Consider the following 144,179-nt stretch of genomic DNA (forward strand, 5'->3'; position numbering starts at 1 on the left):
AGTCAGGGTCTTACAGTTAATCTTTTATGGTGTATTAACATTTTACTTCCTGATAGAGATCTTTGTTCAAAGACTTTTCATTCATTACTGTTATCCAGCTGAAATTGCACTTGAATGAGTGCTTCTACACAGCGTTGCAAGTATCCTGTTGCTACTGGAGTTAGAGCTGCTGGTTTAGTTTGACACCTAGACAAGGATCAACTACTGTAGCTTTTGAAAATAAGTCCGCTAACTCGGTGTGAACCAACTAAAATGAGTTTCAGGATATAAACTGGATTCATATTTCTGTCAGTACTGAAGCAAAAAATATGGATGGCATTATGATAATGATTGCCATCACATCATCATAGTTTTAACAACTCAAAGTGCCAGATCCATGCCTCACTGGGACATGTCACATGTAAAACTGGTTTCAATGGTCAGACCATCTGCTCCTTCACTGAAATCTCCCTTTCCAAAAGTAAAGAAAATGATGATAGTAAATCATAATTCTTATACTTTTCCTGACCTGGCTACTTGACTTGAATGTCACAATTTAAAAATAAAAGAAAAACATCCAGCGTTCTTTATCTTGTAGTGAAAACTCCCAAACAGTGTGAACATAACGATGATAATAATGATGGCCATTAAATTATTTTACATATACATGTAATAACTCAGTTTCTGAATGCAAATTGTCACGTACATAGAAAAAAAAATCCCACTAAGTAAAAAAACAACTACATGCCGTTGTGCAAACTAAATCAGGCTAAAAATACAAGTTGTCCATTTCTCAAAAATTATTTACATTTCCAAATGTCTTTGTTTTTCATTTTTATAATCGTTTTAAGTCTGTAAGTATCTCCCTGCCCATTTACAAACCCCAGATATGCATACAGACACATGCTTGTGCACAAATTGCTCACACTGGAACATTCAGACAAACAAATGTCTCTTTGGCTGGTGTGAAGCTGCGGCACCTTGCACTGTATGTATATAATTATACATTTCCAAAAAGAAGGAGAAAAAAAGACACGCTCACACAAAAAAAATAACACCATCTAAGAGCATAGAAAATAGATTCTGATGCTTGATATTGTGATTTATGTCCTATGCTTCTGCGAATATATATATATATTTATATACCAAAAACACTTTATACTATATAAGGGTCTGTCACACATATGCCCTTGATTGTGTGTATATATGTACTTAAAAAAAATCACATTCAGAAGAGTGATGTGGGACTTTGTAGAAAGGCATCAATAAATAGAGGTGTGGGTTTGTGTGTGTGTGTGTGTCCCTGGTTCTGCCATGTTAAACAGCTCCAGCCATCTGTCAATCATTCTTTGAGTTCTGTGCTGCATCCAGGTTGACCACCTGGAGCTCCGTCAGGTTACTGCTGCTGCCGCTCGACTGTTGACCAATCACCATCTGGAGCACAAGCACAGCCATGTCAGGAGAAGGGTCATCAGACAGCCAATTAAAGTCATCACATCACACAACAGCCGCCACAGATGGAGATCCTCCTGCACCGCCTGCTTATCATATAGCAGGGTAATGCAGCGCATGCTGATGTTTTCACTAATGTTTAGGCCGTTTGATAATATTTCATTGAATGGATCTTTGCTAACAGGAGCCAATATAATTTGATTTAATAACATCCCACCTCCGTGTGCATTTGAAAATAAATGCAATTTTCTGGTTTCTATGCACTGCTACTGTGGTGCTTTGTTAGGTCTACTGCATGTGTATTTCTGCAATAAATAAAATACCAGCTGATCAAATGCATTCACACTAGAAGGCAACAGGTAACAACCCTGTAGCCTTTGTGTGTCAGTGCTCTGTTAGGATGCAGTAGTGCAGGCAAAGTGGCATGCTGGTTGCATAGGGAATATAAGAGTTTCACTTGTAAAATGCAGATCTTGCCGTACTGGGTGTAGCTGCACTGCTGAGACGGGGATCTGCACCGTGCCTGGAGGTGCTGTGAGGAACACTTGAGGAACAGCGCCTGGGAGAGAGGGTAAAAATGTGGCTGTTGATCTCAGGTTGACTTAATCTTTCATCCAGGGGGTGTGCTTCACTGTCTTACCTGTGTCTTGGGCTTGTGCATGGGACACCTGCATGGCCGTGGTGCCCTGGGAAAAGGCGTTGAGCACGGCCAGCCCTCCGTCAGCCAGCGCTGGCGTGGAGGCGTACATCACTGTGTGAGGGCTGGGGTACATCATGTGACCTGCCACAGACGTTGGGACTGATGAAGTGACAATGGTTGCTGGGAGACTTACCGTGGCTAGAAGGAAGGAGAAGAACGATGTCACTCTGAGGGCAAGAGGCGTGTGCACACGTTGGCCAGCAGATGGCGCTTGATATCTAAATTTTGTTTCTAACACCTACTTGTTCCCGGCTGTAGTGGCATTTATTTTTATCTTATGTTAGTGTCCTTGACTATGTCCATTTGCAGTTTCTGATGTGAAACGTGCTTGCTTTGAGTTATCGTCACTAAAGTGCATGAGTTTGCATGAGTTGCTCCAGCAAACTCTCACTGATTAAATGTGAAAAAAAACAGAAATATAGTCAGAGGGAGACAGAAGCTGCGTTTTCAGAGAGAATGAGACCCACCAGTGGAGTTTGTTGAGGTGTGGGAGATCTCCGGGCTGCTGTCACTGTTGGAGGTGGACTGCGTGTTGGGGTGGACCTGGATGGCCTGGAGCTGCTGGGGAACCCCCGCTCCTGGAGACACACAGAGGGCATAAAGCCACTGCAGTAAGTAATAAAATGCATCAGCCTGGAAACAGACGTGGTTCCAACTTTGCTGAGGTAGAAGAAGTCATCATGCAAGTAGTACTTCACGCATTAGGTGCGTTGTTATTAGTCATGGCAGAGGAAATGACGAGTGCAGTTTTGGCAGCAGCGGCTTTATGAAGATATGATTGTGATTAGTATAGGCAGGCACAGTCGCGGCAGCATGCAGAGCAGGTCACCTGTGAGGGAGACAGCAGCAGGGAAGCGGAAGACAGCCTGCTGTCCCTGCTGTGGCTGTGGGGCGGTGGCCAGGGCCTGACCATGCTGCCCCTGGAGGGCCAGGGAGTGCTGCTGCAGCTGGCTCAGAGGAATGGTGGGGGTGCCAGGGGGGAGAGGAGTGCCTGCTGCAGGGGGGCACCCACACACACACACACACACGCACACAAGGGAGCGGTAAGGCTAGATGTGAAAGGACAGTACAGTTGGAAAAAGCGCTGATAACTTGAAGGGAGCATGTGCAAAATCCACATTTATTATAAAACACATGTACGAGTCCTTTAAATGTAAAAAGCAACCATCTCATCATTTCTTTCCTTTCAGATCAGAAAGTGTGCTCTATGGAAACACTTGCAGCACGCTGTGATAAGACCTACTTGTGGAGCATCAACTGAAACTCAGACAAACCAATGCCGCCAAATACATGTTTGTCAAAGACTTGGCATAAGTACCATTTAGATTTAGGTAAAAGGTATTCACTTATCCATTCAGCTACTAGGTGACTGGATGATATTCCTGTTGTGCATGAATGGTTTCTATTTAATAAAAAGGTGCACTGTGGGGTTTTTCCTCTATGAAAAATAGAGATTCATCTGGTCTGATACTATGTGCATGTACTCATACTCGTTTTTTTTTAATGAAACTGTTCTGATCAGAACCCAACACCAATGTGAAAAAACTAGGGTTGTCAAAATAATACATTAATGCAAACAGATTAATCTGTGGAATTAATTGGTTAATTTTTTTAACACCTTAACAACAACGGAACAACAACTCTGTCATATTAAAAAACTGAATTTGGCATCATCTCATTCAGAAAAACTGATTTTGGGCATGTTGGTGCTTTGTCACAGCAGTGAACTGAATCCACCAAAATAACCACTTTATCCTTGTTGCAGAACGTGACTCTGGAGTCACACCCTCCCATTTGGTCATATGCTCCATGGGCAGTTGCTGCAGTGGGGCGTGCAGGCCCTTTCAAGCTGTCAACTGTGGAGCTTTTAGTGTGGGAGGGTGTGTTGTCCCACCTGGCACTGATGCTATGTGCAGACAGGTGGCGAAGAACAGAGAGGAAGAAAGCGTGCAACAGAGCAGGGGAAGAGGCCAGAGAGACCAGGCTGCAGATGGGAGAGAAAGATGGCGAAAGGGGAAAAAGAAATAAGGGGAAAAGGGCAGCGGCAGTGCCTGGTTGTCCTTCATCTGTCACTCACAATGATATAAGAGAGCCATTATTAAGCACTATGTGTACGTTCCACAGACTACCAACACGCTGCAACAACTAACAAGTGACATTCTGTGAGAAAAATACAATGCCGAGGAGCACATCGGCTTTTTTACCTTGCTGTGTAACACAAACTCTCCTCATAAAAACAGACATCATAGAAAGATTGCACCAGTCAGCATCTACATGTGAAACAGCCTTTCATGTTCTACAACTCTGAGAATTATATACACGTGGGAGTAATAATTACATTTGTCTGCTATTTTAAACATTTCTCATATCTTTCTGCGACCTCTTGGCATCCTCAGCCTCCTCTTTGAAGCCCCTAAATGTAGCCTCAACATTTCCCAAACTAAAATGCAAAAAAAAAAAAAAAAAAGTGTGATGAATCATAACTAGAAAGCCAATTTAGAAGGACTTTAGGGATCACCACATCAGCATGAGCTGGCCTTAACTCTGTGTTGATGAGTGTGTCTGTGGAGTCCCGCTTAATGAAGGGTCATGTCTAGTTCAGGACCACTGACACAAAAGGATCCCACTCCACAAAGTATGCCTCAATTATAATTTCAGAACAAGCCACTGATCCTTCACTGAATATTCATGACTAATTATGTTTTTTTTTTCTTTTTTCATGAGCCCTTTTTTGCCAGGTCTATTGTGTTCCTCTCACCTAATTATTCCTGTCCCCAAGTGACAATCAAAGACAGGGCAGTCACCAACAGACGAGGCTCCCCTGGATACTGCAAGCTTTGTAAAGCCCGAGGGCGACTGGCAACGAAGAGCTGCTGTGTGATGTAAACAGCTCAGAGAGAAAGAGGCGCGACCACCCTGAGATGATGGCTGAGGTCACGCTGCGATCCCATTCAAATTTTAATCAGCTAATAAGCTCAACAACACGGTGACATGAACAAAACATGAAGTGACAGGCTGAGGGAAAGACGAGGAAAACCATGAAGAAAACTATAGTTGCAACAGAGTACTGGATGTTCTGGATGTTGAGGAAATGTCTTCCTCTCCTACGTACCAGGCATGAAAGTGAAGCCACCGGGCAGCTGCATGACTCCCGTGGAACCAGCGGCGGTCTTGAGGACAGTTCCGTTTGCGCTGATGTTGCTGTTGGCCGAGACAGGGGCTAGGTAGTTGGTGATTGGAAACGAGGGTCCACTGCTCACCTGCATGGTGGTGGACGTGGTGGGTACCGTGGACTGGGCACTGCTGGTAGTGCCTGGTAGGCTGGCTACAGTGAATGTCGGCTTCAATGTGTCCTGTGGGAGAAACCAAACCAAAGCCTGTCAACATAATGGACAACGTACACCTTCTACACAACATGCTGATAAAACAATGTCTTCAGGCAGAGGCTTCTTCAATTTAGCTGAAATACACAATTATGTCTTGTTCTTTTTCTCATTATTTCCATACAAAATTATCCAAAAACTTAGAATTTATCCCTGCTTATAAAAGAAAAAAAAAATCTGACTACCTATAAGTCCCAGTCCTTCCATTTAATGCACCAGTATCAGTGTCAGTTTTACAGCAACATTAATGGGGCTTTGCCACTTTGAGCACCTGAACTTAGAGTAGGTGGGAGGGAAGCTTTTAATTCTCGCTGTATTTCAGGGATCAATGGATGGCTGACAGAAACCAGAGCAGGTTTTAATAGTCTGCGGCAAATGGCGTAAACAAGGTAGAAAAACAGGCTGGGACCTCTCTAATTGCATCCACATGTGAAATACTAAACAGTGCACGGAAGGTTTCTCTAAACGATCCCATTCCCAGGTCTAAGGAGAACAATGCCTCATGCTTACATCAAATCGGCACTAAGACTCAAAGCCACCTGGAAAACCCTGAAATCCTTTTGAAAATGTCACTCTGTAATGCTCAAGAGAGCAAAACTCTTCACTTGAGCAGGGAAGGAAAATGACTTTGGATCTTATGAATGCTGTCACCTGAATACTCAGCATGTTTTATTAAAATCCAACTGCTGCTCAAGCCAATTTCCCCAAAACATCAGTTTTGCACTTTTGTTATGTAGCGTTACTATGGCAACTAATTGACAATATATTATGACATCTCTGAAAAGAAAGACGAATGAGATGATCAAAGCACGTGAGATGTAGTATCACACTGTAGGCTAATGTAAGCATCCATTGAACAGCTGAGGAGGATGTTCTGGTGAGTGGGCTGCATGATAAGAGCAGAGTAGGCGTTGGACCGACGCTGTAAAGCACAGCTAAACCCACAATGTGTCAACGCACTTAAACCAATACTCATCACATGATACTAATGACCTTAAATAAGTAGGGTAAGAATAAGCCTACATATCAGATAACATGTAGGGGTGTGTATTTCTATGTGGTCTTCAGTGTTATTTAAAGGGTTAGACTATAATGAATTTCCCGTATTTTCCACTAATATATTATCTAAAGCAAGATTAAAGATCACATAATTAAACCAGATTTATTCCAAAAAATGTTTTGTGGACAGACAAGATCAAAACACTAGAGCCCAATATGAGAAGATTATCCCTATATGAAACATAGTGGCAGCAGTATTATTATTTGGGCTTATTTCATTGTATCTGGGCTAGCAAGCATCAAAGAAACCAGAAATTCTTATCTACTTTGTTAGGTACACCTGTTTGTTAATACAAATGGCTGATCAGCCAATCACATACCAGCAGCTCAGTGCATTTAGGTCTGTAGACAGGGTCCAGACAACCTGCTGATGCTCAATTCAAGCATCAGACCTCAGGGGAATTTTGCCAACACCGTGTTGAATCTATTCCACTAAGAATTAAGGCAGTTCTGAAGGCAAAAGTGGGTCCAACCTAGTATTGGTACCTAATAAAGTGGCCAGCAAATGTATATCTGCCAATTGTAAAAGAACACTGCAACATATCTGGTAATGAACTGAATCTAAAGAAGTGGGTGAAGTCGCCCTGATGAAGAAAGGGTAAAGAAAAAAAAGAGTTAAAGCCAAGTCAAATACCTGACCTGAAGAGAAATGTTGTGGAGGACCTGAAGTATACAGGGGCTCTTCACTCAAAGGGAAAGTCAATATAACCTAAGACAAAAAAATGTTTTTGTACCCGATAAGATAAGAACAAATATTAAGAGCCATTGCATATCTGTTCAAGGAGTAAGAATATGGAATCAACTGGGTGAGGAATTAAAACAATCCAGTTCTATTTATATTTTCAAAAGAAGATATAAAAAATATCTTCTTGACAAATATATATATCTGGAGCCCAATTAACTTAACTCATGAACCTCATCTTACAATACAACCCAATTGTTGTGTGTCTTTAGAATTACATACGGTCTATTGAAGTGTCTGATGTTTCTAGTCATCTTAAAAGATGTCTCTAACCTTTGCTGATACTTGAAAATACACATGTATCATACTATATTACCACTGCTGAAATGTGATGTTTTCTCTCATATATAAATGTTGCTGTAGTTCGATACCATTGCAGAAAAAAAAAAAAAAAAAGAAGCCGCTACTTTTGGCAATAATACTGAATGTGCTGCTAGGGGTAGACATCTATAAGCATTCTGCTTCGGTCTACTCCATTTGGGCAAGTTTTGTGTTTATTATTATTTTTTCTTTTTTTTTTGGATTATAAAGCTGATGTACTTGTCAAAATTTGTTTTGCAAAACTCTGCTCAAATAAAGAAAGATATATATATATAAGTGAGCAGTTCATGTGAGGAAACCCTCTGACATCTCAGCAATAAAGATTTTCTGTTCAGAGGAATGCGCTAAAACTTCTACAAGCTGATGTGAAGCACTCGAAAACGGTCGCTGGAAACATTGGGCTATGCTACACAAGGGGTTCATATCTGCACAGTTCTAACAAGGCATCGGGACACACTGAGAAAGGCACTAAATGGATGTAATGGTATGTAAAACTAAGTTGGTACACTATTTGTTGGTTGTCCATCAAAGTGAAATTGCAGTAGAAACTGTGGAATTTGCCCATTTTCCAATGTTATTTACACTTTGTTAATCATTTAAGGACAACTTCCCGGTGACAAGCTTTGAAATATTCGATGTTTTTACCCCATTTGTTTTTAGCTTCATAGTTGCATCATATTATTTAACAAGACAGCTGAGGCACAGCATGAACTATAAGTCTTCTGAGGGACATACTTTTGGTGTCAGTATGAGCTTCAGAGATCGGTTAAAGCTATCTGAAATGCAAAAGACTACAGTAGTAAAACAGAAGAGGTGAGAGAAAAATACAGGCTCACTTACTGGAGACAGCCATGTGTTGCATTAGACATCTTGATAATGAGTGAGGATGCTAAGGAAGTTCTTTAAAAGAAAAGAAAAAAGTAACTGGTAACACAGGGGTCGTGTAGGAGCACGTGAGTGTAACTTGTCTTGCCAAAGTGCTATTGGTTATTATACGTGACTGATTATTACATGGCTGAGAGGTGGAGGATCCAGCATGGACTTGGCTGATAAGGCCCTCTATCTACAGACTACCATGAAAACATGGAAATGGAGCTACTGTAAGTATCGGCTCAGCAGCTAAAGCCACACTGCAGTCCAATCAAATTTTAATATTCATGATGTCAAGGTTTAATTTAAACTTGGAGTTATTAATAAATCATCAACGGCACCGAAGCTTCATCGGGGTGTTCAGATGGATAAGTGGGTACTCTCCTCTACAAATCGCTCCAAATAATAAGTACAGGGAGTGCTGGTCTGCAGCTTCCAGGTTCTGCTGAGGGACTCTGCCAGTCCAAGGTCCTTTACCTCTTTAGTTAAACAGCAGCTCGAAAGTCAGAGGGGAAGGGCCAAACCGAGTACTCACAGTTGTTCTGCCCTCTCAACTGAACAGTAAAACTGAATAAGTTTACACAATGATCTTATTAGCCCCTTACTGCTGACCCATTGGCCGTAAAAGACAAAACACAACACAGCTGTGACCACATCTTCATCCTCCCTGGAGAATTCCCCAATTAATGTTCACTAAAACTAAACAAGACAAATGGGGAGGGAGTTACAGGTATCCTGGTATATCTTCATAACAGGTTGATCTTTAAGATAACAAAAGATGAAGGAATCGGTCCCAAAGGAGAGCAAAAATTAATGGGACACTTATACAGGAGAAGCAAATTAAGAAAGCTGAGAGTGGAAGCTAAAAGTGTCACTTCTTAGCTACACAGTTTGAGTCTGTGTGTAACAGAGTCAGACCTGTGTGAGGTTCACCACAAGGGACAGGATATGGGTGAGAGTACAAACAGCTGAGGGCGCAGACAGCTGGCTGGAAACCTGAGCAGCTCAGAGGGGGGTTTAACCCTTCCCAGGTCAGTTTAGGCAGCAGGGGGCCACATGTAAAGACACCATCTGACACTTCACAGTTCTCACTTTTGAGTCAGAACAAACTGCTCCTGTAACACACCAACACTCACTCTGGTACTATTATTAAAAAATATATAAAAATAAAAAAAATAGCTCACTGATGGGACAAGGTCACTGTGTTCCAGTTTCTCCTTATTACTCTGCTCGGTGGAGAAACGAAAATCTGCTCTCGCTTTGCAGTCGTGTTGATGCTGAGATCCAGCGAGGACCAAGAGTTTGGCTTCAGAAGGAGCAGCTGGTTTGATCACGCTGCTCTTAGCCTGTGTGGTAACTTGAGTGTCTTGTCTAACAGCAGCAATCTGTGTGACCTACATAGAGAGCTTGAACTGACCTACTGTTTTGTTTGACCATCATCGTGCATCTCTTGTTCAACTGGCCGGTCTATAAACAGTGCTGGCTTTCAATTCAGAGTCATGGCAGTGCAGCATAAACATGGGCCACTATACCAAAACACACTCTGAAGAGCAGAGGTTCATCCTTGTGAATTAGCCACATTTTAGACTCTGGTATGTTGTCCACTTCCTGCTGGTCTTAATACACCTTTACACAGTCATACATCATACATATATCAGTGTCCAACCATCTACTGTCCACCTGGAACATGCAAGATGTCTGAACAGTATATAAATGCAGCATATTAGCTTTGAAACATTCATTACCTTCAATTTATTTTGATGATCAAAAGCTATTTTAAGCACAATATTAAACTATGTATTTCTACCTTTCTGATTTTGAGGATGTGCTCCTTTATTAGTAGTAATCCAAGTACTTTAGGGTTTAGAACTCATGGCTGTATGTCATAAAAGGTTTAGGGATGGTGTCCAACAATATGAACACCACAGAATACTTGCAGGATAATATTTATACTATATACTTGCATAATTGGTTAAGTGGACTGAATACAATAACCTATAAAAAGAAGAAGGCAGAGGTCAATGAAAAAGAAAACTGGACATATAAACTGCATCAGTGCCCTTTGGAAGGGGTAACTTGTGCATCTGGAAAGGCCCCATCAACACCAAAAGTGATGTACAGGTTTTGTAGTAACATATGCTCCCATCTTGAGTCTCGGAAGAGTCTGGGTGCTAGCTGGCTGCCGTCCAGATTGTCCAGTTCCCAGACATTTACAGAGAAAATGCTGCAGGCTGCAAAGCCGTAAACATGACCCTTGTGTTTATTCCCCAATTTTCCCCAACTTAAATATTTTTCTTTACATTATGTTTAATATTTGGGGGAATTAAAGTTGCTGATATGAGCTTGTGAGAAAATTTAGATTTACAGAAACAATGGTTAGCTGAGCTTTCTTTAGGGTTTACCCAAAATAACCCTTTTATTATGACATATTTCTAAAGTAACATATCTGCTGAACTTACTGTAACCCAACCACAGCCTGACAGGTGGAAGGACTCCGCTTTGTTTCAGGAGATACCAGAACACTGAAAATGATCTCACAACTTAATAGTTGTGTGGGTGGGAGGGCCGAGTTGACTGGAATAAACAATGAGTCTTCAGCACAGCCACCAAGAGTGCCATCCTTAACTAGCCATGTAATCCATTATTAAAGAGACATTCTGCAGTTTTACTAATTTTGTCTGCACTGAACTGAAATAAACCACATGAAGCAGAGTTTTTTTTATAACTTTGTATTTCCTAAATGTTCTGTATATGGTTAAAGAGTAAAAACCTCCACTGCCCTCCTCGCACTCAAACAACAGACGAGGACCTTGGCTTAAAGACGAAGGAGATGAGAGTAATTAAAAAGAGAAGGATGGTTCCCTATTCACAAGGGATTTATCATCCCAAATTAAAGGTGACAACTGGCAGGTCAACCCAGTGTTGGTTAGAGAGCCCATTGTGCAGTTAACTGGTGGCTGGCCCTCGTCTAATCTCCCATTTGCTGGCTCCCATCTCCCAGTCTGTCACCCTGCCAGCAACATGGAATTTGCAGCTCCATTTGGGACTGCTAAAAAAGGCAAGGCAGCCCAAGTGGAGGAGGTGCAGCCAATGGCGGCTGACCAGTCCAGTTGCTTGCTGTAAAATAAGGGGGGGGTGACATAACACTGCTTTCCTCTCTCCAACACAGCCAACATGCTTCATACACATTTATAAATGTGCAATATATTGGGTAATGAAGGTGTCAAAATGTGTCATTGGGCGTCAAAGTGAAGGGAAAACAGGCCAGCAGTTGCTCAAGACAGCGGCCCTCAGTCTGGAAGTTTCCTGGTTACTTTTATTTGGCAAAGGCAATGTGATCTGCACTAATGAGCAAAGCAACATATAAACTTCAGCAGGATTTTAACAGCAATGACACTGACAGCCAGAGTAGAAGGGGAGGATGGAGGCAGAGGGATGAAGTAAGGGAGGAAAGGACAGAGAAACTGAGAAAGGAAGGGGGGGAGTGATGAGGGGAAAACCAGAAGAGTCTGATACTAAGAATTCAGCACTAAGACAGATCCTTCAAGCAAGCATGAGTTATGGGATTTGCTATTCCTGTCCAAAAATAACCAAAAAGCATAAAAACATCTGTACTGTAGGCCTGTCTAGCATTAGAGATCAGCCATAAACATTCTAAAAAGTGTGGTGGAGGATGCAAGGAAGGCATAATAACAAATGCACCCTTCTCTGATGGCATATTTCTTATACATCCTATATTTTCTCCATCCTACCTCATTTATCTCTATTTTTGACTTTTACATTTCCCAGAATTCCTTTCAACAGCACTTTGGAGAATAGTCTTGAATTGCTTTCAGTTGTTGGTTTTGTGTGCGTTGACAGAGCAGTAACGAAAGAACAATGAGGATTTTCCACACACAGTGAGTCACACACACTTTAATCCTAACATGCTATCATCTTAAGACTCTTCTGCTCAAATAGAAAGCACTCTCAAAGCTATAACAAACTGATTTGGCCCTGTGTTGCTGCTCACTGCATGCACAATGATGTTTCTACTGAGAAGCCTCTGCCAGCACATTTTGCTGAAAAGTTTAGAAAAAGGCAGCTACCATAATATAATATTTGTCCAGTCAGACAAAAGAAAGGTACTCGGTGGAAAGTCATTTCCACCTAGCTAATCATCCTGGATGCTATATGTTGAACAATGCAGCTGCATTTTCCTGCAAGCTGATTAAACCTATTAACAACGACACTATGTCAAGTGTATGTACAGGTGGAAAATATACCTTATTGCTTGTCTGCCAGAGAACGGGGTGAGCAGCTAGCTTGGCTGCCCTAAAGGGTGACATAATTCACCCACCAGAATCTTCAAAGTTCATTTATTGACACAGCGAGTTAGGCTGCCTGTTTCTCCTCATTTCCAGTCTAAAATATAAGCTGAAATTTTATGCACACGCCAAAAAATCATGTCTACTTCACTTATCTCTAAGGCCGCTATCCTTTAACTGTTAAAAAAAGTTATCCACGTCCCCCACCAGTCACTCCAAACCCTGAATTGTTTAGACTAGCTTAGACTGTATGCATGACATACTACTCTCATAATGGATAGTGTCCAGACGCTGCAGACGTCCAAGCAGCAACCACGCGATGGACCTACTGCACAGACATGATCCCTCAAACCCATATCTACCTGCCATGTCCTAACCATAACAGCCCTGATCCTGACATGGATCAGGACATGTACACATTTTCTAGTGCTTCTCGGGACTTGTGACTTCTCCCAAACTCGTAGCTGCAGCAAAGGCGGAGACGGCAGCATCATTGCTAGCCGCCTTAATAAACATCACAAGTAACAGGGCTATAAAGTGTTGGTCCAGTGTTTCCATTCCACTCGCTCATATCTGCATCCATACCTCCCCTCCATATCACTAAATGTGAGGTTGGGGGTGGGGCGGGGGTTTTTTGGGGGGGTGAAATCACAGGACTCCAAAGACAGCTGCAGCTTATAAGGAATGTGAGGGGCCTCAGCCAAGAGTGCAGGCAGGGAAACCATACCATATATGGCAACAGAGGCAGAATCTAATTTTTATCAATGAGCGGAGCGGGCATGAGAGTGGTTTAACATGCAAAGGTTGATCTCCCATCCCTGACGGAGTGTGGTACTAGTTAGTTAGCGGCTGTAAAAACAACACGTGAGCAAAGGGTCCTGCAAGTGTCCATCTTCAAAGGGGTATGCTTAAGCTGTGTAAACAGTGGAGGGAATCTCAGCTTCCAGCACATGATTGCACGAAGGTGTGATTGGTGAAGTCTGATAAATTTGTTACTTTATCAAACTTTTAGATATCACTGTTGTGGTGAGAAATTTGTCACAAATTGCAGCTCACATAACTAATAATTATAAAATATCCAAGTTTTGAGTATAAAATTCTAATATTTGAGGATGTTTAAGCCTCTGTTTTAGGAACCCTATGGTGTTATCCATGAACATCAGACAGCTACATCCCAAAACCCAACATAAACACCAAAAGTTCTCCATATAACAGACTGCATGTTTCCCATCCTAACAAAGGCCAGGCCTGCAGTGATTTATCTTTATCTTTAGGAGTGTTGTCAGGTTTTCCCGGGTAAGAGGTCAGAAAGGTAAAATATAGACTGCTCCCTCACGAGAGCGGGATCATTCTCCACATCTTATCTGGCTCTCCCTCCTTTGAAGATCTACTCAGACTTTTTGGTTTCATTAAAAACTGTTTGAAAATCTAACAACGAGCTCAAACCAGAAACCTTACATGAACAAGCAAAAGCTTCAAACTAATTTATATATATATATATATATATATATATATATATATATATATATATACCCCACACACAGCTGTTTGCGGGTTGGATTTATCTGCTCTCTTGTACATTGGCCTTTTCTGGTGAGATTTCCTGTTATATTCATTAGTGACCTTTTATCAGGCCCCCTTTCCAGACTCACTCTGCAATTCATCTCTACATTAGAGAGCAGAAAGGGTGAGTCACAGAGACATGAGGCTCAGTGCCATTGTTGTTGACACAAAGGAGGTGCACTGAATTCATAGCAATCAATCCTAGTGTTCACAGCTGCAGCATTAACACCATCTTTCCACAGAAACAAATTTTATGCTTTATTTTCGTCTTCTCACCTTTGTGTCCCCCATGCTCTCTGACTCAGACACCTGGTAGGTGAGGTCTGTTTCCTCGAAGCCAGTGGCACTCATGCGCTGGTCCATGGAGGGGTCGGAGCGGGGCGGTGAGTCGGGCGAGTTGAGACATGTTTGGATCAGGGCTTTGCCCGTTTCACTGGTGATCATGGGCTGGAGTTTTCGAGTGGCAAAAGTGTAGACATGGCCTGTTTCACTGGCCACGAGCAGCAGAACCTGGGTGCCAGTCAGGGTGGAAAGCTCATAGGCCTGCCAAGAGATAGATAAAAAGAAGAAATGAAGAAAATATATTTTGCAGGATTAGGGCTTGGATTACCTTCACATTGTGCACAAATTAATCTCAACAATAAAAAGAGCATGAGAGATTCCCAACATGAACCTGTGGGAAAAACAGCAGAGAAACACTACAAGCTATAAATACTTTTGTGGCGGTTTGTGACGTATTCCACAAATGAGACTAAAATAACAGGAGATAAGGCTCCCAGAATAGCGGGTGTGATATAGCAAAGAGACAGCAAAGGGCTTGTAATGGTAAGGTGGAAAATTAGTTCCTCAGAAGATGGAGGATATAAGGAATCTTTCTTTTTTTCTTAAACACAGAAGTAGCTGGCTGTACAACACGAGGCCTGCATCAAACTCTGCAGCCTTGTCATTACACAGCATGCAGATGCTCACACTCAAACTCCCCAGTGCGAAGAAAAGGCACACTGAAATTCAACTCCATCCAACACACACGACTAAGCAGATCCCGATGCTGCACTCAGATTGAACTCCTGAGAAAGCCTTTTGATCTAAATGAGTCATCAGTTATGTGGAGGATGTTTCTGGTCCTGTGAAGGCACGGTGCCATTACCATCACCTTGGCACATGCAATATGGCCAGAGCCAGTTGACAGATGTGCCATTGTAAGATGAAGTGCAGCACTCTGCCAGCCAGAGCAAGCAGATGAATCCCATTCAAATTAAAAGGATTTTACTGGGGAGTAATAAAACCATATATTTATCCGAGTTTTCTCCACCATGCTTTCTGTCTTAAACACCTTGTCCACCACCAGTCCGATTCTCATTATCTGGGTACATGTTAGGAATACAGTTAAGATGATCCTTTATTACTATGACTCGTTGCTACACTTCAACATGTTGAGGTTTTTTTTTTTTTAGGGATTAATGGAGTTTCTAGTTTATTATACAGTTTTTCCTCTTTAAGTGTTAAGACAGCCTTACAGAGGCAGTGAACTACAAGCCTCCACTCATCCTCCATCACCAACTAAAATTAGCTACAAAGGGATCTCCAACAACTATCTCCTCATGTCTGGCAAACATCCAAAATAGTGGAGAACTAATTTGTCCAAATGAATTCACTATATAGCAGCACAAACGTGGCCTACTCATTGTTGCAATAAAGTTTCCTTGTTCTACCGATTTCCACATAAACGCCTCCAGGTGTTGTGCCAATGGCCTTAATGCAACTGGCTCCTTTGCCATACAATGTATGTAAATGTATGTCTAGGAAAAAAATCTAAAGAAAAACTCTCCACGTGGCCTTTTTTTTTTCCAAGAGTTTGTTCGATTTAGGGCTGTACGATATTCAGAAAAATGCAATATGCCATACTATTGCTAAAAAATGATAATATGACTTACTATTTATAAACAAATAATCACATATATTGCTAATCTCAGATGTACTACAGTTTGCAATCCAGGTTTGTACCTGTGCATGTTAGTTGTAGAACATACACGACAGCAGAACATCTTTAAAACTAGAACAACTTCCTCATTAATATGCCTGTGTTTGTCCTATTTTCTGTCAAGGTCTTGATGATATTCCAGTTGTCTTTGCACGTGTTGAGTGCTATATATACTCTGGCTGACTCCTTTCCTTCAATAAAACAAAAGTTAAAGTAATTATCAACATATAGTAGGGGTGTACCAGCTTAGGTACTTCACAATTAGATTTGAATACAATTCAGGTTGCTTCGATTAGATTATTAAATGTTTGTCAGGAATTTTAGTGCATCTTTTTCCCCCATTCAGGGTGGTTTTTTTTCCCCACCTCACTGTGTGGCTTCTTCAACCTCTTAAATGCATTCAATATCCAATAATTCAAGTAACCAAACAAACATATCTTCACTGCACTTTTGCAATGTGCATTTCTTGTATGACTAAACTTGGGGGAAAATGCACTTAAAAACTTAAAGTGTGAAATTGTACTTGTATTGCATTTTTTTCTGTTAATCTTTCTCCAAGTGAGGTCGTGAATATTGTTTAAACAGATATTGTAGCATCGACTTATTAGCGTCCAGCGCCGTCTCCCAAACTGGGTGTGATTGAACATGTAATGATTAACTTTGAAATGACTATTGCTAAATGAAATATTAAATATCATTGTAACCCATCTATCAAAACAGCATACATAGCTATACCATTTTGATAAAAGTAGTCTAAACCGACAGACAAGGCTATGGTCTGATATTCTCACACCATATATCAATACAGTCAATACCGCCAGCTTCTTCTCCTCCTCTTACCTAGGCTGGAAACACATGAGGTGCTGCTGAATGTTTGTAGTATTAAATTTTATTTTGGCTTTAACCAACTTACATATGGAGTAAGTCTAGTCTAGGCATTGTCCGTTCTCATGTCAATAAAAACCTAAATGTTTCCAACCACTCGCTTTAAACCTATGAGTAAATCTCATGCTCTGTAACGGTGGCTAAAAGGCTAGTTGACTGGTCCGTCCCTTTAATATGTCCGAGCAGCACGCCGACCTTTATTTTCTGGCCACACTTTGCAGTTATGTTCTGTCATTTAATTGTTATGAAAAATAATCGAATGTGAACATTTACAAATCATAATTGAATCGGCACGTCGCATTGATTAAAATCAATTAAAAAGTTAAGTGGCCAACCGCTAACATATAGCCTTACTTTTTTTTCTCAAAACATAGACGAATAAAGGACGAGGCATTTCTCAGACATGTCTCATTAGTGAAATGGTGCAAAGTTAGCAATTCCGGGCTCCCAAAAAACAGGTTCCACATAAATGAAACATCCAAATGACATAAAAAAAAAAAGAAAAAAATGTAAGCAAACAAACCTCAACTAATCTCCACATGGCCTGAATTTAAATCACACTGGCTCTGAACAGTCAAAGCCTCGGGGACCCCCTTGGGGTCCAGGAACCTCAGGTTGGGAACCACTGCCTTAAAGAGTGTTGCTACCAAACCCCCCACAGAAAACACTGCTCATGAATTTCTAGGTACACTTTGTTTCCTTGACATTACTGTGAAGTACATTTGCAGGGCGCCTGCCTAGAGGCTACTTTAAAACACATCATACAGTCTAATGTTTGATTTATGTTTTTTTAGTCATTCTCCCCACAGTGATGCATGCCAAAATTCATGTCACAGTAGCTGGAGCCTGAGTGCTTTGGTGTCATTTTAGGTTTGTTGTGCATGTCCCAATTTTGTAACCGGGTGAGTGCTGCAAGAGTGTTGCATTGAATAAGCAAAAAAAAAAAAAGGTAAGATTGAGCATTTCTGCAGGCATCTGCACAACCTCAAAACAAGTTGAATCTGTGTAGTTCTGTTGGGATGTCCCCATTACACTTCCTGTGAGACTTCTTCAAAAAAGTATTTCTGCAGTGTTGTGGTGTCATTTTTTCAGTAGAAATGTTTAGGAAGAAAACTGATTGTGAAAATGGTAGCAATGATGTCATAATTCACTCATGCAATGACACAATGAGATGAGCATAATCACAATTTAAACATGCCACCACTTTTCTTTTTTTAAACAATCAGAATTGACTGGGTTTATAGAGAGAGGGATCTTTTAAAGAGACGGGCCCTAAAATGAAGCCGCAGAACCTAACACCATCAATATACGATATGAAAATAAAACACTACAGTACAACTTTAAGATGGAACACAGAAATTCTTGTTAACACAGAAATAAACTTACAAACAAGTTAATTAGCATAATTTGGTCTCTTTATAAAAAAATTCCTGCAATGACCAAAATCAAAACCTTCTGTTTTAGTGTAAAGGGTGTGTTCAATAACTGGCTTTACTAAGAAATTTGAAGACTTTTTAGGTACCAATTAGCAGATCAACAAAAATTTCCAACAATCTTTTTAATAACCTATTAACTGTTTATAACAATTATTTTTCTAGCCCATTACAGATGTTTGGTATGTAATCAGGCCTATGTAATTATTTCTCTTTTTACAAAACTTTTGTATGTATATATATATATATATATATATATATATTATTGTTTGAATAAAAACAAGGGACTAGATGACTGAGCACAAGAAAAACAATTAAATGTGTGTGTGTGTGCGTTGGGGGGGGTGGGGTCAAATGTCTTGACATATCCTGAGAAGTTTTACGGATAATATATAAAATGCTATATCGCAAACATCTAGTATAAACTGTCACAGCAGCGTTTAAGCAGTCTACATGTGATTTTCTTTGTAGTTTAACTTGACTCACTCATAGACAACTCACTCCCCCACCCATCTAGTAAACTCTCCTGCACACATGCGTGTTGTTGTTTCAGGAGAGACAGGAAACATGAAGACATGGAGCATGCAGCTGGTAAACTAGTGCAAAGAGCTTGAAGCTGAGCCTGAGACGTCCATTTAAAGCAGTAATAAGCCTCAGAAATTACTATAATGACTAGGATTGTTCAGCTGTATGTGTTTTCCAAGCCATGATCACCAATGTTGCTGTCCCCACTTTTACAGAAAGTCCCCATACACCATGTTGGTGTGGGTGTTTTAGTCCCCATCATGTAGGAAAAACGAGCACAGACATATAACTATCAACCTTTGCATCTATATTTCAGGTAATGGTGCAAGTATTTGCAGTCATATGATCTAAAGCAGTAATCACCAAATCAGGCATCTTGGGCAAGTGTCCTGCAGGTTTTCAATGTTTCCTTGCTCCAACACAGCTGGTGCAAATTAAATTAATTTAAGTCAGGTGGGTTGCAAGGACACATTACAAACCTGCAGGACACTAGCCCAAGAGGTCTGGATTTGGTGATCCCTGATCTAAAGCATATATTAGCGAACAAACAGGCTTTGCTTCGCTCGCTGCATCCTTCACCATGAAGATGGGTTCATCCTAGTTTGAGACCAAACTACTATGAAATCTTCCCACTCCACCCACTTGTCAATTTTCTGTGATGGCTGGCATAGTGTGGGCAACATTTTCAAAAATCTACATCCCCACATTGTGTCAAATACATGTTGCCAAGAGCCTACATAAAGGCACCTCAGTTTCCACGACAACAGTCTGGGATACATAAAGAAGAAAGAAAAACAGCAGAGTACATAGTGCAGAGACAACTGACAATTCAACAACAAAAAGAAGAAGCTTATTAGTGTTTGTTTAAAGTCATAAGGAAGAAGTTACCTGGTCTGCTGTACGCTACGATAACTGCTGTGCTTTTGGTTAACAGGAGACTTTATTTCCTGACATCAGCTTTATGTGGACTGTTGCCAAATGAGACATAGTAATGCTTTATTAAGGCAGCAGTTGTGTAGGTGTGTTCTACATTTATATTTCTGTATTTAATATACAGCATTAAACACTATTACTACTCTCACGGAGAAAATATTAATATCTTTATTGCCACCTGCCTGTGAGCCAGATTCAGCTGACAAAACTGAAACCATGACAAGTCATCGCTGAGGCTGGATGCCTGTGACAGGATGTACAGTGCCTTAATGCATGCACAGACAGTGCCCCAGCTTCTGTTTGAGTGCTCTTTGGCCATGCTCTGATCTGTTTCCCAAGGGTTTAGTCAGCTGTTGGCACATACAGTCCACTGCTGCTCACTGCCACATGGTTGTGGCCTGTAAAGCAGGGGGGGAAGAGGGAACAGCCTGTGCACTGATGACTGCTGCTGAGGGAGACTTCTTGCAGTTGTAGACATGTCAATAGGCAGATGAAGGTGTACAGCGCATGAATGAGCGTGTCAGTTTATTTAGGAATCTGTGGATGGGATAGTTGGGGGTGACTGTGGTCATAAATAGAAGTGTCATTTGCTCAAGTCTATTTACAGCCCATTGCCTGTCATAAATGTTTAGACTTCCTCACTTCTACTGAGTCACTTTGTGCCACAACTGTTTTGTCTCATAAAAATTGTACAGATACTATATTTTCTCCTGGTTAGTACTATACAGATATTATGTATACTCATTATTATATACATTTTCTTTTAATTTTTAAGGCCAATCATAGCTCATTACAACATATTTTCTCCCAGTGGTGCTTTGATTTTGCATGTCATTGTGGTGTTGTCATGTTAACTATGAATGATTGCCTGAGTACAAAGTGTCAGTGTTCAAAATATTTTGGTTAATAAACAGAAGACACTGTAGCTGGATGAGCTCCATAGGCATCATCTGACTCACCTTTTTCATAATGCCTGTCTTCCTCTTGCTGAAAGTTGTGTACCGTCTCAACTTGTTGTCAATAAACTCCATCTTTATCTTTACGCGCCCACGTGTCTTCTTCCCCGGCTTTGCCCCGGCGACTCCACCGGACACCATGCCATACGCTCCGGGAGGTACTCCCACCTCCTGCCCCGTCACCGAAGCTTCCATCTCCCCCCTCTCCCGCTTCACTCCTCTCCTGCTGTCCCCGAGTGAACCCACAGGGTCATCGTCATCTCCGGAGTCCGAGTCATTATCTGAGCCGCTGCACAGAGGAGCACTCTCCCGTTCCGGGTCGAATCGGGCTCCATGGGGCAGCACAACACCAGTGTTTAACCCCATCATGTTTCCTTGTACTGCGGTCTGTAAAGGGTTCAATCCTGTGCCGTTCCCCGGCCTGGCGCCTCTAGGAGCCCCTGGACCATTTGCCCCCAGCATCCCGACAGCGTCCCTCTCGCCCTGTCGCCCTGCAGCACCGGCGCTTTCGCTAACCCCCGGTAAAGCTTGCCCTGCTAGGACCAAAACGGGACGAATCCCGCTGCCGACAACCCCCGAACCGTGTGCTGTGGTACCCCTGCCTGATGCTGACCCGTTTCCAGATGATGTCGATCCAGCCTGGCTGGGTAACATTATATTTACTGGACCGAGTCCCTAAACACCAGCCAAAAAAGCTGGAGCGTGTTGTGCCGTAAGAGTTATAAAACGCAAACACGCCTGGACCACAAAAAGTAAACAATCCAGGACACTTGACGGTCTGGATACTCCAGGAAATTACCGATACAAACTTTCAAAAGTGATGCTACCCCCCAGACCCGTCAACCCCGGCTCAGTTTGGTTCACCCTCCTCCTCTATTTCCAAAACTCCGAGCACTTTCTCAAAAAGGAAAGCGCGAATCGCGCCTTCATTTTGGCTCCGCCACTTCACATAGTCCGCACTGTGAACCACGAATAACACTAATGCCGGTCTGTTATTACAAATATACTCATCATAGGTTAATTTTTGCCTCAAAATTTGTCTCTTCGTGGATCAGGAACGGACATAAACATCGTATTTTACATTAGTTTATGCGACAGCGGAGTAATATCACAACCGGGGAACTACTTCCCTCCTTATAAAGAGATACAACGTTTCCTTATTTGGTGCTGTCTCTCCTTATTTGGTGAGTCACAGCGTCGCTTATCGATTGGCTAAGGATGATCTGAATAGTGCTGTCATTGGTCGATAAAGAACACTCATTAGAATAAATACCAAAATGGTTGCGCTAATGTCAACGTCATTGTGGACACGCAAGGGACCAAAATAATCAAAAATATAAATAAAACTACATTTTTTCCTCTTTCTGTTTCTTCTTTAAATCACACCATTAACAGCTTCCTTTAAGTTTCAATGAAAACAAAGTTTTTTTTGTTGGTAGGTATTTTTTTAAAGTAGGAGTCTGGAGATTTTGAATTTATGTAGACAAACTGTAAGAGGATCTGATTTCTGAAAACTTATATGTAACGCTGCAAAAGGAGATTTAGTGTCTATATTCAATTTGATATTTGGTTTTATAGTTCTGGTAGTGAGATGGATTACATATTGGGGCATATGGGGATATTTGAATTAAACACAACCACAGCTAAAAATATCAGAAACTGTTTCTCTACTCATTTTACCATTTGCCATTTCCAAAGCTGTGTAACTGTGTTACAATAACATGATGATTGCAACATTCATAATGTTTCTTAGAAGGACGATGATGCAATCGTTAAGAAGTAATGATACTGTCAGAAAGGCCATACCCATCGTGTAGAAATCATTCAAACTCTGCTTTGCCACAAACACACCCGACTTTCTGAAAGCAGGAAAATACCCCCAAAGGCACTTCTGTGCTCTTCATGACGCTCTCACCTCCTACACTAAGCAGGTTATAAAAACAAAAAACAAAAACAAAACACCAAATGTTAAAGTATTTGGATTCACACTGACAAAATTTGCTGAAAAGATGCCTGGAAGTATCTTTATTAAAATAATGGACTACTACATGGAACAGTGAAAAGTAGGTGTACTTAAAGCAAGTTGGAATTACATTCATAATCTTAGGTTTTATTCCTCACTATGTCCCAAAATATTTCCAACACACAAACAAAAATAAGAACCTATTGACTTGCAGCTCTACATGCAAATCTGGAGTGCGGCTCTTACGTTTACAAAAGATGATTTTTAAATAAATTTTTTTTTTTTAAAAATTAAAGTTAAATTTTATAAACACTTTTACACATTCAATGCTACACTAATATGTTAAAGCTTCTCGAAGCTATAAAAGGTTTAATAGAGGAAATACAGCACCCCCTAGTGGTGACTGAAGGTACTTTCTGGATTGGCTTCATGTACTTGTAAAGGATCAACAGCACCCAAATTATGAGCTGCATAATATTTTCTAATCAACTCTCTTCAGGATTAAACCTACGTAAAGATCTTCGATTGTCTTTGTATTTAGTTTCTTATTCATACATAGTATATGAATTAACTTGCAGAGACTTGCATGAGATGGCTCGCCCACATCAGTCAACATGTCATTACTTGTCATTTTTAATCATCATGCAGCTGCAAGGACAAGCCGTCATGCTACTCTTCAGTTAGCTGACAAGTAGTGAGATGGATATAATTTACACCACATTCTGGTTTAAAAACTAAAAGCAGTTAACTTTACATGCTAAAGCTGTCAGATATCTAATCTAGTTTTCTTGTAGACACTCAAAATGAAAAGCTTAACAATGTTTTAAGTTCATCATGCTTGAGCTTATTTATTCACTGTAATTCAGCAGTTAAACTATTTGAAGAAGGATTTTATTACCAAAGATTTAAGGTGGAGAAAAAAAACAAACAAAAAAAAAACAAAAAACAAAAGAAAACTTAAAGAAAATGACTACTTATTTACAAATGACTACAGATCTACAATATTACTCACAACACATTGGGTAAAAACACTGTGAACCTTTATTGACAGCAGCATGTATACTTTTGAATATATTTGTGATTACTATGAACATTGCTGAGCAGATTTTAAAAACAAAAAAGGTCTAGGTGTGAGAGCCTAGAATTAAAAAAACAAAAACCAACATCATAATATTATACTAAAAACATATAAAACAAGTTCATGTACAAAGGCCATTGCAATTGATTAGATGTAAAAAAAAGGGAAGCTGTTGAGACAATCCTTCATTTACCAGGCACTTAAATGAGTACTAGTGACCGTTAGTCACCGTTTTGACCTACTTTGTACTTTGTACTCGGTGTTAGCATAAACAGCTGGATAACAAACTGAATGCACACGGAGATGGACCATGAGAACAAATACAGAGCATAACTACCTCACAGAAGTACCATACTATTATAAACAGTTAAAAACAAAACAAAACAAAACAAAACAGGACCTTCTTCATAAATAAACAGGCACCTGCATGTCTTTCTATGCAACATGATAGAAATAAAGCGGATATTCTTTTAAGTGAAGTTAGTGCATGGCTTCTACATTATGTACACATTGCCTGGTGTAATGGAGAGAAATCGTGATTGGACCTCTGAGGATGCTGGTCGCAGGTTAAACTTGGTGAAAGGCTGAATCCCTGCAACTGAGTTGACATGATGTTAGTATGATGGGCATTCTTACCCACCAGTAGACACAAATAAGCACCTGAAAGTTAAAAAAAAAGAACACATATATAAAAATGTATAAAGCCAACAGTGGCACATACTCATTCATTCATTATATTCCTTGGCTATAAAACTTAATCATTTTTCTTTTTTTGTGTTCCTGAAGTGTTACTGTAACATGGATTAGATTCCTGGTCAGAAGCGTAACAGACAACAAACCTTCATGCAAACCTTGCTCCATTTCTTTGTACTTCTACCGCAGCATGAAATAGTTACATGCGCGCGTGCACACACACACACACACACACACACACACACACACACACACTCCAGGGAAATTAGGGCAGTACAGATGAAACTGAATATAGTCTAAAGCAAGCCAGTTAAAATGATCTCACTTTTCACTCAATGTTCGCTCTGGCTTTAGGAGAAAACAAAGAGGAAATGAGAGAACAAACATTTCAGCCTTTTTTCCCCACTGTGTCCATCATCCTTACTAACAGTAAAGGTGAGTATGTGTAGAGGGGTAGAGGCACTGAGGCTGTGAGGCTCCGTGAAACAAAGTGTCTGAGACGGAGCAGCTGCAGATGGGCAGGGGTCACGGTGGAACTGCACACAGGCTGGAAAGGGGGCTGTCCGTGCTCCTGGCACTGCTCACATGAAGCCATTCACACAAATGCGAGTGTGTTTCCACTGATATAGCAAAGAAGTCTAATCCACACACTGATTTGAAATGCATATAAAAAAAATGTTTCTTCTTCAGCCTTCCCTGAAATGTTCAAGACTAATAATCCAGCATCCCTGTCTTTACTTGGGGAGAGGGGGTGGTAAAAGTTCCACTCTGCTGTGCATTATCTCAGACTTTGCTGTCAGATGGCAGCTCCCCCAGAGCGTGGACGATATCAGTGAAGGAGGGACGCTCCTTGAGGCCAAGCGCCCAGCAGCGGACCATGAGCTTGTAGATCTTGGAAGGGCATCCGTCTGGAACAGGTAGCTTCAGCTTCCCCATCTTCAGTCCTGCAGCAACGATCAGAAAGAGAATAATAAAGTTTCTGTGGCTATTAGTTTTCAACTTATGCTGCTTTCTGTGCTCTGAATTAAAAACTGGACTGAAAAGTAGAACTGCAGCATCATGCTCACCTTCCAGCACCTCATCATCACTGAGTTTGCTGTATGGCATGTCCCCATGACTGAACACTTCCCACATTAACACTCCGAAGGCCCACACATCAGACTTGGTGGAGAAGTCATCCTCAAACACAGACTCAGTTGGGAGCCAGCGCAACGGGATCCACGCCTGTCTGTAGTGGTAATACTCACTACAGAAGGAAACATCTAACATTAATCTATAATATCTACCTAAGAGTGTTAACTGTTACTGATTTACTGTGCAATTATAGAGCGCAGTGTGTTTAAGACCAGACCTGTTGTAGACGTCCTTGCTGAGACTGAGTGAAGACACTTTAACCCGCCTCTGACTGTTTATCAGACAGTTTCGGGCAGCAAGGTCTTTGTGAACAAAGCGATGATTTGACAGATGCTCCATGCCGCGAGCCACCTGCACACAGATGGAAACCTGGAGACAAAGAAAACAGTGTTGAGGCGACGTGGCTTCAATAAAACATTTCAAATGTTAAGAGGGCATTATCTCCGTTTCTCTTGGTTTTATAGGAACAGTTTAATGGTACAACAACATTTATTTTCTTTGTCCATTAATAAGAGTGCACAAAGCTGTGTTGGCATACATAACACAAAATCACATCCTGCAGTTTTTATCTGTTCAGTCAGTTTTTTATTTATGCAATGACCATGATCATGTCTCACATTCTTACTTACTTTAGTCTTGGTGCTGAGGGGCTGAGATTTGACCTTGTCATCTTTGCTTTTGGAAATTCTGAGGAACTGCTTCAGATCTCCCTAACATGGCAAGAAGCAATAAAGAGGACTGTATCAGGTTACAGATTTCTTTAATCGTTATGTACAAGTGTCCTTCTGTAGCTAAGTGGTTACCAGGTCGTAGTACTCCAGAATTGTGTAGTGCGGCTCTGCCTCTCTGCAGAGGCCCAACAGTTGGACTACATTGGGGTGGCTGAGCTTAGTGAACATTTCAGCTTCGCGGCGGAAGTCGAGCTGCAGCTGTTCATCTCTGGACTGCAGACTCTTCACCAGCACCACCGTCTCCTCCTCACCCTCCTCGATACCTTTAGCTTTGCATAGCAGCACCTCACCGAACTCCCCTTTGCCTGAGCAAACATTCACACAGCAAAGGTAACAGTTCAGCATCAAGATCTTGAATAACCAGGATATGCTTTCAGAATAAATATACATTTCAAAAAAGGAGCTGCATAATGTTAATTTACCTAAAGTAGTAATAGTCTGAAGGTTTGTGCGAGGAAAGTGAGGCTTATCGTTGGCGTGGCTGTGGCGTTTCTCAGTTGATGCAATGGTGCCCATGTTGGTGAGCGCCACCTCCTCCTGGATCTCAGCTGTGGTGTGGCCGTTCTGTTGAACAGCGCCTCCTGATAAGAACAACACACCACTGAATCTGTAATCTTAGACTTGGAATAATTCCCATAAACATCATAACACAAAAAAGCCCATGTAGTATTTTTCTAAACATACATACGTATTGGAATCAATACAAACTAGTGCCGCTTCTCAACAGTTTTAACATTTTACTTACTTGCAATAGTCCTTCTGAACACAAGATGGCAGCAATATCCTGATAACTGATTGAAGCTTCTGAATGATTTCTAAACTGACCAACAGCAGCCCGCTACACATTCATACCATTAAGACACTCCATCTCAGGCTCCTCTCCGTCTTGGCCCTTCTGCAGTCTTTTGGCGTTGCGTCTCTTTTTGCAGTAGAACATGAGTCCCAGCACTACAATGATGTAAGCCACAGCCGCCCCCACTGACAGGCCGATAGTTTGGATCATCTTGTACGGAGCCTTGTCATCTTCTCCTTCGTGGAAGTGCACTGGTTTGTCTGCTGGACACAAGTAGCAGATTTTCACTGTCTTAAAATGCATATGTATGTACAGTAAGGCCTTGTAGCACAAAGGTTAATGAAACATATAAATTGCCTCATATAAGTTTAAATATAGACCCACTGCAGTTTGCTGTAAAGAGTTTGACTTCACAGACTGTTGGAAAGCTCTACAAGACCACCGTGTCAAACGTCAAGCCCGTATCTGTTTTACAGATTATATGTGTTCATGTTGCTGGTTTGGTTTTGTAGGGAAGTGCTGTCAAGTCAACCCTGACAAACACCAGAATTGAATCATCTCCTTAGTGATACACTGGAATACCACTCTGCTATCTTGGAAGAAAATAAGTTAATTTTGGACACTGGTGCAAGTGCGTGACAGCAATTTTCATCTGCAGTCAGCAAACACAAGAAGCCTCAGAGTGTGAAGCTTTATTAGATCCAACGTTTGTCCAATCCTATCACCCTGGTGACAGCTGGGGCGTCAAGAGATGTGGTTGCAGTTATTAAAAGGTCGCCTCGTATGACAGAGAGAGGGGAGGAGGTTTAATTAACGCCTTCATTCTGCTCTTGTGATGGTGTGTGCACCTTTGTTCCTGTTGAAGTAAAACCTGCTTAAGTATGTTTTTTTCGTGTGTCAAACTCACCCACTACATACAGCTGAGCCACACGGTCTTTGATGCTGCAGCTGTTTCCGGCCACACAAGTATACCTGCCTGTGTCATCTGTGGTGACATCTGTGATCACCAAGGAGCCGTTGGGCATCTTCTGAAACCTAGAAGATGAGAGAGAAAGCAGGAAAAGGAGGGATGAAAGTGGATGTCTAAATGTCACACGCTGCAGGTTTTGTTTCTTTCTCATAAAAGGTGAAAGAGAATAACCTGCAAGACAGAGATAAAGATCTACATCAAATTTATTGGCATGGCCATGCAGGGCAGAAGACTCCTACATGAGACCGTTCATGTTCAGACACAATACTTTGTTTATACAATTTGAATAAAAAATCCATGTATAAAGATGAACCTACAATCAATCTGGTTTGAAAACTGAGTTTTATTACCTCCTGTTCTTACTGATGTCCAGCGCCTTGTCTTTAGCCATCCAGTGGATGTGTGGCTCAGGGTCACCAGTGACCTGGCAGTGCAGGATGGCTGTGTGACCCTGGTATACAGTCGTATTGTCTGGTTCCACCTTAAAACGAATGTACACTATATGTGCACAAACACACATGGACACACAAACAAAAAAACAAAAAAAAAGAATATTATTGCAAGGTTGCAACTGAATGATAACACCAAAGAGGCTACATGGTTGTTGTGACTGGTTAAGAAGCTCTTAATTACTCAATGCAGTTCATTACAAGGCTGCAAAAGGCCACAAAGTGCACAATAGACGGTCTGTTTGAAACCTAATGAAAATAATCAATGATTGTTTAGTCATAAAACCACCCTTGTGTGTACTGAGACCACAAGTGCTTTCAGTGTGAGATTATTGGCAAATGTTGTAGCATCTCTTATTCTTTCCTTATTCCCTGTCTCATGCATGATGACTGAGTGGTTTACCTGCTACAGTGAGGGTCACCAAGGCTCTGATCTCTCCCTGCACGCTGTTGGAGGCGATACAGGTGTAATTACCAGCGTCGCTGCGGGTAACTTTGGTAAAGTGGAGCTGACCGTTCCTCTGCTCCACGTGAGGTGGCAGCTCTCCTCCATCTGCAGGGGGAGACAAAGAGACACCCGGCAACAAAAGGGTGTTTAGGAGGGCCATGCACAATGCTGCACGCGGAATTCAAGTGCTTAATGCGACTCCATTATGGCTAATTCAGATCATCTGTTATTCTTCACCCTGTTTGTTAAAGACTGTGCAAGTTTCAACATATCCTTGTGGAAAAAGTGTTTGTCAGTGTAACACTGTCACAGAAGTGCAGGCAGCTACTGTGAGATATTGTTAAACAACAATTCCTTATCTCATCGAGTCACTGGGAGCCAAGGCTAAAGCAGTGGGGTGTACATACCTGCTTTGGTCCAGCGGATTGTGGGGCTCTCTCTGCCTTTAGCCGAGCACTGGATAGTGATCTCCTTATCCAGTTCCAAGCACTGGGAAGGTTGGGGGGTCGGCGTGAATTTCAGCTTCTCTAAAACACAAGGCAAAACACCACACACATTACACATGTGGTTAACAGATGGGAGGGTGAGGGCATGTCAAAGCTTCTTTTGTGCAAGTCACCCTGCAGATGAAATGATACTGAAATGTACACACATATTTAGGGAAATGTGGCTTCACACATGCTCACAGATCTGAAGAGTGTAAAGACTGAGGTGTATCAGAAGTGGAGATCACATAAACAAAAACACCCTAAAAGCCCAGACAACACCGTGACATCTATCATAGTATCATGCTGCAGCGAGAATGTATCACAAAGATATGTTAAAATGTAATAAAGCTGCCATATTAAACACCTCTGTGGGTGTCATGCAGACTCATTTTAAGGAAACACACACACGCACGCACACACAAAGGACCAGACATGCCCACATTTGTTTATTTTCTCTCAGCTCTGCATCATTATGGTATACTCATTTCACCTTAGTCTGGGGAATTAGTTCAAAATGAAAGCTGAGTAAGGAAAGTATAATCTGCTGTATACATTGATCAACAGAGTGATTCCCCTTCAGCTCACCGAGCACAGTGACTCTAGCTTGGCCAGACAGTCGGCCGCCTGCAGTCTTGGTTTCGCAGCCATACATGTGAGCATCATATACCTCCACGTTGTTGATTCTGAGGGTGCCATTAGGAAACAACTTAAAACGAGAATCCTGGTGGAGAAAATATAGATTTCCAAATTAATTCTGTCTTGTGACAAAATATTAGGTTTAGGTTTACATCGGAAAAAGAAAGAAGACAGCGCTAGCAAACCTCAGATGTGATAATGATGTTGTTGCGGAGCCAGGTGACTTCAGGTTGAGGGTTGGCCTGAGCGTGACAGTGAAGGTAACCTGGTTTACCTTCCTCTAAATTACTGTCCTGAGGTTTAATTACCCACACAGGAGCAGCTGTGGACACACAAATAGCACATTTTAGACCAACAACTGATATTCTGTATGTATACTTAACACATCGGCTGTCCCTTGAAGGATTGCAGAAAGTGTTGATTAGTAAGGCCCTTTGGCCTGTTTAAATATGGACACCATTAATAATTCCTGTGTATCTGGCAGATGGTCCCTGTGTTCCCATTATGCTCTTGGCACTGGCGAGTGAACATGAAGGAATGTAGATATATTTGGCATACGCTGTAAAATGCCCATTCTCCATTTGCTTGAGTATGTTTCCAGCTAAAGTTGAAATGGAGGAAAAAGTTTAAAGCCCTCTGAAGGTTGCAGTGGCTGGAACTACACTGAAGCACTGAGTAGGGACAAAGCATTGCAGAGCTGAGGACTCATTCTTTTGAGATTTCTTCATTTTCCAGATTTAAGGTAATTTAACTAAGTAATTTAATTTAGTAGGTAATTTAAGTAAGTCTGCAAAATACCTCAAGTATTTGAAATGAACATTTTATTTGTGTTTATTTTAATTTGTTCCACAGTATTCATTCCTTCAACAAAAAGGGTTCCACATGTTCAAGACCTGCAACTCCAAGACTTAATTCCTATCACCGTTTCGTACTTTTTGTTTTAATTTGATGTATTATGTAATGCTCTATTGTTTGTCTTAGGTTGTGTTTATCCAATTCTAATTCTGGCACTGGTAAAGATCCGCTGATACCTGCTGAGACCTATTTTCATTTTGCCGATACCATAAATCTTTAGAAGTGAATGAGGATGTTATTTCTTTTTCACAACAATGTTGTGGTAAATAGCAGTTGTTTCTGTAGCCAAACACATCTGGAACTAATTGTTTATTCTGTTTTTGTATGCATATTTAAGCATGCACATATCTTTCTGTTTACAGGGATTAGGGTTTGATACCCTAAAATAGACTATTTTATTGATCATACTGATTAATTTATTTAATCTCTGTAAAAGCCAGAAAATTCCTTCAATTGAAAAAAATAAAAAAATAAAAAAAAAATCCTACATTTATTTATTTTTAAACTTTACAACATTTTATACAGTTACAATGTTCAAAGATCTGAACTTTCTGAATATGTTTTAACAGCACTTGTACTCCCCTTATGGTATTTACATATAAAACTATGACTTACTGGCCACAGTGAAGGTGACCTGCTGCGTCTTGCGTCCGGCCTTGTTCTGGGCCACACAGGTGTAGGTGCCTGAATCGCCCTCTTCTGCTGGACCAAAGACCAGATTCAGGCCGTCTTGGTACACCCTGCCCTCTGTAGGCACCCGTTGACCTTCTCTCTCCCACCACACCTCGGGGCTAGGCCTGCCCCGTGGGGGACGACAGGCCACTCGCTGCAGGTCATCCGCGGTCAACACCTTTGACATTTTGGGCACCATGTCTTCTATCTCTGTGGAGGAGGAGGTGAATAATTTTCAGTGTCAAGCAGCAGTTTAAACACTGGAATTATTTAATACTTTGTCATTAATTTATGTCCAAAACCAATTAAGGTTTTTTTATTTAATAGAATAGAATAGAATAGAATTTCACCCTAAGAAAACTTAATTCCAACCCACCATTTTGTTAACACATTTCTTTCTTTTTTAGTCCTGATAGTTAATGAAATATATACAAAGTAGGTTGTATTTAGTGTCAGAAGTAAGTCAAACCTATTAAAGTTGGGTCATGCCAAAACCAGAAGCCCCTACACAGAAAATGGAACAGGATCTTTGCTACAAAGGCTCATAAGACCTCCCACTACTGTGAGCTTTAATACTCTGTGTCCCCAATGGAAGTCATTAGGACTTTATCGGCCAACAGTGCTCTAAACTGTGGTCAATGCCTTAGATTTTCTACGAGTCCAAATCTAAATTAAGTAATAACACATGAAAACACACATTTTTCAGCAGATGAAAGAGAAGCTGAGCAGGGCGAAGGAGGAGGGCGGGGAAACGAATGAGGCGGAGCTTTGATAGGCTGTTTAAACTTGTCCCTAAATGCTGAATTCTACTGTGACACAATCCCCTATAATGCCTGCAGAGATTACCATCAAATTAAGTGAATTAAGGTATTTAAATGGAACTGTGGCTCACTGGGTTAAAACTGCAGTTACAGTCGTACCTCGTTAATCCCAAACCCTTGGGGTAAAGGGGGCCGTTTGAGACAAATTGAGTACTCAGGACATTAAAATGCATAGAAATTCCAGCCTTAAGCTTATTCTGAATATTTGACTTGCATGCACTTGCATTTCATAATGCTAACTGATTAGTAAAATGAGAAGATACAATAGTTTGGTTTGTTGTTTTTTTTTTTTTTTTTACCAAGAGGAGCCACCTAAAACAAGGTCTTAGAAAGTTGTTCTTTCCAAAAATATGGAAAGAGCTGGCTCAAGTACAGTATTTAAAACAGCTATGATGTGTCTGGACTTGTATGTTTGATCAGTTTCTTTGCATGTATCATAATCTTGGTTAGATTTGATGTCGTCCTTATGTTTAGGCTTCATTTTGCAGAAATGTAATAAACCTGTCCATTTAGAAATAGTTATTGCTTTCAAGCAAAGCTCTGTCTAATGAGACTAATGACATTCAGCATTTCCCAACCTGATAATTACACTGCTTGTTAGCCTGTCTCAGTCAAACTGGAATGTTGTTTTTACTGCCACTTACACACTGCCAGGTGTTGTTCACTTTGGAGGAAGCTTGCTGGGCTAAACAAAGCTTGGAAAACAGCTGGACTGTTGGAGGAAATATTACAAAAAGGAAGTGGCAAAATGATCCAGCGCAGTGTATATAGTAGGTACAGCTGGGCCGGATGTCAATAAGAGAATTTGATTATCATCAGAGAGATCTGGCCCTAAGTGATAGAGCCAGAAAAAAATGGAGAGTGGAGAAAGAAGGAGGGGAAGATGAACATGTAGCACAAATGGCCCTCTTACTCTCATATTACCAAATCCCAGGTGTTTATCTTTCACCAATTCAGCAGCTGCAATTTTGTGTGTATGTATGTGTGTGTGTACCAGCTATGAGGAGTGAGGTCTCCAGTGTAACATGGGATCCTCTGAGGCCACGGCCAACACACTTGTAGGTTCCAGTGTTCCTGGGTTTGACTTGTGTGATCAGCAGTGTCCCATTGGCCATCAGGATCACTCTGTAGAGAGGAAACAGGTAAAACACTTCTTTATTTTACATGAAAGCAGCAGATATTCACAGTAGATGGCACAGAATTAAATGTTCTAATCTATTTTAGATTTAATCTGCAAATTAAAAAAAAATACACAGAAAATTTGACTATTTTTTACAAAGACTTCTTAAGTCTGGGCAAGTAACTATACAATGCTTGAATTACCCTGATTTAGTAAAACTAATCCATATGCTGCTCCACAGATTTAGAGTGAGAAAGTGCTAATTATTTGTATTGAGAACACAAGAAAATTGCCCCATATCTTGAGTTCATTTTTAAAAAGACCTCTTTTTAGGAGATGAAGACTGATGGCCTGCTCCTACATCTCTGGAAGGCCGATGGCAGCATGAGAAGTAATTAAAAGCCGACCTTAAGCTAGCTTCAGGGATGACAGATAAGGAGCTGTACACTCCACACAGCAACTCTCAAAGACAAATAAGGAGCTTATCACAGATTCATGAGTAAGTCATTGCTAAGCTCATGAGAACATTAAATATGTAAAAGAAGGAGGAATAAGTAAAGTTTTCCAAAAGCAGGATTTCTCCAGGTTCTGTCGGGACTCCCTCAGGAGGGGTGACATTTCTGTGTCATTTCTTCTTTGCTCAGGAGCGGAAGGGAAATGAGCTGTGGGACTTCGAGTGCATTTCCACCCATGAGATGGTGAACTAGTCTGTGAAACATTACTGCACTCTAAAATAACTACAAAAGAAAATAAGTTAAACATTTTTAAGGCAATTATCTTAGACACGGTTCGGCCTCATGTTTTTTGCCTCCATAGTAGGTCTGACCCACGGCAAAGAATGTGTCTGCAAAAACAACCTTGAGTTTAAGCCAGTATATTTTTACTTATCTTCACACACATGAAAAACAATCTACATCAGTTATTCATACATAGTCAATGAAGGGTTATATAAACAATACAGGTGTGAAACAGATGATGTTCCCTGAACAGAGCTACATTCCTTTGGCCTTATAAATCGGCCCACTTAAATAAACAAAAACACACAAAACAAGGCTGTCTTAGAACTCCTCAACCAGAGACAATGTCAGAGCCAGTCTGTGACTGTGTGTTTTTGTATCAAATATAATACTGCCTCAATAGCTCATTAAACAGATAACTTGCAGTTGATATCAGTCTTTCACCTCCACTGTGAGCTCATTTAAAAACAGACCCTCAAAATCCAGCTCTCGACATTGAACAGGCAATGTGACCATGTATAAGCACGAGGTGCTAACAATCCTAAGGGTAAACGTAAAAATTGGTTATTATCTAGAGCTTATGTATTTATAGAGGACATGCTGGTAAGCAGATTGTAGCTTGAGGGGTTTTTCTGCTCACTGCATGAACACTGGAGACCTGGAAAGTCTTTTGTGATAAGGTGGAGAAGAAAGCTGAGCTAATGCGGTGGTACAGTTGACTGCAGAGAAACTTTACCGTGTTGTGTTCCAGTAATAACATTCCTTTATCTGCACATGGAGAGCCAAGAGGCTGATACAGGGGTTCCACCTCAGTCAGTTCACAGAAATATCCAAATGTGGCTCACAGAAGTGATGCTTATATAACGGAAGATGGACTAAACTGATGGCAGAATGACTTAAGGATGAGTGTACGAGGACAGTCTGAGAATAAAAACTTTAAGGAAATATTTGAGGGCATGATAGGAGGATTTAGGATTGGCATACCGAGACTTATTTGTCAGCAGTTCATTCTCATGGTACCACTCCAACATGGGGGCAGGCTCTGCAGTAAACTGGCAGTGGAACACGGCCTCCTCGTTCCTCAACACCACCTGGTCCTCAGGAGTGACCACAGGCTGAGGAAAGCTCTTATCTGTGAAAGAAAAAAACAAAGAATGTGCATGGCATCTATAGGCATTAGTCCAGTTCCACCTGTGTGGATGCTTGTGCATCGTAGATAAACTGGCTTTTATTAAAAGCTGCCAACAGCAGTGTGAAGCTGGTGAACAAGCAAGTGGTGGTGCGTGTCAACACTGCAGGGGCCCTCGGGGAGACTTAATGAGGTCAGTGAACAGACCCAGCAGCTTATCTCCTTTTCTACCTCTTGGATCATAAAATCACACACAGGAGATCATCTCTCACAGACAAGCTATTCATAGAAATTGGGGTTAAAACTTAAGTGACATCAACTAAAGTGGAAAAAACAGAAGCAATGGACAAAGAATGAATCAGCCTAGTTATTCTGCACTTTGAATGATTTTTTACTCTCCCCCCCCCCAAAAAAAAGCCTAAACTGTTTCCGGGCTAAAACTGGGCTGCCCTAACCTGCCAAAAGCAGAAATTTGGTAGTCCAGAAGCTGGAGGAGGACTTATTACCATAACTTCTACACTCCAAACACAAAGCTGAGGGCTTTTGAGCTTAATAAGAAATGGAAACATGAGAAATACCCCTAATCCAGGTTTTTGGGTGTGAGTAAATACTTTAAATCTACAAAGCTAAAGACAGTAGGCTGTAAGAAGTAGTTTTAGGATATGGCCATGTTTTGTTGAGAAAGAAGGTGTGCAGTTGGAGAACATTTGTTCCACCCAGGAAGTCAGTGGGCAAGCCTTCCCTTCAGATTTGTAACTGGTTATTCATTGAAAACCAGCCTGAATCTGTTGGCGTCTCTGTAATCACGTCCAACAGAAGGGCAGAGGGTGGCAACACGTAACTGGAAACTCAACAATTATCCAATCTTCTTTCACCCAGGTGCGAACCTTGCGTGCACTTAAAGTGAAAAGGCTATTAAGTGTCTCACACAGATGTGCTACTGTATGAACCACCCTAATTTTACAGCATACTACAAGGATAATATATAATGAGCATGCATAGACACAGAAAAACAAACAAGAGGCAGCAGGAAAACAAATAGCTTACTTGTACAACACAAGCTGCATTTACTATCAGATCAACAGAACGACCTTGCTGCTGGGGGAGCTAATGTTATTGCTCGCTCTGCATTTGTGATAGTATTTCTGTCTGCACGGGGGGCAAAGGAAGAAGATGCTAGCACACACTTTGATAATCATATTAGAAACTCCATCACTTTCTTCCCCTGCTCTGTCTCTTCTCTAATGGACTATGCCCTCCTCTCTTTTTTTATTTCCAGCTGTGCAAGTGTGGAAGAAAACATCCAGAAAACCACTGTGTGTTCAAATTTGACCACTTTAAATAAGTTTAAAAATAGATATAAAATGGAAATGTGAATGGGTCACAGAATGAGTCTGTGCAGCCCCTCCAGGTGGAGCAGTGGGAGTGAACGCTCACTCGGCTAGAAGGTACATGTTGGACAGGGAAGCTGCTGACTTGATTACTCAGAGTGTGAGAGTGTTAGCGACCACCGCCAAAACAAATACTGAAGGTAGAGCTTGAATGATGGGAGAGAGAGATAGGGAGGGAGACTTTGTCTGAGCGAGCTAGAAAGTGAATCAAAAGAGGGAATGCAATCATCAAAACAAAGCAGTGAGTCAGACAAAAACATTACCTTCTGGCTACAAAGCCCCGTGGGAATGTGGTTCATGGACAGATTTTGTGTAAATTTAACCAAAGTGCAGCTTCAGTCTGTCCTCTGTAGCCTCACTGCTCTCTGGATGCTTACAGTGGCTGAGCTCTGACAGCCACAGACATAATGAGAGGAGAGACCTCTTCCTTTTATCAGCATAGTAATTTGAAGTATAAATCCTTATGGGTATTTAAACTCAATTAGAAAAACACCATTGCAATCAGAAGGATGTTTAATTCCTTAAACTGAGTGGCTTTCAGAGCACAGAAACATTGGCATGGTTCTTATAACTAATTCCCCTTTTTTGTGTGTCAGGACTGCAGGCACCGGAGTCAATTGTGGTTAACAGAAATGATTTAATAGGATCTTTATCTCCTTCTTTAGTGTAGGAGCTTAAAAAAATATTTGTGAAGTAGCTAGACTGTTAGTAGTCAGACTGACAACTACAATGACTGGTCCACAATGTACAAATGGTTGAACATGAGTGGGACATTAAAAACAAATAAATAATAAATGAATAATAACTATGAAAAGTCAAAGCCTTTCTCAGTATGAGATCTAGACTGTGAGAAGCACCGTCACTATTCATCACAGTGATCATGATGCTGATATTTAATAATAAAAGGAAAAGAAAGCAGATTTCTTAGAAAAAAAAAACAAAACAAAAAAAAAACAAAAAAAAAAAAACGGTACTATACACACTCACACACACCTATAATGTTGAGCGTAAAGTTGCTGTTGCTGCATACGTGTCCTGCAGCATTTTTGGCGCAGCAATAGTAAAGACCATTGTCGTCTGGACTGGCAGTCTTGATGGTGAACGTCCGCTCCTTGTTGTTGATCTGATGGCTTTTCTCTGTCAGCTTTACTCCATCTTTGAACCACTGACATGTTGGCCTGAGAGGGACAGGATTAAGGCATGAGGGAGGTTAAGAAGAAAAAGGAAGATTCAAGGTCGAGAACAGAAGAAGACATGGGACATGTGGCAATGAGAGAGGCCCTCAAGGAGAAAACTATAGTTGTTCAACTTGACCCGGTGACTCACCGTGGGTGTCCGTCGATATGGCAGCGCAACGTGACTGACGTAGAACTTTCAATGTCCCCTTCAAAAAGAGGCTCCTTCAACGTCACACCGCCACTTTCTAACCCTGCAGATGCAGAAAAACAGGAGAGAGCATTAAGCCAGAGGATGGAGGAAATATAGGATGACAGAAAGAATCACAAAGAAAGACATGAGCAAACATCGAGTTAAGTGGACGCCCTGTCATCCGTCCACATAGGACAAGACTAATGGGTGCAGCAGGGATGAAGACAGTCAGGAACATCACTGTGACAGCACTATGATTATGATAGACAAAGCAGCGAGCTAGCGCATCATTAGGTCAGCTTACATCAGCATACCACTGCACTCACCAGAGCGAGATGGGCATTTACTGTGCTTTTTACAGACATTTAATGGATAGTTCATTGACTCACTCTGTTAAAAGGGACGCACTGCTGTTAGAGCAGCCCATAAAAATGAGGCAGAAGTGAAAGCAAGCAACAGGGCAGTGATGAGCATGTTTCAACATATCACTTGTCAGTTTTAGCTTAAGAAAAAGTTGGAATAAACCATCTATCAACATTGAAATGACTCAGTTGCCCCCTGAATAGAAGCAAGCATTGGCACTGAAAAACAAATGGCATAATGTGGTTTTAACATTCAGATTTTGATACGCTGAGCTTCACTGTACATATGGTGCGTAAATCTCCCAGTCGTTAACTAGCCTCTTTTTTTAAGCTAGAAACTGTCTGTTACAAAGAAATAAACCACTGCTGAAGTAGACAACCAAAAATTCCCTCCATATTACTTAAATAAATACATTTATTTTGCAAAACTAAGATTTTCTTCTGTTACAGTCACTTTAGAGTTCTTGTAACGTAGTCCCACCTTGCTGGAATTTCCCTTCTACTGATTGACAGCATGGGTTAATTGTTATTTATGTGATGATATCTAGGCTGTGGTCGCATGACAAGCAGTATGTGTATACATTGTGGTTATAGGGTGCATAGGTGTTCACTAAGAGGGCATATTTGAGTCGCTTCAGTTTAACCACAAGTCTGTTGTACTGTGCTTGTATTTGGATAAAACAAATGCATGTACAGTATGCTGAGCTGTCTTCCTATGGCCTGTAGCTTAATAGAGTGCCTGCTGCACCTCAGCTGCTGCATGGATCATCTATGAAATATGCATGGCATGAGCCAACCTGAGAATGCTGAGGGGAGGAAGGAAAGACACAGCACCCTTTTGAGGTCAAATTGGGCGCTAGAGGCAGATGTGTCAATGAATTTCACAGGAACCTGACAGTGTGCCACACAAGGCATCATGGGAGCTATCTCCCCAGTAATAAGGCCTCAAACTCCTGGCTTATATTCTCATCTGAGACAGGCACTGCTCCTTAGCTTCTTCTGAAAAAAGCTGCTCAACCACTGTGCATGTTTTTTTCCCCCTTCATCTTGTTGGTTTTGTATTTGCAGTTGAAGTAATGTGCTTTCATATGTCCATAAGATACATGACTTCGTTTCAGATGTAGTGGTGACAACCGTTAAAACACAGATGATGATAATGTGCCAGCTCAGATGAATGCAAACATACTCATATCAAACACTGGAAATTGGTTGTTTCTATAATACTAATAGCTATAGTAACTTTGTGAGGAAAAGGAGGTGATAAAGAACAAGTCCGCTATGGAGACTTGAGGCCAGACTCTAAGATAGCCCTGTTATTAGTCCACAGAAAGGAAAAAGGAACTGAAAACCAGAAGGGAAAACAATGAATCACAAAGAAAGAAAGTTTAAGACATGGTGTGAAGGAGCAGCTAGTCATTTGCAGAGCGAGTTGGATTTAGATCAGAACCAATAATATGTACACATTGTCAACCAGCAGGTGTGTGTTGGTAATATCAGAAGGTCTTAAGTTATCATCTACAGGAGACAAGAGTTAAATTTCAAAGCCTTAAATATTCTGGGTCCACATGGTTTATTAGCCATCCATTTTAAAGAAACAAAATTCTGCAAGAATTCTTCACATTACTACAAACGTAATTCACATATGCAACACAATGCATACTGGCTTTAGGCAGGCTGAAGTTCTTCAACTCCTAATCCACGTGGGTATCAATTCTGGGTATCACTTTACTGTCAGTTTGCCCTGGACTTTTCAAACAGCCACACATGCAAACCCTCTATCCACAGCTCCTTTCATAGTTCAAATTTCTCCAGCTGTCCACTCAACAAACAGAAGGCAGAGTTTCATAACCTATTAGTGGCAAATAACTCCCCGTAATCCCTCACTGCATGACTAAGTGTTGGAGCAGGTCTGGCAGCTAACAGCATAATTAGGGGCGTATAATTATTATGTTGGAGGCGGAACAGGAAGCTCTATCAACATGGGGATGATAAAAGATGAATTGTCAGAATATAGTGAATGCAGATGTTCGAATCGTTCGTTGCTCATCAAGCAGCTGAATGTTTGTTTCACTCAGTGAGCTGATTTGTTGCCATGGAGAAGGGCCTTTGCAAGAGTGGGCCTGGGTACAGTGGGTTAGCTTAAGGAACACAGAGGACAGCATTTGACTGATAGAACCATATGGGTTAAAAATATCCAAAACACACGGACAAGAGTTCTTATACTGTAAACATTTAATACCCATGGACAGTCCTGGCCTGGCCCGCTGTCAGAGGCGGTGTCGGATTTTATCAGCTGTGGCTGACAGAGGTCAGCAACCAGGCTGGATCCATGGAGAGATGCTACTGCTGTGTCGAAGCAGAGACAGGAGGAAGAGGAAGAGCAGGAGCAAAGTCTCTGCAGAAGAGAAACTGACTGAGAGAGCCTCGGTCATTAAACAGAAGCTCAATTTGATCAGCTAACAAAAAACATCACGGGGGGTAAAAAAAAAAAAAAGCTGTGGGAATTGTGATCAAACAAGAAAAAAGTGGAACTGTATTCCTGACCAGTGTGTAGGAAAAATGTAGGTTAAGGACACATGCTGTGTGACTAAACTAAGATGGTGCATGCATGTTTACTCATGTGAAAGTGACTCTTTGACTTAAACATGAATGGGGAGAAAAATGTGCCCGGTTGCGCTGCTACTGAATAATCTTTCTTGTTTCTGCCAGCTATGTCACTGAACCCAAAACACTGTCAGTCTGCATCTTCTCAGAAACTCATGTGAAGCTTTGCCTCCAGGACCAAAACCCACACTGACAATAGTGATGCCTGAGCCCTCTACCTCTGCTGGGTGCAGTCTCTCCATGGAGACCAAGTGACCAGAAAGGGGTGGGGGTGGGGGGGCTAAAACTTCGATTAGTAAAAACAGAGGCTGGATAATTACTCTTGAATAACTCTACTGACGGGATTAGTCCACCCACCACTGAAAGCAAGATAAATTTACTCTCACTCTTCAGTGGAGGAAGGGCAGCAATTTCCTCCAAAGCAGTCGAAGTACAGTACATATGGAACACCCCCCACCCCTCCTTACAACCCACATTTACCACTATGCACGCAAACTTGCACACGCATGAGTGGACACACGGGCAGGATTAGTGCCAGGGGGTCTTTATGTTAAATCTGCTTGTGGCTTCATCGTCCGTTAAATGCATGTTGGATAAATATGGGAACATCCATCATAACATGGTTAGATCCATTTAAAGTGATGCAGAGATGGCCAGCCAACCAGCACAATATTACACAGAGACAAATGTGTTGATGAACACAGACAGATTCAGCATACAGATGTGATTAGGTATGATTTATGCTTCCTTACTTTAGGCGTTTGGTTGAAAATAAGCTATCCTGCGATTGATCTAATTTCTCTTAAGAGAAGCCAGAAATTCTTCTGTAGCTGGTTATTTGCCTGAAGAATCCACTCATGGCTTTATTCTTTCTACTTGATACAAGACCATGAGTGTTACTACTCCTGCCAGAATGTTAGTGTGTAGTATAATGAAAACGTTGCAGCACATATTAGCAGTCTCTCAGCTGTGTTTCTGTGGCTCATATCCGCTTTATGTATTCACTCGTTACAAATTTTACAAAAGAGAGAAGTCCGTATTATAGATAAAGTCGGCTAGTTGGATCATAAAAAACTACAGTCTGTTTTTTACAATCTAAGTTACTGAAAACAGGTTCCAGGTTACTGGAACAGGCTGGGGGACGAAATAGGCAATGCCTACATATCTACATACAGTATTTAAAACAATATATAAAGATATGGTACATTTCTGTACTAAACAGGACAGAAATGGTATGGAATGAAGAGGTATTATATAGACTGAGTAGTATTATTATTATTACTACTGCATAAAATCATTGTAATTATTGTAAACTTGTAGATTATATAAACATAATATAATTACTATACTGGTATCACTATTATAACTATTACCGTTGTTGTTGGTACAACTATTACTATTGTATAACTACATGACAAAAACTATTTTTAGGGAGATTGACTGTATATACTGAATATTGGTATTATTTTTATTTTTTAATTTTATATTTTGTCATTATGTTCAAAATAAACTTTTCATTCATAAGGATATGATCAGATACAGCTTAATTGAAACCATTTGACCTCTTCCTTAGGCCTGTCGCAATAAGCAATAAGTCAATTAATTGCATGGTAAGAAAGAATGAACACAACAAGTTTGCCTTTCGCCCCTTTGACCAGACATGGTTTGTACAAGCTCCCCCTTTCTTTTAGGGATCAAGAAGCATTGGTTATCCAGCCTTTCAGTGAATGTTAGGTACTATTCCTTTATCCCTAAAAGAAAAGGGGGACCTTACCTCTGCAAAAGGGTAGGGCCAAGGGGAGGAACTGGGATTGGGCCATAGTTTCAGGTCAAAATTTATAAGTAATTTGAGACAACCACACAGAAACATTTAAACAAGGAATTTCAGATCAGAAAGACAGAGGGGGACTTTCCTGGGGGATAAAAAAATCCCAAATTCCTGACAAATGAAAATTTCTGGAATATTTGTTGGAAAACACCTTTTGTGCATGTAAAGAATCAGTGCACTGGGAAAAAGGGTCTTTAAGAACTACTTGTTGTCTGGGGTCGTTATAAATCTACAGAAGATGACGGAAAAATGAGGAAAAGTGAAGCAAAATGAAAAAAAATGGTTTTGAAACTAAAACAAGGAGTTTAACGATTCTCCAAAGGACTGAGGAGGAACACAAGAGTCAGATGACTTCTGGGTTATTAACAGTAAAAATACAAATTATAGACATATAATCTATTATTATTATTGTACTGTGGACAGTCTGCTAAAACATCCCCCTTTCAGAGTGGATGGGCTCGTGCAGAGGGTTGTCATGTCGGTGCCCTCATTTGTACAATATTGTGACTGTGCTTCACTCTATACTGTGATTGACTGTTTATACTGTATATATGATAAATATGCTGTCATGGACGTACATATTTTTAAGAATTATTTAAATCTTTATATATTTTGTAAATATATACTTTTTATTTATGTTTTATCTGCTGCTTGACAGTGTTGTTTTTGGCAGGCATGTCAGTTTTAGTCTTAGTTTTAGTTGTCATGACGATGCTTATTAGTTTTAGTCACGTTTTAGTCATTTTTAAGTTTGATAGTTTTAGTCCAGTTTTAGTCGACGAAAACTCAAAAGGTTTTAGTCATATTAAAAAAAAGTATTGGTCTTAAATTAATTTAAGTCAATAATAGGTATTAAAAAGTGGAATCAAGGTTGACAGGATATAACAAGTTTTGCAATTCATAAAACAAGTTAACCTTAATGCTTTTACATAATAACCAGATTCTTTACCAGATTGATAGCTTGAGTCTGGACTGGAAATGTCACAAGAAAATGGCAGATCTATAAGTTCAACATATAGCAACACATTGTGAGCTTGTTGTTTGGTTATTTTCATCAATAATTACAAATTAAAATGAATGGTTTTAGACTTAAGAAGGTTTCCCACCCAACAGCAAATACTTTCTGATCTACTTAGGGTTATGCATTGCACAGATAAAGTGCTAACTGTGGAATCAATTATTCCAAAAAAGCAAAGAGAAACAACATCCTTACTTTGGTAAGTGTGGCTTTATTTCTGAGAATTTTCTGAAGAGCAATACTAGACCTTGAACATACACATGCCCAAAATATGAGCAATTTATGAGGAAAACATCTGCTCAACTTGACCTGGTCTGCCTGTGAAATTATGATGGATTATAGTTCAAATATGTCCATATATCGTTTTGTCGCTTCCGACCATCAAAGCCCTTCGTTGACGCTGCTGCCATGATTTATCAATGAATGAATAAACTGCTTGTCTGTGTGCGCTCTGCACGTCAGGTGGTGGGCGTGGCCAAGGTGCAGCAGCATTACTGGCTGACAGATTGCGCTCACAATAGGCAGAAATGTCGTGCATTTTATAATGTCGGACAATCAGCCCTTGAACATTGTCGTCTTGTGTCGTCAACAAAATCTCACAAACGTCTTGTCATGTTTTTGTCATCAGAGACATTTTTAGCTCATCACTGTCTCGTTATCATCATGAAAAAAAGGTTCGTCAACAAAATAAATTCGTCATCGTCAACGAAAACAACGCTGCTGCTTAAATGACAACTGCCAACCTAATTTTGTTGAAACATCAGTTTTGCATTTTGATGGAGCTTCTCTTTACATGTGTGAAAGTGCACATATACAGGTAGAGCTGCTCTTATTTAAACACATCGAGATATGACTAAATGAGGTCAGACAGAAAAAAAAGAGCGTGGGAATATTAATTGCTTTAAAGGATAGCTGCAATTTATTTTGGATCATGATGACAACCCTAAAGAAGAACTGGCGCTACTTGCTTAACTTGTTTTTAATCTGTGGGAGTCTGTCAGTTAAGCTTTAATGACTTTTTATCATGTAGTCCCAGCTTATATTGCAGCTTCCTTTACTGAAATGTTCATTTCTTGTCTGTCTGGCTAAAACTAAGTATTCAAAGATGGTGCTCAAAATCATAGATCGCTCTCTCACTCCTGTCCCTCTCAGCCCATCTCTCAGTCTGCAACACGGAGGTCTGGACACTCATCTGTTTTAGCAATCAGTCTTTGAACGAGAATCATCACTGCAAAGAAACTCCTCCAGGCCGAATCTAGCCAGGAAACATATTCCAGATGGAGCCATTTTTCATCCCACTTATGCCGTTTTCCTGCTGCTATCACTACAAACTCAGAGTTTTAAGATACACAAAGGCTTTTCAGTTCTAACGGGTACCTGAGGGTCCTCAACCTAGAACAAACAAAGTTATTTATACCACGCAAAGTTGGGTAAAATTCCCATGACTTTTCCTGAAACAAGGACAGTCACTGATGTTTTTCCATGATGCTAAAAAAAAATAGGAAACTTGCATCTTTCCCTTAACAAAACAAGAAGTTTAACAAGTTAATACTCAAAAAGCCTGATGAGAATAAAACCTGGAGCAAAGATAGCAGTGACAATTTAAATCCAAATAATTACATAGCTGGAGGGTAAATTACTCTTCTTAGTGATTTCCTGACAAAAGCCTTTTGAGACTATGTGGGAAAATAAAGTGTTTCACAACAGAGAAAAAATATATAAGCAACAAGAAACACTTGCTTGGTGGCACTCATATCCAGTTTCTAATAGAAAGAGGGAACCACAAAGAGCAATGTAACAAGGTGGAAACATTCCTCCAGCTCATACTACCTGTCATCTTATACTGTGACTTTTGTTTAGCTTTTCTGGACCAGAAACTGAATGCTTACCCCTGCTGCCATTATGAAACCCTGTCACCTGGTAATTTTCACTCAAGAAATCACAGGGATAGTTTTTACAAGAAGGGTAAGAAAAGCTTGAAACTAAACACTCACACTTGATATTGAAGGAGGCATTGGTGGAGTGGAGCACCTCTCCAGTAGCCGTATTTGCTGCGACGCATTCAAAGTTCCCCGCGTCCAGCCGGCGATCAACGGCGATGAACTTAAGGTTGCTGCCCTCCTGGAAGCGCCTCTCATCATTTTCCAGGGACTGGCCATTGTGAAGCCAGCTGTACGTGATGTCGGCTGGATCGCCGACCTCGCAGCGCAGCATTGCACTGCGGCCATGCAAGGCATCTTGGGACTTGGGCTCCTTGGTGAACTGGATGGTGACCGCCTGGATGGACAGAACTGGAAAGAAGAAAAGAGAGGGTAAAGGATTAGAATGAAACTGCTGCTAAGATTTTACAAGTTTTCCATTCATTAAGTGTATGCAACCACTTGGCCTGGTGGAGGAATGTGGTGTTTAGACAATAATGGCTCGTTGTGAATTATTTTGTCATAAAATGATCAGACTCAACATGGAAAAAATACTGTTTTCCTCTTAGCGCTGACAGTCACACGTACAATCCGCTCAGGCTTTTCAAACAATGCATGATGTGTTGCACACATACTACATCCTCAGGCACAGTTCTATTTTACCTCACGGTGTTGTGAGCAAGCTTTGGTTTCTGCTCCATTTACGCCTGTTACCCACATGTAACTGGAGAAAATTACTGTTATTGTGGGATTTGGAATAAACAGGAGGGCTTGACTCAGTTTTGTCCAAATACACAGTAAGATTGTGTGTTGATTAGATGTTCCAATATACAAAAAAAAGTCTGGGGGGGGGGGGGGGGGGGAACAATGGAAAGTATAGAAAAACACAAAGTGCTATTTGTAAGCTCCATGTGCAAGTTATTTAAATTTTCACTTTTTTTTTTATATTGGATTTTACATGACAAAGACTTTTCTGTTTGTGTCACATCTTTATTTCATCCTTTTTTAGGATAAATGGTCAAATGCTTTTTATTGCAAGCTGTTTTACTGATGCCTGCTAAATAAAAAAGGGTACTTCTAATTTAAACTCAGCAGCTGCACGCTGCCTTCATGTCTGAATAAACACCCGAATGAGCTACTCATAAATAACCATCTCCAAACGGTGTCCATGCAGGTCCTCGTATGCCCTCAAACATACAATGTTATCATACCTGATGTCAAGGTTTGTTATCATAAGAAACGGTCCACAGAGTCGATTACGCATACCTACACCTGCGTGACAGTGAGTGTTCATGTCTGTGTGTGTATGTAGGTCTTTGTATCCTCGTGCAGAAATGAAGTGTGTTAAAAAGGGGATCTTTCAATAACGTTAAATCAAAAAGCCTGTTGAAGATGAGCCAAAGTAAAGCCCTCAATCTTTGACCCTCCAAATCCCACATGTCTCTTCATCAGGTTCACCTTTGTCTCAGCTGCAGGTGGTTGGAGCTGACAGGTACTAGCAGCAAAGCTAAAAGGCTGCTCCAACAAGACATCTATTATGGGATGGCTGTGGAGAGTTTGGCAGGACAAAAGAGGAAATTATTTTACCTTAAATGCCCCCAAATATGACATTATACAGTCAAAAAGAAAAATGTACCAACAATGTCATTGTCCTGGGGTAATCGATCAGACCTTTAGTCACGAGCTGTGGGTAGTGACCGAAAGAACAAGATCGCGAATACAAGCAGCCGAAATGAGTTTTCTCCACAGGGTGGCCGGGTTCTCCCTTAGAGATAGGGTGAGAAGCTCGGTGACCCGGGGGGGAGGGGTCTAAAAGTAAATGGCTAAAACATTATTTAGCCATCCTTTAGTGGCAATCATACATGGTAAGATTATAAAAAGGCAACTTTTTCCTAAAGTAACAAAAATCTTACCAAAAGCAGGGCAGGGCAATATAGAAAATTTCAAATATAGTGAGAATTTATCACACGCGTTATAGAATGAGGAAATATTTATATTAATGTAGCTTGTTTTGAGTGTCTTATCTTTTTGCATTTTGCAAAATGTATTTATTTTTATGGTCATTTAAAAGTATTTTTCAGTCATTTTGTTTTAAGATAATTTAATTTAATCTTCAGCTACCTTAATGTTTTAATGCACACGAGCTAAAAAAAAAAAAAAGTGCATTCAGCACTCAAGGCTTTAAATTAGAACTGTGTTTTTGGTTACTTAGCCCCCAAAAAATTATATCAAGATATATATCGTATATTGTGATTAGGGGAAAAAAATGGATATAGACTAAGATAATAATAATAATAATAATAATAATAATAATAATAATAATAATAAGTGCAGTGTGTTTCTAAATCAAAGCTCCTTACATTTCCTTACAGGCCAACAACTTGTAAACACACACAAAAAGAGAGAATTAAGAGACCTTTCTATCATTTGTAAAGAGAATTTAACAGAGAAATATACGGGCTTAAGAAAAGACGTCTGATGTCTGGTTTGTACTTATATCAGTCAATAATCAAATCTTACTATTTTCACCTCATTTTGCCACCAATATCAAAAGTCTCTGACTTTTAAGTTATTTCCACAGTGATTCTTGAGCTGCTCAATTCTCTCCTTAATTAACGTCCTGCTCTTACTGCATTGATTAAAATTTATCAACAAGTTTTGAATAACTTCAAATATTACCATCTTCCAAATTGATGTATTTTCTGCTTTTTACAGTGAGAACACATTCTCACAGCTTTGGTTGGACATATTTTATCAAGTAATGCAAGTCTGTATGTAGAAAGTTAGTTATAAATCATTCTCTCTACATCTACACTGTGTTCTCACAGATCCTACACAATTTATTGTCCCAATGATGGTTACAGCTACTTTACTGTGTAAGCAAATAGCTTCTAACAATTCCCTGATGAGACAGGGAATTTGTTCCATCTGTGTAAAACTGCGATAAAAGGCAGCAGATGGGTTGGAAACACCAAAAACAATTGTGCCTAAAATCCACCTAGAACTATCTATCAAGTAATCCACACAGACAGCACTCTGCCACCTTGCCAAACCTACAGCTGGGATGTGAGGTGGCAGGCCAACTTCCATCGCACCGAGTCTCCCCTATACGGTTATGAGCTTTAGTGGAGACATTGCAGAGCTGTGGCATGCAGTCGATGGCTTCATTTGAGATGCTTGCTGACATATAGTATGAGCTTGTGTGTCTGTGGGTTTCTGCATGTGAGGAATGACTTCCGGGAAAAGTCCTAATAGACAGCACAGGCTGATAAGGTGTTTCACATACCACAGGATGACAGACATGAAAGAGAGGAGGAGGAGGAGGAGGGCATCTGAAGAAGCTAAGCAAGTTTACCATATTGTTCAAACAGAGACAGCACCATGACCTACATCTCTTAAACACAGCAGTCCTGCCTCTTAACACACATTGTTAAAGATGCATAAGAAAAACCTCCAAGACCACACATTATATAAACACAGTCATACTCAGCACGCAAAGTCACAGCTGCCCTCACATGGTCATTTAGTGACAAACAGATTTTTAAGAAGTTGTTTCTGTCAAACCAAATTGATGTTGAAATTAGGTCATGCTTTCTGTGGTCTCATGAGGGATGAAGGAGAGATAATGCTGGGATCAGCACAGAGTAGCATTTCAGAGAGATAAGAAGAGCAAACGCTATCCACTCCACTTCAAAGGGAGACCAGTTGAAAGGGAGAGTCATAGATACAGGCCAAACAAACACGAAGAAAGGGAAAAGCATGGGAGGATCTTTAGACAAAAATCATTCTATGCAACAACTGAGTTTTCTAGCAAAGTGCCATGAAAGGCAGTGAGTTATACAGAAAAAAAACAGTGTAATTTAATATATTCTAATACAGAGCTACTTAATCCAGTCCTACAGGTTGTCAATGTGTCTCTGATCCAACACACCAGACTGTTCAACACACAACTTTTTTGGACAGTCTTGATAGCTAATGATTGTGTCAACTGATTTGCACCCACTGTGTCAGATAAACAGAAAACAAAGAAAAGCCTTTGCTCCGTCACCAGTCATTGTGAAGTTGTCAAAAAAAGCCTTTGACAGATACATTTATGCACACAGAAGAGCAGTTATAAATAGTTGTACATGTTTTTTAAGACAGATCAAATGTCTTGGGATTTTAATCAACATACGTGGAAATAAACTTGAAGACGCAGAAAGTGGGGTTAAAGATGGAGAAGGAAACTGGTGAGCAGATAAAATATCTGCACAGAGGGATTCTCCTCTTCAACTTGCTGCACTGCCGACCCCATTAAGCCTAGCACGGTTGTCAGGGCTGTCAGGTGGAAGTCACATTTAAGTCGTCTTGACAGCCAAAACCCACCATAATGAGCTCATCAGCAACTCACACCTCTATTCACTTCTTCTCAACGCCACCCGCCACCACAGAGGTGGTCGGGCTGAATCTTATCGTACAACAGCTGTACTGCAGATACACATCAGCACAGAGCAGAGAGCAAGAGGAAGAACTTGGACAAGAAGTGTGTGTGCCTATCAAGTTAACATTCAGAAAGGACAAACTGGTTGATGACACAGACACGCAAACATCCAGATTTATCGAAACTTGCAAATTAAACACAAGAAGATATTTCAGATAGACTGTGTAAAGAACCCAAATTTTTTCTGGTCAGTGGCATCAAAGATGGTGTCATCAGGTTAAATCCTGTCATCAGGATTGTGTGTTTCCAGCAGACCATCACACACCACAATGTTATCTCTGAAACTTTCCTCAAACGTGCCCCTGGCAGGTGACGAAAACCAGGAAAGACGCACAAGCCTGAGCCTGCTGCAGGTCAAAGTGGAAGACATACAGTTTTACGGACGCAAACAGCAGCACCCACAAATACTTGGCACCAGGCACACCCACTGTGGCAGCTCAAATGGCCCCTATTCATGCGTGTGTGTGTGTGTGTGTGTGTGTGTGGTTTAAAAGTTTCTCGGCAGACTGCGTCAACACGGGACAGCTGCTCTAAAATGTTTAAAAGCGATGGGGTGGCAGAACGAGGATCCTTGGAGCCGCATAACTGAGCACCGCTGACAGGGCGTGAGACAGTGATTGGAGCGTTCCACGTGGCCGCCATTAGATATTTATCTCACTGCCTCGGTGACACATATTCCAGAGTCTTATAAGATAAAGTGCAGCAGATAACAATGAAAAAAACTGACAAATACTGAAGAATTTAAACTAAAAAAAATATGAACTGCGGTGCTTCTTTTAATGGCAAATACAATCTCCCTGTTCTCTGCCATTATTAATGAAGACGTGACTAACATCCATTATTTTCATTACTCCATTTGCTGCCAAGCCATAAAATCTCCATAACCCAATTAAAAGCAGAGACTTCAGACAACAGCAGCTTTCTTAACTCAAACTTTACACAATCACAACAACCAGCTCAACTTCAAAAGACTACAAAATAAAAAATAAAAAAAAACAAACACAGGCACAATTACAGAGCCTCAGATCAGATCAATTAATAACAAGATCTGAAAGAGAGCGAACATGACTTGAAAGCAGAACAAAGTTTTTTATTTAGTTACTGTCTATCAGGGGGGTCAGAGAAGGGCCAATACACGAGGCAGACTGGAAAAACATGCCATCAATTTTTCAAATGCAAAGATGGGTAAAGCGAGAGGACTGATGCAAACTACTCCATTTAAAAGCATTCGTCTCAGCAGCTTCTACACCATTAGCCCAGCCATGCTGAGAACGCTGAATGTGCAGGGACTTGTTACATTGTAGGACACACAGATCTACTGTCCTGGACAAGTTAATATTTAATGTCCATCTGCACGCTGAAGGAATGAGATTAACCTTTAAAGTAATCCATGAAACTAGCAAGGCATGGCGAGATTCAAGAGCTTATTTGTATTTCCGAGAATTTTATCATTTGCTGCGGTTTCTGGTTCACCTGAATGCCGAGATAATGAGATCAGGGTGAATGTCAAACAATGAAATCGGTCAAGGTTTCCCTTTATGTTTCCCCTACCACGGAAAGGACAAAAACACAGAGATAAAACATGTGTTGGGTCTTGGATTTTAATACCTTAAGTAAAAAAATGTGTATGTCGAGCAAAGTAATTAAGTTTATTTCTGGCTAGTCAGGAATATTTATATTCATATAATAATATAATAATTCAAATGTTTTGGTTTTTACAAAAACTCAACTATTGTTATTTATTATTACAATTCATCATTGAAGACTAAACAAAAATAATCCAGATAAAGAGACATACTGTATGAGATTCCATTTAACTTAAAATTAACTGTAATCTGTGGGGCAATTAATCTAATAAATCACACCTCCTTATCTTTTCTGAGAATTATCAGCAGGAAACTCTTGTAAGCAAATGACAAATACTTTCATTGCTTCAGAATTATGCATTTTATCTTAGTTAAAAATGTCTGCTAGACTGATTAGCATTGCAGATGAAAGCTGACAACCATCTGTCACGGTGCATGCATGTTTTAAAAAGCTAAACTAAAAGCTCAGAGGAAAAACTGCAACATCTTCATCTTCAGGTGTGTAGACAAAGATGTCAGATAAATTGGAAATGGGAGTGGAGGACAAAGACATGGGAAGCACTAAAACCCACTGACAAGAGTTTTCATGACCTGTCAACAAATAACTAGATGTGTGTGTGTGTGCTTTCAATTTTCCTCCAACCAATGTGCCTCCTTTAAGACTGGTTGGAAGATCTTTTCAGTAGCATTTATGCTCTAATAAGCACAGAGGAAAAGAACAAATGGAGCATGAAACAGGTGAGGCAGCATGATTAACTGCTCTGATGTATTAGGACTATAATATCATGACAAGTTAGAGTTTACATGCGGCTGCATGAGTGTGTTGAAGAAACTAGATTAATGCAACACAATGTAGAAGAATGCATCAGACAGAAACAGATGTGTTGGGGAAAAAATCTTTGGTCTTTAAACAATGTACAGTTGGCAAAAGTCCATGAGTTTAATTAGCTAAAAGTGTACTTTCATGCTTTGGTGAATGCTTAGCCTTTTTTAACAGCTTTGCATGTGAAAACGTACTTAATCTTCAGCATGAATACAAAGATGGAATAGTCGAGCATAAAGCAGAAACACAGGCTGCACAAAGAGGTCAGGCTGCATTATTTTACTTTACATTAAACAGAATGGAGTCAAATTGTGGTGAGTTTGTTCTAAAAATGAATTATTTGGGGAAAACAATTAAAGAGTTTGTGTATTCAATCTATAACAAAAATTGATTTGATTTAATGTTAACAGCTCTGAGCTGTGGTCTCAAAAGCGACTGAAAATCGCATACGGTAACTTCCTAAATGTCTAATCTCAGTCATTACAGAAGAACACACGCTATCAGGACGAAATGGATCAAAGTAACACAAAGGAACCAGAGCGTGCCGTCTTTTTCCATTACATTAAAAAATAGAAAACTGACCCCAGGTAGGCCTGCATTCTTTGCAAAGCACACATCAGCAGAGCACATCTGTGTTCATTCCACTGCTTCTAATTGAAAACCGTGTTCAAAGCAGAAGAGCCTGGCTGGCTTTTTACCAGTGACACTGCTATGCACACACGCTAGCTGAATTCAATTGCTGCTCTCATTGTACCAGATAATTGTCCTGTGGAAGGATCTCACTCTGCAGAGTCACATGCCTGTGTGCAAAAAAAATTTGCTGGGCTCATTATAACAACCCTAACTGAGATCACTATCATGTGTTTCACTCCGTCTTACTTCTGACAGCAGGGAGCGAGCGGTGCACCACCCAGACAAAGACCTGCTCCCCCAGCTTATTACCAGGCAACACTGGCATGGCAACCGGCATGCAACCTTACCAGGTGGACATTTTTGCTTTAGCACTCCCTCGCAGAGCACCTATTAAAGTTACATTTATCATCAGAGTTTAGTTTGGATGACAGAAATTAATTTCCCTCAGAAAAAACACTCTGACAGAAGTATGCCACCTCTGCTGAGCAGGTGTGAAAATGCCCTCTCATCACTTCTAATGAGCCACTGCTTGCTGGCACACCTCTGTCTTTGAAATGCGTGAAGGCTCCATATGGTCTCCATGACAGGAAAAATATAAAAACACTCAAGTAATAAGAGTGAGTATGAGGTGGAGGTGGGAGATCAGCCATAAATCTCTTAATAAGCACACTAGGAGGTGGTCAACAACATCAAAGTGTTGCCTATGCCCCACCCATGTGTTTTTCTAAGTATGGGGCCAGACATCCTAAGCCATTACCACCTCACTACTCCTTATACATGGAGTACTGAAACAGGACGAATGACAAGTTCAGCTTCAGGAGCACTGGAAACATCCATGACAAGTTGAACAAACTGTGCTGTTCAAGTGTGAATTCTTCTTTTTTTAATGCCTCAAAAATGCAAAGTTTCATAATAATAAAAAGAATCCTATTTTATAAAAGATTTCACGCAGTAAAAATGACATTTTCTGCTTTGCTTCCAGCAGTATGCAGCAGTTCTTACATCAAAGAACTGACTCCTCTGCCTTTATCTCTGTCTGCTGATCTTATAAAACATTAACATGGAGCTTTATGACATTCAGAATGTCATGTTGTTCCTCGTCTTCCTGTGATGTATAAACAGACATTTGCGGAGAGAAATTAACTTGCTTTAAACAGATGGAGCTCCAATATGTGAAGGAAGCTTCAAAGAAGATATGGGCCTCATCGCTCATCAGCTTTCCTTCTCCATCCTTCTACACCAGACTTCATAACTGTCAAGCTGCATCTAAAACAGAGACATCTGAGCACGGCCAGCTCTCACAAATTTTCAACACCCACTCATAAAAGCCTGACTGTTGAAACACAGGAAGCATAATGCATCTTGGTGTAACCTATGTGTTCCTGGGGACAGAACATGAGCTGACACAGATGGAGGGAATGAAAGACAGAAAGATAGATAGATGAAAGGCAGAGAAGCTCTGATAAGAAGTTATACAATTTGTCTGGAACGACCAAATGATGACGGTGAAAAAACCTTAGTGGCATCCACAGATCCAATCCAATGTTGGCCATGAAAGGGAGCATGGCTATTATTACCTATGGTGCACAGCAATCTGGAGCCACTGTCGTCCCCTGCAGCTGTGCTTTTTTGACACAAGAGATTATATGAGAGTAATTATTAGATTAAGGTGGATTAGCTTTACTCAGGTAAGGTAGGTTGGGCTGTTTCTGTCTGAGAACACTTTCAGAGAAAACTGAAACATGCAGCAGTGGGGAAAAAAAGGCAGCCATTTATGATCCACGTATGTTTTGTTTTTAAACATACAACAAAGACTCCAAAAACAGGCAACATAATAGCCTGATGCAAACTTTTTGTACAAGTAAATGCTACAAGTACCCTGTTGAGGGTATTAGCGCCATTCATTACAAAATCTTGTATTGAACAAATATAAAAAGAAACATTCGGGTCAAACATCTGGAGTTGCACTCAATATTTTTCCACCCTTCCAAGCCAAAGATGGAAGATTAACTCGGAGTGAAACAGAGGAGCTCAGCAGTTTGCAGCCAAACAAAACACACAAGTCAGATAGAGGATGCAGATTAAAGAGTCTGCTGTAAAAATGGGAGTTAAAAAACTCAAACTGGCTCCAGGTTACTCTGCAGGATAAAATAACATATGAAAGAGAACAGAGCTGGAAGAACTAGAATACTTTTCCAAGTCTTTTGAAATGTGATCTGTAAGGATGAACAACTTCAATGCATTAAAAAGAGAATGGAAAAATACCCCTGCTGTACAACCCTTAGCCAAACAAGCCGATTTGGTGTGGAAACCTTACATAAAGCGGCAATAGCAGCAAAGTACGTCTCCACAGTGAGACAGGAACTGGTTTTGCATCAGTGGTAATAAATGATGGCTCCCTAGCTGGCTCTGGCAGCAGATGGGTGCTGAGTCCATGGCTGCCAGCGCCATTCTGTTCTCTGCAGGCAGCTCTGACTAATGCCTGCACTTCAGCTATGTCCAGACATTAGTGCCAGCCAGGAATGTGATGGCACTTTACAATCCCCTGGCAAACACGCTGAGATGGAGGGAGGGAGCTGAGATAAGATGAGAAAACTTTCACACTAAAAAGAGAAGATAAGATCCTGACTGCCTGTTCTGCTCTTTCTGTTGAAAAGATTTGGAGCCTTCTGCTTCATAAAGACCAGAGCAGAGTCTGCTATAGTAATTATTCTATCACTCTGAGGAAGAATGGAAATTTAATAAAATCATTTGCTCTCCTTGACTATTATAAATTTCCAAATCATTTCAATGTCAGCATTCCACTACAAAAGCCAAGAGCTAGTATGGGAAGTATGACTATTAAAGAGGATAATCACACAATCTTATAAGCCAAATTACAAGGATTGAAAGACTGAATACTTAATGACAGATAAGTGGGTTAAGCATGTCAATTTTTAAACTTTAGATTCCTCCAGTCACTCTTCAAGGCCCAGGAGGACAGTTAGACTCCATTAAACCCCAGTCACGCACATTCAGTCTTGCCACCTCTGTCCATCTCACTAGAGATGTACATCTGCAACTCGTTTTCTAAAAGCTTCCTGGAGTCTTCCAGTAAAAGCAATTTGCGACCGTGGAAGTGTGCTTTCCTTTTTTTTTTTTTTTTTTTGCTGTTGTTCTAATAAATGTATGATAAGGTCTAAGCAAAGCACTCAAAAAACATCACGCCTCTGACATCTAGTTTCAGTCAAGGGGCAGTGTCACAAACTTTTCCAATTTTATTCAGAAAACATATTTAAGACGTCTTTTCTCTGCCTCTACCTCAGCCTGCCATCCTCGGCCACACAAACACATACAGATGCTGATGCTGGCAGCAGGGAATCAAACAAACCTGGCAATCACGACCATTTCCAGAACCAGAGAGTCCTGTGGTGTAGGTTTCCGACCCGAGCTTGGCAGAGCTCTGCAGCGTGGGCTTAGTGTAGTCAACACTGTTTAATTGGTCACAACCTTTCAGGACAGATATCTACTGTAACTGTAGTCACTGGAGTTTCTCTGGCTGTGAGAACACCCTCTATGAATGTGGACCACATAGGTGCAAATATGTGGTTTTATGAATGCTCTGACTGTACACACCAGAGCAGAAAGTTTCAGTGGGATTTTGTGCCACAATTTTCCGCATCTAGCTTTAAAGTGAGCCGAGATGTGTTTTGTCGTGCCACTGTTAAAAAAAGGCAACAATAAAACAAACATGTTTCTGAAACTTCTTAACTCAGAACACAACCAGCTCAAAAAACGGCGAGGAAAAGAGAAAAACAGAGCAATATGTAAGCAGACATTACACACAATAAACTAATAATAAACTTAATGAGAAAGTGTGTAATCTGAATAAAATCTGACATCAAAGGCATCACATGAAGAGTTAATGAGTTTGCAGCTCTAACAAGGACCTTTGTGTTTTAACGCATCTGTTGCCCAAATGATTATAATTAGGTGGTATTGTCTTTTAATTAAGAAGGCTCACTGTGATATCATGTTTGCAAGCCCGCAGGTGGTCTGTTTGCAAAACCATGAGAGGAGTGAAAAAAAGGGGGAGGTGAGGTTACCCACTCATGAAATGCATTTTGTTTTGTTCACTCCCATTTTCCCCTATACACTATAAAAGGACAAATATGGATTCAATCTGAGATTGTATTGCATCTAATTGGTCTTGTGTGTTGTAGAAGAGCATGTTTTCATCAGTACTTCATTTTTGATTGAATTTTTATTTTTTTTTCTTCCATTTAGCGGCCATTATTCTCTGCATTTGCTACATACATCAACTAAACCACAATACAGTGAAGCATGAGTACCAAGCTCAAATCCCAAAGGACAGCTTTGTAGGGGCCCAAGGGGACTCATGACATTTGCAGTGCCTCCCAAGATTTGAATAAGAGAAGAATGGGCAGGGTGTGGCAGACACCTAGAAAGGCTCATATTTTGCTTTGAAAAGCAATGTCAGTGTTTGCATTAGCAGACAGCTTCCTAGTGTGGACGAAAAGACGTAAGAGGAGAAAGAGCCATCAGGATAGAAGAGAGATGTTCTGTGCCACACATGTCGATTGAAGATTTGATTTAGTGAACTCTCGTGTTATCTTTGGCTCTATTTAAAGCAGTTATCCATCAACAGAATGTATTCCAATGCCCAGTGTGCACCTACATGATGTAAATTGAGCAAAACACAGATGAATAAAACTGAAGGAAAATAAATACACATCACTCTCTCAACCACTCAGATCTCTTCCCCTTGTTTATTAAAATAATCTGTCAGCCTTAAAAGCAACAAGCAATGTCTCCACATGTGGGTCCCCCAATATCTCTTATGCATTTTAATACTACCTAGCCTTGCTGCTTTATTCAGCTGTTCTCTACAGCGACTACTATTATGTACAGCATAATACTTGCCGTTACTTGGCAACACAAGCCACTCGTCATATTCCCACCCACTCAGGTTGAGCTGAAAACAGTTCAGGTGATTATGTTGTTTCTATGAACAATTCAACAGCTCAACTCTCACCGTTCAAGCCTCTGTGCTTACAAACGTGCTTTGTGTTGACAGCAGGCACACAAGAAATAAGGCGCTGTATCAACCAAAACCAGAAAACTGTTCACAAATGTTCTGCAGATCGACAGATTCGTGGTTGCTGGATAAGAAGAGGAAGGCTTTTTCTCTCCATTGTGGTTGTGTGGCATGTTTGTCCTGGTGCTACTGTGTACAACAGGACAACTGTTCAACTTCTCTGCTCAAGTAACTCACAGGCGTAATCTTATCAGCAGGCTTTCACCTTTATTAACTCCAGAAAACTACCAGTGAACGGATTTTCAAATACACATAAACAATTGGAAGGTTTATACCCATCAGCTGTAGGAGCAAAGGATTCCCTCAAGAATTTTCTCTTTGTTTTTATTCAATTTCCAAGAGCAGAAAACAGCTTGAGGGCAGAAATGCCAGTGGGTTCCAGCTCTACATCTGTTCTACAAATGTCCATGTTGCATCAACTGGCATTGAAACAGGAAAAGGGGGAGATAAAGCTCCAGACAGAAAGATGTATAGCCCTCAAGAAAGGCAAAGGGAAGAAAAAAGGAGATCATGTGTGATGTACGCCGATATGTCTTTATTTGCCTTTAAGCTTTCTATTCTGCCTGGCAGGTCTTGACTGGGATGCTGGTTGTGCTCAGAGATTATCTGGGTTGTATTCTGGGGATCAAATGGACAGCATTCTCTCAACTTGTTGGTCTGTTTCTGCTCAGGGCTCAGTTCTAATGAGGATGCCGGTGTATGTAGTTACAGACCGCAGCTAGGCCAGCGGTGATCCTGACCAGCCAGCTCAAGCTCCCTTCCCCCCTCTGTGCTCCAGGCTCAGAGCAGATTTTTTTGCAGACACGGGTGAAAAAAGATTCTTTGTGTTACTAGAAAAGTAAACAGCTATTTGACTGTCCACATTTCTAAAGAGTACAGTCAGGTGTCCACCGAGTGACCAATCCACGTGGCAGGAAGGAAAGAAAGCGATATAAAATGGAAAACTGATTTTGAAAGCAATTTTCCTAGACCTCATAGTTAAAACAGGATGCCAGCAAATTTTCACCAACTTCCTCAACTCAATGCTAAACTGATTTAGCCAGAGATGATCAGTTTAAATTAAAAACAGGGAAATGGAGAGCCCATTTATTACACAGCAACTGTGATGAGGTGTTTGCAACATTCTGTGTATGGCAGCCAGTTTTTCATATTACACAAACATATGGTTAGCTTGTAATAAGTTGGTCAGTTTACACAAAGCAAAAATGGTTTCAGATGTGAAACTATAGCCATAAAAACGCCATTTGTCCTAGCCATACTTTTTTTCAAAACTGCCTCTTAAATCTGGTTATGTTGGATCTAAATCAATTTGGATTTCTGCTGGATATTCAATGAGTTATGTAGCCACTTTACTTAAGTAAAAACATCCCAACATGTCTGGGACAAGACCTTCACTGCACAACTCCTTCCTCTCATAATGGAGACTTGCTTTTATCACCCGAGTACAGGAAGTATGGCTCTTTATAGCACTTACTAAACATTACAGAGACTCTGATCTAGTTTAGAGTCACAAGTGCTACTAAACAGTAATACTGTGGATATGTAATGCCCAACATAATATGCTGAGAGCAGAGAGGTCAAAATCAGGAGTTTAGTTGAGGAGTTAACTGTTTTCGCATATTTAGATATATTTTTTGCCAACTTTATGCAAACTTTAGTTCTACATTAGTGGTATTAGCATCATGGCTATAATTATTTTCTTTTTGTTTTTTTGTTTAAAATAGTAGATTGTCCTGTCCAAAATACTGGAGCCTTTTTTGTTGTTTGGTCTAAAACCAAGCTGCTGATGGAAGTAGTGCAGTGTTTGGTTATAAGGAAAAAGCAGCCAAGTTCATATAAGTTAAGCACCTTTAGATGAATGATGGTGCTGATCAACCATAACAGAATTAGAAAGCACAAATGTTGGAAAATACTTAATTTCTGTTGCAAGGGACAATTTTTATACAACTGAATAGAACCCATTTTTATTTTTATGTAAAATTGTTGACATTATAATAACATTAAAGTATGGGAATTGTAGCGTTATGAGTTATTCATTCTTTAGTACACAGACACACACAAAGATAACAGACTGGTCTCTTCTCGCCTTAAATGTAAACAGCATTGAAAACCAGTGAGGCCTGACTGGCACAATGACCTCCTTCTGAGTGTACTGTCACTCACACTCTGGGAAGAGACACCTCACTGCAGGAGGTGGCGCGACCCCCTGAGACTTAACGAAATGACACCTTCACACACACACACAAAATCACAGACACACAATTATATGCTATAAGGCTCCTAATTGGCTTGCTTGGCTGTGTGTGAATGCTAACTGGGTGCGGGGCAACAGCTGTTGTTATAAGGACTTCGCTCAAAGGTGAGGAGGGGAGGAAGAGAAGAGGAAGAGGAAGGGAGAGGAAATTTGTGTGTCTGCGTGTTTGGAATAAAGAATTCAGTCTCACGCTGTGCTGTCTCCCATGCTGACAGCCAATTACCTGTGTGTGAAGCTGGAGCCCTCCTTGTCTCTGTGTCAGAGCTCGTCTAGTCTTAAAGCACAACTGGACAATACTGTTTCCGGTCTGTGTTCTCCTGCCTGTCTGGGAGTCCATGGGTAAGCTGCTACCATAAAACCATTGACACATCAGTGCTCTACTGATTCCCTTTAATTCTTTTTCTTTTAATCCAAGAGTCACTTTTGATTTTTGTCTGCAGAAAGACAGCTTGAGCTTTTCCCAAATATTGGCTTTAGTGGGCAATACAGCACATCGATGGACATCTAAGTATATTTTAACCTATTTAAATAGACTTTTTAAAAGCAAGAGTGACAGTGAGGTGAGGTCCAATTTAAATGTTACTATTTCATATAGCAGCATAATTTTTCCACACAAATAAAGCTTCACTTCTCTTCTACATACTTGCAGAAAATGAACCTGTCAGCAGCTCCAAGGCTGCTGCCCCAAATCACATGAAGAAAATTGTGCTTTTCATTAACTGATTACACAAGTGAACACACGAGGAGGAGCTCAGATAATTCCCTGTTCTAATCTAAGATGTAGTCAAAACACATGAGCCAAGTCAGCACTTCCATTCAACAGCATTCAGGCAATACCGACAGTGGAAGCTTTAGTAAATGTGAGTTGCAAAAAAAAGACAGGAAATTTATTTAGGCTTACCTTTTAATGAAAATGGCCACATCAACCAGGTCCAAGCAGACATGAGGAGAGAAGGAAAGAAAACAGAAATGTTAGCCAAAGGCTCAATATCAACAGAGACTTAATGACATGAAACAGGAGAGGATTTCTGTCTACCGTCATCCTCTCCTGTTTTTTTCTGTTCCTTTGAGTATGGCCTCAGGGCGACATGAATGCTTCCATCATTAAAAGGTGTTTCCTTAAAGGTACTTCTCACGTAATGTAACGCTGTTGTTACTCTGTGATGCATCCTGACATAGAAACTTCTTTGCAGCTGAATGGAGAGGAGGATGTGACAAATCAATCAAGGAGTAAACATGAATCCATCCATTCATCCTTCACATTTACGCAAAAACTGTATGGCTGTAATGGATTTATGGTTCACCAGCGCTGGCAGCGTAAACCTCACAGCAGCAGGAGTTGTCTCGTGGGCCAAACCAGAGGGTTTCTGGGTAATGCTTTCATCCAGCATGGAGCAGTTAAGGTCACAAATCTTCCACTCTCTCGTTCTCTCTGCCTCAAAGGAACAATCTCCAAAAAGGTGCATTACTGTGTGTTGTTAAAAAAAAAAGCAGTGCAACAGATTTTTTTTCTCCATTCACTGGCTCCCTCTCCCTATTTATCTTCTTCCCAATGTTTTGAGTTCATGTTGGCTCAGACTAATCGACACAGAAGGGGTGAGAAGAGAGAATACATCCAAAGTTGGGAAAGAGATGGATATCTATTCTGAAATCATCTTTATAAACAATATCTTTGCCACCATGGGAGACCCTTTGCCCTCCTGTTCATTCCCTAAACCTTACCGACATGCTAAGAACACATTGCTTTATTGCCTGTAAAATAGACACAGTGGCCTATTTATAAGAGGATTAAGTAAAGAAAGAAAGACAGCAGGAGGGTTTTCAGTCTCTGCCAGTTCTCGCAGCTTAAAGGGGAGGACTTATCAGAAGGACAATACACCGCAGATACGTAGCCTTACACATGAACTGCGGCTTTACACAGGGTTTGTCCAAACTGAATTTTTCTAAAACAATGTGTGGTATAATCAAATATCAAACCTTTTATCGCCTTCATGCTTTCTAAACAAAACATACAGGATAGATGTGATATAAAGGACAACTTGTAGTAGGCAGCTGCTTTTCTGAGTTCAGTGATTTTAAGTAAGTGACGTTTTGCAAGACTAACCATTTGTGGTGCTAAATCTCCGCACAGGTGCCACTGTAGTAGTAGATGCAACAAGATAATATGATCAAACTTTTGGTCCTTCCACAAAACATAGGAAAAATAGTTATTAAAAGTGCACCAGAGAAAAATAAGATGTGGAAATGGTAATCAGAATGTAACATTTTTACCAACAATAACAAAATGACTGGTCTGTATGAGCTGCAAGCAGATATAGTTAAATATATCTATACATTCATGCACAAAGAAAATATATGAAAGGTGACAAAGATCCAAGCATCCTTGAAGGAGTAATCATAAACATCCAATCAGACATTTGAAACACTGGAGATTAAAAGAAAATGTATTCATGTAAACTAATTTGACAGCAAGTGTATTGAGTGGTTTAGTTCAAGTTTTCTTTGTGACCTTTGGTGAGTCCCCACAGCAAAAGGCTAAAGGTCCAAGCAGGCAACTCATCCTCTTCTTAAACCTCATTGCAAATTAATACAAAAAATTGTATAAAATTATATTTTACCCCTAAAACAACTGCATCTAAAAGCAATGAGAAGTATTATCTGAGCATCTTCAAAGCCGGGTAGTTCAATAAATCAGCGTCCAAGAGGTGTAAAGGCAACCCTCACTGTAAAGTGTCATCAGTAACTGTCTTGCCCCCATGTGTGTATCAATAACACAAAGAGCAGCTCACCTCTCCACATCAATGAATCAATGCCTCCAGACTCCAGTGATTTAATGATTTTTCACAAGCTTCAGAGGAGGTGCTAGCTTCAGTAACCTACCGCACACTTTCAAATTGCCTGCTGCAGCCAAAGCGATTTTCCATGGCAGAAAAACAGTGATAAATACCAAAATAACAACGGATTGGATTATACTGTGAAAACAGGAATGTCTTCATGTATAAGTCCAGTTTTCAGCCCCACCTATGTCATGCATCCATTAACAGTCTGATCCATCATTCCATCTGGCCTAAACCCAGAAGCCAGGCAATAGGGCTAAAAACACAACCCTGATCTAGTTCTCGGGTGTCAGCTCTATTGAATAGAGGCCTGGAGGGACAGGGTACTATACGATGTAACCCCCTCCCACCCGATCCTACTCCACCTCTAACTCTGAAACCCATCAAGGAGCAGCGGTACAACAGGGAGTAGAGCAAAAACATTGGTCTAGGGATCATTGAATCCTTGTAGACTTGTATACACAACCTTTCTCTGTAACAGTGAGATGTATTGATCTGTACTCCTGTGTAGCTCAAGGTTTTGTCAAAGGGGAAACCCAGACATGCTCCTGTAATGGGATGATGGGTTTATAAAGAGAAAGGATGTGAGCTACATTATAAAGAGATGGGAGGAATTCTTCTCTGGTTACTAAAAAGGCCTACAGGTCATCAACAGCAAGATAGATGTAACGTATTAAGACTCCCACAGACAACTATAAAAGAGGTAGTGGCTAGTGTGCAATAGAAAATAAATAAAGAAAAGGTGGGCTGGGATCATCCGAGGCAGCAATATTATCCTTCATGCAACTCTGAATGCATCCTCCCACAGACGTTTCCACAGCAACCAGTGGACAGTGATCCCTCCTGGGTAAAGGACCCTCTACAGTGGGCAAAGGTCAACTAATGGTAATTTGTTTTCTAAAAGAGGCAATGGTCCTTGAATCTTTGAGACACTGTCCTGAATATAAGCTTTTTTCCTTCAAGGAAAAGGCTGCTTGATTGAATTACTTTAGAAAATATGCTTTTATCAGCTATTTACCACATTTCCATCAAATATGGACATAATGCAAACTGTCTGCTAAGTCAGAGAATAAAAGGGCAGTTGTTTTATGTCACTTGGCCTTAATATTCTCAAAGACATCGCTGATTCTTTACCCTTTCTGTCACAAAAGCACTGCAAGGACAATCTAACCTTAATCTATGGGTTGGTGACCTGAATAAGCCTGCAGTCGAAGCAACACCCAGAGGCAATATCACATAAGCCAATTTGACGATATGGAAGTTAAGTGTTCATCTACCTGAGCTGGCCTATCCAGACTTCCTCTGAAAGGGTTAAAATGTTCTGATGGCAGTGCAAGCCACCATTAAGACTGTTTGATGCCACATGAATGTTAAGGGTGCTTCAGACAAAGCTGCAGCTCTGAATCAACCTGAACCCCAACGCCAAGCAGCCAGTGGCCAGCCATCTAAGTGGGTGACCTGACCTTGTGACTTATTAAGCGGCAGCACTCAACAGAGCATCAACAGAAATCACAACAAGCACAAATATTTCTGTACATCAGGCAACGCAATCCGCAAAACAACATGAGATACTATACAGCTAATTCAGGCAAATGACATTTACTGAAGAGTTATTTAGATGCTATCGGTGGCTCAGGTCTTTGTGCTTTGGGGATTAGCGCCACCGTGCCCGGCGCTGAAAGGCGTCTTTGTGGCTGAGTCTTTAGCGGGATGGGAGAAAGGCTCAGATGCCTGGGTGGAGGGTGTCAGTTATCAGGGATCCTGCCATGCCTTGCTAATCTCTGGCCGTGCAGAGTTCCTGAACCCCAGCCAGCATGTCCAACGCCAGGCTCTAGAGTTCCCTCAAACCAGCAGGACAATGAAAGGTATTCACAGAGAGAGCCACTGGACTGTCAAGCTCCTCTTCTTGAGTGAGCAGCATAAGGGCAGGAGGAAGGCTCAGTCTGAACTACAAGGGCTCTAAAGAACCACTACTGCTTTTGGCACCGTAAGTAGTCAATAGAGACAAGCCTTAGACATATTGGCACTGTGCAGCCACACAGGCACAAACCACTGTGAGGTAATAAAACCATGATGAATGTTTCATTAGGAAGGTTTCCTTGAATTATTTGCCGTTGGCAATGTGCAGGGTAATATTGTCTCAGCTTTTTTTTTTTTTTTTTAGTTCCTTTGCTACAGAAACCAGGCTGTGGTTTAACATCATAACAGGACTACAGGCTCATGTACATTACAATGTGATTCAACTGCGTTTTAAGGTGGTGAGACTGCTGACACATCTGAAAAGTCTCCACAGACTTCTTGCAGTCTAACCATAAAGGCAATGAGTAGCATAAGGCAGACAATGGAAATGACAGATTAAGATCTTTGACTGTATACTGAAGATGAAAGTAGCCAATGTGACATCTAATGGCTTATTAACTATCATTTTAAGGCCTTTACTTCTGCATTTATCTGATGTTCCAATTTACATCTATTTAGGGCCCATATGAACAAAAGGGGAGTAACATGACCTGACATGCACCCCTGTTTGCAGAGGGGTTATGCAGAAGTACTCGCTTGTGATTGGCCAGTTTGTGATTACATGTTTCCAGATTTCTGGAGCTTCTTGCTGAATTTGTGTAGTTACCGCAAAACAGAAAAGGCTACATGGAGCCGTAACTATACACTCAAGTGTGACAGCACATTTCACCGGCATCAGCTGCGCCGATCCTAGCATGCACAGATACCGTGCAAGTATAAATCCAGCTTAATTTAACATACAATGATTTGGATTTCTCAAGAGATGTACTTCAGCTACTTAGAAGAAAGTTTTACTAAGCACTATACAAATACCACATGTAGCCCTGGTCCACAGTGTCTGCCCAAAATGCAATAAAAATTTCCTCAAGATACACTGATCAATTTAAAAAGTAGGTCAGTGAAGTACATTGCCATCTGGGTCTCAAAGATTAGCTCTGTTCACACTCCTGAACACTTGCGTGTTGTCTCTGATGTTTTAATTAAATGCAGATGATGAAGAAGGGGGAAAAACACTGCAGACAGTTTCTTTCCAGGCATCCAAGAGTTTTAGGAGTTTGAGTAGTTGGAGGGGGTTTAAGTAAAAAAAAGTGGGTACTGTGAGAAGAAGACAAAAGCAGGCCTTAGAAAATAAAGGGTCTAGTTTTGGATTTGTGATACTGAATGAGGAGCTGATTCAATAAAATGTTACATTGATTTGTGGTTGTCAGTTTCTCTTCCACAATGAGGTGTTCAGGGTGTGGGGTGTCTGCCCCCACCACTCCTTGGATCCCTCCTCTTCCTCCACATGCCTTGGCACAGTGCAGCTTGGCTTCTCTCAGCATTGCATGGCCTCCTTTCCGCTCGAGTGGGAAGCAGACATGCAGGAGGACTATCATAAATGCTTGGCTGCAGGACTTCACAGACAAGTGTCTCATCTCCTCCTCCTCCTCCTCCTCCTCCTCAGGTCTCCCATTGTTCCCCTAACCTGGTTTTAGAGTCTGGCATGATATTAACCCCTGTGGTATGGACTCAACACACCATCTACTTCTTTCAGAGTAAAGAACTGGGCAGATTTTGCTTTGGGGTTTGTTAAAGTAAGCCTAGTCCCAGCAGGGATCTATCCAAACGCACCAACAGTTTTCTGCCTTCAAATAGAGCAATAAGGATTCAGGCAGAAGATCAAGCAGCCCACTGCAACAACTGGGCTATAAAATAAGTTCACATTACTTGATTAATGCTAAAATAACAGTAACGCAAACAGTTGAGACCTAAACTCTGCCAATATTGAAATGCTGAACCACAGCAATCCAAGAGCAGATTGGTCATGACAGCATTAATAAGCTGGGAAGTTTCTTTCATATAGCAAGCCTTGGAAACGCGACATGGTCAGGCAGTCAGGGACACTGCGTCTGTTGCGTCCCAACAACAGTTCCAAACACCCCCGAAACCCCCACTCATACACCACATTTTGGCACTGCAGTGGTATTTAGCTGCTAACAGCTCAGTCTTTGCTCACTAAGCAGCTAAGTACAATGTCTCTTTTCAAAGGAGACGTGCAGATAAAAGAAGCCAACTTAATTGCCTTGGTTACAATAGAAACCTCCCTGTCAGACCATCCCATTTCCCCTGGCAATTAGGACTCACTTCCCCCCAGGTACTGATGAACTGTAGGTTAGACACCCCACCAACTGAGCATTAAAACTAGCTTCTACCTGTCACCTGCTTGTAGTCTCATGCGTATGTAGGATATGATAGATTTCCCAAATACTGTGGGAATATAGATCCATTGGGAAAAAGGAAAAGCTACCACTTGCAATGAATGATGTTTTTAGCAGCTCTGATAGCGCTAAATGGAATATATCACCATGTGGGGAAAAAAACAAAATATTTTACGTGTTACTACAATGAGCAGAGCCACTGCTTGCCAACAGGCAAACTGAGCAAATGCTTGGGGCCCCGAGCCAGAAGGGAACCTCGGAGGGCCTATCAATTTTGAATCAAGACAGAGTAGTGACAATGTGGAGAGTTTGCAATTACAATGGCTGACCACTACAGAACTCCCTAAAGGGGTTCCACCTACACCTCTCAGTCTCGCTGTGAGTAGTGGTATGTCTGATGCAAACAACATTTTACAACATTGCTGTGTAGTTCAGCTTAACTGTAAAGCTAAAAGTGTTAAATTATAAAATTCATAGGCAAGAAATCTGATGTGTACTACTAAAGTACATGGATGAAAGTTACTGTGTGTGAGTGTTGTTGATATTTTCCATGTCCAGTAGGCTTTATGCTTCTGAAAAATACTTGCGTGTGTGCTTTATTAGCTGTAAATGTAATCCTAAAGGGTCATAACGCAGGTTTCAGCACATGGTTTAATCTTCCATGTTGGAACTATATTATTGTCCCTGTTTAATTAAATAAAAATAGTAAATGATGAAGTATAAGTCATTAGAAGAAATGAAATCTAAAGAACATTTAGAAGTTGTAACTAAAGAATTTAATGCTGTAACAACACCTTTAAAGATAATATTAATATGTTACTGTCATTGTTATAAGTATACAATATCATAATAAAAGGGCAATGACTGCTGGTTGGAGAGGCCCCCTGTGAAACTTTGCTTGGGGCTCCCAGAGACCAGAGAATCACCGGAGAATGAGTTACACCACCTTGCCAGCCAGTGGTGTTAATCTGTTCATGTGACAGTGTTTCCAGGTCTGACTACATAGAGGACATTTATCTATCTGTAAGACTAACTGGATAAGCTTTACAAGTGTGTAAAGTGGACATGCATGTTTGACTTCTAATATTAGTGAACATATTCACAATTTTACAGAACACATTCAGGTTACTTGGAATTGTTGTAAATGAAGGGGAACTCTAGCACTTTAGTCTTTTGATTCCACTGAACAAAGAACCAGTATGAACAATAAGTATAAGGTTAACCAGCCCTGTTGGTGAGGCAAGATCCATGGAGGCCCCCACCCCATGATTAAAGCGGAATAATTAGGTCTAATTGCTTCCTGCTTTACACACTACCTCCTGCAGTCATGCACAGTGAACGAACAATGTTTTTCTTTTCTCTCTCATTTTTAGGCTGAGGGGGATTTGGAGAGGTACTGAGACGGTTGAGAAAGATGACTGGAAGGAGATGAGTTTAGTGTCTGCTCACCAGGTGCTTAGGCATATATGTGTAAAATGCATACCAGTCCCCACTTGGAACACAGAAATGACACACATGTGTCTGCACACAGGGGGCTTGTTATTCAGACTACACTAAAGGAGGAAATGAGTGACAAAACCAGCTATTGCAGGCTCATTTGTATGTAGATCACAACCTCTTTGTATTGGAGGACAAGTTGAGGTGCACGCCTCCTCTTCTTAGTGAGAGTGATGGTCTTGGAAACCAAACCTAATGCAGTGAACAAGGTCTGCTCAGTGATTCTGCTAAAATCCTGTTCTATGTAGGTATGGTTAACACTGACAAAACCATTGAGGGAGAAAAAGAAAAAGTGGCAAACATCAATGAAATGGTTCAATTTAAGAGTGGCATTCCAGAAGCCGCCATTTTATTTTTATTTTTTTACACAACATGAGAGATCATTTGAATACATTACAGCAGAAGCTATGATTACATTAATGATTGATGAGAGATGGCAGGGTGCAGATTTTCTTTGTAAGTGCTGTCAATTAGGAGAATAACATAGCAAGCCATTTTTGTCTAACCATCTTTACCAGACAACAGTGCTGGCGATGCTGTGACGCAAAATGACACTTTCAGCACATTAAACAGACTGCAAGGTAAAAAAAATAAATAAGGCAGATTGATAAGACATATTCATCTTCAGCTTCATCATGATATTTATGCACAATTTAGATCAGGGCTACTCAATTCGGTCCTACGAGGGCCGCAATCCAGCAGGTTTTCCATGTATCCCTGCACCAACACACCTGAGTCAAATTAATGAGTCATTGTGTAGAACCTGATTGGCTGTTAGAGCCACCTAATTTGAGTCAGGTGTGTTGGTGCAGGGATACATGGAAAACCTGCTGGATTGCGGCCCTCGTAAGACCGAATTGAGTAGCCCTGATTTAGACTGTTAGTGCTCCACAATTATTAAATGAATTTAAAAAAAAAGCTGGAAAGTTCTGCTCATTTTAGAGTAATTAAAATAAAAGCATTCCTCTCATTTAAACTTCATATTTCCCCAAAGTGCAAAACTGAAGACATTCCTATCAGATTTTGATTTCACTAGCAAGAATAAATAAACAAACAAGCAACTAGCTGCTAAGAGGCCTAAATGAAACGAATACTGTACACATTGACCCGTCTAAGTATCTGCCTGTTGGCATTTTCTAAGGTTAAGCTTAATATATGAGTAGCCAGAACCTTATTCTCATTCTTGAGGCAGCACAAAATTTTTTTAGTTTAGGCCAGGTTAATTCATACTCCACAAGAAGCTTCATCCGCAACGTGTGTTTATGTGCAATGAACAATCGACCCTGTGATTTCATACTTAACCAGATACTTCATCCAAGGCAGGGAGGGGTTATGCACACAGCAATGTCCGTGTTATCTACCGCATGTGTTGGATTCATTTTTATTACTTTCTCACCACCTCAATCAGTTGTTAATTAAAGCTATTTGTTCAACCTTGCATCAGTGAAACTGCAGATCTGACAGAGTTTCGCTTCACGCTTTTATACTTTAACTACGCCTACCATGCCCTATGGGGGATGATGGCGACAAAGTTGCCATTCTGCTTCGACTACAAAGTGAATATCAAATCAAATCTGATTTGATTTGACAAGTTCTATGTCTACTTGTTTTGTATATTAGTGCAGCCAGTAATTTATTGTTATGTCAGCTGCTGCACAAAAAATGTGAATTGTAAACACTGTAATTTCTGAATTTATTGTTCAAGTATTTATCACTAATACAGTGAAAATGAGAGGAAATGTGAATATTTGCTTTGCAAGGCGATTTCAGTGTGCACCCAAAAATTTTCTGCCTGCGCTCCTAAAAATTTAAGTTAGGGGCCACTGTGCTCCTTGTAAAAAAAGTTAGTCTGGAGCCCTGTACACATTTATATTTTTATATATATGTATTTATATAGCGCTTTAATGTACCTGGGATGATACCCAAAGCGTTTTACATCATACATCACATTTACCCATTCATACACACTTTCACACACTGATGGCAAAAGCTGCCATGCATGGTGCTCAACCACGACACATCAGGAGCAATTAGGGGTTTGGTGTCTTGCCCAAGGACACGTCAACATGAACTCGACTTGGCAGAGGATCAAACCGGCAACCCTCGGGTTACAAGACACACACATATATGTAGGGTTGCAAAGGGCGGTAAATTTCCAGTAAACTTCTAGAAACTTTCTATGGGAAGTTAAGCTAGGGAATTTTGGAAATATTCCAAATTGGAAACTTTCCACAGGAATTATTGGGAATTAACTGGAATTTGGGGATAATTTCAGCAAACTATCATATCCAAACATAAAAATGAAGATTTTGTTTTGTCATAAGTAGAAATCCATACAAAATAAAACAATTAAAAACATGGTATTTCAACAGATTTACTTCAGAGTAGAACTTTAAAACTTTCATTCTTGTACTGAACAATCAGTTCTTTTACTGAACAACAAAACCATGAATGTTGAGTAAAGTATTACTCTCACCACCTGGCCACCAGTTTTTCCACTCTCATATTTGTGAGCCTGTTGCGAACCTTTGTCTGCATGTTACTGAACAGTGACCAGTTCCTCTCAGATGCAGCTGATGATGGTGGGATTTGGAGGATGATGGAGGCTACAGATGCAAGAACCTCAGATCCACAAAGTCCCTTCCACCAGGTGGATGCAGATATGTGCTAGCATTACTGCCAGATTCTGTCCCCTTCCCAAAGGCCTTGCTTGGTTCTACACTTTGCCAAACTGTCCAGAACTTTACCTGAATAACATAGATATTCAAGTGTGCTTGCTATAAATCTGGTTGTTTTAGTCAAGATTATGCAATAATATATTTTCCTCAACTATATTTAAGTTCTCTGTTAAGTGAATCCCTTAAATCTAGTAAATTTCCAGTCAATTCCCAAATATTCCGGTTAATTCCCATGGAAAGTTTCTAATTTTGAAAATTCCAGGAATTTTGCAACCCTACATATACGTCTGTATATGCTGACCTTTGTACAATTACTGCTCTGTTGTATTTCAGTCACAAGATATATGAAAAAACTTGATTTTGTTGATTAACCCAAGTGGCAGATTATTGAAATAGTCAATGCCAATAGCCCTAGTAACAACCAATAATCCTTATCCATTTCTTTACAATATTAATATGCCTCAGAACTTTCAAGAAGACTCTTTTAGACTTTTGCAATAATATAAAGAGGCTGTAAAAGGCAGAGAACAGAGAAAAAGGAAACTATAATTTTTTTAGAACGTTCTTTAATAATGATAATTGTTTTAAAGCAATAATTTGCCAGTAATTGCCTATTTTCTCATTGCCTGAGCTTTTCTTTAAGATTATTCAGATGCATGCCTGGCTAAACCAACCATCAAAACGAAGTCCATATTTTCATGCACAATATTCTTTAACACAGTACAAAGTGGTTATATGCCACAGAGTGTTTAGTTCTGAAACATTCTATTGTGTTTCTGTAAATAAGATCCATCCACCTGGTGAGTCGTGGTCCACTGGAGTGGTCAGGACTCTTGCTGACTCCCCTCTTTTCACTGGATGATCAAAGCTCAGAGAGACGGTGCATTCTCCTGACCTCCCAGCTAGTATCAATTAGACCAAGAAAACAGTTCTGCCAGCAGGAAAACCTGACAAACAATGTCTGAATATCCCACAGATCTCCCAGATGTAGCAGCCACAGTTAAAGTGTTCCATTCTGTCTGTGTTTAGATGATGTGCAGGGGGTAAACATTTAAATTGCTCTTGATTATGACAAAAAGCACAGTCATAGTCTTGAAAATCGTATTAAAAAGAAACTCACTGCAACCTATGAGTCACACACCCCCTTGTCGAGTTAACGTGCATTTCCAAGAACTGACCGAACAAAACCTATCTGTCATGCTTTAACCACATGCTGGGTCACACGGATACCAAACAGGAGCCTCTCTATGCATGTATGTGCTTGCAGGGATCACTAAAGGTAAGAGACATGCACTTTGACACCCAGAGCTACATTAATGAGCCCACACAACCTGCACATAAACCAATGACATGTAGAGGGAGGATAAGATGGACTGCATCCATCACCTGACAAAACACGAGTCCTGCCGGCTTTACTCCAAGGACACAAGATCTTTCTCTGTTTTTATCCTCTGTTAGCTTATGCTAGGTTTATTTTTGTTTTTGGAGGGAAGTATTATTTTTCCCCTTCAATGAGCACTTGTGGGCACAGCAGGGGTTATACCCATGAAAAGGGACGCTGTGTACCCCGTGTCCTGTTTTGGGGGAATCCCCACCCTCTGTTGACAACCTGGAATTAGCAACCTGAACTATCAACAAGTTTTTTAACAGTGTTTCCCCTACCATTATATTAGGGGAGCACCCCGCCCCCCCAACGGCAACCACCACCCTCACAAAAAGGTCAAGTATATTACACAGGCGAATCCCCTAGCAATGAAATTAATTTACACAAACATGGAGACAGAGAGAAAATGGATCTTGAAGTATAAGTTAACTTCAACATGTCGTGGCTGCTAGCTCTGAAGACCCACTTGGGTTGCACACAACAGGTCTTTAGAAAGGGGCTCCAGGACATTTTTCTGACTGAAAAATTAAGGTTTTTATGCTCCTGGAATTTCCAGTTTCACACAGCATGTTGTGACACTGAGTAAAGAAAGAGGGAAAGTTTCCAGCTCTGTAATCTGTGTCACGACTTTTGAATAGTCGAGCAAATCTAAAAGGCAAACTAACGCAGAAAATAGCAGCATAAGAAACTAAATTAGCGATTCATGATACGCACATTTTTTTAAGTTCAACAGCCATCTCACACGAATGCTCTGGATGCACAGTGAGCTTAAGAAAATCATTCACTCCTAACGCACAAAACGTCTGTACACCTATTATAAAACCAGCTCACAAATCCAAGCCACTCTTCTCTACTTGTACGAAAAAGTAGCTCAAGTTCATTAATGCATAGTAATATTGAGAGGTTTTAGTTCTGGACAGTTGAAGACAGCTCTTCATGTTAAAATATACTGGTTGGAATATCCTTGACCATGGCTCTAATTAAATGATAATCCCTTTAACAGACAGCAACAGCCACTCAAATCTTTTTATCCCTCTGTGTCACCCTGAGGCATCTCCCTGTAACATAAATCTCTCTCCTCCCTCCACCTCTCCCATTCCACCCTGTTGAAAGTTAGAGCCCTGGAGAAGCTGGCAATGGCTGCAGAGAGGTATCTCGCGTTTCAAGACAAAGCCCAATCCTCCGCCAGAAAGGAGACACTTTCCAACCAGGACTGCTATTTATCACCAAGAACCTGTTTTTCTGCTTGTTTCTCATCTCACACATTGCTGTTTGCCATTTCTGTTCTTCCATGGCAAACAACAAAGAGATGTCACTGATGTCCCTCTCTTCTGTCTACTTTAGTCTAACACTGGTGCACTGAGGGAAAAAAAAAAAGACAACATGAAGGTATGCAAGGTTACACACTTGGTTTGAGTTTCATACAAACAAAGAGATAGGTCAAGGAGCTATCGAGTCATCAGAAATCATTTACTGAAGTTAAGATAAACTGTATATCTTTGGAGATTTCTACTAAGAAAACCAAACATTAACATTCTGAGTGTTAAATTTGCAATAACCCAGCCTTTGTTTTGAGAAAACAGATGTTGCAAAGGCATTGAGATTGTTTAGAAAATATAGTAACAATTTGTCAGGACTTAAAATTATGCAGCTGGTGGCAGCTGGTAAACACAACATTTCCTGTGTGAAATTACACGGTGGGGATAATCAGATAATGTACCAGTCAGGATCAGCTCTGAGGTCATGCTAAACAGAGGTCCAAGTGTTTCAGGACCCGAGGTTAAAACATGACTTGACCTTTGGTCATAATACTGACTTTGGCCGACATGTCTGACACCTAGGTCAGGGTTTTAAGCACAGGGGACTGTGTCTTACAAGTGAGGGTCAAAACACGTTTTCTAACATGTGGTAACAAAGAGCCACTGATCCCAGCAACTACACTTGGCTCACGAAAGTCTCAGGGCACACCCATTTTTCTGGGCTGCTATGAATCCATGAAAATGCCTTTCTGACAGGTCTGTCACTCATAACCTACATGAAGAATTATAACTTTACACTCTTCAGCAGCAAATATGTTAGCACAACCCCACCTATTCCATGTACCACATAAAAATGTGAGCCTCTTGAAAATACCAAGTGTGCCACTGAAACAACAACTTACAAGCTAGAGCAAACATTAAAAGCAAAAGGAAGAAAACATACAAGCTGCCTGAAGAGGGAAAAAAAGGTATTTATCTTTTACAGTTAAGCAGATATTTCAGTTGGATTGGGCTGAAAATAAAACACACACTTTAGCGCTGCCTCCATATACTTTCATTTAACCCATGTCACATTCATGCAGACCCCTGAGAAACTTGTAGCAGAGCGAGGACTGGTCAAAAACCGCATGAAAATTATTAACAGGATTTCCTTCTCATTCATCATCTCTGCACCACATCTAAAGACTTTCTAAAACAAGTCTTTGTTTATTGTATGCAATGAGCAGTCTGGCAGCACTATGTTTTACCAGGAACTAAAACAAAAAACATTTTCACCCAATTTGAAGCACATGGTCTTAGATTAAGCTATAGCTTCTTTCTCACCACTTCATTCTTTAAAAAAAAATGAATGAAAGCACTTGTTCTTTGTACAACTTATATATAAAAACATAAATAAATAAAAAATTGCCACAGCTCAATTTAACCAGAGTGCACCCTCTAAAACAGCCTTATTTAGCAAAATCAGACTTTAAAGACAGGGTTTTACCTATGTCTACTAACACATAACTAAAGTTTTAATGTGTGCTCCACCCACCTGGCTAGTTTTACTGTTAACTGAGTTGTTTTGAATGAATTCAACTGAGACCATCAGGCCCTGGCATTGTCCCATCACATGACCCTCTGAAAATCAGATCAGCATCACAGGATCAAGCTGGCGAGCACAGAGAGGACACACACCTACACAAGCTATTCTTTATCTATGTAATTGAGTTTAATGCTTCTCACTAACAGTCCTTTGCACAAAAAGAGAGTTCTTGAGCAACATGAGAATAATTTCACCAAACATTAGATACAAAAAAGTTGCATTCCTTCTGTAGAAAATCTGCAGTTAGTGTGTTCAGGTAAATACTGAAGAAAAAAAGCTTTAACCCTTTGTGAAACTAAGTGAATCTGAAATGGACCTTTGTTGTGCCCCTGATCTTCACTGGTCTCACGATTCGATTATCTTGTCGCCAATTTGATTCAATGATGTATCACTATGTGCTGCATTCTCAATTTTCTTTAGTACCGCACACATTGCTACTTGCTTCATCAATGAATTCAAACAGTCCAATAATGATCTCTATTTATTTATAATTATTTCAGAAATCAATCTAAGTGTTTTGACATTGACAAACATAAATGTGTGAACAATTATGTTACTTTCAACTTCATTATTGAACTTTATTGTTCTATTGCCAGAAAATCAAACATGATTCTACTGTTACATTCTGAGTTCTAGTGGTGAGATTTCTTGCAGTAAAGCAGCGCGTTTTTATCCCTTCTATCTTTCCGTAGTCAGTTTTGACAAAATATGGAAGAAAATGTTTTTTTTTTTACCTTCTCCATAATTGCCAGAAAACATTTTCCTGTAAGTATTCTAGTCAATTTGTAATTGAACACAGAGAATATTGTTGAGGTAAGCATTTGTTGATGGACAAAGTTGTTTTATTCCTTTATTTTGTTCATGCCAGCCTGCCAACAGTATTTTCCATAGACGTTAGTCTTAAGCCAACTTGTCGGTTTTTATACATTTTGATGTGCAATATTACGTGGTTTCACTGAAACAATGAATGTATTTCCAGTGAGATACTGATGAGTTTTCTGTATGTCTGCTTAGTTTTACAGTTTTCCCTAAATATTGTTTTCCAAACGGATTCAGCCTCGGATCTGCTGAGCCGCTGCAGCAGGCTAGATCACGCCACCATGCAAGCAGCAGCAGAATATATACATTATTATTATTATTATTATTATTATTATTATAATAATAATCGATCATGTTCTATTGCTGCATGGATGCAGAACCGTCCACATCTATGTCTCGCTGCATCGTAGTAACGACTCAATTCAACACCCCTACCTTTAAATGAGTCAGTACACTTCTTGAAACTGACAAGGCTCCACATGGGAGCTCATGCTTCCATCTGCGTCTCATCTTCACTTTGAATCAGGTTAAAGCTTGTTAGAGCCCATCAGCACTGAAACCTGAGCAGATTTTTGAGGCGAGGTTAAACAACCTCAGCATCTCCCTGACCCTCTAACCCTCTCCCCTTGTGACATGATGTCATACAGCTGCCCATATTACCTACACTTCCACCTTAAATTAAAGCCAGACAATTTTAGGCCTCTAAGAACAGACAAGGCCCTCCTTGCTTGGCCTCCTTACTACGTCAGAATCTGAACAAACAAAATAAAAACATAAACAGACCACAAAGACAATTTCCAGCTGTCGCCCAGGACGTACAGTCTGCAACACAAGAAAGCATGTCAGTGCAGAAGGAGCTGTTTGACTGCATGTTACACAATAAGGAAAAACCTAACAGTGTAAAACCAAATGTGCTTTGCAGTTTTATGTAATATCATACAGTGATGGTCTCACTTGAGTTACAACTATCAGTTGGTCTTCAGTTTCTTTACTCAACGTAGGACACGCCACAGTCGAAGTTATACTTGACTCGGAGAAACGAAGATGAGAAAAAGAGGAGCCCATGTGTGACATATCAGCTAGCCGTTAGCTTTCTGTCATGGTGTATGAGGTCTTTGAAGCAAAGAGAACTGCAGCTACTATCAACAGTTTACTGCACCATAAAAGTAATTGAAATACAGTCTGCACGCAGAGATCTCAATATGATTTCCATCTGCGGGAGGAGAAATGAGGACGGCGCTTGTGTCAAAACACTTATCGATGCAAATTTGTGGCTGTCGTTTTTTTATGCATCCATTTAAAGGTTCTTGATGTTACTTTGGAGAGGATAAAAGGCTTCTCATTTTTTAATTTATGTCCATTTTTTCCCCTTGTTCTGCCTCTCAATAGGCTGGGATATCCTTCAAAAATTGTGATGTAAATGCAAATTTTGATACTTCAGCAGATAACTTAAAACTTCATGATAAAACCAAACGCTTCCCTCTGAAACAATAAAAAGACCCAGCGTGCTGTTTAAAGCTGCCTACTTCCATAAACATTTCTATAATACTCACATTTCCAATGTAACTCATTACTTAGCAGGAAAAGCATGTATAAAGAGATGACGAGGAAATGCACGGACTGAGAAGCCCCCAGAGTCTAAAAAGATACCCTTGATTTGAGTTTAACAAAAAAAATGCTTACAGCTCTTGGAGGTTTGGACTCGCTTTGTGGCTTTAATACACTTTGCATATCCTGTGAACGTCTCAATGTTGCCTTGCTCTGGGGATCTCGCTCATGTTTAATGCTTTTTGAACAAGCAGAGTTTTAGAAAGAGTTACAGTGCCAGAAAACAAAAGGATCAAACAAAGGAGGAGGGGTGGAGGAAAAGCTGCAGGTCATCCAACTCTCTCTCGTTAGAGATGAGAAACATTTGTGTGAGTGTCTATGAATAGAAGTGCTTCTTTAATTCATGACTACTCCCAGTGTGATGAAAATCTAAAGCCTTGCTTTCATAAGTGCCATTGATGTAATGATATCTGCTTTCAACAGGATAGTCATGTTCTCACTTAAAGATTAAAAAAAAAAAAAAAAGCAGAAATAATCTAATTTAAGTGCAGGAGTGAAAATGGAAAGGTGAGCCAGGCTGTCAATTTAAAAAAAGACATGACAGGGGAAATACTAGTTACCTTTTGACACGCATCTTTTCTGCTATACTTGCATGTCTAGGGAATGTTGCGCAGCACATTTGTCACTCAAGTCACTTTTAGGTTTGAACATGACATATTTTTGGCAGCAAACCGCAGGATTTCTCAACTTGTCTTACTTCAGAGCGCGAGTTGCAGTTTCCATGTCAGAAAGTAGATTTTTTTTCCCTTCACAGCATGCCGCCATCCATGCAAATGTTCAAAGAGCGTGAAGGAGGAGGTTCACTCAGGGCTCGGGTGTCATCTGACCTCATTTCAAGATGGACCTGGGAGGAAGGCGGAGGTGTAGCTTACGCTGCAACCTTTTCTTTTCTTCCTCCAAAATGACAAGACCAAAGTCCAACACAAAGGCATAGTAAGACATCTACCTGGAAACCATCCACAAAGGGATGAAGAGTGCCTGTGAAGTCATTGGGCAAAAATGCAACAGGAATACATGGGTCCAGTTTTAAATAATAGGGGCAAGTATAACGCTAAAAGATTACAGCTTGCAAAAGGGAGGAGGAGCACCAGTTGGAGAAAGGGATAGAGGATAGCGTTTGACATATTGGTGTAATCTAGACTGGATGATTTGTCAACACGTTCACAACACAAATCATCGCATTACACCCTGTCGATCAGCAGGTGTTTTTGAAACACCCAAAGAAGAGTGCACAATACAGAGTAGAAAACACATTAAATGTCGGATTCTACATAAAACTGAATTACTGACATTCGAGGCACTGGCCTGCCAAACCTTTTTCTTTTGCGTGCAGTCAAATCTTTCATGATGCTTTTTGCACCACAAGGGAAAGCAGCTTTACTTGTACGTATTAAATGCTTTTTAAATGCATGTGCACTCAGTAAAACAAACTCATTTACTCTGAAGGACCAAACTTACCTGGAGAAGGAGAGCATACATAATAACAGACTTGCTAAATGTGAGGCGCATCAATGTGATTCAAGAAAAAACAAAGTTGCACTCCACAGACTTTTAGTGTCATCTTCAACTAAACTCTTCAGTCTTTGAAGCCCTTTTAAGCCACAAAGCAAAAATCCTGACACTTCAATGTTTCATGTTTGACTTTTAAATACTAAAAGTGTGATGGAATAAAAATGAGTCGGGGAATGAAGGATGAAAATAAAAGTAGGGTTGTGGGTGTCCAATTTAAAAACTACAGTTGTCTTCATCAACATGAAGCTATGAAGACCAACTTTAACCTGAACACAAAAACAGGTAGCTTTTTGGATTCAAAGGGTTCAAAAGCCACATTTAGATACTAAACTAACAAAAGCAAGATCATAAAAAAAGCCTTTTGTTCACAGCGTGAGTTTATGTTTACATATTTGTAAAATTCTAGAGGCAGTAAAAGCCTCTTGTGTTCAGCAGCATGGGGTCTCCATCTGCACCACAGGAAGTCAAAGGACAAACAGCGGCCAGCCTTCTCCTGCCACTGCTGTTGTCCAGACCTGCAGGGAAATGACAGCCTTTGCCCTCCATCCTGACAACACAGACACGAACAGCCCACACCCCCGGACATACAGAGGAAAGCCAGGAACGTGGCCCTCTGTTTGGGTCCCAACCTGGATGAGGACACAAAGCAGTGATGATGGCTGTGGGGGTGGGATGCTGTGAGATACTTATCCGCTGTACGTAACAGCAGAAGGAAACAACCACAACAAATCATACATTTCCTCTGCTTTTTGGCACATGCGGGTGAACTGGGGACTATTGTCAATTGTCAGACACAACACAACACATTTCTGTCAATCGTCACTTTGTCAGATAAGGACAGGAAACACTGTCCTGTGCACTATAATCAACAAAGTTGTGTTAGCTGGCTGCAACTGCACACAGCAGCCTATTGTAGCAGTGTGTATTATGTCTGTCTTCTGTGGGAATTGACCAGTGTGGTTTCTGTGAGCAAATACTGACACTGTTGACTGAAGCTGGTAATAGCTGATACTGATAACGATGTCTGGATTTGACTTTTCATTTCACCAAAATGTCAAACAAAAATCCTACTAAATAACTTAAAGGTGAATAAGTATTTCTGGTTTAAATGTAAATCACAATGTTTATAAAGCTTACACACAAACCAAATTAGGAAAATGCTACAAAGTGCAGCATTGAAGGAAAAACTGCACTTAAAAACATTTTGGTCTATTTTTCCATTTTTAAAAGAACTGCAAAACAATCTCTGGTGTCCAGTTTGTAACCTTTTCTTTTTCCTCTCAGAGTGATGTTTTTCTATTAGACATCATGAATGAATATTAGACAAAACAAAATATGCTGATGTTCAGATGCAGATAAGGGCACAGTGTTTTGTTTGGACATACTCTTCAGTTAGTTTTTACCTTTGCAGGTAACCTGGATGAACAGCAAGAAAAGACAGCATATGAATGTTTACTAGTGGATGCAAAGATTTTTGTATCAAGCTCATTTTCCTATAAAATAATTTGTAGAAAAAATTAAATTGAATCAATCAATACTACTTTTGGCAGAGTGTAAAATTGTTTTTAAACGGGTTTTAGACTATGGAAAGTTCAACTTCTCCACAGAAACCAAAAATAAACAGATCTAATGCCTTTAACGGCCTGTCTTCATGGAAGACACTGTATGACACACAGCCAATGAAGTCAGTGTTAATAAAGCACCAACAGCTGGCACATATATCGTGGCAGTGTCTTCTATAAAAACCAGAATAGTGAGGAAAGAGGGAGAGAATAACGACAAGGAGGAAGAATGTTTTTATAGCAGATGGTACAGAGCTTGACATTAGAAGGAAAAAAGAAACACACCAAACAAACTAGGGCTGGGCAATGAGGCTTAAAAATGAAATCAGATTTTTTTCCTTTCTTTTTTAAAAACATATTAATCTTATTAAAAACAATATTACGCTTAAAGCTTTTGCATGCAAAATGTGTTAATTTATTTATATGAATAAATGACAGCGAAAAAAGTAAATAACATCATAACTTTTCCACCATATAAACGGCTTCATATCTTGCATACTCCTCCGAGGTTACCGAATAAATTTAGCGAGAAGCATCATAAATCCAGTAACACGTAATCACAACGGGGTACTTCCACATAATCGCACTGCAAGCACGGATGCACGTCAGGTCTAGTAACCGACCTTATGCAAATGCCGTGCAAGCATAAATCCAGCTTAGGACAGACTGATGACCCCCCCTGAATCAGGACAAACTTGAGAGATTTTTTTCTGATTTCAAAATATCGTTCCTAAAGCAGCTGACATCATCAGAGAACGGTTTCCCAGACTTTGAGCAAAGAGGCAGAGTTATACCAAGAGCTCCTGAAAACTGCTCCATTATTCTGCCTGTGCTGTGCCATCCCTTTGTTAAAAACACTCAAGTCTGGCTTTACACAGCTTCCTCAGAGGCAGGTTCAGATAGAGGACAGCAAAAAGGGAGGATAGGGCTTTGAAGAGGTTCAGTACTTGGCATATTTAGTAAAAGGGAGCAGAGGACGGTTAAACAGACTCACTCAAGCTGCTGTGGAGAGGCAATGAGATGAGGCTGGGGATGCTGGTGAGGTTGTTCAACAGGATTAGAAACAACAGAAAATAACTATGCTTGTTGTGTAATGAGGATGTCTCTGCTCAGGCAATTACTGATAATACAGAACAATGCTGGCAATAATGAGCTAGTTCTGCTGGGTGCACTGCCTGCCAGAGAGGAGATGTACAACTGGCAAACACGGCTGAGTAACAGATATCTGGTCAGCAGATGTTTCATCTGGTGATTATGTAGCTGATAAATAAATCTAATGAATGACAGGCTTGCCTCTAAGAGGTTGATTACAAAGCAAACATCAGACAAACTACAGTTAAGATTTAAGATTGGGTCACACTTAAGAACATTTTCCCACGTTAAGCACATAGTATCATACACAATAAGTACTGCAAAGTGCATAGGTTTAATCCTGCTTCAATGAGTCTACTGTGGGAGCGCAAATGGCTGAAATAATCTCTGGGCCCATGGGGCGCTTGTCTACTTAAAAGATATGCTGCCTGAGATCTATATACTGATTCTGGCTAGTGGTTGAGCAGATCACCCAATAACTGGAAGGTTGGTAGTTCCAATCCTGTTTCAGCTTTGTAAATCTGTCACTGTATCCTTGGGCAAAACACTTTACCCACCTTGCCTTCCTTCAGTGTTGGGATTGTATATCATGTATAAATGTTTGGTGGTGATTAGAAAGGGCATTGGGGTAGATTGGCTACTACATTCCCATCAGTGTTCTCTGGAATAGCTGTAGCTACATGTAGCTAACCATCATCAAGTATTAATGTATGGATATTTATATACAGACTTGTGCCAGTTTAAGGGTGAAAAAATTGGCAAAGATAGAAAAAAAAAGAAGCAATTCTAATATAGAAAATGCTTGTTGGTCCATGTTTAAGCACATTGTGACTATTAATTGTGTCTATATTATGAATGCAATGGAGAAGTGTCTCCTATTGTCCTGGCACAGTAAACGATGGGGTGAACTACAGGAAAGGACGTGTCCTTTGTCTTTAGAGTAAATATTTGAAAAATGGCTAACTCCAGAGGATGCAGCAGTAAACAGCACAGAAGCTAAATAGAGGAGCTATGTAATGGTCAGAAATAATTCCTGCCAGTTTTTCTCTGGATCCTTATGCCCTTACCTATGATAACGCTGACACTTCATAAAGCTACAAGTCTGGCTATATTGATAACAAAACAACAAACAGATCAAAACAATAAATGACACCAAAAAAGCATATTCATGTCCATTAACTGGCAGAAACTGAGTCCAAGAATAACCGAATTATGTTATGATGCATTCATTTATTAGGAATAATCTCAACACTCAGAGGTTAAATAATAAGTTAATATCCCTTTATTATCATAGTGGAAATTTGAGCAATATCTAATTAAATACCCAAATTTTTTCTTTTCCCTGTTATATTAGGTACCTGAATGCACCTAAACACTTCTCATTTATCATCATGGAACCATTACAATATAAGCATTGCACAATTCCACAAAAAGTATAATCTCCTAAACTGGGAGAACAAAATAAAATATAAAATTTGTGTATAATATAAAGAATGATTAATGGTCTATCACCTCCTCCACTCAGTGCATTTGTAAACATTAGAAATAACTCTTGGTGACTAATAAGAGTTTAAGCAAGAGGGGACTGCATTGCACAGTGTTCGTTCTTAGTAACAGCTGCACAGGACTGCACACCTGTCCCAGTGAATATCAGAGAATGCCCTTCGTGTAATCTGTTGGGAATAATGTGTGCCCTGTTCTTACCATATCACAATGTTATTATCTCATGATTTGATTAGATGTTTGACCTTGAAAGTTTTTACTTTCAAAGTCCCTTCAGCAGCAGCAGTAGCAAAGCAACACAGCCAAAGCAGCTAAAAAAAGGGTGGATAAAGTTCAACAAAGCTACGCTGTGATATTCATTTTTAGACTATCTTAATGTTTTTAGCCGTCACCTTGACCTGAATCCTTACAAATCTTTGCATTGACACACACAAGGATTCAGTCATTTTAAGGAAAAAGCTCTTCCATGTGCTCAAAAACAAGAAATCTCTAAAAAGGTATAACTTCATTCTCAAATTTCTTTCAAGAAAATCCTAAATGTTTTCTAAAAAAGAAAAAGAAAATAAACAAAAATAACCACAGTTGTTATGGTGGTATATTAGTCTTTGCTCAAACAGATAAAAATATAAAACTGGGCTCCAAACCTCTGGGAGAGCACAAGCAGAAATGTAGCACTTGGGCTTACATCTGAAATGTGTGAACATGGATTCAAAGGAACCAGGCAGCTCTGAAACATTCATAAGCTTCCTGCACCAAGAGCTGATAAAGCCATCCGCTTCAGTCACACATATGCAATACAGTCAAGCTGCAGGAGTTTAGTCAGGTAACAGAACCAGGAGGTAAACACTGGCTGCCATGGAGACAGACCTAGCCCTCCTGTGGCCAACAAGCTCTGAAACTCACAGCACAAGAACAGCAAAACAGAATGAGAAGCATCAAAGACAGACACAAAGAAGATGGATGTCACAGTAAATTCGTGGTCAGAAAAGAAACAAAGATGTGCGAGCTACTCAAAGAAAAGTATGTTTTAGCCAACAACTGGTCCCACTGTATAAATAAGTTTCACTACTGAATAATTAGCTCAGTGATCAAACTGAATTTTTACAATCAAACACCAATGAGACTGGTAAAATCTCCTGATGTGACAGAAAGGAGCTGATTGGAAGCTGCCTGGTGTCACTGTGCTTGTGGCCTGTTGCTGTGATGAATTCATTCACCCTTCGAACACAAAGAGTTAATGGCTGCTGGGATTATGCAATGGCATGCCAGACGGCTTTCTCCTCCCCTGCCCTCCTTTATTCCCTCTTCCCCTTCAAACAGACTCAAGCCAAATGAGGCATTCCTGCACATTTCAATCAGATGCATTTAAATGCAGCGGCAGCGTCGCTCATGCTTTCACATTAAAGTGGGAACAACAGGGATTTTGTTACACTGCAAAGCTCTGTCTCACCAGGGCCTCACACCTGCCCTGCAGGAGAAAAGTTGTTGTAAAGATTTACAACTATCTAGTGGGCTACGTCGACTGGGTGTTATAATAGTAAAAACAACCGTCTGCTTCTTTTAAGGTAAACACGAAACTGTGAATTCTCACTTTTGGCAGATAAATGGCTGTGCAAAAGCAGATCAAAGAGCCAGGAAATTTCAGACGTTGCATCTGATAAGATACTAATAAAGCCACATCACTTAGGGGCTGACGCAAAGTTTAATTAAAGTATTTGCGAAAGAAACTTTAAAAGGAAAAAAGATGGGCAGATATAACAACATGGAGTACAATCCAACATAGTTACGTTGACTAATATAACAATGTCAGCCAATGGTTGTAGCCTGGTTTTTATTACTTTCCCTCTGGCTGTTTTAGTTGTCTCACAAGCCTAAAACACACACACACAAAAAATAAAACAAATATATGGGACTGCATTGGTGGAGCTTTGTTGTTAAGGTACAAGAAGGCAAAACAGCATTTACCCATGAGTTAAAAAAATTGAATAGATGAAAATGGTTCCGGACATCAGTAATATGAGGATTATGTTATTTCACAGGAGAAAATCCATGTGTGATTTTTTGTGATCATGAGGTGAGGAGGAGAAAAAGAGTCAATCAATTTTTATTTTACATACAATATTATTAACTTGAACCAAACAGGGGAAGCAGTTTCTTATTCTGATGCTCGTTTACTGGGTGGGTTTGGTTTGGGCAGGCTTTCAGGTTCAGGGATTTCCAGCTTAGAATCCGCAATTTGTTCATTTATGTCTTCATAATTTTATTTTTGGCAGTTTACAAGAAAAGATTTATAAACTACAAAGTTAAAATAACAGAAATATTATGAAACTAAGTAGTTGGGGCACATTTTTCTTAAAGCACTTTGTTTTTTGCTTCAGTTTTTTCCCCAAAGTAGGTATGCGTGTTTCAACGTCTCACTGCGTGAACGAACTGAGCCATGAACTCGATTCTATTCATAATACTTTTAGGGTCAGCAGTGTCCGAGCTTCCCATGCATGGGCGTGTAATCGCTCTACAGTACATTGTAAAGGTCTGAATAATGGAAATTCATTTACTATGTCTTTTCTGAAAACAAGCATCTATGTCATTGTGCTTCTCATTTTCATATATTACATTATATATATGTACAAAGTTCAAATGATAATTCCGTTCAATTTACTGTAATGTATGATAAATACTTTAAAACATATAATTTAAATAAACCGTAACTTTAGATTCACAATCAGCTGCTGGCTCTCCACTTGCCCTGGCATGCGGCTTTAACCATTAGTTTTTCTCAGATGTTATTTGGGAGGATTTCTACTAAATTACAAAACTTTTCTTGCATGATATTCCACTGAAGCATGGCAGCGAGTAATGAGAACCCTTACGCACACACACACACACACACACACACACACATATATTAAAAAAAAAAAAAAAGCTGTTGTGTGTAACCCAACAAAGTCAAGGGTGCAGGCTAACCACTCCTGCAACCCACACGAGACACAGAGCTATGGAGGCACCAAGTCAATAAACAACAGAGATCCTTCCAGACAAGGCTGGCAACCACGAGGGGCAACAGACCAACAACGGCATAAAAGAAAAAGAGATTTACAATCCCAACCACAGGGTCCAACAGCAGAGCCAGGAAAACCACAAACACAAGAGCCAACAAGCATTCACCCTATCGCACACATACGGTGGTTTAGGTACATGGGTCATTACATGCAGTAATCATTATTTAAGCAAGTAGTTCAGGTCCTTGCAGTCCTTTATTTATCTTTATTGATCAAACCCAGACATTGGGGGCTGCAGAGAGTAGTGGTCATTTATGAAGTAAGAACAGAATCTAATCCAAGCAAGGAAACATCAAGGGGGTTCTGTCTTTCAGCACAAATCAACAGGTATTCTCATACACATACCTAAGGTTTCATGGAAGAGTCTGGAAAATATTAGCTGACACAACATCTTAAAAAACAAGTTATCATCTGTATTATTTAATCTTTCCCTCGGGTTTGTTAGAGGGTTGGTTTTTTTGGCTATCACTAAGCAATAAATTTAAAATTATTCCAATCATTACATCTAAGAAAAGCTGGGGAAAAAGAAAATGAAGCTGAATGAATTAAGCATTTTTCTTGTTATTCCAATTTATTTTTCTCTTAAGAAAAAACATGATGGGAGACAGAGAGAAGGATCTTAATTCTTGAACAGCTTTCCCTTAAATTATATTAACTGATACCAGGACAACGATGTGGGTGGAGGCATTAAGAAGGTATAGATTTGTCTAAATGAGAAATTTCTGTAACAATGTTGTGTACATGTAATTTATCTACATTTGTGTCCTCACGATAAGCTTAAAAGGCTCCTTGCTGCTTTACTTTAAAGATCTCATGAATCATTAACGTTAGCTGCTGCAGATTACTTTCAGGATCATGGGCTGCAGGCATAAAAACTAAAATGATTAAAGGACATCAATCCAGAAATGACAAAGACTCGGTACACAAGACAGTGGACAGCCTCGGCTGTAACCTCCTTTTGGGAAAAGAAGCCGACATAATGGAGTGAGAGTCAACTGCACATTCTAGAAAAAAAAAAAGAAGACTGTACTTCAAAAAACGTCACTTAAATCTGAATAAACACAGCCTGATAAACGACCAGAAACCAGAGAAGCAGGAGACCTTGAGAAATCCTCCCACAGACCCACAACTACCAGTCTAAAGATCTAACGTTCATAAACACACCGAGAACCAGATTTTACTGTTTAACTCCGCTCAACTGAACTTTTATCTTATTTTCTCATCATAATCACCTGTGTGTGTGTGTTTGTGTGTGTGTTCAGATAATTTTTTTTTTAGAATTGCTGCCAATACTTTTGAGTGCAAGTGTGTGTTCACGCTACAAGAACGAAAGACAGACAAAATGATAGATTTCATTTAGGGGTTGCTTTCTGAGAACCAACTTTGGGACATTGTTGATGTTAAGTGTACCATTATTGGTCTACAAAGTCAAATCGTGATTGGTTGAATTCATTCATGTAGCATCGGTAACCTCTTATTATGATCAAGGTGTTACAACTGATGTTTTGATGTTAACCTAACATACAAATGGAAGAAATTCCTCATGACTTTAATACAAACGGCTGTGTATGACCTCAGCTACAGTAACAGTAGAAACACATTTTAGTAGAGAAAATGTGAGCTGCAATCTTGTGAAAATTTGCATGTACTGAGCCGAGCTACCAAAAAATCTACCAAAGAGTCATTTAATATAGGATACATTATGTTTACTTAATTTCTATTTATTGTATGTTGTTAGTTTATTTAGTGAGGTAGCGCACATTAATACACATAGTGGTACATGCACCAGTACTATGTATTTTTCATCTGTTGTCCCTTGACAGATGTTATAAAGTTATCTTAAAAGAAAAAAATAAAATAGAAAATCAGAAATGAAAGGCGATATACAGACAGAAAACTGTAAACTAGCCAATAACTAGCAAAGAAAATGTAATACAGAAATGCAGAGAATTTGCATGCTTTTCCTAGACAGAGCACAGATGTGTTTACCTACACAATAAAACTTTTGCTCAGTTCAAGTTTTGGACCCAATTCTTAAAAAACAGAAAAAAAGTTGATACATTAAAAAAAATGTATAATAAATTAGATAAAGTTTAAAAAAAAAAGCACTTCACAACCTTTTTATTCTCCAGTATGCTTACTTTACAGCTGCATTTTGCTTTTTATATATTTTTATATTTGATGTATCCTGTAAATTAAATAACATTTTCATGTTGCCTGTTTATGTAAGTAGTCCCGTTTCAGGTTTTTACACTTTAAAAATTAATGTCATAACTCATCTACTCTAGCATTTTTCCTTATCTCTGGTTTGAGACAGAGTTATGTCTGTTCTTTAGTCCCACATATTAAGTTACAGATTTATTTATACTGCATTCAAAGTGAATGAAAAGAATTACAAAAATAAGTGATTATAATGCACTGCACAATTTCTCACATACTCACCTCTGTATAACTATAATAAACTTGCTTTAGTTGCTAAATTAAAACTTTTATCCATTATCCCCCTATTTCTATTCAACACTACAGGTTCACTAAGATTTCAGTCAAGTACGGGACTGTGAACTCTTATATGGACCTAATATTAAAGAGAAATTCTGCTCCATGCAACATATTTCTGTGTTTATTTCTTATCCTTTCTGAATTTTAGACGCAGAGAATCAGGATAAGTGTGCAGCCAAACAGCCTAAAGGCACAGCAGCATTAATAAGAGCCAAGCATATAGATTTTTAAATAAAGCAGCAGCAGGCGGGCATGCTAACAGAAATCATTCATAACTGTTTAGATACGGTTTTAGAGGCAGGGAATGATTTTATAAAGAAGTAGTCCAAGGGTCGATTCAGCAGCTCAGCATAAAACGGACATCCTGCACACCTTTGGGTGGAACACCATCTATAGTTTAATAGAGCAACAAATCCACTAGAAATCAAATACTATACCCAGTGGTTTGATTATCTGTCAATTTAGCAACAGTGCTATGTTTTGTGGCTCCTCATTTAATGTGGAGAGAACACACAAAGTCAACAAAGTATGGATTTAATAGTAGGTTGCATCAGGAAATTTGAATGGATTATGTGTCATGAAAGAATATGATCTTTTCCCTCTTTTTTCCCCAAATTATTCATGTGTAGCCAGAACTAAAGGGAGGTCCTTTCTAGCTGCCCAAAAGACGGAGATCAAAGACATGCGTCTGACAAGAGATGAGTGCACAAGGTAACTATGTGAAAATTTCTCATTTATCTTGGCTGCTCTGAAGTAGGACGAGGCTCTTTTTTTTTTTTGCATAAAACTTCAGCTCAGAGATTTTTGATTCAACTTGGAGAGAAAAAAGGTGATTTTAAATAGTGCAATACAAGAAAGGGAGTATAAGCAGTAGGTAGACAGAGTGGGGGATGCTAATGGACATTGAAACCATAAGTGGCTTTTACCGTCTCTGAAAGCGTCCACATCACTAGTCAGCTACAAATAGAAACCAGGTAAACAGACAAGCAAAGACTGAAACAACAAAAGTGTGATTATTTCTAATTTAAACTTGAATCAATGTTAAGAAATGATGAATAAATATTTGACCACAATACCTAAATCCAGAAGCTCAAAAAACCCTGAAGAATCATGGCGTATTTGGTGTGGTGAGCTTCATGTGGGAACACATTCACGAATTCTGATCTCTACAGTCAGAAACCCCTTTTATAAATAGGTCATTTCTAAAGCAAGCTAAAGTGCAAGGCTGTCGTGACAGTACCTGACTTGGTCCTATTCACGCGTCTTATAAACACAAACCCAAAGCAGCCCCGTCTCCCCTGCTGCCAGCACACAGAGGACACATTCATCCCAAAAAACGGGCACCATGGGGAGACTGGAGGAAAGGGAGGGGGTCAGCAGACACACTTCAACTTAAAGGAATTTTTTCAGCCACTTTGACTATCACGGCTATGCTGAAGGGGCCAGGCAAACACAATCTGTGGTAATCAGATAAAACTGACTCCGTTTTGACATGATGAGCGGTGAGTTAATGAGCCCAATCCCTGGCAGGGTAAGAGCATTCCTTGAACAAACTCTGGAGGATCTTTACGTGGCTTTCTTCTCAACTCTGCAGCTGAGGTTGTGAACTCTGAGAGGCTTCTACAATGTGGGAGGGCGTCAAATTATGCTCGGTTTTCTTTTTGTAGCTGCTCTGTTTTGAGTTAACCAGGCAGCAGCACAGGACTGATCTCTCGTGCATTTGAACTGCAGCAGCCTGCCAAGCTGGGGCTCAGAGAGGCAACTCAAACATAAAAACAGAGTTATGAATATGATAATTAGAAATGATGTATCCAATGTGTTGAGTGAGGATGGAAGTTTATCCTTCACATGCATACTGACATGGCAGGGCTACATCAGTATGTACTATTAACAGACCATACCCTGCTTCAGATGAAAATCACTGGAAAAATGTTATTAAAAAAAAAAAAAAAAGAGGGGGGGGGGGGGGGGGGGGGGATATTTTGGCTTATATTTATTCATTTCCTCACTCCTATATCTTGCATTAAAAACCATTTCCAGACTACTAAACCCCAATTATATTTCTGAATCCTACAAATCTGTAAGCAGGAGCTCCACAACACACTAAATTTCTGTTGTTTTTCTCCCCCCTAATTGGAATCAATGGGGGGAGGGGTGTCCCCTTCCCCATGGAGCCCTTGCCAACTCCAAAACAAACTTTACTACCATTTCTTTAAGTCCAAACCACACATGGCATTCCTTTGTTTTTGTGAATTGACCAGACAACTGTAACCACTATGTTAACTTTCAACAGTATTTCTCTCACAACACAGGCAGCTGCTTCAGTTTAATAACTTGACCCAGTAACGGCCAAATCTCCACAAACGCGTGCAGGTCGGTGTCGGGATTCAAATCTATTGATGTCCGTTATAGTAAATGAAACCGTGTGCGCGCTGCTTGTTGTAAGAAGTACAGTAGCTTGTTACCAACCTTGGAGCCAGATAAAGCCAACGGTGTACAACACATTCAGTGGGGTTCTTCTCCTTCCTTCTGTCCGCCGGGTCTCGCTCCCTCCCGGTATGTCCATGACCATCCTGGTGCTCAGCTCAGAGGGTCCCCCGGTAACGTTCTCCAGCGGCAACGATAGAGCCGAAGAGCGAAAGGGTAAGGTCAAAAAGATCCGTGTGTCACCGTGGGCGTACAGGTAAACTAACCTTGTTGCCTGCGCAACTCTCGCCGAGGAAACAGACGGTCTGCTCACCTGGTTTAACGAGAAAAAAGCAGACCCATGTGGGACCGACGCTTCGGTTAACAGGCTAGCCGCAAAGAGGTTTCTTAACGAGTTTTTACAGAGTAACCCCGCCGAAAGTTTGAAGCAAGGTTTAAACTTTCCAGTGGCTTACTTGGGGGTGGTTGGTGAAAATTCGGGCTACCGTGACTCATTACAACCTGGCGTGTGTTGCTGTTGGCTGCCTGCTACCCGAGCCGCCGACCACCGGACCAGCTCAGCTTTCAATAAGAGCGAGTTTCACTCCGCGGTGTTTCCAACTTGGCTTCCTCCCACTCGCTGCCTGTGTGATATTTTTTTAACACTACCATCAGCTTTTCGGAAACAAAGCAGGTGGCGTCCTGTATAGACTTTCAAAATAAATTGTATACTGGTCCGAAAAAAAGGTTTAGGTTTCAATATTCGGTTTATTCACGGCAATGTATATCTTTTATGCTTTTCGTACGAATATTTTTTTTATTTTGTTGTATGCAATGGGTTACAAATAGTTTTTCTTTCGTGTGTATTAGACAAATAATTGTGAATATAATTTATTTAGAAATTTCCACATCCGGTTTTATCCTGTATAATTGTGGATACTTTACACCCTATTCCCTCTCATCCTACTGTGCAGTTTCCGGTAATCGAGCCTGTCCTGGGATAAGGGATACAACACTGCGACCCCCTGGTTCAACCTCATTACTGATTATTTTAACTTTCAAAACTCCCTTATGTGCAGAAAACAAAAATAAATCTAAATGTTAAAAAATTATTTAACGTAAAGATAATAATATTATTATTATTAGATAGATAGATAGATAGATAGATAGATAGATAGATAGATAGATAGATAGATAGATAGATAGATAGATAGATAGATAGATAGATAGATAGATAGATAGATACTTTATTGATCCCGAGGGAAATTCAAGCATCCAGTAGCATATACATACATTAAAGGTTAGTACTTCACATTAGGGGTTAGTACTTAAGCATAACTAGACTAATTTAAAATTAAATAAAGGCAACGGTAGATAAAGGAGACAAAATGGTAAAAACTATTGTACACTCATTGTAATGTCTACTCAGCTAGATGTGCTGTGACGCAAAAACACACTCCGAGTTGGACCGAACAAGAGTTATTATTATTATTATTATTATTATTAATAATAATAATAATAATAATAATAATAATGATAATAAACATGAAGAAAAACTGCAACATTATCCATATTGGACTTTAGAAAATATATTCACCGTTCTTGCAACACAGCAGTTTGCTCTGTGATTCTTCCTTTAAGTCTTTTATTCTTCTTATTATTATTATTATTATTATTATCATTATTATTAATTTAGCACAAAAAGTAAAGGAACTTGTGTAACAGTGCTTAAGGAAAATGCATTTGTGGTATGAGCAGCAGAATTGAGTATGTGGGTTGCACCCATGAAAAACCTGCCAAAATGTCTTTAGAGCTTCTGGTACCTCAGGTGCTTGCAATTAGGTACCTAATTAGTAACATCTGTGAGCATGGAGCCTGCAACAGCGATCTGATCTGGATAGAGCCCATACCACAGGCCAACTTCAAGGTAGTCATCCAGAGTGGGGTTTATCAGACTACTTCTAGGATTTTGGAGGTTAGAGGATGGACCAGCCTGTCTGCAGTTCTGACCTCAACCCCAGTGAGCACTTGTGGGATCAATTGGGACCTGTTTTTTGTCCCAGAGTGACCAACATAACCACACTGGTTAACTATGACGCATACAGGATAAAGAATGGGATGCCATCCCACAGCAGTGTATGACAAAGCTGGTGACAAATATGAGGAGGCGATGCCTGGCTTTTGTTGTTATGTGTCAATCTTTCTGAAACCCCTGTTTGTTAAATTAACAAATTAAACTTTAAGTTAAAAGTTAAACTTTTAATATGTCTTGTTTCTTCAGATTTCAATCTTTTAATCGAATAAATAACACCAAACAAGAGTCTGTAACAGAATAAGTTGTTCGGCACTGGCAGAGGATTTGTTTTTCATGGGTACAACCCACATGCTCAACCTTGCTTCTCTTCCTACAAATGCATTTTCTCTACAAATATGGCACAATTTAGAAGGTAAATAAACAGGCATTCCAACAGTATAAGATTTAATATCAAGAAGGATCATTACAACAAAGAAATAATCCAGTAAACACAGATTTCTTCTTTTTTTTTGATAACTTTAGAATTAATGAATGACAAAAAAGTAACAACCATAAAAATCCTGATTTCTGAGAGAACACAAGTCCCTCAACAGGAGGCAAAAGCTACATCACACTCTTATTTGAAATGTCTCAGGGCATGATGTCAACTCTCATGCACTAATGAACTCTGGTACCAACTTACAGCAAGCCAGCAGACAGAAGGAGCCTGACAGATCTCAGCAGAATTTAAAGCTCCACATGAAAGCTCTGACATACTGTGAGATTAGCAGTGAGCGGCGAAACCCCAGGCTGACTTCTGCAAGAGGAGGAGGAAAAAAAACTCAGATGCAACACATCTTGTCAAAGCGTTCCCACACTCAAGTTAAATCCTAACTTTTGAGATCTTTAGTGTAATTTATAGGGTTATGATGTGAACCTTTGTAGGCATGACATGATGTGACATTGATTGAACTTGAAATATTAGCTTTTAAATATATAGAGCAAATCCATTTATTGAAGAGTTTTAAACTTCAAGTATTTCCAGTTCAGGTGCTTTGGTCTTTCAGGGTCTGTAGCATTACTCCAAAACAGCTACATTAACTGTATATACTTGTATAAAAAATAAAAGTACACCCTCTTTCAGTTTAAAGGTTTTGTGTATCAAGAGAGAAAAGGGAGATTGGGTCCTTAGTAGGTTTAAAATAATTTATGCAAAACTTCAGATGGTCAGCATGTAACATATTACACTATCATCTCTTCTTGACCTAAAGCTTAACAAATACAGAAGCAGTGATTGAACAGCTCGTAAAACCTCCTTTGGTATCAATAACTTGAGGTAATGGTTTTCTGTATGACATTATCAGTCTCTCACATCATTGTGGAGGAATTTTGGCCCACTCCTCTTTATAGTATTGCTTCAGTTCACTGAGGTTAGAAGGCATTTTTTTATGAACAGCCCTCTAAATTTCCCACCACAGCATTTCAGTCAGCTTGAGGTCTGGACTTTGTATCAGTGCAATATTAAATCTTTTTTTTTTAGTCATTTTGTTGTAAATTTGCTGCTGTGTTTAGGATCATTGTCAGATTGCATGACTGCATTTCATCTAAGCTCTAAATGTCATAGATGGCCTCACATTAGACTCTATAATGTTATTATGTAGAGTTGTTTATGGTCTACTTGGTTACAAAACAAGTCCAAATCATTAGTTCTCCACCACCGAGCCACAGTTGGTATGAGCCCTTTGTTCTGATATGCCGTCTTTGGGTTTCTGTGAATTATGGCCAAACATTTTTCCCAAGCACATAATTTCAAAGGTGTTCTGGTTTGTTTGGATGCAACACTGCAAGCTTAAGCTGCCATATATTTTTTTAAATTTATTTAATTTTTGTCCTGACAGCCCTTCCTAATATGCCATGCTTGTTGAGCCTTTTCTAATTGCACTGTAAAGAACTCAACATGTTAACCAAGGCCTGTAGAGTCAGAAGTTTAGCTCTTGAGAAACTTTACACCATGGGATGATGGACTCAAAGCTGTTTGGCAATGGCTTCTCATCACATAGTCTCTATGATCACTGATGTCTTTCCTTTTTGGTATTAACACACTGAACACTCCAGACCAGCAAACTGAAAAAAACTTTTGCTTTTATAGTCTTTATATGGAGTTTGTATATACCCCACTTTAAGATGTATTACCTGATTTTGTGTCATTTATAGAAATAAACTTACAATTTCATGAGTGTATGTTAATGTTCACAACATCAATTAAATGACAACTGTGAACAGAAATGGGCTTTATTCATGGATCCAATCAGACAGTTTCTATCATTATGTACTCATCAAACATACAGTTGTAGAAGAATTTGGATCTAAATTGATGCACTTTTATAAATTACACTCAATACCTTTTCTCACTATTTTTCTAATCAGTTGAATGATTTCTGGACATATGATCAGACTACAGTGCTTCCACTTATTACAATGGATGAAATGAAAACATACAAAAAAAAAGAAAAAAAGAAAATATAATTACAAATCATTCCAGTTCTTTTCAAAATCTTCACTAAAAATGCAATCAAAGACAGAAAACAGCCATCAGGTGATGAAGTCTGATTAAATCTGTCATCACAAACTCTAATCACTGTAAACAGCTTTGTAAGATGTGCTCACAGTCGGCAACTCCAGCCTGCAGAGTTGAAAGAACTCGAGGCCGAGTCTTGCATGGCACCAATTATTCAGAGACCAGCATGTTTCAAGTGAAACAGCTCAGCCATCATGTTTTATTTAAATACATCATTTAAAAAGAAGAGCATTTTCATGTTTTTTTTAGACCAATGATGACTCAAAGTTTACATTTGTTTTTCACCGCAAAAGAAGAGACTGAGATCAGCAACATTTATATAATAATAATAATAAAGTAGAAACTTTGATCTCGTAGATGGAGATTAAAGCAGCATCCTTTTACAGTTAAATTCCAAAGATACACCTATAAAGTCACATGACTTAAAATCATGCCAGTAGGATAAACACTTCACCCTGTACCCCATAGCTTCCACCAACACCTCACATTGCAGATAAATCTCAACAGGCAAGGGAATAACCATTAAAACAATGATCGACAATGTTAATTATGTTTGCTTCACATTATGCCTTAAATCCAACGTGGCTACTCATCTATTTGTGAAAACACATGAGAAAATCTACAGAGGATCTTTATTTACATGTAGGAAAGTATGAAATGGCACAGGAAAGTCACTGAGAAATCAAACATCCAAAATAAACCAGCACAGGTGACTTTATGGCAACAGATGAACTCAAAGTGCAGAGTCGTGGTAATTATGAATTAAAGGGCAAAGATGAGGTACGTGTTTCAAGCCACATTCAGGAGGCACTGAGGCGACATTGAAATCAGGAAGATGATGGAGGAAACAAAGCGGTCATTCAGCAGAAGACGATCTAAAAACAGACTGAAGTAACAACAAGCTACTTGTACAGAGATTCCTCTTGAAAACAGCCAATGTCTGTGATTCTGGGAGGAAATGGATCTTTGGGTCAGATGCTGACAGCTTTGTGGAGAAGTCTGTGCGGGAGACGATGTCGTCTTGTAGTGTTGCTGGCTCTCTGTGGTTTGATGAAGAGATCTGCTGGGAGGTGAGCCACATCCTCCCCTGCAGCTCAGTTTCCAGTGTAGAGATCCACAGTGCTGGAGCTCAAGCCCCGGCTCTCCCTGAAATGACTGCCTCCTCGGGTCTGTCAGGAAGCACAGGAAAGAAAGGAGGTTAAAATACAACTTCCCCCAAAAAAAAAAAAAAAAAAAAATAAATGATTATTTAATTTTTAAGACTTCAAATAAACTTTTCTTCACCTGGAAGGAGTCATCGCTGGTTTTGTTCAGGTAATTCAAAGAAGCAGCTCTCTTCATGCTGGTGAACAAATAACAAGAATGTTCACTAAAGATATGCAATATAATGATCTCTAAATGACTATTGCCTGCATTAGATGCCTGCTATCCAGCCAAATCTTTAGTTTTTTTTTGGGGTTATTACTTGGTATTGCGAGGTTCAGGTGGTCCATTGCCCTGCAGTTTCTTCACCAGCATCTCACTGCTGCGACGTAAAACCTCTCTGAGTTTTCCCAGAGAACCGCTGCGCTGGAGGGCCCCACTGCCATCCTGCAGACACACACACTCATCAACCCATCTGTAAAAGTGCTCATGTTTCACATTTTGTTTTTAACTTTTGCAAACAAGTTTGTCTGTGGGAGCCAATCTGCAGCCAAACAGCATGATTTTGGATTAGGTAAAAACCAAACTGTATGGCTGAATATGTAAATATGCATGACAGTATGCATATTTTTTTTAATTTTCATCCTTCAACTGGCATCCAAACACATTCAAGTAAGTCATCCATTAAGTAAAGTTCCTACAGTAGAGCTGCACTCCATAGGTGCCATTTTTAATCTCCACTAGAGCCCCAAGTAGTACTAACAAACAACTAATCCATTCCATTTTTTTTCAGGAAAAAAAGCAACACATGTGAGTATTTCTGCACCTTTACTGATCAAATCTGCTGCTTTTCTGTGAGTTTTAGTCTCTTGATTCAACAAGAATGTGTCGCTTTTAAGAAAGTTTCATTGGCATTTGTAACTTTGTGATTGCTTTTAGATCAAATAACAAAACAACTTGGGAAAATAATTGGAACACTGATCGGTTACAGTCACATTAACTTATCCATCCATCCATTCATCTATTACTTGTGTAATTGTTAACACACCAGCTGCCCCGCACTGAGTAATTTTAATCACTAACCAGTAAATCCAGTGTGTGTACATTCCTTTGGCTCTGGTGGTGCATGTAAAATATTACTTTATAAGCAGTGTTTGTGGCGTGATCATCATGCACTACAGGCGTATTACCAGCAGGGGGAATTGTGGTTTAATATGTTGACTGGATGAGGCTGCTGAGGAATTTCTGCTTCTTTGTGTGGCTTTGCAGCCTTGATTCGACATAAACAACCTCAGAGGTTTTGTTTTCACTGGTGAAACTTCATGTCTCCACGACATTCAGAGAAAAGACAAACTTCACAAATGAAAAACTTTATTTGAGAATACCAACAAGTGTTGATGCAATAATCTTCACAATGCAGAATGGTAAATATAATGCAGTCCTACTTACTAAGATAGTGCTTAAAGATCTTACCATTTAATGTTCTTCCACTTATGGAAACAGAAGTCACACTATATATGTCAAGAATAGACAGTTCAATAAATAAGCATTCCACTAACACAACAATATTGGCATAATTATGTGATGAACACAGTCATTTCTTTTGTTCTGAGTTGCATTAGAAGTATAGGTGTACTCATGGGGAGGAATGAAGAATCAAGGCAAGAAGCATACTGAGAAGCTGTATAGTGAATGCACTTGTCAAATCTAGAAATACAGCCTACAATTACACTTCCAAGATGTTAAAGTCATTTACATTCAGTTAGTTTAACATCTGAAATAACATGTTGACCGTGAGGAAACACTCGCACTGTACTTTTGGTGTTAAAAAAAAAAATAAAAAGACATGATTCACCAAAGTGACAATGATCAACTGTGTAAGAAAAAAAAAGGCAACACTCTGTTAAGCTTCACGTGTGAAAATACAGTATCAATAGCCAGCGTGGGCACTGCGACTGTCTCACTGAAACGTACACAAATACACAGAATCTGTCCAGTTACAATTACAATGCTAGCTTGTACTCCTACGCTTACAAATCAAGGAAAATTTGGGCATTATGTCTGTAACTTTTGAAATCCAGTATTATTATGTATCTCTCAGGTGGCTGGTATTTGTGCTAAACGCTCCCGTTGGTCTCTGCTGTCATGCTGGCTTTATAGCAGCAGCCAGTGTTGCCTTTCCCTTTGTAAATGCGAGTTACTGTATACTTACCACGACAGCACAAGGACACTGAAGCTGGCAGGAGCAACTTGGAAATAAATTGCTATGGCAACTGCAGCAAATTTTCCATCAGCTTTGGCCTATCTCATCTTGGCCTTCCTGGTCTTTTACAACATTTTACTGATTTTATATTTAGCCACAAAGTATTCAAAAGCAAATAAAAAAATGTAAACAATAATCATACAAATAATAGAGGAAATCTATAGAAGAAAATAAAAAAAATCATCATTCCCTTCTCTTTTCTCGCCAACCAGGCTGCAGAATCTTCAACTTAAAATATAAAGTACCATTCATGGCATTTAATCGCAGGCGTTAGTTAAAAACTTTAAATACTCAAAACAGCAGAATAAATGAAAAGTTATAAAAGAAAAAATAAAAATGGTAAAATTATGGCTAAATGCAGGCAATAAGCTGACAACTCGCTTTGAGGTCAACTTTTACTTCTTGGCCTTGATAACTCGGGTCAAAGTAATTCTGGGTGAGTCCATGAAGAGCAAACAGTGGAAATGAATAGATGGTAACATACTGACTCTATAGTGATTGTAACTGCCTGTCAAGACTATGGATTTGAGTGATATCTGAAGCTAAGGCTGCCATCAAAGACAACATTAGCATTTCTATTTAGCCTTCTTCCAATAAATAACTTACCAGCTTCTTTAACTAAAATAAATCTACTATGCCCCTGTCAGAAATTACAGATGGGTGCTGATGAGAGGATAAGGTGCGAGTGACTTCCTCACAGGGAAAGATTACACACACACACACACATTTACATCTTTTAAAGTTATGTGAGAGAAAGAGCTGAATTAACATTTGCTGACAGAGGTTAGTGACAGGAAAGGATAGAGAGTCAAAGAGAGAGGAAAAATGGAGAAGGGATGAGAAGACCAAACGCCCCAGCAGTTGTCAGATGAGCTAGGGACAGAGGAGACAACCGAGAGTTGGGGGGGGCTTTCTGAGTCTCTGCCGCAGGGGGCACCGGGAATGGTAGAGGAGCTGTTGGTTTGTTGGGACAGAGGAAGCCAGAGGGAACGACAACACACATCCCTTTGCTATTGTGTTTGGGGAAGGAGAGAAGGATGGAGGAATAATCTTGATGGCTTAGGCCTGATAAAAGAGAAAGAGACAAAAAAAAGAGACAAAAAGAGATAAAAAAAGGACACACATTGTAAGATTAAGAGATCTGGGCTGGGTTTCCTATGCTAGACACCAACACCTTGTCAGATCTGAGCAACTAGACAGTCCTTCACTACACCTGCGCTGTAGTTTTTAAACTAGATTTATAGAATTAAGATGGCTGTAACGTCTGTAAATGAGTGATGTAAAAATGCTGCAGTGTAAGAACTGCATTTCTCCATGAAAAATTTAAGCTGTCTTAGAAGCTGCAGGTCAGACATGCAGTAGGTAGCTGGTTGCAGTCTCAGTGACTCAGCTGTTTTTATTTCCTCCTGGGGTGCTGGAAAGCCTAAACTTGGCACACGGCACCCAGCCAGTGACTTTGCACTGTAGACAGGGGACATCTGCAAGTACCAGCACTGAAATGGGAATACTTATGTGGCCATTGTATTGATGTTGAGGTGTCAATGAATCAGAGAAATATAAATATTTGCTAAATTAAAATTTGTAGCTCATTAATTAAAAAAAAAAAAAAGCTTAAATCCTTCGAAACTAGCCAGAACTCAAATCATGTTCTATTATCTTAACAGAAGACTAAATTCTCATTATAGTTACATCAATATATCAACCCACCCAAGCTTTAAAGTTCAAAAGGGAGAGTACAATCCACTGAATGAAAAGAGGAAATTTGATTGACAGGCTGATTGGTTGTCATGGCAAGAGGAATCAAAAAGGAAACAGGAGAGGGAAAAAGCCAAAAGATGAAGTCTGGAAAGCATGCAACTACCAGGCAGTGGATTAAAGCCGATAGCAAAAAGCAACTGCAGACACACACTGTTAGTAAGTCAAATCATGCATTTAAAAAGAAAGACACTAATGGAGATAGTTACCCTGAACACAATTACAAACTAGATGTATGACTAGAGCTATCTCATCTGTGACAGATCCTTGTTTACCTGATTGTTTGGACACAAACTAAATGAGCTCCTGGTAAGAGGTGTTTCAACCACTGTTGTCTCTGGACCCGAGACACACTCTCTACCTCTAAGACTAAGCTTAAAACCTTCCTTTTTGATACATCATATAGTCAAGGGGGGTTAGCCAACCCTTAGTTATGCTGCAATAGGCTTAGACTGTTGAGGGATATCCATAATGCACTGAGCACTTTCTCCCCTTTTCATCTCTTTGCACTTTATTTTTTATGTATAAACTTATGACAGTATCAGCATCATTAACTTGTACATTTCCTCTCTCAGCAGGTCTTCCAGGCTAAAAGATGGGGGACTGAATCAAATTCAAGATTCAGTGCAATCTGTTGGTTTACTTAGCTAGGCTGTTATTTACAATAATTTGGTTTTTATGAAAACTGATTGGATGACAGTGGATTAGCTAGAATTGATTTGTCTGTAAAGTGCCCTGCGTTGATGTCATCGGAAATTTCAGATATACAAATAAAGCTGAATTGCATTGAATTGAAACTGTTGTGTAGATGATAAGAAATTAAATCAGCATGTGTTTAATCATCTCATTATTTCATGTAAACACCTTCTATGGCCTTGGTGTTGTTTCAGACTTTTTAAGAGTTGAGAACACAGATGAAGACGCGTTCAGGCAACATTTTACAGTAGGAGAGTTAAAGCTCTGACATACAGATCAAATAATTGCTTGGTTAAAATGTTTATCAAGAAGCAAACACAACCTTTAAAATCTATTTCCTAAATTTGCATGGTTGTAGCTTTCCAAATGAGTGGATGGATGGAATTTGTTAAAAGCTTTTAGTCAAAAGAAAAATGAACTACTGTAGCTTAAGCAAATCACATAAGACACAAGAATCCATTTTCTCTCCTTGACTGAGTGAATTTAATTTCTCTCACTGTGACATGGAAAATGAAATGCCAGCACACACCCAGCATGCCGTCACGTTTCAAAGACAGACAGGTGCTCACTCGGATGAATACACATGCATTTGCTGCTGTGAGTTTTGCAGCCGCATATGAGCCAAAGTGTAGAAAAAGCTTCCACATTCACACAACAGACCTGCAAATGAAAACCGCACACTTTCTACTTAAGAGGGAGCAGCAGACATCAGGTTAACAGACATTTCTTAGCCATGTGGAAACGCGTGGATCGCACATGGTCTATTAGTGTGCGTGTTAAGAGCGAGCCCAGTAGGCTGGCACATGCATGTTTAGACTGGGTTGGTGCATTGAGGCATGGCTGCTTTTAAGTGAGGGGAGAGGCACGAGCTCAGGAGAGGCATCCCTGACAGCACAACCCTACCCTCAGGTTTATGCAAGATTAATAATCTAGTGTTGCCTATGAAACTACAAAGCTGCTCGATAGCATGTTTTAAGCAACAAGTCAAGCTTAAAGATGAAAGCCCAATGAGTGTTGATCGGAGGAAGGGTGGGCGTTATGCATTGGCCGCCTGCTGTGACCATTAAGGGTGACAGGAATCTTATTTGCTTTTAATGGTAGACACATAAGAGCTCTACCACTGAGATCCAGATGTATGAATGAATATTTAATGTTGCCAGGGTGCCACAGACTGAGCCAGTGCTTTGTTGTTATGTTTTACTTGTGCAGAAGCATTGCCAGCAACTCAACCACTCATTCACACGAGACATCAGGTTTTTGTTACAAGCAATGACCAAAAAAAACAAAACAGGACAAAAAAAAAAAACAATAATCCAAAGCAAACTGGGATGCTGTGAAAAAAACAAAGGGTGAGCATGCCAAGACACTCAATCAGCTTTACAGTTTGTTAAATGTAATTCCAGGTCAACTTCATGGCAAAACATGGTACATCTGGAGGGAGTTGTTGGGCTGGTACAGATACATTTTAACCGTTAGTTACAATCTGATGACCAACATGATTGTGATGATGGCTGACATTATAAATCAGGTTATGCAAGTACTTTTTTACAGTTTGACTAAAGTAAAAAGGGGTCATCCTGTCCTTTCTTTGACGTCGGTGCTCTTAAGCAGCTTCCTGACATTCCCTGATAATCTAAATGAAGAAGTCAAGGGTCAGTTTCCCGCTAAACTTCCACCTCATTTCTAAGAAAAACTCATTTTTTGTTACATAACAACTAGCTCTCTTCTGAATTCTGTTCATTTGTAGGACGCACTGTACCAGCCCACACTCCCTGCGACATTACTAACACAGCCTGGTTTTTCCAGAGAGGCTGCTGGCCTTGTTGATTATACTTTAGTGGATTTGTACTCACCCCGTTCCACTCCACGCCCATACTCACTTCCTCGCCCGTCTCAGAGCCGCTCTCGTACTTAACGCTGGCCAGGCTGTCCCTGCTCCTCCGCCTATCCCCGTCCGTGTCCTTCAGGATCTCCACCACACGCGTTTGGTTGATGGGGTCGATACCCTGATGGGTACAACACACAGGGGCAGCAAACACACATAATCAGAGCTGGCAGATATTAGCTGATGGATTCAGGTGGGAGTATAAAGTTTTATGGAGGAATACGAGTGATCTCATGTTTCCTGTCCCTTTAAATGTAGTCAAAGCGCTGTCCAAGCAGACATTTTAAATGGCAGTGAGGTTGTGAGATGGGTGTGATGTTAGGGAAGAGAGGTGGAGGCTCTATGGGAGCTAACAGAGACAAACCACTTACTGTGTTGCTCTGGATCCATAGCAATGTGGGAAAAGGGAGAGAAATATTATGAGATTTGCTGTCCTGACAGTGGGGACATGTTTCAGAACTTTATGAAAAAACATCAAACTCATTTATTCGCATGCAGAAATCAGCACTTTTAAGCTGTTGCAGACCTGCTTGCGGGACCTCATGGCACACTCCTCCAGGGTCTCAGCAGCCTCTAGCTTGCCCTGCCGGCGGTACAGGGCACCCAGGTTCCTCAGGGTGGTGTTCACTGTAGGGCTGGATGCAGAAAACACAAAGATTTACTCATCATATAACAGCTGAGACTCAACAAAGGAGATGGAAAAAATCGTGATTTGCTTCCTTTCTCAGGTGTTTCCCTGAACCTGTAAAAACATGTCTGCCGCTCTTACCTGTTGACTTTGCAGGCCTTGTACCAGCCACCGTACTCTCCGTATGGAGTGTTGTCTCTGTGCTTGCCCTGGAAGTAAATGAAGGAGCAGAGGAAGAAAAACAGAGCGGTGGTTGAAACTGGAACAGCAGCAATTATTCTGTTTACTTAAAAAAGGCCTCTGTGGTTTATGTTGTGTGTAGAACATCGTGCTGCAACAGGACTGCATTCCACTTCAAGTAAGTGAATCATTTTGTCATTTTTTTTCCTGAAATGATGCATTTAAAAGCCATTTAACACATTTTCTGTTTGTTTTGAGTTTGTTGACATGAGGCGGACTTCAAGAGGTCTCTCACCTTGCTCATCTCCTCTCTTTCCTCTGCATGCATCCAGATGGGTTTGTTCTCAGCTGCAGACAGACGGAGACATGGTCTACATACTGTGCATTACAACCAGACTGCAAAACACTGACTGGAAACCTGGACTTGGGTTGCCAGGTGAGCTCCTTTATTAATCTATGAACTCTACCTGCTTCTTGCTAGGGAGGATTTTATTTTTATTTAATGTTTGGTTACTGATTTGTGACATTTTATGATCATATATACCAGGATACTGAGGAGCTGGTTTAGACTGACTTAAAACATCAAAGCACTATGATCCAAGATAAGATAGTGTAGATGTTGTATTGAAAAGTGATCCTGATAATAGAAAAACAGAATCCTGATTTAAGCTTTCATAAAGATTTAGTAGATTCATCCAGAAATAAATCAGAAATTAAATAAGTGTAAATATAAAACAATTGGTTGTGATAAAAAATAGAGAAAACATAATCCAATGAAGGGCTAAATATATACTTTACAGATCATTTTGGTCACTTTTAGATTTTCAGGTGATCGTATCGTATATTCTAACAAATATACATATGAATGAAAATCTACCACAACACAGACAGAACTTTAACATAAACTGTAAATGTTGCTTCATTTTATCTTTCAGATTGAAGGTTAAATTAAATCTGAGCAGCATGAGATGTTTTTTTTCTTTTTAGATTCCATCGTAGCAAATAATTATTCGAATCAGTTCAGTCTAGGAAGAAAACCAAAAATAAGGTTTCACTAGTTCTTAAAAAAGGTTTCTGTGAAGATTATTTGATTCCTCGGGCACCCTGTTGAGAACATGGCCCTTTTTATGCCCATTTCTCCATCACAGACTGCTCATGGAGCTCAAATAAGCAGCAAATGGAAAGTTAAAAGCAAAAGATAAAAGTTATACACGTATTTTGAAGTGCAATTTAATGTAACCAACCACAACTTTACTTGTAATAACTTTCTGTTTATTCATTCATATAAAGTTGACAAAAAAAGAATCTCCACCAGAAGGACTTTGTAAACATGATCTGCAATCCGCTGTTAGCTTCATCCACTATGAGGCCTTACCATCAACAGATCCAAACTCTTTCTCGTGAGCACGAGTCAGAATCTCTTTGTACAGAATTTCAGCCTCCTTGTATTTCCCCTGTTTAAGGAAGCAGGATGCCTGAAGAAGAAACAAAAGGTGAAAGTTTATTTCAAGGTTGGATGATAAGGGGCTTCTGAAGATGTGCAGTCTGACACAGCAAAAGCAGTTTGCAGACATGCTAACAGTGGCTCATGAAGCATGTTACTGCACCACGGAAACAGGACAGACGAGCAGGACCTTGCACAGCCTCAAGACACAAGGCAGCAGACAAAGAACTAATGACTAGATACTTTAAAAGCCATGTAAACAGACACAAAACACCACATCAAATAAGCCATTTCTGCTGAAAGAAGTAACCATAACGATTCAAAAACCTTTGAGGAAAAATAGCCTCTCCTTCTTTTTCATAGCCAAGGACAACATATAACTGATAAACATGGGCTGAAAAGAAGTTGAATAGGTTTTAAAACAGGAGTCTTTGCAGGTTGAATACAGCTTACATGCTCAACACCCACACAGAGACCAAACTCAGGCTAACAGAACAAACAAGTTATTTTGTTCACAATAGAGGTCCACTCTGCCTGTGTTTACCTTTGCACTGACAGCTCAAAAAGGACTGTAGTTTGCATCAATATGAATGGTCCAATGAACTAAGCAGTTTGAAACAAAGAGGCGAAAACACACAGTATGAGCTGCTTAGTTAAAATGAACATGTTTCTCACCAGGTTGTTCTTGGTTTTGGCCACATTGGGATCATCTGGGCCCAGCCTGCACTCATAGATCTCCAGGGCACGGCAGTAGTAATACTCCACTTCCTCATATTTGCCCTGGTTCTGGCACAGCAGGGCCAGGTTGTTCAGCTGTTTGGCCACGTCTGGGTGATCCTTCCCCAGGACCTGACAGAAATCCACGAACCAATGTTTTAAATTAACATTTAAGTTTGTCTCTTGCCTCGATGCAGTTGGCTCCTCCTGCATCTCTGCTCTCTGTAGCTACGTATCCTGGTGCTGCTTCCGCCTGCCTGCTGCAGGCATTAAAGAGATCAAATAAAAGGCTGGCTGATCAATAGCAAGGCTACAGAATAGAGCTTTTAGGCTAAAAGAGACTCTTTGTACCCTGCTGAGTTCAGTCGTTTGTCATATCTATCCATCCATCCATCCATCTCTCCTACCTCGCTCCCCCAACGCCTGCTATCCATTTTCAGCTGTGCTCTCAATTAAACCCTTTAATTCCCCACCAACAGGGGAATGGCCCCCGGTGGAACATTACAGGCAATCTCAGAAATTAATTTTCTCTTTTTGCTATTTATAGTAGATGGTGTTACAGTAGTTTCAACTGACATTTTGGAAATATAACTGTTAATTACTTTATTACAATGAGCTAAATGTTCAATGATTTAGCCTTGAGATGAGGCCTCAATAGCTGTGCAGTGGACTGCTCTACTCCTGCAGTCGGGGGATATGGCCTACCTTCTCTCGGATCTCCAGAGCCCTCTTACACAGGGGCTCAGCCTCCTTGTACTTCCCTCTCTTTCCATACAACACGGCCAAGTTGTTCAGTGTTGCAGCGACCTGGACACACAGATACAGAAAACCCAATGAAGGCCATAACTGCTTTGCTTTTGTTCTGGCAGGTTAGCTTTGCAACTCACTACACACCTGTTTCCCTACTGCTCAAAGAACTATCAGAGTCTTAAATTATATAAACGCTGCAGGGAGAGGCTCTGCGCTTTAATAGCTACTTTTAGGATTTTAAGGAAATTTTAGCATCACATTATAAATAATTATAAATCTGTTTAGAAAAGCGAAACACCTAAGGCTTTGTCAGGCTTTTCTTTTCTTTTTTATACTCTAAATACAAGGATTCTCTGCTTTAGTCCATGTTAGATGTGGGATATGACACTGGGCAGTAATGATTAATGGCTTCATGGCTGCAGGCACATATTCAGATATCCATAGTTTAACAGTGGGGGGAAAAAATCCATTCAGAATGACTGAACAGGACAGTAAACATACAGGAGCACATTTATTGCCCCCCCCCCCCCCATTGACAAGTCTTTGAACAATTATGAACCAAGAACAGGTGACTACATATGGTCTAAGTAAACAATGCCATAACAACTGTGGGGTCTTACGGCTGGATGGTCTTTGCCCAGGGTCTTCTCACGGATGGATAGTGCATCGTTGAGCAGATGGGCTGCCTCTTTATATTTGTTCTGATCCCTGTATGAGTGAGACACGTCAAATCAAAACAAAAAAACCACAAAAATAAATATTTAAGTAAAAATAAATGAAAAGTCATAAAAAAAATAAAGGTCATTGAATAAATACATACATACATACATAAAATTAAATAAATAAAAATAATCAGCAAAAGCTTCAAATGTTTTCTGACCTGTAGACCAAGGCCAAGATGTTAAGCATGGTGGCCACATCAGGATGGTCATGTCCAGAGGTCTTTTCCAGGTCCTCCAAAGCTTGCTTGCAGAGGGGCACCGCCACCTCGTACCTGCCCTGAGAGGCATACTGGATCACCAGGTTGTGCAGGGTTCTCAGGCGGGCTGGGATCTCGTAGCCACCCTGTTGGGCTGCAGCCACAGCTGCACTGTTATGTTGGTGCTGCACTGTGAAAGGGAAAGGTCACACACAGAGAGCAGAGGTCAAAGGGAGAAAACTCTGTCCTGATTATATGGCTAACTATGTTTAGATGATAACTAGTTTATGGAGATAAGTTTGTTAAAGGTTTATTGGAACAACACAACACTATTTGCAAACTTCCTGGACTTTCCCAGATAGAAAGTTTCAGATATAATGAAATGGATGTGACGCTGTATAATTTGCCCCAAATAATCCTACCAGATTTGTTAACTTGATTCATGCAGTCCTTATAAAAGTTAAAATACCAGCAGGAGTCTTGCCTGCCATGTTAAAGGTCACTTTGAAAGCAAAACTGCTATGTATGCATGAAGCTTTTAAAAAATATTATGTAATTCATTGTAACATGAAATGCATAATATATGAAAATCACTTATTTTAATCACACTAATGTACTTTTGACTTTAGTCTATGAGCTGCTGTGCTTACTTCCTTGGCCATGCTCCTCCTCGTCATTGGGGAAGAGGTCGTCCAGGGAATCCTTTGGTGTTTCTCTGTCTTTCTCCTCCTGCTGAGAGGATGAAACAGAAATATAGTTATACACTATTCAATCTCGACACAGTATTATCAGAGTGAAGAGGCTTTGACATCAAATAGATTTTGCTTCTTTCAGGTTCATAAGCTAATAGCACCCCACAAGCAAACTGTAAAATAACTTTCAGTGATAGTGAACAGAAAAAACAAAGGTTGTACTCACTGTATTTATTCTGTAAAAACCCGGCTACATTACATGGGTGAATTATATCCCTTTTGCAGCAGAAATTGGATTTTCAGGTTAAACCACACCCACCCACATTCATATTAAGTTTCTAATAATGCAGCATCCTGTCAAAAGCTGACAAATATAAAAGCTGCTTCCAGAGCAGGAACTAAGACCCTCAGGCTCCAAGCCGGATGGGATCCTGCTGGGTTCAGCAGTTAGCTGATACAAGCCATTACAGCCGCTGCTTGTGACCAAGAATATGCTAAGAAAAAGCAGTGAATTGTGCTACTGTGATATTTTCTCATTTTGTGATATTATGACACTTTGTTTCTCCTTCGCTGCCATAAAGTCAATTTAATTTTATTGCCAAGATTAAACCACAAATCACAAGTCAAGCTCCACTTACAGTTGGTGAGACATCTTCATCATATTTTTTGAGCTGGTTCATGAACTCCAGGTGCTTCTTCTCCTCCTCCAGCTGGGCCACACTCTGCTCACTCTTCTGCAGCTTCTGCTGGGTGTTGGCCAGCTCGTCACGCAGCCACTGGTTTTCCTGGCAAAGCCTCCTCACCTGTGCACGCAGCTTCTGCTTCTCGGACTCCACTGCGTTCAGGTGGTTGGACAGGGCCATCATCACCTGTGACAGAGACGGCATTGAAGAGTAATGACATTTAACAGGACTGAACTGTTGCAGAAGGCAGATGAGTACAACCTAGGGTTGATTCTGAATGAATCATGATCACCACACAGGCTCAGTATAGAATGAGGAAGCAGAAACACAAAACAGAAGACAGATGTCTGGGTGAATATACAGAGAAATACATTAGAAACCAAACTATTTGTTGTCAGCCAATTTTGAAATTATAAAACAAGAGAGAAGAAATGTCCTAAAACCAGGCCTAACCTGTGCTTCTCCCAGACCCAGTTCTATCATCTCCACTGACTTGCGGAGCAGATTGGACTTCTCATGGACCAGGTTGGCCTCTTCATCCTTCTTTAGGCACTTGATGGTCTCCAGTAGGCTGTGGAGGATTGAGTTGTGCTCGTTTTTCAGGGCCTCCAGACCCTGGATCACCAGCTTGGTGTTGGAGATGATCTCCTCCTGAGAAAGCTTCTCGAGCTTCTCTTCCCGTGGATACACCATAGTGGACATTTTCTCTGTAGCTCAAGGAAACCTGCAAAAGATTTGAGATAAGACAAGGTATTATGACAAGCTAACGACATGTGGAAATTTTAAACAGCAGTGATGCTAAATTCACATGTTCATTATATACAACTCAGCTGTGCTCGATGAGTTAACACTAAAATTTACAAAACAGATCCTGAGAGCTGAGAAGATGTGGCTTGGTTGAACTGAAACTGTCAGAACATGCCACCTCGCTTTTCCTCTTGTTAATTGTATGCATCATTTCAGGAAGGGCCCTGCATTTGACGCTAACAGACACCACGTCATTCCTGCATTTCTCTAATAAGACCATTCTCAAGCTCTGAGACATCTGTTAGGGGAAGCTAATGATTTTTTATAGCCAACAGCTAAGATGATGGATTTAAATTTAATAATCAGAATACTGTAGGTCAGCATTTCTATCATGCAAGAAAGCTGTATACACCAAGAATGCTTACAGCTTGGTTATAAAGGGAGGAAAAGCTGCTGAAGAACCACAAACTAAAAACAATTGTATGTTAACCAGAGATGTAGAATTACTGTGATCTGTAGGTGGAATAAAGGCCCACATACAGAGTAAAAGAAATGCATGAGAAATGTAGGAAAGGCCTACATGACATGACAGTGACAAAAAAAGAAACTGAGGGGTTGTGGCACCTAAAATGAGCGCTGCCTGGAAGTGAGGCTGCAGCATTCAGTGTAACCCAAAGCACACAGAGGCTGCGGTGTTGATGCTTTCTGGTGCCACCACCCAAGCAGAGGCCAGCCATGCTTGCTGAGACAACAAGGAGAGAATGACCTGACAATAGCCACAGTAACACATCCCAGCAGCTGACCAAGTCCCAGAAAAAATAAGAACTCAGACTTCTAAAATTATCAAGTTACATAAAAATATCAGCCGTTTAGTGAGAGCACGGAAAATGTGCCATATTCTCCAAACAGTCTGAAGGTAAATGATGACTCATAGAGCCACATCACTGTTGGCTACACTGAGCAAATGAGAGCAGAAAACATGGCAACGCCTGTACAGCTGGGATCCAGGCAATGTTGAACAAATTCATTCTGTATTTTTGCAGCAGTGGGACTAGAGGGTTAAGGATAAGGGGGGCTTAAAGTAATAAAAACCAGCTGAGAGCCATCTGCCTTCAGAAAAATATATGCAACCATTAACGAGTCTCTGCCTGCTTTTCTATTTGCATTTCTGTTAAAGAAGAGTACCAAGAAAAACAACTTGACAAACAAAACAGCTATTGATTCTGCACAGTGACAACAGAAAATATTGTTCCTTGTTTGCTTTACATGAGAAAAGTTAATATAAAGACATATCTGCTGAAATGTATTTATTTTGGGTCAGCTGATTGCTGGGTTAAGAATCAAAGCCATAGTCATCACCACATAATCTTAAATACTTTGTTTTCCCTTAGTTAGTAATCAATGAAACATAAAAATCCATCACAAATAAGTAATAGCATCCTAAAACACTTTGCTTTGCCTCAGAAATAATCCAACAGATGTTCCTGTAAGTAAACCACTAAGAAGACTAAGCAAACACAACATGAGAACACTTCAGACAGAAAACCATGCAAATTAGCTGTTTTAAAGGCCTTAAAACTATAAATTTCTTTTTAAAAGTAATTGCTGACTACTTTCTGCTGAATTGCTGGTTTTAACATCCTTCACTTTAACTGGCAGCAACATGGTCATCCCATGCAACTGAGCCTGTATTTGATATCCTGTAATTGCGTTCTTGTGATGTTGTGCATGTCATGTCATATATAATTACAGCTAGGCTCAGACAGGAGTTATCCATCATACTAATTTGTATTGTGACGACCACTAGACACAGGCTGAGGCCAGCTGCTGTAGAGAGCTAGTGGTCAACTGAATGTCAGGCAGCCTGTGGAAGTGTAATCTGTAATCGGGATGACATCAGTGCCTGTTTAACAAGAGCTAGATGGGCAGCAAGGCAACAGAGGTCAATAAGTGTTGAGAAATCTATCACTGCTGAGTAAATAGGAACACAAATAGGTGCCTGCTGTCAGAGCATCTATAAACATATAAGATTATTAGAAAAAAAGAAAGACCCATGTACAAATCTTTTACTTGTTCAAAACCTGAAGCTTCTGCTTAAAGATTTTTAACAAGGAGACTACATCTAGTTATTCGCCTGAGCAGTGGTATGCATATTATTCTAAGTGATGCTGAACACTCACCAGCTAATCACTTCTGTATTGCACAAAAAAATAACCCAATGAGGAACTGCAGGAAAAAGCCAGTTCACCAAGATAACCACAAGAAGTGGAGGACAGTTTCATAATTAGAAATCAGTTACTCTGTAGTAACATGCACTTCAAAGATGACACAAACACAAACTCAAATATGCATTTAAGAAAACTTATGTTTTGAATGTTCAACCCCATTTTCTGAAGGCTGTCACGACATGCACACATTTTGTGTGCCAAAAACAAAATGACCAGAGGGCTCACAGTCAGTAGCTTAAGCATGCAGAATAATAAAATGAGCCAAGGCTCATCAGCAGGCAGAAAAAAAAAACATGTTTTTGGCAAAACGTATATTCATTTGGAAGCATAATTTCAGGCAAAGATAGCAGACCAAGAACTGTGTCATTTCTTTACATTCAAATCAATGCAAATGCCATAAGTAAATCTCCCTTAGTCTTATTTGCTTAGTTAAAGAGAAGCCAGTTTCAAACCACATTCAGTGTGTTAAGCTGCATTTATGGTCGTAGCCTATAAGCATGTTATGTACGGGTGAGGTCAAACTGCAGTCAAAAGAGGGATTATGAGACCCTAATATTTCTCCTCCATTAGATCTGGCAACAAACCTCATTGCTTCTCTGAACATTATATGAAATGTCCTCTTTGAAAGATCAAAGATATTCACATATCAGAGAGTTTATTACCCTGTAGAGTAACTGAGTCTCTGTCTAACACCTGTATGGATGAAAGGACTAAGTAGCTGGGGATACGCAATAGCAAATAAAAAGAAATGCTTTCATGTCAGCCAGCATCTCTTCCATGATAAAATACCCAAACACCTGTATCAAAGACCTCTTTTCTTTAGAAGGCAGTAGTTAATATGTATTTACGGAGACGTGATAAAGTCCAACATCTCGAATGTTTTTCCCCTTCAAGCAGCTGCCCTAGAATTAATCTTTAACAAACTTTTTCTTATAACTTTATTTCCTAAAATCAAGTTAAATTTAAACTATTAATTGCACTGAATATGAATATAAAAATGGAACAGAATTACTAAATAAAATGACCAATGACCACTGATGCATTAAATCCAAAACAAACCACTAATGCTGCTGAGTTGGGTAACATTGCTTTTGGGAAAACAAAGATGCATTACATCACACAGCATGCCATATTTGCTGAATTTGGGCTTTTATCTTAAACCCCTTAAGATGAGGTTCAGATATAAGATGGTTTAAATACCATCCAGTATAAGCAATATTGTCTCACATCGAGCACAAAGTAAATAGGCTCATGGGCAAAGTATTTTCAATAAATCCCTCATTGGATAGCTACTTGACCTGCCTTTTTTAATACGCACACAGCATAGATAAGATATAGTCCATTAACAGATCTTTCTGGCTCTCAGTAGTACTTTGCAACAGATGGACTATTCACAAACAAGGTTTTACAGCTACAATATTTCAGCTTTCTGGTAAAATATGTATAAAAGATGCATGCAAAAATCCTGTGAGCACATCAAAATGAGAAAACAGATCTATGCTGCACTTATTTGCATTACGAAATAAACTAAATGGTTGCTGAAGGCTGGCAGTGTTTTCAGCAGCTACAGCTTACTGAACCAGAAAACAGACCTCAGATTCAGTGGTAGATCAGAGCCTCACAGTCTGGAATGGAGAAAAGCTGAGGAAACAATATCTCCTCCTCTAGTAACAGCGATACACATCGGCACAGAGAAAAATAAAATCACTGTCCTTATCCAAAGACATCCTTTTAAAAAAATAAAATAAAAAATTCAAAGCTGAACAGAGCCAAATGGAAACAGGAGAGTAATGAATGCTGATGCTGCAGAGAGGGAGGAGAATGGAAGCTGCCTGCAGGGTGGTTGTGACCTTCCCACTGCTTCGTCAGAACAACCAGCATCAGCTCAGGGTGCACATTAGGAGACAGGCCCGCCCACAGCGGGAGGAAAAGAGAAGAGTGCAGAGGAGCAGGTTGGATGGGGGGAGGGAGCCAGCTCGGCTTTCTCATCTATTCTCATCAGACAAAAGTGGAATAACCTCAATGACACTGTTTACAGACTCAAAGATGTTGCACATGCCACCAATTCTGATCATGCAAAGCAAACTAAAAAAAAAAAAAATCTCTCTTTAGGTAGGATTATTCAAATAACAAATAGCCCTGCAGAGTTTCTGCCCAAACATTATCATGTATCACCACATGCCATCTGCAGCCTAGAAAATAATTACAAAATGATGATAACAAGCAAAGACAACATAACACTAAACGCCACTGATGATATAAAGATATAAACACCCCCTCACTGAAACATGTCATCTAAATAATCTTACTAGGTGAATAAGACTTGATGCAATTGGAAAAAACTATTTACAAATCTTAAAAGGCAACAGTTCTGCTGTTTTAAACAGTTTTTAGTTAAAAAAAAATTATTAAAAAAAATAATCTCACCAGTTCCCCTCCTTTAATAAAACACTGGCATATGCTAGTCACAATTTAAAAGGTGCAAAATGCAAACATAGAAAGCCGTGTGCAACAGAAAGTAATATTAGCTATTGCAAACATTCTTCATCTTTATAGGACTAAAAACATGTGTTAATATGCTGTTGTCAACATTATGTGGAGCTGGAAATGAATTTTATGGACAAGTCAGATGACTCCACCTTGCGAGGTGCTCAAAGGTCGTGTAATACTGCAGCAATCACAACACCTCTACCCCAGAAGTCAATACAAGTGCGCAGGAGTGGAGAACAGCGTTATGAAAGGCAGTTTTATGTTGATTTAAAATACTTTGTGGATGTGTGTTATGTTTGCACACCATTCATTTGTGTATTTAACAGAGGCTAGTGCAGGACATCACCAAACAACATAAGGCTGTCAGGCTACTATTCTTCCACCTTTCTGAGATTGCTGTAATCTTTTAAGTGATTTGAGTTTGTTTTACTGGTGACCTTTAGAAGTTTTTCGAACGGCTCTTGATACTTAACACTTGCACAAAATGAAAGGGGAGACAGCTGGGAAAATGCATTTTCAGTCAACTTGGAGTCTGTGACACAAATAGATCATTTAATCTTGCCCCTATTTCCAGCAAAAACGCGCGGTCTGTATCACTGACAGACAAAGAGACAGGCATCTAGGAGGGTGTGGCAAAGCAAGGAAGAAACACAAGGGGAGTGCCACTGCCACTGTCATCCATCACTCTGCGAACCAGCTGCCAGAGGGCTCGTTTCCCCCTAATGGCTGTCTGAAAAAATGTCTGCCTGAGTTTTTTTTACCCCATAAAAATTGAAGTGAAATAAAATGCTCCTCTTAGTATCAAGAAATCTTAAGGTTTATAATGTAGAAAAATGTATGACACCTGTGCTTTCAGCACAGTTCTCCAAACTGTGACAAAGCGAAAACAAGACTCGACGTTAAATCCAAACTCAGCATAATTACATTTTAATTACATGCACAATCTTAACGTGCATTTACTATATATATATATATATATATATATATATATATATATATATATATATATATATATATATAATGATTTATATATTAGTTCAAAGCACCGAATAACAGATTAGGTGGTGTATCATTTGATATGAATGCTTCATAGGACCGCATTCAGAATCATTTGGCTTTAGCTGAGCACAACGAGGTTATGATTTGCTAACTTCATTATTTGGTTTCAGAATCACATATTAAACCTTAATATTACTCGTAACCTCCACAAGACTATCTAGATACTTCCTTATTAAAAACTCAATGGTGCTGTTAACTTCATAGTGACACTCGCCTTCTGATGCCACTCGGCAACTAGCTAGCTTCGACTAACCAGTTAGCATCACCACTCCCTAACTAATTGTTGCGAGATGCCGCGATCCAAAGTGCGGACTTTAAAATTTATAGACAAAAGACTTTGATAGACAGTTCTCAAACACACGTCCATATACAATGTTCGCCCAGTCGTAATATTTGTTAGTGAAAACACATTTCTCACTTACCGAGAGCTAGGACTGACGGCTGGCTCAGCCCCTTTAAATCCAAAATGTCTCCAACGCAGAAGGTTTCTCCCAGAAGCCTTTGCGACGCTATGTGCAGTGACGTCATGTTATGTTTTCGAAGATTTTCTTGGAAAAAAAATTCTATCTATTGGGAAAGTTCCAATGATATGATATGATATGATATGATATGATATGATATGACATGATATTATGTATGTTATACTATTTATGTTGCTAGAATTCCTTTCAGGGAATGATTTTGCATTTAATTTCTAATGCCGTCTATCTCCATGACACTATGACTGTAAATGTGACTAGGACAAAATGTTGTAACGCACAGGCCTCTTGAATGGTGGGAGCATTTGGATTTTTTGTAGATGTTGTTTCGTGGATACATTTACATGCAACAATACTGCCCCCTGTAGGTAAAAGTTTAAAAAAGCTGATAATTAATGCATCATTATTGACTGTATCGTAGCAGAATTAAAGTTGTTAAAGTAAAAAAAATGCTGGTATAATTTAAACAATGAAACATTTATATGTCATAGATTATTCATTATATGGTGTTAACAATACAAATTATTTAATAAAAGAAGGAGCTGGCTATTACGTCATCAGTGCGCGACATAGCGTGCAGGACTGTGAAGGACGCCGACGAGAAGTTCGAAATGAAATAAGTGAAATATAAAGGTTGGTTTAATATTGCCATTATTTTGGGTTGTGTTGCGGGTTTAACCTGAACGTAACAGATAGGCAGTCATACAAATGACAATTAGAGGTAGTTACTGAGCCGCACTAATCTGCATTGGTACCAGAGTCTAGCTAGTTTGCTTGTCGTTTAACACCTCAGGTTATAAAAGGCGAAGAAATACAAACATGAATCAGCACATCATCAAAGGATGGTGCCATTGTGTTATTTGACTTGTTTACTTGTTAATTGATTAACACGAAATAGGTTACGACCAGAACTAGAGGTAGCAGGAAACAAATGGAGCATTTCACTCTTCAAAGCTAATTCAAAGCAAAAAAAAAAAAAAAAAAAAAAACAGAAGCAGCAGTTTTATAAAACGTATATTTAATATGAAAATCACATAATTTAAATGCCTAATAATACATGTGAATAATCCAGTATCTTGTTAAAGTTTGATTTGTAAGAGGCCCATTCTTAAAATTCTGATAACAGAAATTATAAATGTATGATTGAACGATCAGACCACGTTTATTTTCCTCTTCTGTCTGCAGGACGTTGCTGTGATGGCGGTGTCATGTTTAACTCGAGCTCTGTGCTCCCTCACCCTCTCTCAGCCTGCTGTGATGCCCTCGCAGGTGAACTCACCTCCTGTTCATACTTGCAGCTATTCAGCATCAATACAGCCACCAAACAAGCTCTTTTACTTTTTCTTTTTGCATTGACAGGCTGTCACCCAGCTGAAACTGGGAGCTCTGGTGTCCAGTACAATCAGCCAGTGCAGAGGCTTTCTCACCACAGCCCCTCTGGAGCAGAACAGGACTTGCTGGAAGCAGAGGGAGAAGTACACCATCAAGCCGATTGGAATGAAAAAGACAGGAGGCCGAGATCATACAGGTAAAGACTGTGGTCAATGTAGGAGAATGAGATTTGTAATTTTCTGTTTATAAGAATGATAGGATGATGAAATAAAGTTTTATCTAAAAAGACAAGCACTAAAACAGCATGTTTGGAAATAATACGAGTCTGTTTAATTATAATTAATATTTAGATGTAAATGTACAATATGTGTGTTGTAGTTTTTACCAAATGGAAAACAAATTAATTGCTTTGAAGTTGAGCTCAGCTTTAGGTCGAGTGCCAGCAGAGATCTGTTATGTAATTGCTCTGGTAACAGCTGTGAAACTTGCTTGAAACTTTTCTCTCTTCTCCTCAGGGAAGATACGCACGCATGGGATCGGTGGAGGCCATAAACAAAGGTACCGGTGGATCGATTTCCAAAGACTGCGCTATGAAGCCAACAAAGAGGACCAGCCTTTTGAAGAGAGGGTTGTTGAGGTGCGATATGATCCATGCAGGTGAGATTGGCTACTGTCACACTCCAGAACTTTAATAGCTACTCTAAAGATAATAAAATAGTAAATAAAAAAACACCTTCTTCTCCCTTATAAAGGTCTGCTGATATAGCTCTGGTAGCAGGAGGTAACCGCAAAAGATGGATCGTTGCGACAGAAAACATGAAAGTTGGAGACGTCATTAAGACATCTGGAGTTATTGGACGCATGGCAGGTATAAGATCAGATCTCAGTTCCTGCTCCAAAGCTGCCTGGATGGCAGAGTAATTGGCTCTTTGTAACTTGATTGGCTAACTTTGCAGTATCAGCCAATGAGGGGGATGCCTACCCACTGGGAGCGCTTTCTGTGGGGACACTGGTAAACAACCTGGAGGTAAAACCAGGGAAAGGAGCAGAGTACATCCGTGCTGCAGGTAATCCATTACAGCTAAAAAGAAAAAAAAAAAAAGAAATGCACTTTGTAAATCTGACTGAGGTTATTATAAAATAAATGTAATTATTTGTTGGTTATCAGGCACAAGCGGCGTTTTGCTCCGTAAAGTAAATGGAACAGCAATCGTTCAGCTTCCTTCCAAGCAGCAGGTTCAGGTAAAGATGAGTTAATTTGACTCTATTAAAAGATTTTTTTTCTTTTGCTTCTTTGAACTGAATGCTATCTTGTTGACACACACAGGTATTGGAGACCTGCATGGTGACAGTGGGACGAGTGTCCAACATTGACCACAACAAACGGATCATTGGCAAAGCTGGCCGAAACCGCTGGCTTGGCATTCGCCCTTCCAGCGGCTTGTGGCAGCGGAAAGGAGGCTGGGCAGGACGCAAGATTAAACCTCTGCCTCCGATGAAGAGTTACGTCAACTTGTCCTCAAGCTCTGCCAACTAAGACATTAGTCTGGACATGCTTTGCTCATGGATGGCTTGCAATGAAGTGAAATGGGAAGAAAATGCAAATAAAGACAAGCTGTTTGTACAGAAGATTAAAAATTTTATTAAACACAACTGCTTGTGAGAGCATGAAAAGAACCAAAACAATATAAAAAATCCAAAACATATTTACATCTATAGTAAAACATGCAGAGTAACCCATATTTTTAGTGGTGAATTTAAAAATACTGTCTTGTAATTTAAAACAGGATTTGTGCAAAGACACTGGGTGGCATTTCAAGTAACAGGAGCAATGAGATGGCATGATGTAACTGTAGTTTGATCAGTAAAGAAAGGTAACACTGATGTTGGTTTCTTTTTGGAGTGCTAAATTATAGTGACGAAGTGAGCATGCCTGCTCATTGATCCAGTCTTGTAAAACACCCCCATGCTACCTCTGGATTTAGGGAAAGACAGAAAAAAAATGAGGTCAAATACTGCAATTTTGCTTTTCATAAAGTATTCCATTGGCTAACCTGCATAAATTTCCTCAAACAACTTTGCCCGGGTTAGCACTATGCACAGCCAGAGATTGCAAATACACGAGGGCCATTCGGACCCAATTCTAAAAGATGGAAATGGGAAAAGTTCACTGTACAGTAACAGGCAGACACAAGGTGGTAGCTGCAAAATAAACTCCAAAAATCAACTGACAAAAAAAAAAAAGGCAGCGGACAGCCATGATGGTATTTCAGTCCTCACAGGGAACTGAAAGCCACCATTAGAAACACATCGTCTTAACTATAGATAGTGGTTTACATGTCAAATTTAACACCTTGAAACTAAAGTGTGTCCCAATTTGAGCTACTCTGCGTATAAAACCACATGAAAGTGCATTACAAAGTGAGGGAAATGTATGAGAAATAACATACCTAATAGTGTTTGCATTGTCAACTTCATAGTAATGAGTTCTGGAAATATATTTGGCATTCATGTTTAGAAATAAAGGTACATTACTTGTGCTTTTAATTTAGTGGAAGGGGCGTTTACAATTCACAATAGTATATATTGTATATTTATTTATATACAGCAATAAAAAAAGGAAAAGCCAGCCTATCAAAGCTAGTAAGTCTTCACTTTATAAAAAGCAAACTCATTTAGAAGGCCCTTTGTCAAAGGTTTTCCTATTGCAAAAGTTTCACGTTAACATTATTCAGGGCGTACCATCAAACAAATAGCACGCTTACACAGACTCACTGGCAGTGACTTGGACATCTGGCAAGACTCCATACGCTTGTCGTCATGTTTTAAAAGCAACTTGAGCATTTGCATGGCGCTCCACTCTACAGTCAACGCATGGTTCGAGTCAGGAAAACTCATTCTTCCCTCGCCGACCCTTTCGCCATGTTTTAGGTTTGCTGTGGTGAAGCTGTTCTCAAAGACACAACGGCAACTGCTTTGTCAGAATTTATACCCATCTTATAAATTACTTAAGATGCTAACATGGCCAAATAAGGATTTTTAACAGGTACATTTGTTAAATGAACAAGTCAGTAATTTTAGTACTGATCTCCACAGGGACCACAGACACATTAAATGCACAATTTTAGTTTCTAGTATAACACGCTATAAAGTTTGGCTGAGCTGCAAGCTCTTTTACATGGATTGTATATCAAACTTTGGCACATCACTGCACAGTCCAGTATTAAGTAAGTTACTGCAGAGTAAGCTGGTACATCATGCTGAGAACTGGGCGGCCATATTTACCATTTCTATTCTGCTGCAACCTGAAATTACACAGAGAAAAGGCCGAATTCCAACACAGGCGAGAACTGCAGCAGACAAACTACGACACGGGTCATACGTCGCAAATAAATTTGGCGATCAGCTGTTAGAATTAAAATATAGCGATACCCTGCTTCTAACAGGTTGTTACTGTACAGTCTGAATGTATACCAACATGAAAAATGTTAGTACTTTTAATAATGAACTTATGTGATGAACTGTTTACAAGTTATTAGCTACATTCATCATAGCTACTTTCTAATATATCTTTTTTTTTGTCTTGTTTTGCTTTTGTGTGCTTCAAAGCAACAAGGCAAAAACAACGTTCCTATAAAAAAAAAAATAATGACCTTTTTCAGAAAGTAAAGGGACGAGTATGAAAACTGAGCACTGAGTTAGAAGGATTCCATCTAGATTCACAGCAATATTCCAACTTTGAACAACAAACACAAACACGGTCTGCAACAATCTCACACACGCCACTGCACATCACCATCACACTTCTCCATTTGTCTATAGAGTAACAATAAATGTAGGATTTCACAGAAATAATAAAAATGTTAACAAAAACAAAGTGCAAACACAGCTGCCATTATCGAAATGTGGCAAAATAGTTGAAAACCTCAAAATACCTCAGAGGCGGTAGCACAAATCTTACAAAATAGTACTTGTTCTTTTTGTAGTGTGTAAAAAAAAACAACAACACCCAACAACATCGAAAACATCAAATAGACGACGTGAAATCTGCGTATTGAACACGTGGTTGTGAGTCCGTTAGATTTCCACAGGAAAACTATTACTTTCGGGGGCGGCCATGTTGGCTTTTCCTCTAGTTCTCTGCAGCCTCTGGGTGAGACAAGTGCAGCGGAGAGTCTGGTTGGCTGAGTGGACGGTGACCAGGGTCACACCGGCTTCGTGTAACCAAAGATTCCCACCGGGAAGTGCTTGACATGTGTTGGCCACTGAGCAGCGAGCTGGAAAAACTTGACATCGTTCCACTCAACTCCATCAATAGTGACTAATGGTGGGAAAAAAAAGGGATTAAAGATGATATATAACATAGTGAGTCATTTTCAAATCTGTTCCATGATGCGTCATCAACACCAGATGGCAGTGCAGCTTCACCTGCATCTGTCTTACCTCTCAGCATCGTGTGCTGGTGCTTGGCTGTGCAGATCAACCTGCTGATGCCATCGATCACTTGGCTCTTAGAGTCCAGCTCTTTCTCCTTGGGCTTCTTGCTAAGAAAAATCACTGCAAAGTGAAGAAGAGTGGGCTGAGTTAAAAAAAAAAAAAAAAAAAAAAGAAAGCATTTCTTTCCCAAAGTTTTGGGGCTTCAAACAGCTGCTGCAATAATAAACAAGTGTCTAGATCAATGAAGCTAAACTGGTGGAATGCTCTTTTAGTTAGAAGCTTTACATTTTCTAGGTCGAAACGTTAGCTAACCTTTCTTGTAACCCTTCTCCTTGGTGACCACAGTCATGGCCATGCTGGGGGGAGGAGTGAGCTCCCCTCCGCTGGGCAGGCGGCTGACTTGTAGTGAACGGAAGTTGCTCTTCAGGGTGTTCTTTAATCCCACATCTCTCTTCTCTCCCTCTTTCTTCTTCTCCGGGCCATGCCAAGTCCAGTAATCCACCTGGAGCCCCATCACCTCACTGCCCGAACATGGAGAGCTACGAAGGATAAAATAGGGCACAGAGTAAACCATGCTAAAACGCAGCTGAAAATAAAAGCTACAGTGGGAGAGAAAAGTGGGATGTAATGTCGTACCCTGCTCCAGACAGGGCGGTGGACACAGAGGGAGACTGTGGGGGGGTGCTCCCAATCTCCTTCCCATACGGGCCAGCCGATGGGGGCGTCGGGGAGGACAAAATGCTTGTGTTGCCTCCCATCGCATCGTCTGAGTCCACTGTGATTTGTAAGGGAAAAAAAAAGCATGTCATTAAAGAAAAATAACAAAAGACACAAACTTTATAAATGACGATAATATTTAAAAAAAAATCACAGTTACATACTTGAGGTTGAAAGGCTTTGCTCCACAATTCCAACTTTCACAACCTGCAAGAGAGAACAAGTCTCAGTGTAAAACATCAACAAACCAGAACAAATTAATCATGTTTGGCTGATTTTGTGTGGGAAACCGATTCTTACCCCAATAAATGGCACGAATTTCTGACAGGAGTCCTCATCAGGGCTGTGGATGAAGAGTTAAAAAAAAAAAAAGGAAAAAGTCTGTGAGGATAGCAAGAAGTGGGTTTGAACATTTTAACACTCCAGAAGTGCACACAAACAATGGTCCTGGAGGAAAGATGGCTGTGGGATGGCTTACACCATGTCCCATCGCAGCGGAAATGGCACATGATTGGCTCTGGTGGAAGGGTCACGTTACAATGAGATGAATGGAAAGGACCGCTCCTTACAACCTGAACTAGAGGGAGCCTCTCTAGTCAGCTATTGGTAGGATAAGAGATCTATTTTTACATGTAATCAGAGGGGAGAGTTAGGCCCAGACTTGGTGGGTGTGCAGCTACTTGACAAAATTACTTTTTAGTGTTGAGTAAGTCACCCCTTTCAACAGTACATGTTTTTGCAAAGAGGAAAAGCATGAAGTCTACGATGTGCTGCTTCTACAAGCCGAGTAGACTGGATCCATATCAACTCTAGTTTCCCCAAAAATCTTCATGCTTGCTATGCATCCTCATGCAGGATATCTTTCTTTGATTCTAGTGTTTAAGGAAAAAAGTGGTCTGCACCAAGTCTGTGCAGTTTTCTGTATGAAATAATCAGTCTCTCACATCACTTGTACAAGAAATCTGGTTTACTGTTTACACTGCTACTTTAATGATTGGAGCAACGTTTGTTTTTACTAAGCTCTTTTAAGGTCTTTCTCAGTCTTTCAATCAGGCTGAGGTCTAGACTTTCACTAGGTCACTGAAACATCTCGACTCTTCTCTTTTTCAGTGATTCTGTTATATATTTGTTGATGTGTTTAGGGTCCTTATTCACTGACACAGTTCAGGTCTAGCATTACATGTCAGACCGCTTTACATTTGACTGGACAATATTTTGGTAAACAGAGCAACGCTCAACTCAGTGACTGCAAGGTCAAGCCCAAATCATCAGCCCTCCACCACCGTGCTTGACAGTCAGTATGAGGTTTGTGCTGCTATGCTGTCTTTTCCTTTCAAAGCACGCTGTTCCAGAAATCATGTGGTTTGCTCAGGTGAAGCTTTGCAAACCAAATGTTTTTTTTCTGAGACTCTTTCAAACAAATATGTTCTTTTAAAGTTATGTTTTCCACATTTCTGATTAGAATCAGATCATCTTTCTATTTATTATGTTCTGATACATAAAACCTTAAAACTGAAAGGATACTTTCTTTTTTGAAGATGTTATGCATGACAATTTCAAGGTTTAGCAAAGTGAACTGAAATCCTGACAAATAGCTAGTTTCAACACAAATGTATTGAATGTGGCTGTGCCATCAAAGATTTTAGACGTGTCTTAAATTAAAACAAATTCGACACTGTTTACATTGTAAACAAGGAAACATCTGCCCAACCGAAAACAAATGACAGTAAACAGAAACTTAAAAAGGAAACAACAAGTATCCTGAGCTGTAAAAATGTGGTGCAAATGCAAATCCTTCATAAGGTAGGCATTGTTGCAATTTATGTTTATGTGGGTGTATATGTGGGGGAAAAAAATCAACTTTTTGTGAATAGCTAGGATATTTCATGCAGTTCGGAACAGAAACAAAAGAAAACTGATAATTTATTCCCAGTTTTAGTTGTTGGTGTATTTTATGCAAATGAATGAGAATACTTAGTAAACAAATCTAAAACAAAGATATGTCTGTTTTGGTTTTAACATCACTTATGGGGTTAATAATGAATATGCATCAGAACACCAATTCCTTATGCAAACATTTGTTTTAAAGGTTGTTAGGCAAATCTTCACAGCAACAACACAGAAGACAGAGAAAGAATCAAAGTCACACCAAACCACAGGAACAACTCAGGACAAAGTGAAGTTAGAGTGAGCATCGAATGTGAAAAGGGAAATGTTAAGACACAGCAAGGAAATCAGGCCAAATGGAGAAGGGAAAATAAGGAGGGCAAAACAAAACAAGAGTTGAGTTAGATACCTGATATAAAAATCAAAATACAAACTTCTTTTCCTTGAAAGCAAATCAAAGGGGAAAAGGGGAGGAGAAGGAATGCAACAGTGTTAAAACTGTGTTGTATTTGGTACCTTCTGACCAATAGGAAGCCACTCTTACTAAGAGGGAAAGGGTTTGGTCAAACCTCGGAAAGAAAACAAGCAAATGCACAGAGAAATGCAAAGGGTTGTCTCGCTGAATGAGTCTGTGTTTGCGTATTAGTCTTTGAGACAACTGGGTCAAAACATTAGACAAAGTTCTAATTGCCACTATTTTAAATGTCCCATAAATATTTGCTTTACGGAGTAAATAAAACCAAAACAAAACATTTATAGTTAAGCAAAAGCTGTTTTTTTGTGAGTCTAATGTGTTAACTAATTCCCATAATTCTCAGCAACTTGTGTGCTTGTTTAATGTATGTACCTGTAGCTGCATGCTGGCATGCATAGTCATTCAGACATGTCCCTCATGCAGTTTAGCTGGTTTCTACTTATAAAAGAGCTGAAATCATAATGATGACTAAGACTAAATTTTAGTTAAACAAAATAGAAGACAATACTATGATAATACTACTTGTTAGAAAACATTGCAACAAAGGTTTGTTATAAGCACAAATGGCACAAATACATACATGCATACATTCATACACAAATATGCAGTGAATAAATATGCAGAGTTAGTTTACCTCTTTTGTTTGTAGGTGAGCATGGCTTCTGAGATGGGAAACTGGTGGGACACATTGGCACCGGCCAGATACTGAATGACTCGTCCTGCTACATCTATGTTATCTGCAGGGAGCAGAGAAACCGATCGTTACCCACATGCCTCTGCTGTTTTATGTCTGATTAACAAGCTGCAAGGCAACTGATGCAAATGCAAATTTTCCACATACATCAGATTGCTAGGAGACGGTGCATTAATCATTTACATCCCACTGAATTAAGGAGACAGGGAATGCTGCGTGTTAAATGCCATTAAAATGTGGGTTAAATCAGCCGGATGACACAATTACAAGAGAAACTGAATACTAAACAAAAGGCTTGTAGATAACATGAAGCCCTGCATTCATCTTTGGCAACTTAAAATGTTGATTTACACATTTTAACACAAATCTATCTTCAATTGCTTTTAAGCATTTCTTTAAAGTGGAAACACATATAAGCCATTCCTTTCAGAAACAGTCTTGTTTTGGGATAACAGCTTCCCAACACTTTCTGGCATCTGTCATTTCTTTTCCACGTGACCCCTCCTCTCCGAGATGCGTCTCTGTGCTGAGTGACACTGTGACTCTGGCACCTTTAAGGATTAAATTTCATAAATTAATAAGTGAAAATAGGAGTTGCTAGTCAGGCTAGTTGAGACAGGAAAAGTGATGAGAGTGTGTGATGATATGCCACGCTGTCATGGATGCTGGGATGTTAGCGACATCTTATAAAGATGGTTTTTCCGCTTCCTCAGTGTACTGTCACACTTGCCTGGTAGAGCTGATCATGGTTAAAAATTCTAACAAATCCAAATACATCAGTGTTGTGTTTATTTTATGGAGTCATATTCGGTGGATTTTATGAGTCACTGTATTGATAATAAAGGCTTTTGATCTTTTAAACTAACTGAAAACATGTTTTTTACTTGCTGTGGACAGGCACGTTTAACATTTGGCTCTGAGGAATGAAGTGGAATGTGACATGATTTCAGAGGCTGATCATACAAAACGACAGGCTCATAGCAAACAGGAATTTAATATGCGTCTAAACAAACTAACGTCAACTTCATATTCCTTACAGAGAAGGAAGATGGAACTAAAACCTCAAAGCTTAATAAAAAAAACATATTATGGGGGACAAACTGAAAAAATGTCCAAGAATGACCAAGTTCAAAGAAAATCCATTTGATTTGCACATAGACGAATACTTCACTATGTGCAAACATATGTATTTTTTTTTTTAAATATGAACGTATAAACATGAGCACTGAATGTAAATAGGGGCTGGTTGGCTGATTAACTGTTTGTGGAGAAGGGTTGAGTCTAAATAAGCTTGAGCCTCTTTCCTTTGAGCATGTTATCCAACATGACTGTTGTGTAGTAATATTTGATTATTTAACATATTCAAATAAAGAGTTAAGAGTTAGAATAAGAATGGTCTAAAACTGGCCGTTGCTTTCATTTGCAATAAGAAGAAATGATTTCTCCCACTCTTAATCAGCCTTTGACCTGTAATCTGACTCCATTTCTTTCATTTTCAAGTTGGCTACTCATTAGAGATGCAGTCTTGCTTTAGAGCTTGATTAGAGAGAGACGTGTCCTACCTGAGGTGGGCCGTTCTGTCCTGCAGAACAGCTCCCTCCATGCAGTATCCATAAAGATGCTGTTGAAGCGACTATCAAAGGAAGCCACATACTTTGCAAGGGGATGAGAACCTGTGTAAAAATGCAGAAAAAAAAACTCTATGTGAAAAAGAAAAACACTATCTTTGACTGGACCTCGCACTCAGACATACCAGTTGACGTACCAATGGGAATCACCAGGAAACGTATATAACTGAGCCAATCAGGAGTCTTATTGGCCAGCTGCTCCACAAAGAACCTCAGGATGGTACTGAGGTAACTCTGGTCGCCTGCTACCGCCACCTTCATCGTCGGTGGTGTCTGTGCATTGCAGTTGCAGCTGCAAAAGTTTAAGAAGAGGACAGAGAAAATGAATAATAAAGAAAAGACAAAAATCCAATTTATGAGAAATGTGGGTCAGAGATGGTGCGTGAAAGAAATTATAGGAGTCTAAAAGATAGATTTATATATTAATAAGCACTTCCTGCTTTACAGCTGGTCTCACCTACTTTAAGAGCCAGACTGTGCCTTGTCAGAATTTGTTAAGCTTAGTACTTGCAAGTATCTGCAAGACCTTTTTCAAACTAAAAAAAAAAAAATCTATAAAAGAGTGATAATAAAGTCAAGCTGCAGTCAGTTCAGTTGGGTCAATAAAGTTTTACAAAGTTGTCTCTACATGGGATTGAATTTTTTGCAGGTTATAATCAATCAAAAACTAAATCCAGAACTTTTAAGATAAACAGTATTTGGATGAGATATATTGTTCAATAGCAGAACTAGAAAATCAAATATGCCTCTCTTACTCTCAGTGGCAACATTAAAATCAGACTGGCAGCTAAAGGCTGTGACAGTGCTGGGTGAGCATGATAACATCATAGACGTGCATGGTTCTAGGTGGCATGGCCTCTCGAAGCATCAGCTTGACTGAGGAGCAGATGTGTTAAGTGTTGACAAGCTGCAGTTCAGCTGGTTTAAGGAGACAAGTTTAACAGAATAAGTATAGCAAAACTGACACAGCCTTGTCTCCTACTATCATGGCATCCCAAGAAGAAGACAGCCAAGCAGATGGGTCGAGGAAAGAGAGAGGAAAGCTGCAACTATAACCTATCATGAGAAAACACGAAGAACATGTGCAGACAGAAAGCACCTCACTGACATGACTGACAGAGTCCAGGAATTCTCTGGCAGGGTGCCACTATAAACAGCCATGACTAGCAAAGGATCGGTCCGAGATAACAGGGGAAACAAGATCACACTTTCTGATGGCTTGTGTCATTTAACCAAAGTGTGTGCATGTATATACGTGACTCACAATCTCTGGATGCGAGTAACGATAGTGTTGAAAGCAGCCTGAACATCTGCAGCAGAGCATGTGGAGACAATGGGCTGGCCCTGTTCATGGAGCAAGTCGGCTACATACTGTACAGAAACAAACAGAGAGATACGAAGAGTTAATGGGTATACAAGAGGCAGTGCTGGTCGGCTTGGAAACACATGCTACTGCGATGCCAATATATAAAAGCAAACACTGCATTAGAATATTGTGTTTGCATGTCGTGTAAAGCTTGAAGCATAGCTAACAAGACGGCCCCATTCTTCATGATTCTTGTTTCTGCTGCACATATGAACAAATGTATGTAAAAAGGAATTGTGAAGACTCGTGTATGGAAAAACACACACCTGTCCTTGCCACTCTGTAGTGTTGATGAGAATGATACTCTCTGGCAGACGTTCATCTGAGATGAGTATCTGGTTTAGCTGGTCGTACACAGACTTTCTGGGAACCTTCAGGAGAGATGAGTAGCAGAGGGTCACACACTGAAACAAGCCAGTACATTTCCAACGGAATAAAAACATCTGAAAAACATTGATCTAGAACGTCATACTTATGGGTGTGTGACATTTACTTGCGCAATTAGTCGTGAGTCTGGCGAGCACTCGCTGTCGATGCTGCTGGTCCTGTCGCTCTGCGCCTTTGAGTTTTGTCTGTCTTTCATGGAGGTGCTGCGAGGACGTCTCTGCAGCCTGTTCTCCACTTTACTGAGGACGCAAAACACAAGGAGCTCAACATAATGTCAGAGAGGGTGAGGAACCTAATAAACTGGTTTTAAGACTAGGGCTGGGTGTCGTCACTAATTTCCTGAATCGATTTGATTCAATTCACAGAATAGAAGAATATAATAGAGAGCCTTTATTGTCATTATACAAAGTACAATGAGATTTAAATAAGGAGCGCTGTGAGCCGCTGCGTCCGTGTGCACCGCCATCTTTTGCGTCGGCGCGCACAGCAGCCTGTTTTAATTTGATTAAATCTGATTCGATATCAATTCATTTACAGCTAATTGTGTAACACCACCTATTTTTCTTGAATATAAAACACATTCTTAGATAAATGTGAGCGCTAATATGCTGCAAAATACTTTAAAGATGACTGTAATCCACACTGGTGAATGAAAACATGTAAATGTGACATTATCTCAGCAAGAGAAGCGGATTTTGGACGAAGGCGACACAGGAAACCAGTTGTGTGTATATGTGCTAAGATCTCGCTGAGCCTCGATAAGTCACACAAAGTAGAGTCACGTCATCGGAAAAGAAGACGTGTAAAAAAGATCAATCTCCAAGTTTTATGAATAGATATCGAATTTGTTAAATTTAAGAGAATGGCAAAAAGAGAATGATTGTTTCTAATAACATGTAAAGTTTAACGTGCATAATAAATACAGATGCTGATTTCATTTGCTTTTCTGACTGTTTTTTTTTCCAGATGTAGTGATGAACAGTGTACCTGGGAGACATGTGGTTTTGGGATTCTGTCTTGCAGAGCTTGCCAACAGTGCTGGTCATACGTTCAGTGTTGACATCCCAGCTGTTCACCTCCCCTGGAACTGGTCCACTGTCGTCAGTCTCTGGCTCCTGGACCCCAAAGACAAAGCAAATATGAGCCAAGAGAGCTGAAGGAGGACATGACTGATGTTCATCATGCTCCGCAGGTATTGTCTGCACCGTTCCGAAAATGCTACAAAAACTGGAATTCTGTAACTTTTCACAAACAATGGAAAACAAAGAAGTAAAAAATTGTAAAGGAGTGGTTCAGCGGGCAAACACCATTTCCACATATAAACTGCCCTCACAGAGTCCAGACCTGAGTGGGACCCTCTTATTCCTTGATAGGGACTGTTACTACTTTATGTTTGAATGTGCAAGGACAGACATCAGAAAAAAAAAACATGAAACATCAAAAGGGTGCCTTGTAGCTTTTTATTCCTTTATGCACAGTGGCTCATGTTTTGACCCAAATAAGTGGCAGAACTGACACACAGCTCCAAAAAAAAAAAAAAAAAAAATCTATGCATTTGCCCCTTTATGTTATTCAGCTCTCTGAAATCCACTATCCATGAAGAGTACCAGAATCTCTGTGCTGACAGCTTAGATTTAATGTTTGTGTCTATGGCAGGCAAAAGAAAAAAAATGCAACACCTAGAAAACTTTAATCGAAGATATTTCAGTACCTTTCCAAGTCCTTTTTAAGACCTGCAAATAGAATGTGTCATGTCTAATCAAACTACACCATTCTCTGTTTCTGTGTGGTGCATCTGCAGCCAGCACTGTAAGGGGAAATAAAGCTGAGGTGAAGCATTAGGTTAGGAGCTGCTGGCCGGTGAAGAACTGTGCTTAGTTTTTTTTAAGGTTGAAATAAAGATGCAAGCCCACTTTGACAGAAGACACTAAATGTCTTGGTTTCTCAGCTGGTAGCTTAGGAAACATTGCTCCTGCAGCTTTGATATCACTTCAAATTGGGTTAGTGGAGCGGTGCGCTGAGACGGCTGCCTTGTACGCAGAGGGGGAGCCGCGGCTAGATGAACAAGGTTATGCTGACCTGACAGCAGCAAAACCACAACAAACCCCAATGCCCCTCTTTCAGTCCTCATCAGTCAGGAGTTATCCAGCATGGAGCTGCCTTGTCTGCTTTACTGATCCATAATGGATGACTGTGCTGTTTGGTTTGTCTGCCCTTGCTTACCCCCGCCCTCTGTTCTTTTTCTCAGAAAACGACAAAGACCCATGGGAGGGCACTCAAGAGAAGAGGGTAGGGGGTTGGAAGAGGAAAAATGTAAGAAAGAGATGCTCAAGGGGATTTAGTTTAAATAATGCACTGCTGTTCCAAAAACATACCCGAACAGTTGTGTCTGCACTGCTGTCATCTTGATATCGGCCTCCTCCCTGCACTTTACATCTGTCCACGGTCAGAAACTCTCCGCTCTGCAGGATGAAAACACACGGCCACACATTAGTCACTTTTCCGGTGAAAACAAATGGCAACATTTTACAGCCCATCATTGTTGTTCACATATCAGCTCCAGAACAGGGAAACTCGCATGGTTATGTGCACAGGTTCACTCCACTGAAAGCATTGAAGTGCATCTTGTAACATCTGCTTCAATTTATTTTAATATCAGATCAAAGACTTTTCTCTCTGGCTGCAAAACATGTTTACAAAGTTGCAACGGACAACAACAAAATGGAGGCCACAGCAGTCTGAAATGCTCTGAGCTATTTCATTACAAGCTAAAATGGATTCCTAGATATTTATAAACATCTCTCTCTCCCTCTTGTCATCAGACTCAACATGTCTCTTTCTCTGCTCATGTTGTTCTAATAGCCCATAAATCTCTGAGTAGGAGTTGAGCATTGCTCCATCTAACTTCCTTGTGGAGCATGGAAGCATAGTTGTGTCTGAGTGTGCGTTGAGATGGTGGTGGAAAGGTCATCTGGTGTCGGTCCCTATAAATACAGATGGGCTGCAGGGGTGGGTAGGGTAAGGGCTCAAGTCTCCCCATCACTTTCTGTTGGTGGCTGCATTGCACTCATGCTCAGTCTTGCCTGTGTTATGTCTTTGGGAATCCCTGAGCTACAACAGCACAGAGAGCTGCCAGATATTTCAACAGTGGAGCAATTCCTTTATAGTCGCACTGTTTACAAGAAGGATCTCAAACAATTGAGAAGCACAGCTTCGTGGGTAAACAATGAGGCTCCAAAAGGCAAGTCTGCTCACAGAGTGGCTGGTTGATCAACTTACAGGACAGGACAACTCTCTCTGCTGGCTTTTTTGGCTGTGTATGCTTCCGATCTCGGTCTGGGAGCTGGAGTGGGACATCCCTTCAAAAAACGGCCTGAAAACAGACACAATTATAAATTATCATTAAGAACATGAAAAAAAAAACTCTTTTTATAACCTTTATATCTAAAAGAAATAAGGACATATTTGGAAGAAATTATTCAAAGGTTCTTAACATCACAGATAAATTCAGACCAAATTGGAAATGATGTGAATTTTCAGGCTAACTGAAGTTGGGGGATCAGAAAATTGGAGCAAAGTCAAGGTAACAAGTCAGTAACTTAGACTGGTAAAAAAAAACAACTTAGACAAAAGAGAGGTCTCTCTCTTATGATAAAGCATGAAGGATTTCCATAAAATTAAAAGAACTATAACTCAAATATCTTATTTATTCATCGGTTCATGTATGACAAAAGCTCTGAATGGATTTAGAAGTGGCTGCATGGTTGATTCCACAAGCCTAACACTGCATGTTACAAAGAAACAGCTTCGGGCTAAATGAAATAATCTGCGCCAGTTGACATCCTTGTTCATGAATTTACCATATGCAAATCATTGCACAGCTCTGGTGTTCATGCCAGCGTATTACATAGAAAGCAACTATCTTGACCACACACAAAACCAACAACTAGCTGCCAGGAACGTTTGTCATGTTACTGAAGCTCTGTTCAGGTTAAAAATGATGGTGTGTGACATTATCAAACTGTCAGCATTTTTTTTCCAGCTGATTCCCCTCATAGAACTATCTCTTGGTAAGAGTGCTCACTGGTTGGTCGTTAAGCATAGAAAAAGAGCAAATGAAAAGCTAACCTGTCACACATAATCTCTTCTCATTAATTCTCCAAAACAAGTCAAGCTTTTGATAAAATGTGATCATGTTAATTGAAAATACTGAAAAAACAAAGTAATACAGCCATTTTTTAAAACATCTAAGTAGTCTTTGCTTTTCCTTACTGTTTAACAAACTTTCTGTCATCCCCTTCCACTTGTGAGGCATAGATTTTACGCCCCAGGTGATCAGCTGGAAGTCATCTTTGCAGTGTTCATGTACCGTTTTATTTGTTCAGACACTATGGATACAAGAAAACCCAGCAGGGAGCCTCTTGTTGGAGGCCTTAAGTCAACACAAAGCTCAACGTGGTGCTTCACGGCAGACATCCTCACAATATGGTAGATATAAACTCAGTCTTTAAGACTGTTACCTGAAATGCTACTAGCTATTAAATCCAGTGATTAACTTATAGTCTTCAACGGCAGAGTTTGTACTTGTAGTTACACTGGTGGAGATCAGATAATCTACAACCAATTAATTCATTTTTTCTTGCCAATGTATGCGTTAATCTTTACCAGCAATATTTACCAACATTCCTAATGGTCTACATTATATCCAACATGTTAGCCATAGCACAAAATAAAGAGACATTTTAGCATTTATGAAAGGTGGCCCTTGAAGAAAACAGCTGAGAACAAACATACTTGAGTTTGGGCTTGGGAGTACTCAGGACACTCTCATTGTCCTCCATCTCTGGCCCACTGTCGCTCTGGTTGTACACTTCCAAACTGTCATACAACAAGTCCAGATCCTCCTCCACTTCCTGGGTCTGGTCCACTGGGTCAGAGTCCAGAACCTGCCACACAGGTTAGATTAATCTTCACAACAGGGATTGTTATCATGGCCATGAATAAATAGATATAGGAAGTCAATGTTCATATGCACCAGCTGGTCATTGCCACATATGGACTAATTGGGCTTAAAAGAACAAATAAGAACACAGAGGGTGATAAAATAAGAAAATCTATGCCAAGGAAAAAACAAAAAACAAAAAACAAAAAATTAAAAAATGGGGGGGAAAAAAATCTAAGTAATAAATACATCCCCAGCTTTAGCTCTCAGCAAGGTAATTAAAAGGTAAGTGAGTGATAGAGGCGAGCTAAGGTGCTGCACAGTGAGGATGTATATCATAGGAACTGAGCACAGGCAGGCTTGTGGACTAATCAGGTGATTAATGCCACTCCATAAGAGCAGGAGCTGGCGGGGAGCAGATAAACACAGTCTGTCCCCTCTCCTCTTCCTGGCTATGTATTTATAGAGCTGTAGCCTTGCACTCTTCCCTGCTACAAGAAAGAGATTAGTGACATGAACCACGATAAAAGATCACTGGGCCACCTGAAGCTTCCAGAACCATCCAGCAAAACACAACTATGAAGGCCTAGAGGTTATTGGAAGTGTCATTAGATTACATCACTTAAACAGCAATTGGTCCTTAGGGTTTTCATCACATAAAACTTAAAGAAGTGGGTGAAAGGAATGCCAGCCTTTATTCAGTTTGACAGCCTAGGCAGGAAGAATGATGCCACAGATGTCACTGACCCAACATCCATCCATCCATGATCCATCAGGCTTTCGTAGATAGATGGATGGAACTAAAAATAATAATTGGTGTGTTTTCATTCTTCCATTTTATACGTACATCTTATATACAGGCTTAATAAACAGGATGTAAATCTCAACAGCCTTGAAATCAGCTCTGCTGAATCATGTATTCATGAACTCTGCAGCTGTAACAGGTTACCCACCCATTACAGTGTGAATATGACACATCTGTTAATGACAAAATAATTTAAACATCATGTGACAGCTACATTTAACTGTGAAGTCACGTTGCATTTCCAAGCTTCATTGCAGACCAATTTTCCATAAATGACCTAAATGGTGTGATAAAAAAAAAACACATGGACAGAAAAATGGCCTGATGAAGATGTTTCATTCAGTGGAGTCGCTCTAAATATTCTTCAGATCTCAGACATGTTGATGTTAATATAACCTACAAATACTGGATCCATTTTAAGCCGCAATGACTCAGACATTACAACAATGACTGTTCAGCTGTGTGTTTTCCCGTTTTCGGCTTAACACCGAAGCAGGAGAAACACTCCGGCTGCTCCTAGCTGGACAGAGAGTTTTTTTTATAAAAAACCTGAAAATCCAGAGAAACCTTTATTTAAAGCTATTAAAGAAATACAAAATAAATCTCCATCATCAAATTGAAATGTAGGAAATTAGGCCATTAATGGCTTCTACATGTGAATGGCTGCTGATGGAAATGAATGAATCAGAAATCCATGAGGACACAGCTAATGCAGCTGGCCACCATGACGCTTTGACAGCGACTTCTTTACTGGTTACTCTCCTCCAGTCAGGAACACATTAGCAGTGATGTAGCTGTACACTGTACAGTGACAGTCAATACTGAGCTAATACTCTGATGCCTCAAGGGCAATTTAATAACTGAAAGTGTCACAGTTGACTAATAGGACTTGATAACAGAAGGGCAGAGAAATTTCAGCAGGTCATGGTGAAAAAAAAAACAAAAAAAAACAAAAAAACAATACCCCCCCCCCCCAAAAAAAAGCAATTTTGTTGATTGTTGGTTTTGCAACTCACCTCATCTGTAACCTTAAACCTCTTCAGCAGGGCCACAAATTTCTGTTTAAAATTAGGTTGCTGAAACAGAAAGGGGAAAAAAAAAAGTTAGACGTGAAATTATTTGAAAAAGAACCTACAAAAAGAAGAGAATGAATACCACAATTAAATGTGTATGACAGCTGGGCTCATGCTTATAAACTCTCCCAGTTACTGATCCACTGGATTAGTCATTCTTTGTAGAGACCATTATTATCAGTTCAGTGAACCCACAGTGGTAATTTCCATGCTCATCCACATTGTCCTAATGGCTTGAACAAATGCAACATGTCTTCTTTCTCTTTTATAGCTAGTGTACCAGTACATGCAGGCCTTGGGTGACTCTCGTAGTCAGTGATTGGTGAGCATCACGTTCTGAGGCAGAAAAGTGGACAACTCACCCTGGTCATGGAGGTGGTTCGGATCATTTTCCTACGGGCTTTTTTGGGCTTCCTGACTTCATCATCTTCATCATAAAGATCCTACATAAAGAAAGAAAAAAAATCTAAAAAAAAAGCTGTTCCACTTACATACTGACTGAAACATACACTTTTAAAGTGGTTTTTTTCCCAAGTTTCAAGTTATAAGTGCCATAAACACAAATGCAGCTTTTAAACTGAAGGCTAATAACAAGCTGGATGGTCTGTTTCTCCTTTAGTCCTGAGGACTTGATGTCCATGGTGTGCAAAAAGGATTCAAATTTTCATTAATCTGACTAGAGAACTCTTTTCCACTTTGCTTCAGTCCATTCTAAGTCAGCTTTGGCCCAGAGGAGATGGCAGCATTTCTGAATGTCCACACGTGGCTTCTATTTTGGATTATAGAGATTAAACCTGCATCAGTGGATGGCACAAAGAAATGTGTTCAGATTTCTGAAAGCGTTCCAGGGCCCATACAGTGATTTCTATAATAAAATCATGTCTGTAGTGAAGTGATTCTTGAGCTCACGAAGATAATGGGCATCCAGTACTGATTTTTGTTCATCTCCCTTAAGCACAGAGATTTCCAGAATCTTTTAACGAAATTACCATCTCTACTATATAGAATGAGTATTTAACCTCTTGACAAAATTAACCTAAAGAACATTATTGTTATTGTTCAATCTGTTTCTTGCAGATTTAAGGACTCGGCCCCATCTTTACCTCTGAGAGACTCTGCTTCTCTAGGGTGCTCTTTACTGAAACATATTGCTGCCATCATCTTCAAAATGAACTAATGTTTGTTTTTTTTAATGAAAAAAGTCTCACTTTAAATATATAATAAGCATTGTATGCTCTGTTGTGAATAAAAAAATTATTTATGTGTTTTGAAAATCATTGTTTTTAAACAGCGTGCCAACTTTTTATTAGGAATTGAGGTTGTATTCAGTTGCACTGGGAATTATTGATTTTTCAGGACAATGACATTTTCTGGCTCCAACCTGGGCATGGACTGCATCATCGCTGGCCTCCTGCTCCGATGAGTAGCTGTCGTCATCGTCCTCTGAATAATTATCCATGTCTGGGGAGCGGTCTGTTGTAAACACAGCCACAAACATACACAAGAATGTCAGAATACTGGGAGATACGTCGTGCATTTTTTTAGGCAGCATTATATCAAAACTGGTTAGATGGGAAGAAATCAGAGGAAGTGGCAAAGGGATGTTCTGGAAAAGAGCATGCCTACAAGAAACATTTGCCACTGGTGAAGAAAAACTCTTAAATATATCTTTAATAATATATATTTGGATAATTAACCAAATGTTGCTTTCAGTATATTCTGCAATCATTCAAAGATATTTAGGTGAGCCCAAAGGCAATTTTCCATCTTGTGTGTTCTTACCATACTTTGTTTAGTTTTTCAGTAATGTATTGTTTTGACAACATGCCAACAATTACAAATTATACAGCATTACGCATAATTAATTGCTCCAATTGCTTGTTGAAAAGTTATGCAAATTAGATTGCAGAGCTCTATTGTGATTATGTGTCACAGTCTCATTTTATTGACATTTCAGTAATTGCAGCATACTGATATTATTCTCTTATTTAATGACTATTTTTTTTAACTAAAAAACCACTTTTGTCAAGAAGCAGATTTCACTACATTTGACATCTTAGGGCAGATAAAGTGAAGGAATTTCTTTTTTTTTTTTGTTTTAAGTAATAACTTATTTGGGTGCTTTTATGGTTGTGATGGGTGCTTTTTAAAATCCCTGCACAGAAGACAAAGATAAAGATCTTTCACCCCCCCCCCCTTTTTTTTTTATTTTTTTAAAAGTGACACTAGTTTAATATTTGGTGCATGAGCTCATCTGCTATGTTTGAGCAGCCTTCTTAATAACATCCAGAACAGCGAGGGATCAGGGCAGCAGTAAAGACGCATGGAATCCGAAACAGAGCCCAATATTCCCCCTTGTCCAGAATTAGAGCGGTGTAAGGTAATAGGTCCTACATCTGTTCAACTCTTACATCAACATCACAGCCATAGCTGAAGAGAATAACATACCCTTGGCCATAGGATGGCCTTGGATTATTAAGAGTTTATTCTATCCTCAGTTGGGGAAATAGGAGCCATGTGGAAAGAGGGAAGAGAGAGGCCACGGCAGGGAGGGCTGCCTCTAGGGTGAAGGCTGAAATGACAAGCAAGATTTGGCCGAACAGTATGGGCACAGGCCTGTCTAACACACCCACACTGGGGAGGCAGGAGGTGGCTGTTCCCACCTGAGGTTTTGGTCTTGCGGCCAGCTTGTCCGCTACCATCCTCATGGTCAATGGGCTGGCTGGACAGAGAGAACACGCTGATTTCCGCCACACGAACTGGCGCCTCCTTCACGTTGCTATGGAGACCAAGAATCTGTCCTCCATCTGTTGGGTGTTGCATCACCTGGACATAGTTTGACATAGAGGCCAGACATTAAATTTAAAACCACTTTACATAAGATATAAACTCAAAGCTAATGTATACAAGAAACTGTACTTCACCTTTTCTCTGAAGTGTTTCTAATTACATCTTGTTGAGTAAATGCAACAGAGTTTGATAAACCGATCTCAGTGGTATCAGAATCAAGTGCACACTACATTTGAGATATCCTCATGTCTTGTGCAGGACCTCCACTAAACATTTTGCAGAACCACGATAAACCATCACGAAACAAAGATTTCAAAGACACCCTCCTGTAACACAAGCAAGATGGAAGAAATCCGTCTCTTTATCAAGCCACTGCTGATCCAACAAAGATTTAAATGGATTCTGTTACACTGCTCAGAAATTTACCGACTGATTATAAGCCGACAGCTACACTATCCCTAAATAAATCTTCATTAGCACAGCACTGCTTTTCCAATTTTGAATGTCTGAATGAGCAAAGGCAATCTGCACATATCATCCAGTCCCAACAGTAACACACTTTACTTGAACTGTTTTGAATTGGATGAGAAGGGATGAGCTCTCATGCTAAGCTCCATCTGGGGGGTACTTTCAATATTTCTCTTGATGAATTGCTGTACAGGGAGCAAGCTCATTTCGCTCAAAACGCTGGTGGGGGGTGCACTCGGATGCTCCACACGAAGTCCAATAAGTGACTTCCTCCCACACAATGCTCCGCTAGTTTTCAAATGAGGGCACAAGAGGGTTTACTCCACAGGAGATGACAATGTAATTATCCAACAGGATCCAATAACGGCCAATCTAGCTTTATTCATAGAGGCCTGCCGGTTTGTTCACAGCAGCAAACACTGAAACAGAACAGCAGCTGAGTGGTATTTTAAAATACACTAATGCATTAGTCTTGTTTTCAGACATCAATCAATTCCCATCCTGAGGGTACTGCTGGAAAATAACTTTGGCTGAGAATGGATGGCACATCTGCTCCTGTGGTTAAAAAATAAATAAATAAAAAAAATAGCACCTGTGTTATTCCAAATAAACATGACTCATAAAATCCATTATGCCCATCTCACTTCCACAATAAACAAACTACACCTAGGTACAGCTATTTTTACTGATCTTTTTCTGCTTTATGAAGCTAAATTTCAAGGAATCAATCATTAAAACACCACAAACACAGATTCTCCAAGGAAGCTCAAGACACAGCAAAACATAGAGAAAAGAGAGTCCTTTTAGGTATCAGCAAAAGGCATCTTGATGACACAGAGACCAAACATGCAAGTCCATCTAAAACCTAGACTAGTTTTAAATGATCCAAGAAAACAGAGGAAAAAAAATGTAATTATTCATCGCTTCTCCAAACAAACTTCCAGCTCCCAGTCCATTATTTCTACAGCGTGGCTGCATGCACCATTTTTAGAAAAGTGCATACAAAGCCACCGGCAGATGGTCCATAATTTTGAACAGCACAGCACTACGTGTGATGAGAATGAATCATCAGAAATAATCAAAGTGTATCACAGGAGGCCTTCTCTCTGGCAACCAAGACATGATAGCCATGCCAATCACTGTCAGAGAGGAATGCAACGCAAGCTCAGAGCAAAAATGTCCTGTTTCTCAAGGGACAAGAAACGTCTGAGAACGAAACATTAAAGTAAACGAGTGAAAGCAATGCCCCAGTTGAGGCACCATGCAGTACCTCAGCCATATTGATGACTCCTACAGCCAAAGTTTTGTAGCCCAGAATGGTTCGATTTTTGTAGCGTTTCCGTCTCTGCAGCATAATCTGCAGTCTGTTGGCATCCCTCTTCAGAAAGTGGGGGTACTGAAAATAAGACAAAAAGTCAGATAAGCAACACAGTCAAGACTACATATTCAAGAGCTTTAGAGGAAACCCCACAGTCATAATTATTTCATCACAATTACTTTGTTTATGTAACACTGTTGGTGAGTAAGTGATGGGAGTCTTGAATGGTATAAAGAAAATAAATAAATAACAATAATAAAAAAAAAAAAAGTATTTTTTTTCCAGCATATATTTTACTTAAGTTAAAATTGTAAATTTTTTAAGGTCACAGTTTGTATAACAAGACAAAATTTAATTTAACTCCCACTTTTTTTTTAACACTGACTTAGACAACACCATTGCAAGAATTCATCTGTGCTCCAGTTAATTGCCCCAAAATGCAGCATATAAAAACATCAACACGCATCCAGCGTTTCATCTGGGAGTTTAATCCTTACAATCCTTTAAGTACACTTTAGCTCAGTTTCCATCATAAGCATTTTGTACTTTTAGCCCTTGGGATCCCTCTGTTTAAAGGAATTCATGTTATTTTTGTTTGGTTTTTTGTGTTTTTTTTATAATACAATATTTGTCAAAGACACTAATGACCTTAAATTACGCAACGCTTACATAAATAAATACACTAGCAAAAAAATAAAAATAAAAAAATAAAAAATGTATGTGACTCTTCTGCAACAGCGATGTGGCACCATCCTTAAGGGTAGTGCGGAGGTCTGGAGCAGGGGTTGGCAAGTTCGGTCCAAGAGAGAAGCAGTCCTGCAGGTTTTAGATACCTGCTCCAGTACACCTCGTTCAAATTAAATGGATCCAACAACTTCCAACAAGATCCATTCATTTGAATCAGGTGCGTTAAAACAGGGAAACATCTAAAACTTGCAGGACTGCGGTTCTCTAGGACTGAACAGGCCTATGCCTGGTCTAGGGTGTATTTAAAGGTTATTTAAAGGTAATTTCCTGCTTGTAAATAATCAGAATTACGCAGGTTTGTTGCTTTATTTTCCTCCTCATTCACTCTTCTGCTGGTTAAACAGTCCCTACACTTTCTTTCGTCCTTTAATAGACTTGACATGATACAGCATATACTGAACGTGAAATGACTGAAGGACACTAGGAGTACACAACCACACAAAAGGCTGGGTTTCTAATGTACCACAGCTTGACCAGGACCATTATGAGGGAAACCGGTCCTTGTGGTGGAAATGCAGAGGGTCAGGCACCAGGACTCACCAAATATTTCTCAATTTAAGTATTTATATCAAAATTCCAACCGGTGCTCATAAAAATCTCTGTATAATACAAAGAGGCACCGTTGCCATTTCAAAAGTTTTATCTATTGTCAGAATGAAGTCAGTTGCCTGTATAGTCCACTGTCACATTTACCTTTTGTAAAAGTAGAGCAGCGCCTGTTCAGGGCGTGTGTAATGCAAATTTTTGCTGCAGGTATAATGTCTCCTAAATGCCTCAAATCAGGTATCAGTTGTTGTAAAAGTATACGGACACAAACATGACGTTTATGTTTTGACAAGAGGACAACAGTCAGTGAACAGCGCATGAGTGTGCCGCTGACTAACATCAGGCTGTGTCTTCCATCAGACAGTTACATCTGCTGATCAACACTAAACACATAATATAAACCAGAGGAGCGGTGCTAATGCTGTCCAAAGCAAGTAATCTAAAGCGCTCTCATGTCAAAACCTGTGTAGCTGCTGCAGAACATAAATGTCATAACGTATAACTGAACATTTACTGTTAACTCACATGAG

General features: G+C 39.9%; 5 protein-coding genes across 18 annotated transcripts in view; 1 reads left to right on the top strand and 4 right to left on the bottom strand.

The window, feature by feature from the left end:
* Positions 1–804: 804 nt before the first annotated feature.
* Positions 805–22,166, bottom strand: srfb (serum response factor b). 5 transcript variants are annotated; one of them, XM_042010606.1, is made up of 8 exons: positions 21,093–22,166; positions 14,653–14,919; positions 5,244–5,484; positions 2,961–3,125; positions 2,599–2,709; positions 2,072–2,212; positions 1,914–1,990; positions 805–1,413 (listed from the first exon to the last, which is right to left on the bottom strand). In XM_042010606.1, the coding sequence occupies exons 1-8, from the start codon at positions 21,741–21,743 to the stop codon at positions 1,318–1,320; spliced, it is 1,749 nt and encodes a 582-aa protein (XP_041866540.1). In that variant the 5' UTR covers positions 21,744–22,166; the 3' UTR covers positions 805–1,317. The 5 variants fall into 5 exon arrangements, with proteins under 5 accessions (XP_041866540.1, XP_041866538.1, XP_041866539.1 ...); XM_042010604.1 differs by having other exon boundaries at positions 2,072–2,269; XM_042010605.1 differs by having other exon boundaries at positions 1,889–1,990; positions 2,072–2,269.
* A 1,909-nt stretch (positions 22,167–24,075) lies between these two features.
* Positions 24,076–93,320, bottom strand: ptk7b (protein tyrosine kinase 7b). Of its 3 annotated transcripts, XM_042010802.1 has the most exons (21): positions 93,164–93,320; positions 92,751–93,021; positions 46,372–46,668; positions 38,524–38,626; positions 38,191–38,375; positions 35,662–35,809; positions 33,815–33,945; positions 31,943–32,209; positions 30,658–30,794; positions 30,422–30,557; positions 29,756–29,875; positions 29,304–29,453; positions 28,802–28,949; positions 28,389–28,516; positions 27,541–27,744; positions 27,111–27,269; positions 26,761–26,993; positions 26,587–26,667; positions 26,175–26,326; positions 25,891–26,069; positions 24,076–25,767 (listed from the first exon to the last, which is right to left on the bottom strand). In XM_042010802.1, the coding sequence occupies exons 2-21, from the start codon at positions 92,851–92,853 to the stop codon at positions 25,607–25,609; spliced, it is 3,222 nt and encodes a 1,073-aa protein (XP_041866736.1). In that variant the 5' UTR covers positions 92,854–93,021; positions 93,164–93,320; the 3' UTR covers positions 24,076–25,606. The 3 variants fall into 3 exon arrangements, with proteins under 3 accessions (XP_041866736.1, XP_041866737.1, XP_041866735.1); XM_042010803.1 differs by having other exon boundaries at positions 27,541–27,741; positions 92,751–93,320; XM_042010801.1 differs by having other exon boundaries at positions 92,751–93,320.
* A 3,659-nt stretch (positions 93,321–96,979) lies between these two features.
* Positions 96,980–118,075, bottom strand: klc1b (kinesin light chain 1b). Of its 7 annotated transcripts, none has more exons than XM_042009880.1 (17): positions 117,980–118,075; positions 111,488–111,756; positions 110,990–111,220; positions 110,310–110,388; positions 109,621–109,849; positions 109,361–109,448; positions 108,696–108,797; positions 107,949–108,122; positions 107,205–107,304; positions 106,125–106,177; positions 105,791–105,858; positions 105,548–105,656; positions 105,393–105,401; positions 104,990–105,142; positions 98,745–98,869; positions 98,564–98,621; positions 96,980–98,448 (listed from the first exon to the last, which is right to left on the bottom strand). In XM_042009880.1, exons 2-17 carry the CDS (start codon positions 111,734–111,736, stop codon positions 98,374–98,376), a joined length of 1,902 nt encoding a protein of 633 aa, XP_041865814.1. In that variant the 5' UTR covers positions 111,737–111,756; positions 117,980–118,075; the 3' UTR covers positions 96,980–98,373. The 7 variants fall into 7 exon arrangements, with proteins under 7 accessions (XP_041865814.1, XP_041865812.1, XP_041865813.1 ...); XM_042009878.1 differs by having other exon boundaries at positions 110,310–110,391; positions 111,488–111,758; positions 117,981–118,056; XM_042009879.1 differs by lacking the exon at positions 117,980–118,075 and adding an exon at positions 115,600–115,833 and having other exon boundaries at positions 110,310–110,391; positions 111,488–111,755.
* A 500-nt stretch (positions 118,076–118,575) lies between these two features.
* On the top strand, positions 118,576–121,599 carry mrpl2 (mitochondrial ribosomal protein L2). The gene is made up of 8 exons (XM_042010257.1): positions 118,576–118,670; positions 119,223–119,306; positions 119,397–119,565; positions 119,885–120,026; positions 120,122–120,237; positions 120,326–120,436; positions 120,538–120,611; positions 120,697–121,599. Exons 2-8 carry the CDS (start codon positions 119,235–119,237, stop codon positions 120,904–120,906), a joined length of 894 nt encoding a protein of 297 aa, XP_041866191.1. The 5' UTR covers positions 118,576–118,670; positions 119,223–119,234; the 3' UTR covers positions 120,907–121,599.
* zmp:0000000755 (phosphofurin acidic cluster sorting protein 2) overlaps positions 120,986–144,179 on the bottom strand; it is a 47,940-nt gene continuing 24,746 nt past the window's right edge. Inside the window, exons 4-25 of one of the 2 annotated variants that reach the window (XM_042010255.1) lie at positions 142,309–142,434; positions 140,444–140,606; positions 139,162–139,253; positions 138,143–138,223; positions 137,724–137,783; positions 135,755–135,906; positions 134,240–134,333; positions 133,336–133,422; positions 131,948–132,075; positions 131,067–131,199; positions 130,840–130,944; positions 130,472–130,578; positions 129,345–129,499; positions 129,142–129,252; positions 127,520–127,622; positions 126,820–126,852; positions 124,824–124,866; positions 124,688–124,730; positions 124,443–124,581; positions 124,119–124,345; positions 123,813–123,926; positions 120,986–123,690 (exon numbers count right to left, since the gene is read on the bottom strand). In XM_042010255.1, coding sequence (XP_041866189.1) covers positions 123,575–123,690; positions 123,813–123,926; positions 124,119–124,345; positions 124,443–124,581; positions 124,688–124,730; positions 124,824–124,866; positions 126,820–126,852; positions 127,520–127,622; positions 129,142–129,252; positions 129,345–129,499; positions 130,472–130,578; positions 130,840–130,944; positions 131,067–131,199; positions 131,948–132,075; positions 133,336–133,422; positions 134,240–134,333; positions 135,755–135,906; positions 137,724–137,783; positions 138,143–138,223; positions 139,162–139,253; positions 140,444–140,606; positions 142,309–142,434 — 2,412 coding nt within the window. In that variant the 3' untranslated portion in view covers positions 120,986–123,574. The remainder of the gene's footprint in view (positions 123,691–123,812; positions 123,927–124,118; positions 124,346–124,442; positions 124,582–124,687; positions 124,731–124,823; positions 124,867–126,819; positions 126,853–127,519; positions 127,623–129,141; positions 129,253–129,344; positions 129,500–130,471; positions 130,579–130,839; positions 130,945–131,066; positions 131,200–131,947; positions 132,076–133,335; positions 133,423–134,239; positions 134,334–135,754; positions 135,907–137,723; positions 137,784–138,142; positions 138,224–139,161; positions 139,254–140,443; positions 140,607–142,308; positions 142,435–144,179) is intronic. The other variant, XM_042010256.1, reaches the window with a different exon arrangement.

The sequence above is a fragment of the Melanotaenia boesemani genome, chromosome 16 (genome assembly GCF_017639745.1).
Source record: "Melanotaenia boesemani isolate fMelBoe1 chromosome 16, fMelBoe1.pri, whole genome shotgun sequence".
NCBI classification, from domain to species: Eukaryota; Metazoa; Chordata; class Actinopteri; order Atheriniformes; family Melanotaeniidae; genus Melanotaenia; species Melanotaenia boesemani.

Coding starts and splice junctions, on each gene's coding strand:
- mrpl2 (XM_042010257.1), top strand. CDS start 119,235: ATGGCGGTGTCATGTTTAACTCGAGCTCTGTGCTCCCTCACCCTCTCT. Junction 119,566..119,884: donor AGGAGGCCGAGATCATACAG/GTAAAGACTGTG, acceptor TCTTCTCCTCAG/GGAAGATACGCACGCATGGG. Junction 120,437..120,537: donor AGAGTACATCCGTGCTGCAG/GTAATCCATTAC, acceptor GTTGGTTATCAG/GCACAAGCGGCGTTTTGCTC.
- klc1b (XM_042009878.1), bottom strand. CDS start 111,736: ATGTCCACTATGGTGTATCCACGGGAAGAGAAGCTCGAGAAGCTTTCT. Junction 109,449..109,620: donor ATCTTGGCCTTGGTCTACAG/GTCAGAAAACAT, acceptor TCACTCATACAG/GGATCAGAACAAATATAAAG. Junction 105,657..105,790: donor AAGGCCTGCAAAGTCAACAG/GTAAGAGCGGCA, acceptor TTCTGCATCCAG/CCCTACAGTGAACACCACCC.
- srfb (XM_042010604.1), bottom strand. CDS start 21,743: ATGTTACCCAGCCAGGCTGGATCGACATCATCTGGAAACGGGTCAGCA. Junction 14,920..21,092: donor AGACAGGCATTATGAAAAAG/GTGAGTCAGATG, acceptor ATCTCTTGGCAG/GCCTATGAGCTTTCCACCCT. Junction 5,485..14,652: donor AGAGCATGGGGGACACAAAG/GTGAGAAGACGA, acceptor TTTCTCCCACAG/GACACATTGAAGCCGACATT.
- ptk7b (XM_042010802.1), bottom strand. CDS start 92,853: ATGGTCATGGACATACCGGGAGGGAGCGAGACCCGGCGGACAGAAGGA. Junction 33,946..35,661: donor CTGCTGACAAATAAGTCTCG/GTATGCCAATCC, acceptor TCCTCTCTACAG/AGTGATCCTGATGGCCAATG. Junction 29,876..30,421: donor AGCTAGAGTCACTGTGCTCG/GTGAGCTGAAGG, acceptor CTTGTGTTTTAG/AGAAGCTGAAATTCACGCCG.